The following is a 133,753-nucleotide window of genomic DNA, read 5'->3' on the forward strand; positions in this document are numbered from 1 at the left end:
TTGCTCAGACCTTCCCCTTTCAAACTGTACAAAAAGAAAGCATTTTCCAACACAACCCTCCTGCAGCCACACACACACACACACACACACACACACACACACACGCACACACACACACATCTAGAGAACTACACACCCAAAATTCACAGTTCTGCCAGTTAACCAGTGCTCCTCACACTCATTACGCTTCACCTCGCCACAATGCCTGCCATAAAATTTGGGGGCAGGGAGCAGAAGAAGTGAGAGGGTTAAGAAAAGCACGGAGCGATGGCTCGGTGTTAAATTGACTGGAAACAAGCTGCTTGCTTTTTCATGCTAATTGCCGTGCAACAAATTGTTAATTTATTCCACAAAGAAATGCAAAACACCCCCAGATGTGGCCGAAGACGGCGGCGGCCTGCGACACAAGTAGCGGTTAATCACATGGTGTGCACATCTAGCTCCAAAGTACAGCATTTACACTGCAATTACACACACACACACACACACACACACACACACACACACACACACACACACACACACACACACACACACACACACACAAATCCTGCTCTACATGGTCATCAATCAGGGCAGGGAGGAGGCGTGAAAGAGATGAGAGAAAAGAATGCAGGTCAGTGCAAATCCTCCGCTCTTTGGTCTCCTTCCTGCTCCTCTCTCTCATGTTGCCTCTCTCACATTCCTGCCCGCTCGCTCTGACCAGGCTCAGGTGGTTCTGAGGCCGTTTCATGGTTGCTGTTTTATGGATGGTTCCCGTCAAACATGAAACGTTTTCGTTTTCCCACCCAACCACACACACACACACACACACACACACACACACACACACACACACAGCCTCTGGGCTGTCAGTCAGGACGCACACAGACAGCCAGGAACAAGTGCTTGGCGTCAGCTCTACCGGGCTCGCAAGTCATGTCAGGTCCTGCACTCGCGCACACGCACACACTTATCTTGATTTTTATGGCATGCTGCACCCTCCACTTAGCGCCGCCGCTAAGATCTTCCTGAGCTCATACTAGAGGGGCATCTTCAAAGAGGCCCACGCACGCACACACCGGCAGCGAGCGGCGAAGAGCCACCAGACTTCTAAGCGGACTTAATCATTTCACATTTAGCTTCAAAGGCCACGTTTAAACACACGCTCGCGCGCCGTCTGAAAGCCCAGCATGGGTCCTGTTCACTCTAACAGCGCTTCAGTTCTGCTTAATTCTGCGTCTTTGGGTTCGGCCGGGCTTCAACCGGGAGGTTGCGGCGACGCGATAACGGAGGGCGCGTTTCATTTTCCAAGGCTTTTCTCGCTTTTGGTGCACGGCTGTGATTTATGGGGTCACGGTCGAACCCGGGGTTCACTCCGAGTGCACGGTTCTCGCTGATGTCACAAACAGCACCTCATCTCTCGCCCTCAGGGGCTCCTGGGGTCGTCCGGTACCTGCAGGACGACCGGTTCCCCTCATTAATCGTCCCAGCGTCACCTGGACGCGCGTTGTGGAGCAGATCCGACCCGCTACGTGAACACGAACGCAGAAAAGAGGGCAGCGCTCGCTTGAGTGCGCGTAATAAATACTTGCGCAGGCATTCTGCACATACTGGTCATAAAGGTGTAGTCTTTGAAGATGGCCTGTTAGTCGCAGCGCTTGTAATTAGACTCAGCTCTCGGCCTCGCGGTTGTTAAAGCGTTTATAATTGCTGAATATTACATGCTGGCTGTCAGTTTATCAATCATAACGCACATGTCAGTGATAAGACATACTGCAATAAAGCCCGGTGTCGTATATTTAGCCTGAATGCAAAGAATGTGTTAAATGTGATTTATTGATTATAGGTCTCTGATCAGCGTACAGACAAAAAGACGCTTTTCAGGCACTTTAGGAGAAAAACATCTCGTGTGACATTCGTCTTCTTCAGAGCTGCCTCATAAACATTGTCTTGTCATATTCTCATTGGATGGTGAAGCTCAGCCTTTCTTTGATCCATTTACATGCCCTTTTTCCCTTTTAAGTTCAAGTCAGTCACATTGTTAATATGTTTTTACATTAAATCATGTCTTAAAACCAAAATGGCTGAAGTTGAAAATTCATACTTTGTCATTTTTAATTAAAACAGAGATTGGCCTCATTACTTATCACACGCCGTAGTTGCTGCCAGAGAACTTTATATCGTAATTTAAAACGCTGGAAGAGAGGCTGACAGTCCGCATGACCTCAGGCTGCTGGTGCTGCCGGAGACCACTACTCGGCAGGTTCTCAGAGCCTGAATTGGATCCTTTCAGCGCTTGGATTCCGAAACGTACGCTGTGAGTTTAGCTGCGACTAGTTGAGCGAACAAAAAGGACGATTCTTCGCCACAGACGTTCTTCGAGCTTTTCATCTTTTATGTCACAACGAATGCGTTTCTGCCCGGCCACTGATTGGATGTTTGTCTCGTCGCTGCCATGGCAACCACGGTTAACATTCTGCTCACCATTTGGGTGATGCGGGTAATTGTGAAAGAATTTCTTTAGAAAACATGACTTCTGATTATACACACACACACACACACACACACACACACACACACACACACACACACACACACACACACACACACGAACAAATATTATATATTTTTACAGACAAGCAGACTGTATTTAATAAATGTTTTGTGTGAATGTGCCACATTAGCATCTCGTAGACACACCTCATTTGTTTCTCACACACGCAATAGACTTGTTTTGTCCTCCAGCAGCGTCAGACTGTCTTGTAACATTTTCAGACATAAAGTTATGAAGGGTGAGGTCAAAGGCATCTGACGAGTAGAACGCTTTTTGTATTTGGGCCGTGTCTTTATTAATCACAGGTATGTATCGCGTGTAACTTACTGCAACAGCATAGGTGACACCCGGCTCCGAGTCTGACAATGCCTGTAGAAAGGTACAGAGACGAAGAAGCAAAGGATTCTGTTATTATGATGATTATTACTACAATATAATAACAATAAATAGACAACTGAAACTATCTGAAATCATGCTATACCCTACAATTAAAAAAAGAGCTTTCTCCATTCAAAGAGGAAAATGGAAAAACACCCTGACATGTCCCACCTACACCTTTGGCACCAGGCCGCCGAGACAAACCTGTTGTTTTCACAACCGATTAGACATCAGGAAGCATCAGTCACCCAGCTATCATTACAGCGAGACACTGCCAGCCGTCACGGAGCTTCAGCGCAATGTGATGTGTCACGTTTCCAGGATTTACAAAATCTACTTTTCATGCCAGATACATCTGCTGCAGCTACTGGAGTCACACACAGCATGATTTACGTGACAGCAGAAAGTGATTAAAGTACTACACCTATAGTTGCTCATACTCACATGCACATTCTGTGTATATGCCACATGTCACATGTTAAGAGGAGACATATCAGAGGAGTGACATCATCTGTTCTCATTCAGGTTTACATGCACAAACTGATGAGTGCAGGCTGACTAGCTACACTATGAATGTCTACCAAGATACGTGACAAAATACAGGATGTGATTCTGAGGGATCACCTGGGGTTCTGATAATCCTCACAGGTACAGACAAACAGAATTTGAAGACTGAACAGAAGTAAAGTTCAAGAATTGAGCAACTGATCAAACCTCATTTGGCAGCAAAGACCAGAAACAATTACATCTGATCAGAGTTGGACGGCATTTAAGACGTTTGGACATCTTCATCTCAGAACTGCTCCATCTGAGTCAATACCTGGACTGTGACTCACTCCCATGTTGGCTCTCAGAGCTGTAACACATATTGATAAACTAGCATTATCCCCACAATGTTAGGATCAAAATCAACCTCATAGTTTGTCTAATCAAGGACTGATAAACATCTTTGAGTTTAGTTTTTAAACCTTTCGCCAACAAAATGTTTAGAAAATCTTCCTATGATGTCACATCTGCAGTCTGTGAAATGTGTCTGCTATCGCTCGTCAACGTCTCCAAATCTGTGCGCACGCACGAACCAGTGGTATGAGCAACAGAGGAACCTGCCAAACAATAAGTCATGGTACAAGTCATAAATCTCTATGTCTTTACAACCTAACCTTTAGGTGAGGGAGACATCCTGACGCCGCCGCCGCCGCCTGACAAACGCATGCCGACGCACACGCTCCACAGCTCTGTCTTAACTTCATTTTCAATTTTCGTTCAACGGTGCATTTTAATGTTTCATATTCATGAAACCTGCAGTGACCAGTAAACTACCTGTCTCATCCATCAGACCTGTCTCCCGTCAATCAGAGGGACAGTGTGAGGCCTGACTTATTATATTTAATTTAAACTCAACCTAAACTAACCTAGATCCATAAGCTCATTTGTACATACAGTTTGAGTCAAACCGTCATATTTTCCTCCACATGAACGATAGACGGATGAGCCAAGGCATTTCAAGTGTTTTAGGGCAGCAACAGTCAAGAAAAGGAGCTTGCTTTTCTCTCAGCTGGAGTTCACATGTGAAGAGACGCAAAGCTTAGCGCGTGCTGCTTTAAAGACAAGATCTGAACTCTACTTCCTAAAATCTGTGACGCACACTAACTTGGGGGACGGGAATGTGTAGAACATCAATGCAAAACTCTCAAAGTTCTGCTTGCACTGACCTTTAAAACTTTAAATACTTAACTTACATGATTTTTCATGAGCTTATCTGTACTTACATGGCCGTATAATCAACAGAATAATTAATGCATCAAGTTAGATTTGTGCCTTTGTTTAAAAGTTTTATTATTTTTTCAAAGCTTCCACTAAAGCAGAAAGAAATACTACATATACATACCATATATGTTTATTTTTTTTTAAATTAACATTAGCCAGTAAAAGACAGCTGATTAATTGCAAGGCTGATCAAAAAACACAAAAGTATGACTAAAGCTCTAGTTCTCAGGTATTGGTACTGTGTGTCAGTGTTGTGAGTCTGTGCTGCTTTACACAATTAACAAAGCATAATGCAAAGTTACAGTTTTATCTAATTACATCATTAGGACATTTATGTAATTTTTTGCTTCTGTTTATACTGAAAATACTACATAAAAACATGACCTTGGTGCATAAGAAGTACTTTTATTCTAAACCTTTGATATGTGTTTTTTACTTTATTGTAGTATACCTACTTTGACATACAGTATGATGAGGGAGGAGAGGGAGGCCATACTTTCAATGGAAGGCTTTCCAAATCTACTTCTGGCACGTGGCGCCATCTGGTGGCAGCATCGCGAACTGGCGGAATAAATCCATTTTTTACTTTCTTCACATTCCTATTTTGTCTATTTATGATTTTCCCACTTTTGCTAAAATTATATGACATTTTAGGATCTGAAAAATCTCTTTACCAATACTATAAATGCAGTTAAGCTTTAGTGTCTTAATTGTGCTGTGCATACATCCCTGTAGTTTGACCTTCCTATAATTATCCATGTATGTACCAAACTACAGGCTGCTATCTAACACACCCCCTGCCATCACCAGCATCATACATGCGCACATGCTCATACAGACAGACAACACCCCTTCTTCAGACCAGGCCTCGTTGCCTAGCAACGCACTGCCAGTGGCCCAGGGGGCGGGCACAAGGCACTTGGCTTCCGCAGTAATTACAGTGCATGTGTGCGCGGGTGCGTGTGTGCAGGCTATGTTTCTGGGCCACCACAGGTGTGGGTGTGCGGTGCTACTGTGAAAACATGCTTGGGCTGCGAGCACTTGAGCAGACAAAAAGCAGGTTGTGTATGAGGCCTGCTGTGAGCAGCCGCGTCCTGCAGGCTACAGGTAATAAGGGCGTTTAAAATCAAAGATTTATAAATGTCTGCGTATTAGAACTTCTTAAAAAGTTAAAAGCAGTGAAGTTTCTTTGGAGGATCAGGCATGCAGGCAAATGTAGGAACATAAATACACTATAATACTCTACTAACTTAGACAGTATACAAGACTAAATATTCTCCTGGGTACCAGAGGCATAGCCTCACTTGGCTGCCTGCTAATGATGTTTTCTGCTCAGTGAACCAGGGCTGTGACTGCACTTGGCTGAAGTCACTGACTCAGAGTGGAGATGGTTCTCTGAGGAGGACAGCCTATTGTTTGCTACTGTAATGCACTAGCGGTGCCACAAATCATAGAGTGGGTGGGCCTTCGGAAAAGAAGGTGAGCCTCTTCCCTTGAGGGCGGTTGTAACAGCATCTCGACTGCAGATGAATAAGGGAAATGTGTGTAATTCACATACTGTGCACAGTCCACAGCTTTCTACTGATGTAAGTGACACTCCCAACCCCACATTAACAAATCCGGGATAAAGATTAATGGTGAGCAGTACCGGGCGGCCCCGCCTGGGCCACGGGCCACAGCACCACAGGACCTGTACCCGACAAATACATCAATGTGTCGACACGTAGTCGTTGGTCAGGGTGAATTTAAGATGCGAGTTCCCTTTGGCAGCTTGGGATGTTTTGTTGCGTGGGTGAGAGACATGGCTTCTGTTCCAGACTTTTACACCAACAAGAAACTTTTATGTAGTTATTGCAACAAATAACTTTTTTAGTTATGTTTTCTGTGCATCCTTCCTGCTAAACAGCATTGATTCAACCTTTGGCCTGCATCCTGTCCAGTACTGCAATTTTTAAATATAGCTGTTACACTGGTATGGCCCTTTTTAAATTGGGAAAATGAGGCGGGGAGCAATAATCAAAAATACATAAAAAGCATGAAACCAACCACTGCAATCATATTATTTTAGAATATGCATTAATATATTACACAAATATACTACAAATATTTAAAACCATGATAAACCATAAATTGTCATAAAAAATCAGGAATTCAGCTTCTTCTGTTGCCATTTATATTTAAAATTCATGTGTTTCCCTTAGCTACACAAACACTGAAACACAATTATATCCTTGATTTTGCTTGATTTCCTAACTATTTTCTAATCCACATCCCCATGTAATTTATCTGTTCATCTGCTCAAATAACTTTATTTCCAAATAATCTAAATCAGAAAATTACATTAGTAAAATATAATAATCAGTTATTAAAACATTTTCTATCACATAAGTTTTAAAGTGGATTAAAGCTATAGGATCAACGGAAGGAGGGAAATGTTGTAGATGTATATAAGATATTTACTACATGTTTTAACGGTTACAATCCAGCCCAACTCTGCCTCGGCTCGGTCTTGCTTCTCTGAGCTGGCTGTCATCCTGTGACACCGTGAAGTGGAAACAAACACACACACGCCTCTCTTTCCCGTTCGCCCAACCCCCCACAGCACACAAGTCGCCGCCCTTCCCTCGCGCTCTCACACCAACATGACTACCAACTCCGCCGTTCCAGCCGCGACGAAGAAGCCGCTCCGAAGCGACTGCTGCGCCGCGGCATCATGGGAGTTGTAGTCCGCGGCGCCCAATCCGCTTCGAGAAGGCGAGGCCTCACCAAAATACAACTCCCATCTCGACCCTCGCACGCCGAGCCCCGTCGTCCAATCTGAATATGTGGGAGGAGCGCGTCCGCCCACAAAAGCCACAGCTATCTCCTCGTATCTCCCCCTAAAACAGCAATTGTGCACGGAAATAAGGGAACAGGCGTAAAAAACACACACTGCCGGCGCTTCGCTTGCGGCGCACGACGGACGGCGACGAGGCGTCCCCGCGTCGTGTGGCGGGAGAAACGGCGGCGACAGGCAGGAGCAGCAAAGAGGGTGTTGTCCTGATGCTTAAATGGAAGTGGGTGGGCCTCCGCGGTCACACACTGCCAACTTCTCTGAGGGGATCGTTTTGACAGGCGCTAATTTGCTCGTTTATGGACTGTCTATCCGGTAAAAGAGGCGCGCGACGGGGCAACGAGGGGGCGCGCGGGCACCGCGTTCTCCGCCATCGCCGTTACTCGGGGGCTGTTTGATTGTGCTCGCGATTGGCACCGCCCTTCCTGGCCGGTGGGTGGTTTCGTCAAACGGGCAGATCCGCCACGGCCCAGCGCCGAACATATAGGCCGTCCTCCGTGTGTGTACCCGGCCGGCCTTCTACCGTGAACTACACCCTCTCTCCCTCGGTATATTAATGCGTTATGAGTGGTAGGTACCCTCCCCCCTCTCCGTCTCCACCCCTCTCCTCCTCGCTCTCTCTGTTTGACATATATGAGGCTCCAAGCCTCTTGAGATTGGTGCTGAGGTTACTGTTTTTCTCCTCTGCTCCATTGATCATTTGCGTGGTGCTAATTCTGCATTGTGATAACTTTCTGTTCACAGTGTGTGGCGCATGCGTGCCTCTGGACTTTGTACTACAGAACTCCTCACCTGATGGTTCTGTAACAGGAAATATTCTAACATTGTCTTTCCCCCACGCGCAGACTCGAAGAAGGAATCATCTGGAACCGAAGGAGGGAAAGCATCTAAGAAGGGGAAAAGTTCTGGATCTCAGGTACGATTAAGAGATGAGTTTATTGCGATTCATTACTTTTGCTTTGCCTGTAGGCCAAAAATGTTCTTCATCTCCTCCCAGCCAGACACCTCTGGGGGCGTTTCTCTGGTGAATTTCACTTCCTGCTTCTGTGCAGCCCTGCTGAGAGCCAACCCTGAGCCTCATGAATAGGCTTACACGGCTGTCACACTTCAGCCACTGTACTTTTGAATTGTCCGCTTGAATTAGAGTCAAAATGATTTAGATTTGCACTTGGATTTATTTTAAAGACCCGCAGCAGTGGTATGTGGCTCTACACTTTGGAATTGATCTATTTTTGCTGTTTTTGGAGCTTATAAATATCTTGGACGTTATTTTCAGCCAGGCAGTTATTCTTAAGTGCGCCCTTTGTTGTTTAATGCGTATGACAAGCATTACTGCTGTGTTATTTCCCACGCTGTAGTCGTTAATGCAGGACTTAGGCTGTTTTCGTGCAATGTTGAGAGGTGTAGAGCATTAAAAATTTGCCTGCGACCTAGTTCCTTTGAAAAGGAGGAGAGAGAGAGAGCGAGAGAGAGAGAGAAGGCGGCATTTTCTTCCAATGTTCTGAGGAAAGAGAAATGTGGTTCTCACACGCCCACCCACTCACTTCCTGTAACACCGCCCACTTCCACTGACAGCTCTCTCTTTTTTCGCTCAGCTTTTTGTGTTGTCTTTTTTCTGCACTATGTTTTCCACACCCCTCACTGCTACACTTGTTTCCTTGATCATGCTAAGTCATTTATTGTGTGAGGGAGACAATTATACATGTCCATCCCTTCCCTTCGGCCTTTTTTAAAGTTACAAGTTGTACTTTCTTGTTTGCGTACATAGACAGTCTGTCTAAGCGCGTTTCCGTTCCATTTCTAAACCTGACTTGCCTCTTTTCCCTCCTTCCTTCTTTCAACACTCTCTCTGGCCTCCTCCCTTTCATCTCTCCTGCACACTGTCGTGCACTCTCCAGGATTCATCTCAGCCCTCCCCGTTGGCTCTGCTAGCGGCCACCTGCAGTAAGATCGGAGGCCAAGGGGTAGTGGAGGGGGCCCAGACGGGTGCCCAGCAGATCCAGGTCCAGGCTGGTCAGATCCAGTTGCAAACAGGTCAGCTCCAGGGTCAGATAGTGGTGGACGCTGCAGGGGGTCAGGCCCTGGTGCCCCAGCAACTGGAACTGGTCCCAGCTCAATTCACAGGAAACGGCTGGCAGATCATTACAGCAGCACCAACTATGGCCAAAGAGAACCCCAGTCAGCCTGTTGCTGTGACTACCACGCTGGCTAATGACAGCTCTCCTGGAGGACGAAAGGTGAAAGAGGTGGCGTACGCTAGGAATTTGAGCTAATGTTTTTTATAGTTTGCAAGTTTTTTTCATCTCCTGTCTACTCTGTTAAGCAGGTGAAGCCAGTAGGTGGGACCAACAGTATTACAGCGAGTCAGCAGCAGCAGCAGTTCCAGATTATACAGGTTCAGAACCTACCTAATGCTGGGGGTGGGGTCCAATACCAGGTCATCCCTCACCTGCAGACTGCAGATGGACAGCAGATCCACATCAGCCCAGCTCAAACAGCTTCCATTGGGGCCCTACCGGAGCAAGTTCAGCTAATTCAGACCCCAAGTCCAGGGCAAACACAGACCATACTACAACCAGCCAATCAGCAGGCCATCCTCACAAGTACAGCAAATCAGACGGTCCCACTGCAGATCCGCCCTGCTCAGTCATTCCCACTGCAACTGCAGACTCTGCAGGGCTCCCAGGCTCCAGTTATGACCACAGTACCTATAAACCTTGGTGGCATGACCCTGGCTTTGCCTGTTATCAACAGCGTTGGAGGGGGTGGAGCTGTGCAGCTTATTCAATCAGCAGACGGCACATTCTCTGTTGCCAATGGCACCCAGTTATTGACCACAGCAGTGTCTGGGCCAGCTCCTGGTACAACATCCGGTGCCTCAACAGCAGCAGTAGCAGAGGGAGACAGCCTATCCGACGGGGCTCAAGTGGTTTCAGCTGGATCAGAAGGTGGACAAGCTGACACCCAAGTGCAGACCAGTGAGGCAGACTCTCAAAGCCAAACCCAAGCAAATGGGCTACAAAACCAGGCAGATACAGCAGGAACCATCCAGCAGGTCATCGTGGGCCAGGTGGGGCACCAGTTGGTGCAGCAGATCCAGCTGCAGCCCCAGACTCAGAGTCAGGCCCAGGCCCAGGGTCAGCAGCAAACTCAGCATATTCAGACCCTACAGCTGGCGCCAGGACAAACCCTGCAACCCATCCAGGCCTTCCAGAACCCAGCACAGGTCCTTATTCGCACCCCAACACTGTCACCATCTGGGCAGATCACCTGGCAAACACTGCAGCTGCCCGGAGGAGTGTCCCTGCAGGGTGGCCTTGGGACGGCTGTGCCACAACAGCTGACACTGGCTCCAGTGGCTGGTGGGACTACAGTGGGTGGTGGTGGGCTGGTTTCCCTGAGCGGAGCTCCCCTGACACTGAGCGCAGCTCAGATTAACCCAGGGTCTGGTGTACAGACAGTCAGCATTGCGGGTCTGGGCACTGCAGGAGTTCAGGTACAGGGTGTACCCCTCACCATCACCGGTCTACAGGGTAAGGACACACACACACACACTAACTGACTAAATGGTCAGTGTGTAAATACAAAGACTGTGTTACCTAACCATTACTTTGTAAAACTGTAAATGTCAACATTACATTACCATAACTAATCACTAGGGGGATCTACAATCTTACAATGACAGACAGTAGTTTACATTTGTATTAGAGAGAGTTTTGCTTGGTACCAGTACCTGAAAGTAGTCGCCATGTTTTAGTGGGCAGAAATAACTCTATGCAGCAGAATGGCAATACTGAGTTTAGCCTAACTGTTTAATTAGGCCTAGATTGCAAAAACATTCATTAATAGTTTTCATGTTTACATCCTGTAAGTGATAAATGCAGAAAATTATGGCTATTATTTATAGCTAATTTAATCATAAAAAGGTGCAGCTTTAGATACTCTGTTTTGGATCTGCAGTTTTATCTTTCTCTTCTTCTTGTCTTCAAACTATCTCACAATGCTACACTTAATTAATACATTTAAACACTTTGTCCTTTTATTACCTTCTAGGTCAACCACAGGGTCAGGATGGGGTCAAAGTTCAGTCGTCTCCTGTAACAGTCACTGTTGGAAACGTGGCATCAGGTTCATCAATGAGTCCAGATCAGTTGGGCTCAGTACAGAGTTCTTCAGATCAAGAAGGACCGCCTAGCAAAAGGCTTCGTCGTGTAGCCTGCTCATGTCCAAACTGCAGAGATGGAGAAGGAAGGTATGACAACATTAGAAATAAACATATGTAAAGGAAAAAACATATGTAATATTACATATGTAACCATTAGCTTGTATGTATGTTTATGAATATCCGATTGTCCCCAAATTACTGGTGACCCCCATGTCATTGTTGGAAAACTGATTTAACAGATGGTCAGAACACAGTCCAGCTTGTATTCCAAATGTGTGTGTCCAACATCGCACCACTTAGCTGAAAGAAGCAAGATCTAAATGAGTTAACACTTCACACTGTAATCAGCCCCCAAAACACTCCAAAAATATTCAAACCAGTCAAAAGCATTTAATTTCCAAATAACTGTGGGGCTTTAGCAGAGGTACAGTCATTAAGCAGAATATGGTTTGGAAACTCCTGCTGTACAACTAAAATACGATAACTGATGCTTTTTAACCTTAAGTCGTAGAATTCAATAGTCCCATGAGCTTTACTGACCTGAGCTTGTCTTGTAGGAACAGCGGGGACCCGACAAAGAAGAAACAGCACATCTGTCACATGGAGGGCTGTGGCAAAGTGTACGGCAAGACGTCCCACCTTAGGGCACACCTGCGCTGGCACACTGGCGAGAGGCCATTTGTCTGTAACTGGATCTTTTGTGGCAAGAGGTTCACGAGAAGCGACGAGCTGCAGAGACACCGGAGAACACACACAGGTAGGAGAGACATGCTGTATAGGGGAGCATAGCCAAGCCCACTCACACTGTCGGTACCGTTGGACATTTAACAAATTCAAACCCAGTATTCAATCCAACCTTCGTATGAATCCGCTAAAAACCTTTAGCATTAGATGTTCACAGGTTACGTTTTTGCCACTTCACTTGAACCTTATTTACTTATTTACTCAAGCGTAGATATATTTACTATATAAAAAAACTAAACAGGGTGATTCTGCACAACAGCTGTAGGAAGGAACCAGCCAGTAAGTTCCTTTTACATAACTGCAATGTATTTGTTAGAGCCTGTGGTTTAGGTTCCTCTCATGTTACCATTCGGCATCTTACGTATTTGTCACTTCTCCAGGAGAAAAGCGTTTTGAGTGTCCTGAATGCTCAAAGCGCTTCATGCGCAGCGACCACCTGTCTAAGCACATCAAAACCCACCAAAACAAGAAGGGTGGAGCCGCCGTGGCAATCATCACTACCGATGACATGGAGGAGGATGCTCCCGAGGGCCTGGGCGCCTCCCCTCAGATTGTTGCTGTGGCGACTCTCTCACGTGACTCTGATCCTGCAACACCAACCACCTCTAATCACCTGGAGGAGGAGGAAGAGGAAGAGGAGGAGTTTGAATAGGCAACCGACTTCTTTTTCTTTGCAGAAGGCCGACTTCCTGTTTTTTTGGAAGTTCTAGCAGGGACTGTTACAGTGGCGACAAACTTTTTTTTCTTTAGTTTATTTTACACCGTTTATAAATGTTCTCTCATGAATAGAGACTCAATCGAGACAGGATCATGCGATGAACAGAAACCGAAAAATATAATACAACACAATCTAAAAAAAAACTAACATATAATAACAAAAATTTAGCCTAAACAAATGAAAGATTTATTGGGTTTTATAAATGAATCTATAACAATTTTGTGCGTGGTGGGGAAAGGAATGTAAGTAGAGTCTAGATTAGCACAAGACGGGGACCTGCTGAATCTAAACCATCCAGTTTCGAGAGACATCTTCCTAATCACAACAGAATCTAACTCTATGCACAAAGTTGTGTTCCTGTTTCACACCTGTCACTCAGTGCTGAGGGTCAATCATGAAATAGCACTGTTGCAAAGCAGTCCTGGGATAGTGTGTGTGTGTGAATGTGAGACCTGTATGAATGAATTGTGCGTTTCTATTCCCACACTGTCCTAAACAGGATCTACCTAATTTGAGTTTTATTCATGGTTCAGGTTTAGTCCTCGGATCAGATTCAGGTGATGATTCTTTCGAGACCAGTCATCAGATAAACTGTTACTTAAGAAGAGAGGGGATAACTAAAAAGTAAAAAGAGAAGAAAAAGCACATATAAAAAGATTTATAAATGATGCATTTCTCTTGAGGCGGAGTGGCCATTAGAAAAAAGGTTTCTATAGAGAAAAACAATCTAGCTTTCTACAACTGTGTAATGAAAGCAATACTACAGTATAATGACAATCCTAGTGAAATCATGTTTACATTGTCAGGGGAAGCTTTTCTCAGTTAATAAAACAAGCCAGTTCAGACTAAGATTAGAGAAAACATCTGGGGGCAGTGCTGGCATCTGGACGAGCAGATGGCACAGGTGTGTACACTTTCAGATGGTACCTGCTCCAGTATATTTCTCGACAGATCTGCCGGATGTCTGCGCTGCCACTGGTGCTGCTTTTTTTTGCTTTCTGTGTTGTGGTGATGACCCCTCTCCAACATGTGCCACAGTTGCCTTAACACAAGCTGTAGTACAGAGGGAGGTGCAGAGTGAGGTAGACGGAGAAAGAGATGACACCACCACAGCACAGAAGTCAATGAGACAGGGATAAGAGCTATGGGTGGGTGCGGGTCGAGCTATATAGCTATGTGGATATTCGACATCGTTTTCTGGTGGTGTTGCTCTGTGTTAGTTCAGTGCGTACATTCTTTTTAAACTAAGAGATACTTTTATTTTATAGAATTTAATGGTTTTAAAAATCCCCTCCCAGTATGTTAACACACAGGACCCCACTGTGTACGGCTAATTTATTATTTATCCTTGATTTGTAATATTTGCCTTTTGCTGGACTTGTATTTGTGTGCGTTGATTCTAAGGTTGTGTAAAGCATGTTTCAGTTTTTTGCCGTAGTGCTGCTTCTCTCTTCTTTACTCTTTGTGCTTCTGTTTCTTTTTCTATGTCTGACCATTGCTGTTAATTTCTTCTTCTCTCTGCGCCATAATGTGTTTTTGGACAAAAATAAATAACAAAAGAAGAAGAAAGCAAAAAAAAAAAAAAAAGTTGCTATTGTTTAAAGTTAAAAGGTTGATACCAAACAAATGTAGATGTTTTGGTAATATTTTGTGTGACAACCAACTTTTTTTCTTCGATATTTTGTAGTGACATCTCATTTGTAAATCTTTTTCTAAAGATGTTTGTCGTCTCCATGGCATTTGATAATGGGTTTTTTGCCAGGTTAGCCTCAAAGGCTCTGGTTTCTTGATATTTTTAAAACTGGTTTGTACAAACGTGTTATGTCAATGAAAAGGAAAAAGATTAAAGCAGAAAAGATGCTTTGCCTGCATAACACTTGACAATAAAGCAATTAAAACTGTCTTAAATTACCCTGATGCTTTGGTATTAATATCAATTACAGAAATGGAAATGGAAATACAGAAAATAAACATCTTACAACAATGAAGCCATAACAATGTGGACAGGACAATTTATTGCCACTGATAAAATGGAAAATTTACCAGTAAGCAGACTACCTCCCAATGCATAGTCTACAAAAGCCCCAGTGTAAACCTCTGCTACATCCACAGTGTGAATTGAGAGTTCATCAACAGGTCAGCCCAACTGTCGGTTTACAAAAAGGGTCACGTAGTAGGCAGCTCAAACTCACATACCTTCGAACCGTCGCTCCTTTGAAGCTCTTCGAAAACTCCTAAATTCACACAACCTCTGTCTGCACCCCCTGGTGTTGTTGTGGAGTTTGAAGTTAGAAAAAGGACTTTAATGAACCCCTTAACGCATCAGAAAGGAGGCAATGTTCCATGCTTTATGACTCTATTACTTCTCATCTTTTTGAAGTTGAATGACACATTGCTGTAAATTTTAACCAACACTGAACACATGAAGATCAACTGCTCTGAGATATGAAGACGTAACGTAGGTAGCAGATGTCTGCCTCACTCACCACAACAAGCATACCTTGAGAATATGCAGGCTGGCCTCTGACCATGCTGTGACCCCTGCCCTGCAGCTGAAGTGCCTGTCATTATAAGAGACTCGCTGACTGGTTCCCAACGCAGACCACCTGGACCTGACCTCACTCTCCTAGGGAAATGACACCAGGCACACAGCAGTTACACACACACTTCTAACCCATCTGCCCTAGAGCAACCCTCATCAAAGCTGTGTGCAGCTCCACTCAAGGCACCACGATGTTGATTTTACACTGTGCTACTCTAAAATCCAACAGATCAAAGAATTGAAAAACCAGCAAGGAAGGGAAAAGTAAAAGAAGAACATCATTTAAAAGAAACATCAATAGGTAATAACATTCTTTATTATTATTTTGACAAGAATGCTGCATCAGTCTCAACAAGGTAGTAACAGAAAGGACAGACAAAACAAACAACTGAAAACGAAAAAGATACATACAGTATATAAGACGACAGTATATAGACAACAGTGTATTTTTCTTAAGGTGACGTAAAATAAACTATGCGTTTCTTTCTATAAAAAGACTAATCATATAGAGTATGTATTAAAACAAGGTTTAATGGTACTGTGCAACACCAGAACCTCTTCTGGATACCAGCTTTAGAAACGGGTTCTCCTCTCTGCTCAGTTCTCTGGACTCTATTTCAACTCCTTCTGAATACTGTGAGGGAAAACAATATGAATGATTAGCCATTTGTGGACGGTCAGTAATTGTATGTGTCTGCGCAGTGGGATGGGCATACATACTTTTTCAGATACTCGTGAACATTGTCGTGGCCGTTAAAGCGAGCCAGAGCCACTAGGAGGCCTGTGGCGCAGCGTCCCTCCTTCTTACGACATACGCTGCAGTTACATATTCCTCGGCAGATGGGACACGCCCACTTCTAGAAAGCAAAAATCCAGGCAAATTTTCAGACGACCTCTCCACACAAAGTTGAACAATGTTTGCTTTTCTTCACTTTTCACTACTGACCGGGTCAAGCAACACAGATCGAACGTCCTCGCCATAACGGTTCTTCAGGCACAGCCCACAGAACTGACCTCTGACCCCCACACAAAAACCACTGCGACACACTGTCTTGGTGTCCAGAGTCTTCTGTCTGCACTGGTGACATGAGCTGCCCTGCAAGAGCGAACACACACACACAGAATGAAGATGAAGAATCACACCAACCCAGTCAGTGCCTGTATATTTGTATATTATTGTATCCTCAAGAGACAAAAATGAGTAAACGCCTGATTCAACTCACATGGTCTTTGTCATATATCTTCAACTTGCTGCAGTACACTATGTTGTCCAGATCTTCTTTGGTGATGTCATCCACTGGTCTTACCGCAAACCGGCTCTTCTTTTTCTTTTGCCGCTTTTTCATTTTCTGTCTCTCACCAACAACATCCTCATCCACCTGCCCAGTCACAAACGACAGCTGCTTTTATCGCAGTTGTAAATTTAATAATTGTAGCAGAAGCAGTCTGAGGTACTCAACAGCTGTTTGAAACGCACTAATAGAATAATATACAGTGTGTACACACATACAGTATAGGATTTGGAGTATAAGTGACATCAAATAACAACAACAACAACCATCATCATTTATCAAGCAAGTTGCCATTTTTAAATAACTTTTACCTGCATGAGTTTCCTGAGGTCTACTTTTCTGGGATTTCTTTGTGAGAGCGTCTCCGTTTTCTCCTCCACTGCAAAATTCTTCGGAGGACGGGCTTTACGAGATGGATTTTTCCTTTTGGACTTCATATCTAGTTTAGTTTTGCCTTTCCGGGGTGCCTTCACTGACTCTCTCTTCTTCTTCTGGTGTGTTTATAAAAAGGTAAAAGTAAATCACATATGTATTATAGACAGTACTTATAATAAGTGTAGTGCTTCAAGCCCAAGTGCCTGATGATAAATGATGTTTTGAGTGGCTCATTTTCATGCATGTTGCATGTACTCACTTGAGTGGGGGTGGACAGAGCCAGGTCAGCCATGGTGCTGAGATCTGCAAACAGCGTAGCCAACTGCAAGTCCACAACAGAGAAGGACAGTGTTAACAGCAGCATACACAGTCTGTGGAACTTACAGAAATCACTAAATTGTTCTTTACCATGGCCTTGTTCTCCTGGATGTTCTTGTTTCTTTTCTTCAGACTCAGAGACAGCGCTTCCTCGTCACTGTCATCATCGTCTTGCAGCTCTTCCTCATCCTGGGGCTTCCTTCGCCTTCTTCTGCCTCTCTGCTGGGGGGTTTCTTTGACTGCCTTCTTTACACTTTTCTTTTGTGGTTTTTGTTTAGGCGAAGATGGTCTTTTCATCGGAAACCTAAGGGCAAGATTACCTTCGGCTCGTTAACCAGCAGAAAATCAACAGAAATATGTAAAGCAAGGCCTATTGTAAAAAATAGAAAAATAGAAAATTATATTAAATTATATTAAAGGGTCAAGGTCAGACAGCATTGCTTCCCAGGTCTATGCAGCTTTAAACACACCTCAGGGCAACTAAAAGACTCCTCCTCTTTGGGAGAGGGGCCTCCTCTACATCAGAGTGGAACCCTGCATCCACATCACTGTCATCCTCCGAGCCTGCCATCTAGAGGAAAACCAAGGACACAAAGCATGTAGGCTGGTGTTCTGGCTTCATTATTGGACATATGGTCATTACAAACTTGATGCTTCCTACCGTGGTCTTCCGCCGTTTATTGAAACATTCTCCGTCCTCGTTTTCCTCATCCTCACTGAAGCCTTCGAACTCCCCCTCGCTGTCCGACTGGCTGAACAGACACGCAAGCTCATCAGTGATGAACTTCGATTTGAAACGTGAAGCCTGTGTTTCGAACATGAAGTTTTAAGTTAAACACACTTGTGTAAAAAAAATATATTTTTTTAAGTGACAGGGACACTCATCATAAAAAAAATACTCAGGACCAGTTTTCACATTTTACACCAGAGGGAGCACTAATACAAAGCAGTGAAGGCTGTAGGTAATGAAACACACCATGTAGATGCAACAGGAGTTTGTATGTGTACAAAGAGTTATAGAATACACTTCCTGCCTTGTTATTATTCCATGAGGCTTTGAACCTTTTTTAATTATGATTACATTAATTCTTGAGGTAAAACTAGCAATAATACAGTCCAACTAAAACTAAGCATCCACAGTGTATTCATATATACTGCATCGCAGGCGTGCAGAAGATCACGTGTGAGCTGAACGAACAAGATCAAAACAAACAGGTCAACAACATCAATGAACAGTTGTTCGTCTGCTCGTGACCTCATGACACGTTGTTCTGGTTCGCATTCTGAGCTAGTAGCAGTGTTCACAGACGTGGCATCACGGTAATCATGCATCGTTATTTGTGTAGTGAAGGAATAAGCGTCGAGCTGCACGTTGGCGGCTAACAATCTCAACTTTCCTCAGGCTTTTCCTTTCTATTGTCAACAAAACCCCTAAAGGGGGAAATACCCGTTAAATGAGCTGTCCTACCGCTTACCTTTGACGCGAGACTCATTTTGTGTTCGTTTCACAACAAATAATTAGTCGAACAAGAGTTGTGTCTCACTGCATGAAACCCACGAGTAGAGGTGAATTTAAAAAGGACCCGCTAGAAAAGTCCTATCATTTCCTAAGTAGGGTTTGGAAAGTCTGTATTTTAGTTTAAATGTCTAGTTAGCGCGTTTAGTTTTATTGTTTACATTTTATTAACGGTCATAATATGTCACAGAAATCTTTCCCACTTAAGGCTATTTATTAAAATAACTTAATTAATTTTTGATAAAAACTCTATTTTATGAGTTTCCCCCAAAGCTCACAATGGTGCAGTCCAGCTGTTAGCGCGAAGACGGCAAGTGGGCGTGGCCATCCTCCACAACAGGGGGCTCTGCCGCTAACACGCAGTACCCGCTGCCCCCAGTAATAGCATCCAGTACTGGGAATTATAATTTAATAATTGTTAAAATAAACAATAATAATAATGGTCAGTGTAAGGTTTTTAGCATCAGAGCTGGACCACTGAGCAACAAGAAGGTAAACTGGACTGATTTCCACATCTACACAGTGTGACAATGTCATACTTACAGTTATAAGGCCATAAAGATAAAACTGAACACATATGCTTCACTTGAAAAGATGATAACAGGTAACAGATAATAAAGGTTCTCTGTAAACTCCTTGTTCCTGCTTAATGTTCAGACAAACACTCCCAGTGCATGTTTATCATTATACTGTTTCAGCCATAATAATAGTGGTTAATACATATATTAAACTAGTAAGTTTTATTATAAGCATTTTACTATATATCTTTACTACGTACATTGTTTATTGATCAACTGTTCAGATACAGTGTAACTGGTCTCAACCTAATGTTCTTTAAATCCATTTGACCAATAATATCAGAGCAGCCGTGCAGACACAAGCTCTGTGTTGGAAAAAAGTACAATGTTTAATATAATATGATGTGCACCAACAGCAGAGTAAATGTTCTTTTGGGTGGGGTTTTAGGGTTGTTGGTTTTCTCCCTTACATGAAGTGAAATATAGAACAACACCAACTGGGCAGGTGTGAAGGACTGTTAGCTGCACCCTCAAAATATGTAAGTTGAGCATCTGCATTCATGTTACATTTGTAGTCATTAAAATATGAGAATCTGTGAAGTTGATTGTTTGATGCTCTTCTAATAATTCACGTTATCTCGACACTCCAGTGGGGGGAGACACTGCTTTCCTCCCCACAGTGTGAAGTGAGGGCAGCGTGCAGGTCTCTCTATTCTTGCACAGCTATAAAGCACGAGAATATGATCTAAAAAAAAAAAACAGCAACTCATCTGGAGATGTCACATAAAACCTATAATTTATTCATCTTCAGTAAAACTTTGACATAGTAAAATGCAGCTTTAGAAAAGACATGTGGCTTCAGCTGTCTGAGGGTTAGGGGGACACAAGGGGACACGTATTGCTCTGTGGTCCACTGTTGTTCCAATTTTTTACAGGTAAATAATAATAATAATAATAACAACATACCAAACGTTGGCATATATTTACACAACAATATTACAGTAGTACAAAGCCTTCAATGTGCCCTCTGTTGCATTGTGAACTTTGAACTCACATTGTATTTTTTCTTTTATCATGCAAAAAAAAAAAACAGTCATAACAATTACATTAAATACAGTCTCCCGTTTTTTTTTCTCCATTACAGTTTTTGACATCACAGGAAAGAGACGAGCATCTTTCCACTGACATCAAAACATGACAAGGACTTGCATTACATTCCTGCTTTGCAGCATCAAGCCATTAACTCTTTTAAATCATTAAGTGTGCACTGCCACATTATTATGCCTCCAACATGGCACCTCTGTCTCCTCGGAGGGATAAACAGAATAAACAATACGTAGCTTACAATAAATAACTAATGTAACATATTGTGCATGTGCGCATGATGAACAGGATAATATCAGTAATTACTACCACAGGCCACTGAGGGACATGGCTCTGATTTATCAGCACTAGCAGCTGAATATTCACTGACCGGAACTCTGACGAGTAGCAACACAGCGTTTCACTTACAAATTAAAACCAGTAATAAAACATCACTGACTTAGTCATTTGGCGGTTCCTCCCACTCCGTTTGGCATGGTTATATGAGCAAACGTTATCATAATAATAGTGATGCAACTTGGAAAGGGACTCTTATTTCATCATACTTGTACTGCTGCTCAGTAACAGAAATGGTAGTTTAGCATTTAGCCCCTAACGTTATCTAAAAGCAACTTTGGCTGCTATTTAACAATTGTTACACAGTCTGGCTTTGAAGGAGAAATACATTCTCAGAATGTATAAATGCTATTCTTACAATCGTTATAAGTAACATTTGTGGATACAAATAACCTCTGGAAAGAAATAATCTTCATATGTATAATTTCGAGCAACACCTGGACAACCAATACAGGTATACGATACATACAAAGAGACTTCTTGACACATAACCTGTTTAGGACATTTGGACGTCACCGAGTCCTGCTAAAAAAGTATGTCCTGGCAAGCTGAAGCATGAACCTGTTGAAATGATGAAGGTGAATAACAACACTGTACTGCACAACAATGCAAGACAGGCTCACTTGTTGGGTTTGCCTGACTGGGCAGAATGAACCACTGAAGTGGTGAAAACAGCTTCCTGTAACGAAACTGTATAAAGAAAGCACATCATTTTTTCAACCTCTTGTTTATAATGTCTGAATGAATTCAATTCATGTCTGTTTTATTTTCATAGAGCCGATTCACAACCAATTATATTTGTTTGCTGAGAGTCAGCCAGCGTGATGGGTTTTGTTAAGATGGGCTGTTGGAATAACTGTCAACATGATTTAACATACAAACTTTTTTTTAATTCAGACATGATATTTCTCCTGCTAACAAGCAGTTGGAGGCCCAACATTAATAAGTAAAATGCTGTATAATTCCTTGCATTATTGTGTACACACCCTCTGTTAAGTTTCACAGTTTACATAAGATTTCTCAGAAAAAAAGTCATCTTTTCAGTCAGCATTGGTTTTCAGAACCAATGGGGAAATCATGATTTTCTTAAGTTACTTAAAATTTCTGTGATGTAGTTTTTTTGGCTGAAATGATGGGGCCTGTGTTTCCATAGCAACCAGGGGTGAGTGGGATAGCACACACACAAAGCATCTCTTGAAGGTTGAGGACCAGACATCACTCCAGGGCTCGTTCAAGCAAATGTGTGACACTGAGGACTCCTGAACAAACCATGATGCACCTGTGCTGCAGGACTTAATGTGACACTTGGCACCAAAAATCTATAGGTCCACATTATATACAATGTCAATTAGCCATTATCTACACACACAAAACCATCAGAGTGCATGGGAAGTATTGTGGGTAAAAGTCAGATCGACTAGGAACCAATCACAGTTGATCTCTGGCACGTTCAGAGGAGCTTTTGGGTTTCAAATGTCACAGTCAGTCAACACCTCCGTCACGTGTCAGGTAGAAGACATGCAGCTGCTGTCACCTGCCAAGTCAGAGGACAGAGCCTCGGTGAGAAAAAGGTAAAACGTGTTGTACTGCGTCAGCACTGGCTGCTAAGTTACATAAAGTGCTACAACACAATAACCAAAAACGCTCCACATCACACACCTGAACAACTACAGCATGTACCCTCAATATACATGCATCACGGGGGGAAGGTGAAGCACGGATGAAAAAAAATGGCCAGTTTGGTCATCGGGTTATAAACACATCAAACTCGTCTACAGGGTTTTAACGTTTAAACTGAAATGACGAAGAAGCCGCCTGGCCTTTGTCGACCTCCAGGCTGGTGCAAAACGACTGAAGGAACATTCCACCTGGTGAACAGGCGCATAAATAACTATAGGCTCATCACAAAAACTAAAAGGAGGGCATATTCAGCCCCACAGATACTGTACAAAATAATTACAGCCTCCTGGCAAAGCTCCATCTCGCTGCTCCATCCAGGTCTCAGTTCACATGGTGTGTACGGAGTGTGTAGTGTATAAATCCCTTGTGAGTGTCATAAACATGTCATGAGTGGCTCCACTGCTGGTTTAGCTGACCGTGTGGCCTTTTGCTGCACAAAGCGTCCCCCGCGTCACGCAGCGCTAGTGCGTCCAGGGTGAGGGCCGGCGCGTGGCTTCAAGCGCGCGGCTCCAGTTTGTGCGACAGCTCGAACAGCGTCTGCTGATTGTCGATGATGTGCAGGCAGTGAACGCTCGCCCTCACCTCCGCGCTGTCGACGCCGATCACCTCGTTACCTGGGAGACAGACACAACGGGTGAGTCACAATTTGGTGAAATCACAGTGTGTGTATCGCCTTAAAAGAAAATAAAGGACAGCCTGGAAACGGTTGCTTAGAAACTGAGAGAGAGAAGCTGAAAGACGACTCTATCCCGACTGCAGATGGCAGTAGATTACTGACAATGAACGGCTCTGACGAACTACTGTTGTGACAAGAGGAGGCAACAGATCTAACAAACCCGCGTAATTAAACCCGTGTTATCATTTGATACGCTGTTAACATGATGTTAGGATCATTTGCACTAAATAGATTCACTCGATCACACTCACCTGGCTGGTCACTTTGGCAGTGGCGAATCATCCTCACTGTGTCCGCAATCATGTGCTGTTGGTTGAAAAGAACAGACATCATGTAAGTGCTAATCTGGTAATTCAGGATGGACTATAAAACAGAACACATTTCAGGAAGAAGTGGAGGTTTTATATCATTTAATTAGTCACACCTTTCTACGAATGTGAAATATGCTCTTAAAGGACCAAATCAGATAATCTAGCCAGTATGTTGTCTCCAGCATTAAGCCAGCAGTGATGCAATAAAAGCAAGCTCTTGTAACAGGCTGAACCGTCTGGCTTTCATTGTTTCTGCAGGGAACAACTGCTTTAGTAAATTACCAGTTTAAAAACTGTTTGCAGTGTTACACGGCTGTTCACCAAAACCCTTTGTTGTTTAAGCAGTAAACAAATCTGCAGCTACTATATCACTGATAAACATCTAAATAGAAACAAGGTGAAACACAAACGCACACCCTGAATGACATCACAGAACTGATTCAACTCACCAGCTTCTCAAAGTTGACCAAGTTGTCATGGAAAGTCTTATTTCCCTCATGGATGAAGGTGATATCTAATGGCAGTGGACAGGCGTACTGAGATTTCATTCACCAAAAGCAATAAAGTCTGGACGTGCACGTGCGTATGTGTGCGAGTGTGTGCAGGCGTGAGAAAAGCTACCTTTTAAGAGAAGAGGCATGAAAGGGATCTTGGGAGGTTTCATCCTCTTGAAGGATTCTCTATAGGCTTTGTGGTTTAGAGACGGATCCTAGAGAGAAACACAGGGAAAAGCCAAAACAGTAAAAAAGCAGGAGAGGTTTCAGATCATAATTGTGAAAATGCCTCTGTGTCTGCTCAGTGTCTCACCGTGATTAGCTCCAACTCTGAGAAAAGCTTCTTGAACTTTCCTGGACATTTCTAAAAAAATAGGCATTTGTTCCAAATTAGATTTAAAATAGACAAAGAATTTGTATAAATGCCCTAAAGGCACGTACCTCCCAGGTTTGGTTGAGTCGACTGACAGCGGCTGTGTTGAGACCCATGATGATGGCGAACGCCGAGTTCAGATTTCTTTGGGCTTTACAACTGCAAACACACACACGAGCGTTTAAGAGCGCGACCAAACACAGGCGACGCGCTCACACGTCGGCGTATGAATGTGCGCGTTCTTACTGAGCTGCTATCTTGATGAACTTCTTAAGCAGCTGCACTCTCTTGTTGAGCGACACGCACATCAGCACCTCGGACATCACCCACTGCTGAACCTCGTTGCAGCGCTGGAGCAGGACCGAGAGCGCCGCCGTGTGGCCGCTGCCCGGAGCGCGGCTGAGGGTGTAGTAGACCAGCTCCTGCTGCAGGGAGGAGGACAACACGAGTCATCTGGCATCTTGGTATCAACACATTGTTTCTGCCAAAGATCAGTCTCTAAATTTAAAGATATACATGTAAAACATAAAAGGTTAAATGGTATATTTCAGAATAGGACATTAACACAAACATTGTTCAGATTCTACGAGAAGCATTGATGTGGCTTCAACAGGCTCCATTTTAAAACCAGTGCCTCCATGCTCCTGTTTTTGCAGGCAAATCCTCAGCTCTGTCTCTGACAGCCACTCAGCTCTAAGAGGACTTTCTGTACTCATGATCCAGCAAGTCTGCTAGAGAATTTGCATCTTTAATGCTCATGTTCCAGGAAAATCTGTCATGAATATGAATTTATTATGAAGTAGGTACATCTTTATACGTGTGTGTGTGTGTGTGTGTGTGTGTGTGTGTGTGTGTGTGTGTGTGTGTGTGTGTGTGTGTGTGTGTGTGTGTGTGTGTGTGTGTGTGTGTGTGTGATGCTGTAGTGTATACCTCGTGAATGGACTTGAAGAGGCTCCAGTCCAGGTGTGTGAGAGCAGCTGCCACGTCCCACGTGTTAATGCCTAAGAGTCGCACCGGCCTCCTGCTGAGCTCAGCGCTGTCCGTTAAAGGAGACTGTGCGAGAAAAGTTAAATTATACACAACCATGCTGCACATTAACGCAGGTACAGTCTGTCTCCAGTAATAGTACTGTAAATCTGTAGATACAAGAACAGCAAGACTATCTTAGCCACAGAACAAGACTAGATACTACATACATACATCCATACAATCAGGACTGAAAGTAGAGAAAGCAGAGTGGATTCTTACAATACTACATACCAAGATCTCAGTGAGGTCCCTGCGACAGGCCACCAGCTTTCCCTGTGGAGTCAGGGACTCAGAATACACGCAGTCACTGGGATGTAACACCCTTCTCTCTGCAAACAGTAACGGTATATACAGAAAATGAGAGAAGGTGATGATCAACACAGGTGCTAATGTTCCAGTATATAAATAAGAATGCCCGAGATAGGATGTGCTCTGTGTGTGTGTATGTGTGTGTCTGTGTGTGTACCTCCGGTGTTCGAGACTACGGCAAGCACCATGTCTTCTTCTGCTCGGTCCGTCTTCATACCCACAATCCTTAGCAGCTCATGGGCCTCTAGTGACGGGTTTGTGTGGACACTCAGGTAGGAGTCAGCGCTCACGTACACGCAACAAATCACTGCAAGAGACATGGGAACTTTTACCGGTGTACTATTTCCACAGTAGTAGTACATTTTTGTCATGAACTCAAGAAAACTGAAAACCCCAAACAGTTCGCTTGTCTCTGTTACTCACCCTCTCTGGTGTCGGCCTGTGGACTTCGCGGCTGCAAACTGTTCTCCTTCAAGCTTAGCTGCTGATACGTGTGTTTACTCTAATAGTGAAAGGAATCAGTGAGATTCAATACGTTCACTACTGTTACCAAATGTCTAATACACTATAAAACACTCATTCAGACGTACATTTTGGTTAGGAGGGCAGTCATCCACAGTGCTGTAAAATAGAAAAAAGCCCAGCTGTGAGGACAGCGGCACCACCACAGCACTGCAAAGCACCTACAGTGACAGGCAGCGGCGTTGAATACAAAACATCTTGAGCAGAGAATCACCCACTTACTGTCTGCGACGCAGTATTTTTTGGAACTCCTTAAGGTCTTTCTCCAGCGTGGGAAACTCATACAGATCTTCTAACACGCACCTGTACAGGGTCTGAGACGGAGAGAGAAGAAACCAGAGATCTGTGGTTATTACAGTCATGCGACTACTGAGCATCGTTCTAGGTGGCCGCCATAAGAAAACATACTGCATATCTCCCACTAAAATGTATTTGGAAGATTGCATTTGCAATTATATGGTTGGCTAAGCAAACAGTACAGTGTGTTCATGCAAGTTCGAGGCAGAGCATCAGTAAGTAGCATGAAAGCTCACATTACAAGGATCCGCACAGGAAAATCCAATGCTCCAATTTCACACACACATTTCCAAACACCTGCTTACTGCTGTCACTGACCCATTGTAGACTTCCATCCCAATTCCCCTCTCATTCCTGTTACTAGGCAACAACCACCTGGGTTACGCACTTCATATGAGATTACATCCACGCCAACCCTTGCACTTTGGTTCCCATGACAACCCGGCACCGAGCAACAGAGCCGTCAGTTTTTGTAGGACCAAGTCATCAGTGAGTTTCTGGATGCATACACATTGGTGACTGTGTTTTCTTTTATACATGTGTGTGTATGCGGGTCTGAGACAAAGCGAGCGAGCGAGCGAGCGAGCGAGAGAGAGAGAGAGAGAGAGAGAGAGCGTTTTGTCAAAGGCATTTAAATCCGATTAAGCCGACCATATACAAATATACCAGGAACACAGCGAACACAAGCTGCATGAGAAAAGAGGATGCAGTGTCATGCAGAATTTGGTGAAGGACAATCTCACTTTACAACAAAGCGCATAGAGAGAAAGGTAGACAAATGAAGATTCATGAGACTGCTTCTGTTACTGAGTGACACATAAAAGCGTCGCCAGAGGATCAGACCCACTGCACTAAAGAGACGGAGCGAGGTGATGATGACGATGCGTAGAGTCGTACCTTCATGAAGCTCCTGACGTGCTCCTCTTCCTTCAGGAAATCCTTGTAAAGCCTGCTCCAGTGGGATACGAGCTGCAGCACCTTGCGCTTCCTGAAGAGGGCATCCTTGCCCTCCTCCTGGCCCCTGCAGCGGGGGCTGCTATAGGTGAAAACGGGTCAAGGGGAGCATAAGGAGAATGTGGAGGTTGAATGTATGTGCATTTTATGCATGAAAAGACTGTTGGAGGGACTTGGTTTAATGGTTCGGGGAAAACATAGATTTAGATTTGGATGAAGGCATCTCAGCATGGATGAATGCATTTGTAAATGAGGGTTGTGCATATGCTTGTGTTCATATATATCATCAGTAAGGATATTGTCCCAGCAGAGCCTGACAGAGGTCACTGGTAGACATGAACACCAGATAGGTCAGCAGGAAGTCGTCTAGAAGCATCTCTGAAAGGCAGAAAACATCACCAGTTACTGGCTATAATAAACTGTTTTCCAAGGCTGTGTGACAAACCAAGCCCACATCAAAGGCCGTAAACGCAGCTCTAGGACATAGTGTTGTCTACCAGTAGGGGGCAGTAGTCTCTATCTGTACACAACTAGTTATGAATGGCACCGGTTTTCACTGGGGTCCCTTCTCTCCTCGTGCAGTGATTGGATTCAAATCGTCAACAAGAGCAGTGGCAAAAAGCTGCCAACAAAGGTCCAACCACATGAAACTCATCAGGACTGAGGAAGTTAATGTGCGAGTGAAATGGCAGAAAGTGTGTGAGACACAGCGGGCGTTCAATGTGTAAGAAATGAATCTAAACAGCCCTCTTGGCAGATGGGTAATGAGCCATTGTTGGTGGTGTGAGCGACTGGTGGGTGTGTGTCTGTGTGTGCATGTGTTTGTATGTGTGCGGTGTCAAACCTTCCTTCCCTGGGAAAAGTGTGACCCAAATATGGCTCTGCCGGGCAGAGAGCAAAGAAATCAATTATAGAAGACCGAGCAGAGGCCGAGGCATTAATATTTGAGCGAGTGTCTTCCCTTCAGAAATAAAAACATCACTTTTTTCGAGAAATAATTCTAGTCAGATCAGTGGGAGCCTATCACTCTGATTTAACTTCCCTGCCATTGTCTCCATTCCGAGCCCTCGTCTCCTGGTCCTGTGGTTGTACAGCGACTTCCTACAGTACCAGTTTTCCCCCTGCTCAACAATCGCCTCTCTCTCGATCACACACTATCCATATCTGCCCCCCGCTTCTCTGTAGCCACGTTTTTCATTTTCTCCTCCTCCTCACTGCTCACCCCCCCCTCCCATCCCTCTGTGATGATAAATATCCATTTTCATCTTCAACATATGCCCTCTGCATTCGCCCGCTGGCACGCACCAACTCAAACACATGCACTCGCCGGCACAGCAACGCACACACGCCCAAACGCACACAGCAGCCTGATGAATAACTCATTCAGCTCTGACCTTGGGGAGTTTATCTCTTGTGAGAGAGCGTGGAGAAACAGAGAAAATGCGTGTGTGTGTGCTGAACTAATCGCAGTCATCTGCCGCTGTGTTTTTTTTTTTTTTTGTTGTGGTCGGGGTAATCGCTCGCTCTCTGTGGAAGCGCGTTCGAACCTGTTCAACATGCTGCACGGTTAAGCCAGCCAAAGCAGCACACGGATGCTCAGCGCACCCCCAGAGGCCTACACACACACACACACACACACACACACACACACACACACACACACACACACACACACACACACACACACACACACACACACTTATTAAGTACGCACAAGCACAAAACATCCACACATGCTCTTGATCTGCATCTGTGTTTCTGCTTCTGCCTTTAGTCCCTGACAAAAAATGTACGTTTTCCCTTTAAAGTGAATAAATATATCCGGCGTCCGTACTCCACAAAGACCATCTCAGTCCCCCCCATGTTCATCCCTCCCTCTTTTTTCATTTGCTTGCTGCAACTCCGTGAGATGGCTCCCTGTGGACGGCTGGGAGCTGGTGGTGCTGAGGAGCTGAAACATAAAGACGCCTTGTAGTAAAAACGGAGCAAACAGAGGAGAGCAGGGTTTTCTACAGTACAGGTACAGACTTTGCTGTTACAGAGTAAATAAAGCACCATTTTAGTGAAACATTGGGAAAATAAAAATAATTAAAACGCTAAACTTTAACGACTGAGAAGAAAACTGTTTTCATTTGTACCAAGAGGCATTTTATCTTTGTAAAAGTGTAGTGAATAAATTCAGCATTTTCACAAATTTAACTATTGAGAATTCGTAATAGCTCCACTCTGAGCAACCCCCCCCACCCCTTCAAAATAAATGTAGGCAGGTGAAATGGTAGAGACGCACAGTGACTGCTGCACTTTCAAAGAACACGGGCGCCGTGAGCTTGAGGATTGTGAAAATCAGACCTGACAGTTAACAGCCCACCGAAATTGTTCGCAGCAGAAGTGCCCCACAGCACCCGGAGGGGATCATTTCACAGGCCCATTAGAGCATTTAACCCCCCGAATGTTTCTCGTATTTACAGGCAATGACATGGCTGAATGAACCCACGCGCACCTGGATGACGGGGGGCTGAGTCACACTCGCAGGCAGACAGTATAATAGAGGGGAACAGCATAACTCCCGGGCTTGAACCCACTTTGGGTGAAATTGAAAGAGACAGAGTGAGGTCCAGGTTGAGCTGTGTTGTGACATGTTGTGCAGCACTTGTAAGGAGATTCCTTTGAAGGTGCCGTGTGTCGGACGCTTCAATGGAAAGGAATAGACACCTCCTGTAATCTGCTCCTTTTAGCTTCATTTAATACCACGTTCTATGTTTTTAGGTTCCTACAGCCACTGTGTGTGTACAGAGACCTCACATTTATACTTGTGTTTTATGTTTTGTGTGTGTTTCTCCACTCACCGCTCTCCCTGCTCTCTGGTGCCCCTCTTTGGTCGTCCAGCCGCAGGTCACTTAACAGGTGCTCCAAGATCTTCAGCGGCGTTCCCGACACCACCACATATCTGTAAGACGACGAACCACAACAATCTTCATCAGCGGAGGACGAGTAACGCGTACGGCCAAGCCTTTCCTTCTTGCCTTCCCTACTCTCCTCCACGTCGTCGTCATCAATGTAACGGAAATGAGGCACGTCAAACGCGCAGATGTCTGCGCTGCTAGCATCTTCATCGCGACTGCTACGCTGCCCTTCCTCATCCTCATTATCCCAGTCATCCTCATCTTCATCATCTAGGTCCTCCTCGGCCTCTGCGAGCGTAGCTAGCTCAGTGGTCATCCTCATATCTGAGCATGTTCAGAGTATCAGGCCTCATCTATGCTCTGTAACCCAGGACGGGTGTTCTCCTGTGGGTTTAGCGGTCCGCTGTCTCTCCCTGTCAGCGAAGAGCTCCAGAGTTTAAACTCTTTCTGCGACAGTTCCTGCAGTAGCACTTGGAGAGGACTGATTGCTACTGACGATGCTGGGTGCTGTATACACACACACACACACAAAACCACACACCCGCTTAACCTGCCTGTCACTGACACTCCCTGCATTGTGCCTTAGGTCTTCTTGGCACATACTGACTGGAGCACACAGCAACACAGACACTGTACAAAAGGGATCAGCACTGAGGAAGTACACTTACACACAAACATATGCTCCCAAACACATACACTGAATCAGCAAACCAAGGAAGTCTTGGTGCCATCTTTGTTCCTTTCAGCTGAAAACAAATAAGCCATTCTTTCTTTCTGTTCTGTGTCAGAGGCTGAAGCATACATTATCTCGCGCGCACGCAGACACGCAAACACGTAAACACGCACGACTGACATTTTGCATGTCTTGTATGTGCAATATTGCAACTTGAGCTCCCCCAAATCATGGAACAGACGGGGAGGAGCGCTATGATTATGTGTGCTGCTCCTGTTTGTTTGCAGGGCCTTCATTATGCCGGAGGTACTGACCTCTTGTCGCAATCGTCGTCTCTGGACCCGCCTCCTGACGATGTTGGCGAGGGACGGTCCGATGGCGACGTCACGGACGACGTCACCCTCCGTAACACCAGCACATCCCGCCCTCTCTCCTTTAGACAAACCCTCCCCACCGTCTCCTGAGACAGAAAAACAGGGAAGAGATCTGTATGTGCTTTACAAACTAGTCCAACAGTACTTGTGTCACAGTTTTACAACAACAAACAGACACTCACACTGTACATGTAGCATTTTACAACTTTAACTGTGTAGTAAATACCAACTGCTTGGAAGTATCTCCTGCTCAAAAAGGGAACCGCAAATTGATCTGTGACTCTAGCGCGCACACCTGCAGCGACGGCGCAGCACAAGAGGACCAGAGTTCCAGATGGACAAAGGAGAACAATGAGTAACAGCCTGAGGAGGGGAGCGAGGAATGAGAGGAGAGCAAGGAAGATCAAAGGAGGAGGAAAAGGAGCAGGAGGAGAGGTTGAGAGGCAAATTCTCACCTCCAGCTGCTCACTGCTGTTTCTGACACAGACACGGGGACAGAGCAGCAATTACAGCGGACACAAAGGTCTTTATATGCATAGCTGTCGTTCTGTCACAGTCTCTCGGTGAATAATTGTACATCTATCTAGAATCTCCATTTTTATTTAACGCAGTAGCGCACAAAAGCACGCACCAGATTTGTGAACACCTGAAGAAAGCAGCTGTCTAACCATGAGAGAAAGCAGGTGGGATCTGACTTGGGTCAAATAAAACAATACACCCAAAGTGTGTGTGTGTGTGTGTGTGTGTGTGTGTGTGTGTGTGTGTGTGTGTGTGTGTGTGTAATGGAGATCAAGAGCAGAAGATAGAAAGCAAGAGGTGTGTGGACATGCCCTGATGACACTGATCTACTGAGGAATGAGCCAGATGTTCAGCAGTCACGAGATGCTTCAGGTGTATTCCTGTCATGTTCAAGCATTCTTCTGATGAATACATAATATACAATACACAATATTATAAAACAAACTAAAGAAAGTTAAATCCACGTTGACTATGATGTGATGTACAGTATGTGCCATATACAATACAAAAAATAAAATGGTCCTGATCGACATCAGGGCTGTAAAAATCATATAATGACATAACAGCTGCAACTCTAAGACATGTTTTAACGTCTTCTAATGACTCACTGTGGGGGTGTGCAGGTAGTTCATAGCATGGGTTAAATAGAAAAAGAAAAAGCACTCGCCCACAGCAGCTCTGGCATGCATCCTGTATCTTGGCTGAGCCCTTGTAGAAACAAAACTGGAAGTGTCCGTGCTCTAAAGCAGCACACTGTTGTGTCTGTGTTCTGTATCTGTCTATCAGCAGCTAAATATTTCTTTGGCATATTACGCAACACGTGCATGTTTTCCAGTTGCATAAAAAGTATCCTACTGAGGTGGTGCTCCTTCGTTACGGATGTAAAACCACCTCCAGGTCTTCAAAGCGAACCTTGGGGCGTCTGATGATAATATCTACTTACATAGGCAGGACATCATCATTCATTATACAGCATTTGTGGCTGGCACAGGGACCCCACCCAGAGGAACAGATCTGATGTCAGGAAAGCAAGTTTGGTGGCCAATTGGTCACCAAGACCACAGGATCCAGAGTCTAATTGAAAGCCTTGGTGTTTTATCACAACTCTTCTACTAACTACTTCTGCTGACTGTTTCTCTAAAGCATCAACTCTCTAATGAGGGGAAGTCAGCCCAGTCATACAGCAAAGGCAGTTATGTAATAAGTTATGACTACAGTAAAAAGAAAGGAGAAAAAGTTGTACTGGGCTCCTGATAAGGTAGCAAACTGTTGATGTTTCAGATAAGACACTCAGACTCTTTACACAAATGCCAAGAAAAACAAACCGGAGCCAAGAATGAAGAAAAGCAGCGTCACAAAGCACACACACAAGACACACACACGATCAAAATGCTTTTAGAATATGCACCAAAGCAGAAATGAAACCTGAATAAAACATTCACTCTATTTAGCCAAATATTTAGCCTTATTCAACACAAATAATTCTTAGCAAGTCAAGTGCAAACAAAAGTTCCCGTGAACAAAGTTTAATAAGCCTGAGAAAGAATGAAAGAATGCAAGGAAAAATATACAGGGCAAAGGCACTTGACCAGTGCAGAGGAGGAAATCACAAAGTTATGTAACAAAGAAGAAGAGACTGAGAGAAAGGAAAGCTGGATGAAAGGCAAGAGACTGGGGAGGAAGAAAAGACATGGACGAGCGTGGGGAAATGTGAGAAACATGAAGCGCAGTGGCTGAGAAAAAGAGACAGGAAGATGTTTGAATCCAGCTGTCACACGAGATTCATGCAATTGTTTAACATTTTAATTTAAATGCTAATAAGGCCAATTTCTATCAGCTGCACTGAAACAAATGTTAACTTCTAAAAGACAAAACACGAACAGTTTCACAGCATTTGCCAACAGGTCTGGCTTTGATATAACACTGGCAAATGGGTAATTATACAATACCCCCTGTAATAAATAGACAGCTGTGACAAGCATGAGGCATTCCTGCGAGGTTTTGGACGCAACGTGTTTACTGTATTGAAGAAAATGAAAATGCTGAACGCAACGCTATGAACGTCATTCTGTCACTTTGTTTGATGTTAATGAGTGTGTCAGTCTTTCCTTCTTCCCTTCAATTAAACCATCTGTAATTGAAGCCCTCCTCTGCCCTTCACTGCTCACTGTATCCACACCACTTCAGTCTGTGTGTGTTTGAACAGCCAGACTGCCCAGACTGCTTTGATATATGAGAACAAAAAGCAAAAACCAGAGTAAATGTTCTGTGGCCCAACAAACAAATTACCTGTGTACACATCACATATACAATGTCTTCAGCTTCCTATACTATATATATATGTACATAATGTGTGTATAAAAAAAGCGAACAGTAATGTTCTGTCCCTTTTCACTTTCTGTCTCGATCTCTTGCACACACACACACACACACACACACAAACACACACACACACACACACACACACACACACACACACACACACACACACACACACACACACACACACACACACACACACACACACACACACGCACTCTACAAATAGGAAGCATTGGCCAGAGGAAAGGTGGGCCTTAGTGGAAAGCATAACGGAAGCACTCTCTGTTCCTCTGTGTGTGTGTGTGTGTGTGTGTGTGTGTGTGTGTGTGTGTGTGTGTGTGTGTGTGTGTGTGCTGATACTGACCGAGCCATATCAATGTTGTGATAGCTTTGGGCCCGACTCCTGGAAATAATGAGTATGAATATGAAGAATTCCTTGAATCAGTGCATGAATTACATTATACATGTATAGTATTAGACATGTACAGTAATAGAAAGTACTGCAGCACACAGCGTGTCATTGTGAATGCGGTGACCGTGGCTAATTCCTTGTGCAGGCTGACCAGGTTCCGATGAGCGAGTTCAACATGGAACAATACAAAGGTGCATAATGCGCCAAGTTGACATTAGTTATATCGCTATGGAAACCACCCACACCAGTTTGTCAGAGCTTGGCTATCATGGAAAAGGGAAGCTAAAAAAAATATCGCCATGACAACCCAGTACAAGGACCTGAGCTGGTTGCTTTTGGTTCCTGCAGATAGAAAATCATCCCACCTGTGAGAGCTTTGTGGTGCGTGTTATGGGAAAAATTGTCTCTTCCTTATTTCTATGCATTTCTATGCAGTTATTATACGAGTTATGACTTATGTTCTGCAATTAATATCTTATGTTTTGTCTTACTGTCTGCATTTGACATTTCACCTAGATTGTTCAATGGTTGTCTCTGCCTGATAGACTCTCAACTCTAGCTCCCAAACCCAAGGTCAGGGAGTTGTGTCTCTGTCTGTTGAGACTTGGTGCTCCTTTCTCACAGATAGTTGGACGTCAGCGATGCAGGTGTGAGAAAGTAAAAATCTTCACACACACTGCGACAGGGAGGAGATGGTGCATGTAATTTGATTGGGTTAGACAGACATTCCACCCTAGTCGGACAGAGAAGCTAAAAGGCAGAAGCAACTTTAGGATCGTGGGCTCTTTGCATCACACCTTCGTGGTGTGTGCACTGATCTCCCCAGCTGGTTTTTGGTTTGTTGATGTGCACGATCAACATCCATGCTTTTTATTTGCTTTCCCCATTATTTTTATTTTCTTTACTATTTCAATAAATCGCACAAAAGGACAACTCTCTCTCATCTACTTCTTTATGGAAAATTTCCACCACAGAAATTGGCGTTGTCGGCAGGATCCCGCGGCAGGTCGTCTGGACGGTGTGACCAGGGACGATAGTCCTGAGGACTAGGGTCACTCAGCCTCCAAACCTCTACAGACATTCAGAGCTGGGAGGACTGCTCACCCGTCTGGATCGCCTCTGACGAGATCCACGAACTCAGATTCAAACTCAAATCCTAATTTGGCTCGGCTCGGTGAGAGAGATTCCTTTTAATTTGGGAAAAAACAAAAGAAAATATAATAATTAGGACCAAACAACATTTTAATTTTAAAATTTTAATATTCGGGTAAAAAATTAATTAGGTCAAAGTCTGCCCTGGTGGTCGAGACGGTGGTTGCTAAGGGTTGGCTCGTGGGACCGAGCTTGTTTTGTCTGTACTGAGGATACAGACCAGTGTGCAGATCTGAGCGCAGTCCAAAGGGTGTGGACAAGGAAATAAAAGACGGCTTCTGAAATACGGAGCGCGTTTGCAGGGGGAAGTGGTTTCGAGATACGAGGGACCCGGGTCTTAGAGGGGCCTGACGGTGAGGGACCACTTCCGAGAACCCTGTCGCTGATCTGAGCGGTTCCCTTTCTACGGAGACGTCCGTGGAAGAGAAATTTCGAAAAAAGGTTCCGGCCGGAACACATAAAAATCTAAGGCAGGAAACCGCCGGGACTCTGAAAGATGGGTTCGGGGCGATCTAAGTCTCCACCACCAGACTGCAGCATTACAAAACTAAAGGTAATTAAAAGTAAAAAGTAAATATGGTTATTAGTGCGTTTCATGTTTCCATGAGTGGGAAACTGGTTATGGGTTCAAAAGGAGAATTACTTAGTGTAAAAGACATATGCACCTTTAAAAGATTTGAAAAAGCAAAACATCAAAACTAAAGCCCTAAAAGAAACAAAAGAGTGATGAGAGTAACAGAAAAAAAAAAAAAAGGAGATAACAACTCTGGGGAAGAATTGTTTGCACTCTGCCACACACACACATACACCACACACACACATATCATATCAAGAGCAAATGCTCCCATTGTTTCTGCTCTCTGTCCTAATGCAGAACTGAGCGGGATGAGGGTAAATCCGGATCTGGACTCCTTTCCCACCATCAGCAGAAGAACCGAAGGAGAAGAAGCGCCTGACCAACAACCAGAACAGGGTGGAAGCTCTGACACCACAGCAGCTGGAGGACACAGACCACAGCATGGACGCCTCACAGACTCCCACAACGTCTGCAGCCATCACGTTCTGGGCTCATCAGATGAACCAGCTACTACAAGCGTGTGTGTCTGACACAGACACCTGCTTATGACAATCAGCAAAGGAAAACAAGGACAGAGCAACAGCAGAGAAGACGTGCTCTGACACAGACACTGGTTGAAACAACAGGAGAGGCTTCAGACGTGATCGGCCCAATAGAGCTGCATCTGAGGATCCAGGAAAGGTCTGTCATCGAGGAACAACTGTCCCATTGAAAGGCTTCACCCGCTGGCGCTCACATCAGACTGATGGTTGGGGAAGGAGGAAGGTGACGGTTCCTTTTCACGTGACGTACAAGACGGTACCGCAAACACACACACACACATTCATACACGCAATGAAGAAACACGCTTACAGCTGATACAGGCTCAAATTCATGTTCATGCTTATCTGCTCGCAATGAAGAATCGCTTTTTGCTTAAAAAAATCCCACAGAGTGATTTTACAATGATGACAAACAGCTAAATGACAACTGCTGCATGACTTTGCAGTCTGATGGGTTTAAACTATTTTAACTTGCAACAAATTCAGTAATAAAATCCTTCATGTTTCTAAAAATACTTGTGCACAATATAGGTTTGTCTGGCCAGACTATAGAAAAACAAAACCAGACTGTAGAAAAACAAAACAGACTATAGGAAGACTGAGACTGACTGAAACAGACTATTAATGACTATTAAAGGGAAGACGACTATTAGAGAGAAGTAATAATAATTACTGTACGTACCAGACTATTAAAGAAAACTTATTTTTTCACTGTCTTATGCAACATCTGACAGCGAGACACCTTGAGATTTATTGTTGCTTTCAAATTTATGCCCAGTTAATTTTTAGGAAGAGGTCTTGTGTAGTTTAGGTATTTGATTGGTTTCCACTCCAGACGGAGTGCAGGTTACATCTACAGACATTCTAAATAATCCCTCTTTTGTTGTTGTTAACTTCAGCTCAGCTGTGCTCTTATCATTGGCTGCTGAGGGGGGGCTGTAACTGAGGCCCTCACACAGGCTGCATCACAGCTTGTTTATGATCACACACACACACTGACAAACTGACCTCAACTTTCCTCTTTTGGGATGAACACAGGTCTGCGCTTGCGATTTCATTTACTAATGAACAAAAATATTTTGATGTTTATTCTACAGCTCCACACGTCCCTCTGTGAAAACATGATGGAGACAGATGCAGGACGTGGGTCCTTTCGTGAACAGATGTCAACGGGGTGGAGACTGGTGAACGACTTCTGACCCCATGTGACGTATTCACCTACTTTGCATACTTTAAAAAAAAAAAAAAAAACTTTTTTTTTATTCTGCCTGTCATGTGCAGCAAACAGTGAACTGGGTACCTCCACATTCTAATGACACACATTACACGCTTTTGTTTTTATTTTTATTTTTCAGAGGACGCTCTGACCCAACACTCAGCCTTACAGGAAGCCCTGCTTCCCTGTGGCTCACACACATATGATGTAGGTTTGATCAGAGGATGTGAACTAGTGGTCATCACACCTAAATCTGACCACAGACCATGTAAACAACAACACCCTCTTAAAGGAGCCATACAGTAGATGGCGTTACTGCAGACACCACTAAGCTACTGAAACATTGGATGCTACAGGCCACAAAGAGAGCCTGTTTAAATTACACTTTGTTCAGACAAAGGTTATTTTCTGGGTCATTGTAATTACAGCTGATGGCAAATCCATCTCACCCAACTGAGTTAAAGCAATTTGAAACCTGCCTAAACCGTGCACGTATAAACAGCTGATGTCTTTTCTAGGTCTTTGTTCTTATTGTAGGACCTTCAGTCCTAACTTTAATGTCTTTAAGGCCCCACTCAGGGTTCTGATGCAGACGTCTTCATCGTCCACTTCTTGTCTCACGTGGACGTCTGAGGCTGAACAACGTTCACTGACCTCATGCTTGCTCTTCAGGCTCCTACTTTGGGTCTTCCTGATCTGACCCTATGCGACCTTTCACTCAAACAGTGGATGAGAAATCAGGTTGTACGACTTCTGTTCTTTTGTCCTCATACTGTCTTTGATTCTTTTGGAATAGATCACATCTTTCTACAGCCAGATGGCTTAGATACAACACCACCTTGCTCAACATGCTGAAAATTACTATCAAGAGTCCGTCGTGAAGTCTGGCGCTTTGCAAAGACACTGCTCTGCTCAGGCTGCAGAGTTGATCGTATTGACTGAAGCTAGTAAACTAGCAGAAGGAGAGTCTGTTACCATCTACAGACTCCACAGATGCTTGTCACACGTTGGTTCTCCTTGGAAGCATGGGAAGCTTTGAAGTCTGATTGCAAACCTATCTTACATCATGATAAGGTTCTGCTTTGCTGGACGCTGTCCTGCTGCCTACAGCTAATGCTGTTTGTAACTGTCCAACATCAGTGACGACTTTGTTTCTGCCGACATGCAGCTGCAGACGCTGCTGCGAAGGTCGCTGCCCAACAACCCCTCCCTCTCCTGATCCTCGTTTCCTCTTGTTCCCTCTCCAACTCTCTCTATCCTTTCCTTCCTCATCTCCCTGTGCTTTAAACATTTTCTACCTCACAGGAACGCAGACTCTGGCTGACGCATGGTTCCACCTGTAGCCATGGAGTCTGGTTTAGGCCTGATGGCAGCCGTGCCGCCCAAACACCTTTTCCCCACAATTCAGATTTCCAACAGGTGAAAACAGGCGACAGGACCATTACACCATCCAACGAGGGGACTGGCGATCGTTAGGAGTTCAGGAGGAAGCATTGGGACTCAAAACGGTGGCGAGGCCACTTCCAGGTCTTTCTGACGACCCACACGGCTGTGAAGATCACAGAAAGAGCGACTTGGATCAACTCCATCCAGGAAGGTCCCGGATCCGACAGACGACCCTCCATCTACACCACACGAGAAAACCACCACTGACGAAAAGAATTAAGAAGGACGACCCTTGCTGTGCTCACACACGCACTGAGGCGAGGCTGCGTTGACCGTTCAGCTAAAGGTGTGAGCCAAGCGCCGCCTGAAGCTGCGCCGGTGAATCACACTATCAGACCATATATCTACACACACGCTCCTGAGAAAACACACACACGAGCAGCCTTGAGTTGCCGACGCTGGACGACGTGTAGACTCTTCACATCATGGGAGTGACAGTGACTCAGACGACATTGGGAGGAAACCTGGCGGTGATAACGAACCCCAAGTGTCTCTGTGATCAGCTGATCACAACCGAAGAACTCCAACGAACTGACAATACTTCAACACACAGGTTGGAAACAATCTAACGCTACTGTTCAACAGGAAGAAGCAGATTGTTACAAGACATCAATTGTAACCTTGTTTTGTTAAACTTCATTTTATGTTACATGGATTGTTGTCTTTATCATATGATGTTTCTATGTAACTTTACACACTACTTTTGAATGAGAAAATTTCACATAATTCACAACACTGAGTTTAAATATCCTTAAGTTGACTTGGTGTTTAATTTGCTCACAATCACTTTATTCACTGCTACAAATTTTCTATCCTTCATCTACAGATGAAAGACAACAGAAGCGGAAATATGCATCATCATTCTGGTTAAATCCCTGAATCTCCTATTCGCTCTAGACGCAAATGTACAATTAAAGATCCGAAAGCATGAAATCTATCTTAAGATTATATGATACAGAACCCCACCGGAAACCTATGGCTATCATACATTAATTATCTTTATTACATTACAATTGAATGGCCGTAGACACGTTGTTAGCAGAGAAAAAAGGCGGTTGTGTTATGTTTGGAGAGGCATGTTGTACTTACATCCTGAATAACACTGATTCTAATGGTATTGTGGCGAAGGCGCTACACGGCCTTCAGAATCTCAGCTAACTCTGGTATAGATTCTTCCTCTTGGAATTGGCTAGACGAAATGTCTGGAAAATGGAAATCTGTTCTCATGTCTGCAGCTGTTTCCTTTATCATTGTGATGGCTGTGATTCTCTTGTTTGGTTTTTGCGTTATCCCACTGGTTAGAGGTCTCATCATGCGTGCGACCTCAGCAACACTCTCGTATGAGATGACACAATGCACTATGTTCAAAAACCCCAACTCTAACTCACTTAATGACTTTGACGATGGTATGGGCTCATTTTCTTCACATGCCGATACAGAGGTTATTCTTGTTTAACTACCCACCAAAAACAGCTCCCAACCTTTTGTCCCTTAGTTACTTCCATTTTATGTGAAGGTGTATTTTGAATCTTGATGAGTTAATACCCTTATTGTTTCATTTGCAAGGATCTTTTATTATTACAGAATGTGATGTTGACAATTTTTATTCCTTTATGGTTTGATTAATGTGTAATCAAAAGGGGGGAGTGTTATGGGAAAAATTGTCTCTTCCTTATTTCTATGCATTTCTATGCAGTTATTATACGAGTTATGACTTATGTTCTGCAATTAATATCTTATGTTTTGTCTTACTGTCTGCATTTGACATTTCACCTAGATTGTTCAATGGTTGTCTCTGCCTGATAGACTCTCAACTCTAGCTCCCAAACCCAAGGTCAGGGAGTTGTGTCTCTGTCTGTTGAGACTTGGTGCTCCTTTCTCACAGATAGTTGGACGTCAGCGATGCAGGTGTGAGAAAGTAAAAATCTTCACACACACTGCGACAGGGAGGAGATGGTGCATGTAATTTGATTGGGTTAGAAAGACATTCCACCCTAGTCGGACAGAGAAGCTAAAAGGCAGAAGCAACTTTAGGATCGTGGGCTCTTTGCATCACACCTTCGTGGTGTGTGCACTGATCTCCCCAGCTGGTTTTTGGTTTGTTGATGTGCACGATCAACATCCATGCTTTTTATTTGCTTTCCCCATTATTTTTATTTTCTTTACTATTTCAATAAATCGCACAAAAGGACAACTCTCTCTCATCTACTTCTTTATGGAAAATTTCCACCACATGCGTTACTGAAAAACATTGTGCCTTGCACACACAAACAGCCACGTTTCATTAAATTTAAAGGTTTTAATATAGAATATGTGCTTTATAAACATAAAAATGTAAGTGAAGTAAGTCAAACCGGAGCTGAACAGATGCATAGAAGCTTCACGAGCACACGCGTGGTGATGTAGAGTGAAATCAAGCAGCGTGTGCTTCACTTCCTGCCCTCAGGTGTTACAGAGCAGGATTATACAGTACAACGCTTCACTAACACCCCGCTCATTATGTGTGCAGACTGACTCAGACCGCCACTGCACTGACAGAGCATGAACGTACACACATAAGCTACCACGCGTAATTACAGGCTCAGGCCAGCAAACTCACACACCGGAGCGAGCACAGTCTGCGAAAAGGGCTGCAAGTCACGTTGCTCCAAGTCATTATTACCTCCTACGTTGGACCAGCAAGTGAACTGGTGGTTATTTAATCTTAAGTGACCTGAATGAAGTGAAAGCTGGTGCATCTGTAAATATAATGTAGAGAGAGCGTGTGTGTGTGTGCGTGTGTGTGTGCGTGTGTGTGTGTGTGTGTGTGTGTGTGTGTGTGTGTTTCACATTAACAGAACACAAATTGTGATGAGGCCCAGCAAACCTCCAAGTCATGACTAACTCAGACCTGAGGTGTGTGTGCATGATAATGACAGTATTTACCACATGGTGACTCCAACACTTTCTACTCATACAAACCACATACCCACAACTCACTTTGATGAAACAGTTACAAACCAAAAAGCATCACATCAATGATATTAATTAAAGTAGAAAACACTATTAATGCTGTAGATAGTATATTGATCCACTCACCGCCTGGTTCCGGTCAGGCAGCCGGTAGTTGTGGTTCTGGAGCAGCCGGCAGCCGTCCTTGGCCAGCCGCTGGACGGCTTCGAGCCCCAGGCGACTGGTGAGCTCCTCGCGGCCACAGACGCTGCCCATCCCGCTGCCGCCGCCGCTGCCACCGCCGTCCCTCAGTGCACATACTCCACCCAGCTGCAACACAGGAGGCATGAAGACGTATCTCAGCCCGCAGTCCCAGGACATGATGGAAACACTCAAAGAATCCAACGAAGCTCAACGATGCCCGGTGGAGAGGAAAGGCAATGAGAGCATGATGACGTGTTTAAGTCTCTTTCCTGATCTTTGGTTTCTGTGCTCTGTCTCTTAATTCCTCATTTTGTCCTGATCAGTCTGTAATTTCTTTTGCCTGATGCATTTCCCTCCGTGTCTCAGTCTGACTGCTGGGTGTCTGAGAATCTGACGGAGAAACAGTGAGTGTGTGTGATTATTAGTATAAGTGGGCGGGAGTGAGAGTCTGTGTGTGTGTGTGTGTGTGTGTGTGTGTGTGTGTGTGTGTGTGTGTGTGTGTGTGTGTGTGTGTGTGTGTGTGTGTGTGTGTGTGTGTGTGTCTCCTCCCAGCCACAGTCAGGACTTAGCTATGTGACAACTACTTTATTAGTTCCGTTGAAGTTGAATCGGACAATCCTGTTTGAAAAAGAAAAGCAGAGTGGGAGGTAGGATGTATTTCATACACACTTGATAACAGATAACATGACTGTGTTTGTTACTCTCCCCTGGGCAGTTACTGGTGTGATGGCCGTCATTAATGGTGGGCAGCCTGCTCTGTTTATTTTCCTGGGAAGGGAGAGAGGGGTATTTAATTTGGCTGGGAGTTGGGTAACACTTCCTGTGAGCTCCAGGATCCCACGGTGCCACCGTAGCAGACGGTAACGCTCACACAGAACACGCTGGCGTACTCCCACGCCTCACTTTGTTTACCAGGAAAACTCCCCCACCACTGTTAACTCTTATCAGGTGGAATAGCCACACACACATACAGACACACACAGACGCTACACCAGAGCCACGGTCCCACGGCTCTTGCTGCTACTTCCTGTCCTAAACAGAGTGCGCACAGAAGATAAACCTGCATCATCTCAGGCTTCTCTCGCCCACTTCATAATTGCCTTTTATTTGATATCTTCTGTTTGTGATTTATGATGAGCAAAGGAAAACTGCGAGGCTGAATGACAAGTTAAAAGGTAGAGTCCTGGATGCTGCTCAACAAAACTGACGCTGCTAAATAATCACATATATACTGTAGTGTGCACAGATATTATCACAGTAACACTATGTACCAGAAGTGACAATTATTCATTTGACTCTCAAATAAAACTTCTGCCACAAACTTAAATGCCACAAGCCAACATGTGAACCACTGATCCACAAATGCTGTATGAGCATCTTTTTTCATTCCTCGCCTCGTCTTCATCTCTCTGGTGTAATCAGGGAATGAATAATTGATGGAGAAAACGAGGTTTCCACAGTACAGAAATGGAAGTGAAGCAACAAGCAAACAGCTTGGGCCTTTTATTTTAGCATTCTGGGAAATTTGTCAAATTTTGTACTGTGCTGTATTAAAACTGAAATCTCTCGTAATTTGTAGCAAAGCTACATGCACGATGGTTATAGTGTAGCTTCCATTTAACCTATATATTATTAACATTAGTGTCTTCTCTGTGTGTGTGTGTGTGTGTGTGTGTGTGTGTGTGTGTGTGTGTGTGTGTGTGTGTGTTACCGGGCTGCTCTCTTCGCTCGGCGTGGACGGCTCCTGCTTGCTCGTCTCTGACGTGTCAGAGTCCTGCTCTGACACTGCAGCCAATGACAACACAATCAAGTTAGACAAATCGTCGCTCTCATTATGTAACTTGTCATTACAATATTATGCAATTTGTAGGAAACACACCAGACGAACGTCAAAGGTAAAACAGGACACAGTGTAAATATACACTTACAGGCTTTGCGAGTCTTTCGGGCAAGAGCAACTGCCAACTCACTTTGTACCTGTTGGAGAAAGAGAAAGGTGTCACTTAAACATCAGTCCTAGTCTACAGACATCTGTCTTTGGTCCTTCTATTGAGCTATTCATGGCTTTACTCAATCAGCTGATACGGCACCCACCGTGGAGGTGAGCCTCTCGAGAGCTTTCATCTGGAGAATCTCACTGCAGATGTCCCGGTTGCCTTCAGAGTCCTCCTTTGACCTTGGAGACAGACAGACACACAGAAAGACACACAGACAGACAGACAGACAGATGCAAAAAGTCAGAGGGTGAAGTTGAATGCAGAGCTTTGCTTCTCTCTACACTGCCCTCTAGGCGCCTAGAGCAGAATAACGAGCATCAAAATGTTTATTGCGTAGCTGAATGTTCTTACCAACAAGCCTTATTCGAATTAATTGATCCAAACCTGAACTCAGCTTGGTTCCACTGAAACACTAATTGACCAGTCTGAAATTTGACATATTGGAATTTTGCAAATCAGGCAAAAGATGGATTTTAATAAACAATGTTATTTTTGGAGACCCAGTTTATTGAAAGATAAATCAGCACTAAATTTTAGTCCTAAATTTTATAAACATACAGTGGGTGATTCTTATTTTGTGTTTATATTAAGCAGTCATATCTTCCCGTTTGATTCTCACTCCCATCTGTCTTTCTAGTTCTTCCCTGCGTGCGTGTCTTTGTGTCGAGACTCTCTCAGCACCCCCCAGTCTCTTTCATGTGGTTTCATTGAAAATAGCTCCCAGACACGAAGCAGAGTGTCTGTGGAAATGCCGCAGCTGTGTGTACAGTACACGGATTCAGAATGTATAGATGCAGAAGTCTAGCAAAAGGATCGTTTCAGTCTGGAGAGCATCTGTGTGAGTGTGCGTTTGTGTGTGTGTGCTGCATAAACAGGTGGCTGTTTTGGGGTAAACGCTGTTGTATTCCCACAGCAATATTGTGAGGTGGTGGAGACTGTCTCCAGCATCGGCAGACTGTACCCGAGGGCTCTTCATCTAATATGTTCTCTTTCAAACCCCTACACGCCGCCTCACCTCCGTACGAGACACACACCTGCATCCCAAGCATGCGCATGCACAAACTAATTTGCATACAATTTGAATTTTATCAACAGATCCCCGTGACACTAGTAATATATGTGAAGGAAAGAAGATGAAGCCCTCTGTGACTGTGTATGTCAGTGCACACAGTAATCTGATAAGGAAATGATAGATGCTGGAGCGGGAGAGCTAGTGATAACATGCAGCCCTCAGCATGACTCCACTATCGGTGCTGGTGCAGAGAGGCAGGTCAGACAACAGACGTCTTAAACAGTGTAAAAATGCCTCACTTTTACACAATAAAAGTAGTTTGGTCTGAGTGATTTCCTCTGAATCTAAACGGCATGCCTCCAAACCTCTTCTCACATACAAGATAGTACTCCACCATTTCCAGGTCCCAACTGGTGAAGGTGCTGCTTTTATAATTAAGTGAAGAGCCACTCTAGTGGGTTGAGATCAGGTGCCTGATTTGGCCAATAAGGAATATATGCCAATACAGTTCTTGACAATGGTTTCGACATTTCGCCTGGTGAGTTTTAAATTTGCCCCTTTGACATCATTTATTCATCACAGACACCTGTTTGAAGCCTCTGTTCAAAGTTCCAGTGAACAGAGACCGAATGCAAGTATAACACTGAGCGGCCTCTTCAGGCCTTTTATCTGCTTTCATGGAATAATGAGGGAACAGACCAAACCTGCTTGTCTGTCAGCAAGTTCTATTATTTATGAGCCAACAAGGACTGTTGTCTTAAATGGGTAATGGCCCACTTGTCAGATCCCTTATTATTGAAAGTTTTGACTTTGTTCAGTCAGGTTTGTACAAGTAATAGCGCATTTGCCTCTTGTTGAGTTTTAAATTAGGCACTGAAGATCCGAGTAAAGTCTATTTAGAGGCATCACGCTAAATTTATTCATCTCAGGATCATTATGTATTTTTGCTGCTTGGTGACTAACTGTGAGCCTCTGTGTACCAGAGATGGAAGGAAGGCACAGCAGAGGTGTGTCACCAATCATTAGTCAAAACAGAGCAGTCCTGATAGAGGATTAACATGATTGGTGCTGGGACAGGCTCATTGTTCAGACCTTGTCAAAGGTGCATGCCACAGTGCGGAGTCATAGTCTGTGGTGTTCTGTGATTTAAGGGGATGCATCAAGTTTTACCGGTTCATGTGAAAAAAATCTCACAAAGCCTTAAGGTTGTTTTCTGCAGGTGTGTTGAAAATCTGGTTATGTTTTAATGTGAAGTTGCACATGAATGATATGAGGGTAGAATTTGTGCCCACGCCTTCATGTAGTGGCTTTCATACGTAAACATTAACATCTGGATGATTAAGTTGCTCTTGAAATAGACTAGACTTCAGTCTAGCTAAAGTCTAAATTGCGAAGGCAACGTGTGGTTCATCTTCTCATAGTTGGGTTTTGCTTATTGCTCACACAGCTCTTCTAAAAAGAACAATTTATGCACTGGATGCAAGCGTCAACTTTACTGTAATTTGTAGCAAATTAAGAGAGAATCAAAAAAGAAAAAGACTTCCTCGCTAGTAAAGCTCATTATATGGGAACTGGATTTAAATGGAAGTAGACAGTGAAAAAAAAGATGTAATTTGGATTTTAATATTGCACTCTGCTTGGATAAATTAGCAACTGTCTGGGCACATTGAAGATTTATGCTAGGTGCTATGATGCAGAAAGCTGGCAATTGAAACCTTCCTAAAACAATGAGGCTTGTGTTTAATGCATTTTGAAAATCAGACATTTTTTACCAAGCGCTGCAGTGAAGAATGAACAATGGTAACCACAAGGGGCCTAGCAGAAAATATTATTGTTCACACAAAGCAACCCTGTGGGACACGGACATTGTTTACAAGAAGTGATTAATGACACATGCATCATACACATGTGATGCAGAAGAGGTGGTGAAATTATAAAAAGGAACATGGTCTTTGTTCTTTGGTTTTGGCCCAAGTAACTAAGGCTTTACATAATTTCTGATCATTCAAAATCAAACAAGACATTATGGGCAGAAACAATTGGAAATCTGCTACCAGCAGCCCTCCTTTAATACTAATACTTGTTTTCATTGCCATGGTCCATAAATTAGCCCCTGCCTGCTTCCTGGCAAAGGCTTTAAAATAAGCGTGACGGATGCCGGTGCTTTAATCTTGTGCAAACAGAGCAGTGAGCATCCCTGGCTGCCTGTAAAATCACTCCTGTGACCATATATTGTATCAGCTCATTTCAATTACAGAGGTTAATCACTACATATCTGCATCGCCGACACGATAAAGGCCAGTTAATGTTGAATCATTTAACAGCTACAGTAGCAAAGATAACAAGAAGCATTCTCTACAAACAACATTAAGAAAAAGATTTAAAAAGGTAAGTATTGTAGGGTATTTTACGTAAATGACTGTGTGTGAGCCTACTGTTATAGGTGTTGCAGTTATAAACAGCCAGCAATAACAGCTCATGTCTCTTTGAGGCAGCCAGTGGATTTCCATCAGGTGCCTTCCTTCACAGCCTCAACCATTCTCTTATAACACCTACAGTAGAGACGCCTGCGGGGAGGGAGAGAAAGCCGTGCCGTGGGGAGGCATGTGTGGGAAGGAAGGAGAGACGATGCCTGCAGAGAAGCGGTGTCGCGCAGAGAGACGCAGACGGCAGCAGGGTCAAAGTGGCAGACACCGCGAACGCTGAATACAAAAACCCTGCGTCTGACGTGCACAATGGCAATACATGCTCTTTACTTGTAAGGAAAGCCCTTCAATACTTGGCCCAATACATCTTTTCATTCTAGGGATAACATATACTGTACAGTATATGTTCTCTCCTTCATGTGTGCATGATAAACACACATAGACACAGTAGTCGATCTTTTTCCAGCTTTCTGCTCACAGCTGAGGTCTCTACTGTAGGTAGAAGCAGCCTATAGGACAAACGCGCCCACAAAATAAATCTGTTGGAAACATGCTGAAGTTGCAGCGCTGGGTTTATCTTTTGGGCACAGTGTTCGGCACCTTTTTAGCTTTTGGAGAAGCTGAAGCTGTTCTAACGCCATCCACTAAAACGTATATGAAGTACCACGGCCATATGCGCGGTATATGACACACCAGACTTAGAATAGTAAGTGTGACGCCCAGCCGCCCTCCAGCGCGCTCCCTGCTGTGTGTAAATACACACTTTGAGGTTACCGCACCACTGAACGCGGTGACGCGTGCTCTCGTTCCCCCTGTTCGCCATATATACACTCTACTTTTCATTACCCCTGCGCTCGTCTCACGCTCCCACTGAGTGACAGATTGAGTTCAGGAGCAGCCTCGGCAGGAATCCCACACACAGGAGCAGCAAAGCAAAGAACTCTGGCTGACATCACTCGGCCGGCGCGTGCATTAAGTGCGCCCCGGCTCAACTTATGTGTGCAAGTGATCGCATCATGTGTCAGTAGTCGCTCGTCTCTCACATACAGGGTGAGGATTAAAAACACCGAACTGATAATGTGTTTCTCCCCGGGCCATGATCTGTGTGCATATCTATCTATGTGCCCCACAATTCCACCAGATCAAACACGGAGAGTGACCTCAATCACAAATCTGCGCGGGAACACTGTCACTTCAACTCTGATATTTTACCAGAGCGATGAGCATCCACTTCAGGTCGGTGGAGATCCATGCTGTACAGAACTGAGTCACAATTATCACAGCTATGAGCCAACACTCTGAAGCGCACACTGGTACATCACAGCCAATAAACATGAGCATTATAAAAAATAAAGACGACTAAGGACATCATCTATATATCCATTATTTTTCATTTCAATGCAAGAAACAGGAAAAAATGTCAGAAATACAATAGGTTTGCCTAAGATGAATTTCAAATTTAATGAGAGCTTTTATATGCACTCAGGTAACCACTAATCCATGTATGCATGAGGCGTAATATGCTTTCTCCTCTAACTCTGTTCTTTTGGGGGTGTGGTTCACACATTTCAGCTGCATGAGACGTGACAGACTGTCTAATCCGTTCGGGGTAAGCTGACACAGGGACGTGCAGACAGACACAGTGAAAAGCGACTTATTCAGATGTCTTTTCATCCCCCCCCAGTTGTTATTTCAGTAAAAACAAGTCTGCATCTAGTAGCTCCTGAAGAGCTGCGATTTTACTTGCTGCCTTTAATACAGTCTGATAGCTCAGGTTTGGCATCAGATGGTGTCTACTGAACCTTTTTTTAAACTAAAACACAACCACTTATGCATATTTGCAAACCTGGCCACTTACGGACTGTTGGCACCGCCTCCAGAGCGGAACTGGACATAGGGAGCGAGTTGTAGCAGGAGCCTAACCGCCTCTGGCCAGTCCCCCTCGTTGGCGCGAAACTCACATGACGCAGAGTCGCACTCCTCAAAACTGAACTGGTAGTAGGAGTTTGAGTCTGAAAAGACCACACGCTGGTCCACTAGAGAGAGGAAGACACACAGACAATGCAGTGACAGTGAATGTGCTACAGATAGAAAACTGGATCATGTAACTAGTGTAATTTGCATTTTTATGAGTCAGCTTATATTAAAACTGATTCTTTCTTAAAAGGTTTAGAGTGTGGGAAGATGTTACTCAACACTGATAAATAATAGAGGAGGATGTTTAAGGGCAGAATATTATAATGTAGAGGAGACTGGCTCGTCACAGTGAAACCGTTGTTTAGTGTAAATTTATACTGTGGAATGTTAATTTTAGGAAGTTATGTCTTCACTTGAGTTGAAAATCACAAATTAAATCACATCAAATTAATGTGCCAGCAAGAAAATGCATAACTTGTTGAAAGCACCTAGTGAACTGCTTCACTGCTTGGGTCTTCAGAGACGTGTGGATTGCTGCTAATGTCATTGCAAGGTGAGTATGAATTTCAAAGCACAGTCCAACCTCCAGGCATGTTGGTGTGTGTGTGTGTGTGTGTGTGTGTGTGTGTGTGTGTGTGTGTGTGTGTGTGTGTGTGTGTGTGTGTGTGGCTGGTTTTTACCAGACAGCAGGACTCCCAGTTCCAGCAGCACCTGCCAGACTCGCACAGCAGTTGTTCGACAGCGCACATACACACACTGCTCGCATAGCCACTGCACCAGCTCCACACCCACATAACTACGCCTGTAAAACACACAAGTTCAGCCTCAGTGTTATGAGCACATGCACACACTTCTTCCCCCAGCACAAAGCTTGTATTTTTTGTTTAATCAATAGACATTGATTATTCATTAGTTCTTTGGAAGCCTTTTCCTCTTAAACATGGAACGCTTTCCATCCGTTTCCTCTCACAAAGCTGCATGTACACGTTTGTGTATGGATTCAATGGAAGCGATAGCTGTTGTTTCCATGACTTTTACATGTACGGCACAATATTTGCAAAATGAGAGTGCATAAGTTCCTGGACCATCGTCTATGTCACTCTATGCACAGCCTCCTGCATCAACAGCTTCAGGCGGGAGGCGGCAAAAGGTGGATCTGCTTCAGACTCATTGGTTCATCTCAGGCAGACCCACGGAGGCAGAGCCAGGCTAAGTACCGTATGATTCTGGCCAGGTGGATCTTGTCTTTAGCCGGGTACGGTCCATGCGACAGAAAGGCATTCCTCACAGCTCGACCAGCACACGGGAAACTTTGGGAACAAGACTGAAACATACACAAAAACAAGAAATTATGTTTTCGCCCGACAACAAATACTTAGGAAGCACCATTACATTGACAACACTGCAGCTCTCGATTTGCATATGCTTAGAGCGTGTGTGTGTCCACATGGGGCCATCATTGACCTGCTCACAAGGGCAGCTCGATTTCTCTGCCCCCTGAGGACAATGGCCGTGTGCAATAATGCCGCTATTGACGGCATAGTAAACAAGACCACATTTCAATTAAGCTGTTTACATTTTCTATTCCATTTATATTTCACTTCACAGGCTGCAGCACAGAGCTCACTAAGTCACTGATAAGCCTGTATTTACATTGGGTTACATCATTCAACCTCAACTTCAATGCAAATTCTATGCAAATATATAGTCCATGGGCCTAAAGCCTGGTGGCTCACTAAGTAGGTAAGTTAGTAAGAATTTACCCTAAGTCAACTTTTACAATAGAGTATTAACTAAATATACCAATAAAGGGTTATGTTCACATTGAAATGTAAAAGGACAATATTTATAAGTTTAATGAATGAATAATAATGAATACATAATGGTTAAAAGCTGCAAGTAAAACTCTTGGCACAATGGAGGAGAAGGTTGCTGTGAAAAAAGATGCAGAGTAATCTTTAAAATGACTGGAACCACAGTACAGTAAGTCATGTGGGCTGATGAGCAATCTACATCTGCAGCACATGCTTCATCAGCACATATACAGTACCACTGCCTGGTAAAGAGGTTTGCCGTACTCTCTGGGTAACAACTGATTGGGGATCATTTCATTTTGCGGCCAGACACTGACCCCGAAGCACACTTCCAGTTGTGGAAGAGCGATGTAGCTGTTGAAATATTCCTTTTTAACGACGTGGTCAGGGTAATCACCCAACGGATGGGAACACTGCCAAACCAGCACAGCAGACCTATGGGAGGTGTTAGTGAAGGCGCCCCATTCATCAGACAGTTATTGCTGTAAAGGGCAGGTTTTTAATGAAACCAATCTAATGCAAATTTGAAGCGACTATTATTCCATGGTCAAATAATATTAAAACCAATTGTTAACTTTTGTGATTTTAAACTATATAAATAATTCTGTATAAGACACACTGAAAAATAACATACTACATGTGATGTGTGTTATAAGCTTGATAATTACTGAGGAACAATGCCTTCAATCAGACTCTCAGCCAGCATTCAACTCTGACTTTGACCGTGCTGTCTGTTGAGCCTTGATCAGCATTTACTAATGAAGTCAACAATGAAAATTGATTTACACTTATTACAATCCGCCAGAGGCTTTTATTGTTGAGGTGAATAGGGGTCAACTTTGCCAAGCATTACATCTCCGACCCCTATCCAGCACAACGATAAAAGGCCCCGGTGGATTTAATGTTGCTCTATGAGTCCATGCAGCCATGACAACTGAAGCGAGATATGAGAGACAATCTAATGAAATACGACTGTTGAAGGACAAAACCAAGCACACGCAGCAGCAGCAGCAGCGCCGCACAAAAAAAGCAGCATTGATGCTTTAGATGTGGATTTATGTCATTCACTTTGTGTGCAGTACTGACAAATCCGCCAAACCACATCAGTGATGCGTTGACGTGTTCCAAATTAGGAGTCTGGCTGTAGGGCTGTACAGTAGCTGCTGCTGAAGTTAGCTTGGAAAAAGCCCAACATACTGTAATATCAGCATTGATGTCACCTGTATCAAGGCTAAACAAACGTACTTTCCCCCCTCACAACAAAACTTAAAGAGATTGAAACCTTACCTTGTGCACTGCAGATCCGGCGCTCGGCCCCGGGATAGTGTCAGGTGATTGCTGATGAAACAAAAATACACACAATCAGTCAGAGCCACACACACAGTAAATACGTGAAACAATGAATACTCAATAGAAGAGAAAGACCAGTTTTACCATCTAGAAACATTAGTCTGGTTTTGTTGGAGTCAACAGGAGTAAAAACGAATGCTCAGACACATAAACCTTCTGGTTTTATTCAGTGGTGTTTGGTAGAGTGATATACTGGATAGTTATACTGCAGAACAATAAGCAACTAACAAACACATCTCAGTATTAATGTGACATCAATCTTCTCTTGGTTGCTGCAATCATGCCATCATCTAGCAACCTTTGCCCTGGGTGTATCTACTCCACCTCTGCTTCCCATATCAGGAAATAAGGCCTTAATCTTTATGGATTATTATGGTGCCAGAGGGGCTACATGACAGTGTTGACACTCTGGTGACACACTTGTCATAAAACAGATTAAAACGACTCCTAAGTGTTGGATCAAGTAGAGCGGAAATGGCACTACAAGCAGACATCTGTTTTATATTTCAGTGCGCGGAGTAATGCTCGTCACAGTTCGTGATGGTTGTTCTGCTGAAAAGTTAAACGAGTGACGACTGGAATGCTGCACGATTTGGGTAAAGCCCAGTGAAAACCGAAATTGGTTACAGCAGCGAAGCCGGAACAGATAAACCATTAGCGGGCGGTAATAAAAGATTGCAGTACAGAACTTTTAAAATTTACACCAGTGACAGTAATTACAATCATTAAAAAGCTCATTTGATCACTGATGAGCCCACAAACCTATAAACACCTTTCTGCATTATTGTTTAGTGTTAAATCACTTTCAAGGAGGCACCACAGCTCACAGAAAATAACTCTTTGAAATGTCAATATAAAGTGGAGAATGACTGTTCTCCCCATTCTACCCCGATTCTCCTATTGTAAATGGTGACTCACTGCTGTTAGAAGCGGAGTAATCAGCTGAACAGAGATTATGCCTGTGTGAGCATGGTGTGACGGGCGATATTAGCTTAAATACAGCTGTATCATCAGAGTCCAAAAGTAGGTTGGGTGAACGTCAAGGTTCAACCCAGACCTATTCCAAACAAATGTGTGGAAATATGTGAAATTTTTCAGGGTCTGGCGCCACACATGCAACAGTATCGCCATGAAATACAGCCGTAACAGAAGCCAGTGCCCTGTTTCCAGTCTGACAGAGGAGGTTGCTCGCATACAGGTAAGAGACACTAAGAAAACAGTTTGAGACCAGGTTCTGGACGGAAACCTGCAACCTAGAGGAGGTAATGGCAACAGACCCTGCAATCACTCATTCACCCTTTTTCCCCCCCACACAACTTGATCCAGCAGAGCACAATCTATATGCATGAGAAAATATCTGATGGGCTTTGACAAAGACCACAGAAATGTAAAAACAAAAAAAGGACTTCAAGCGTTAATATTACGATCACGTTGCCAGCTTTCATTAAAAACAGTCAGATGAAAAAACTCCTGCAATAGGAGAGTAACTGGCTCTGGGTCGGTGAAGCAGGATCACTGATAGACTTGTGGGCTGGACTCCCTCTGGAAACGTTCAGAGAAAACTGAGCGGCCGCCGCAGCCGCTCTCCTCTCGCCGGCTGACGATAACAAACCACCAGATGATGATGAATAGACAGATACAGTGGGCTCGAATTATGGAGCAAATGAAAAGCACCTAGGCAACTGTGGAAGATGGATGTAGACGGAAAAAAACAAATGAGTGAGAGCGCGAGGGGAGAAAAGAAAAGGCCGGGCCTGAACAATTTACAAGTCTATGAATATATGACAGGCGGATAGGGGCATGACAGATGGGGAGCCAGAGAGATGAGGTGGCGAGAGGCAGAGAGATCATTTTAATTGTAATCGTGGAACAGAGGAAGAGCGAACAAGATAAAGACAGAGAGGGAGAAATCCACGGCTGTGGATTAGCGTGGCAAGGAAATGAAATAGAGGGATAATTAGTGAGATGTAGAGCAGCGTGTGTGATCCCTATTAGAGCGATGATACTGTCTGCGATGTCACACACACACAAGTGAGACACGATTAAACACGCGTCCTCCGACTGCCGGAGCTCAAAGCTCGCGACTTATCATTAAAGAAGTAGCTCGACATTGTAGCTCCTGCTTTCAAAGGGATGGGTCGGATGATCGAGTCCAATCCTGGGTTTGCTTTTTAAATATGAAGCAACCGCCAGCAAGCGTTGCTTAGCTATCAGTATCAGTCTGCATGAGAAAACCAAATGTATTTCCTGAAATGTCAAACCTTTTCTTTTGGGAACACGAGGCAAATGAAATCAGATTAACAGATGTTGTTCCTGGATCTCCACGATTCATCAAAGCTAATAGTGAGTTGGAGCGACACACACACACACACACACACATTCATTCAGTTCATGCTTTCAGTTATCACCGAGACCAGTTCTGACGCGGACAAACTGGTGATTCATTTCTTCTCATTTAGACACGTCTCCTTGTTGTTGGAGCCAAACTCGCAGGCGGCTTTGTTCCGGCGGCTCGGTTCTATTTGCCGCCGCCGCCACAGAGAAACCAAACATCTTTGGGTTTCGCGAGCGCTGTGAAATGACTTCAAACGCGCCGGTGGTTTTGAAACAACAGCTGCTCGGTCGCGACGCAGCCCTCCTCCTACGCACGTGTGTAGAGACAAGTGCATTTTGATGTGGATGAAGACGTGCGGTGTTTGGACTGGGGGTTAAGTAGAGCACCAGCCAGCCGAGCATGGCCTCTGTAAATTGCCCCTGACTATTGTTATCGCTGCCTCTCTCCCTTTTGTCACCCTCCCTATATCTTATCTCCGCATCTCTTCGTCTCCTTGTCTGGCGAGCACTGATCTCCCGACAGATCTTTGTTTCACACAAAGACGCTCAGGACACACCAGCGGCACAGGTTTTCCATTCATTCTGTATCACATGACGAGATAAACGTCCGCCGGCCGAGTCGCTCCTCGTTCCTTTCATTACTATGTGCGCGAACGTGCAATCCCTCCATAGCAACCTGCGCGGCCCATTTTCTAGCATTACACCGAAGGGCGAGGAGGCGACCGAGGGCCGTGAAGACGGAGCACATGCTGATACGCCGATCTGTCTGATGACTTCAAACCTCTATGTGGAGAGAGGGCGAGAGAGAGAGAGGGAGGGCGAGAGAGGGAGAGAGAGAGAGGAGCACGAGGTCATTATCTGTAAGAAATGGATTACTCTCCGATGAGATTGCTGAGCACAGTGAAGAGCGGTGGCACGGTGTGCTTGGCAGGCCGCCTCACCATCGCATTAAGCTCCCGTCGACTCCTCAACGGATCCATCACGCGGGGAAGTCAAAGCGGAGACATTAGCAAAGCTACAACAGTTACAGTAGTAATTAACAAAAGGGGCCTTCACCTGGTAGCCAACGTTTAGCGAGCACACGTGACATGATCTTAGTAGCAGCATCAACGCCAGGTTTAAACCCATGTAAAGATCCTTTACCTCTAGGTGGAATTTACAGATTTCCATAACAATGACATACTTGTTTTGGTGGCAATGGATGCAAACAAATGCAGCGGCGTCTGGCAACTGCATGCACATGTTCCTACGACGAGCCGCATTGAGTCCCGCGTTCGCTTTCATCCGCCTTATCTCCGTGTACAGTTTAATGCAGTTATGGATGTGAAATTTGGCTGGCAGACATAAAAACACATCACAAGCTAGTTTTTGCTGCATGTATAAATGGACAAATTAGATCATCTATAGGAAGTCATCCGCCTTCCTCCAGTATACACTATGAACACGTCAAGTTTCGTATTTTACAGCCTTTAATATGTTTTGAGCAGCATGTTATGTCTGGGTCAGATAGTGTAAGATGAGATTTATGTGCAAGTTTCAACAAGAGTCACTGGCTCGTGCTCCGTGCTGGCGTCAGCAACGCCGGCACAGAACACCAGCAGTCAGGCTGACCTGGTAGCATCTGTCTCCCGAGCTCTGCTAGCAGAACTGCTAGTTATGCTAAAAACGGCAGCCTGAGCCTCTCGCTACCTCTCAGAACATTTCCTCCTCAGTGGACCGCTTCATTTATATTTGATGACTTAAAACAGGTCCACTGCACATTTGTATGTGCTGGAGCATAACTTTAGGACACCAGTAAGTAACTCCCAAGTTTGAAACCTGACTGAACTGATGTTAGGGAAAAAGGCCAAGTCCAGTTTGGAACGTGGATTTTACAACCAGTTTACTGGATGTGGAACCTTGAGGCCAGTGCGTCCTGAAAGTGTTGTGTTACATAAACAGAGAACATTAGCAAGAAAAAAAACCCGAATCAGACTGACAGCAGATGCAACATGGAACCGCAAGGCAGAACCCATCCTCGCTGTCCCAGGGTTTCCTTGTGTAAACTTCTACAGGGTGGCTACACAACACAAATATTGAATAAGGGATTGATACTTGAATACCAGAGCAAGTCACAACACAGAATAATGAGAGACAAGATTCTCCACGGTGAAGCTGCTCCAGGCTGAAACTCATGTGACAGATGTCTGTGAAACTCTACAGGTTCATTTCTACCCACGTACAGTACATTAATTTTGTTAGGTAATGTAAACAAACTGTTTAGGACACGACACAAAGTCATAAATATTACAGAAAAAACACCACCACAATGAAGATTGGAGATCAAGGCACGGTTTGATTTTTAACATTTCCAGTTGTGAGTGCAAAATAAATCTCTTGTGACGTGGTTACTTGTTAACATCTTTCTGAAAAACACATCTGTAAACATAAGTGTGTGCGTACGTGCATGTGTGGATGTGTTTGTTTGTGTGTGTTTGTGCCAGGTGAAGCACTGCCAACAGAACCAGTCTGCACTGAACTGCCATACCTTTACACTACTCATCCACGCCTCACACACACACACACACACACACACACACACACACACACACACACACACACACACACACACACACACACACACACACACACACACACACACACACACACAGTGTTAAGGAGAGATTACATCAATTAACTGTTCAAAGCGTTTAAACATTCTCCCTATCATGAATACAGAGGGTCTTCACTGTCACTTGGACGTGTAAACATAAAAAAAACAGATGAAACAAATTGTTCATCTCCGTGGACCAAAGTGCCTCCTGTCTGACGGGAGGTCGCTGCAGTGAATCACCTGTGTGCGATTCCCACAGAGGAAATCAGCGACAGCTTCTCCTCTGGCTGCGACCGGTAATGAAGATGAGCAGAGCTGACAGCGTGAGCATCTCTGTGGCTCGTCAGGCGTGTTCGTTCCGCCTCGGGAGACACGGAGCCGAACTCATTTGCTGCTTAGCTGACCAATCAGTACAATCACAATCAGAGCACGACGCAGACAAATTTCAGGTAATCAAAACTTTTGCCCCTCAGGATTGTCATATTGTGTTGGTGTAATATTACAGATAGGCTGACATCTGATTAATTATGACTGACAATCAACAGAAGGTCACAATTGTTATGTTCTTCCATTTTGATATTGATATGAGACCAGCTAAGCTGTGATAACTAATTTATTATTTATATCCATTTCTGATTAATTAAAAAATAATTTCCGACATAAATTGACCAAGTTATTTTTTGTGTGTATAAAATAAATATATTACGTGTATTTCTAGCCCATGTAATTGTGTGTGCGTGCGCGTGTTGCCTTGACTACCGGAGTGTGAAGGTATGGTGTCCAACAGCAGTCCTGCTTATCATGGATGTGGCACGCCACGCACGCGCGCACGCGGACAGAGAGTCGGGGTGCCTCTGCGACAGTTACGTTCGGAACAGAACGAAAACACCTGAGTCGTGACGCGGTTACGAAACAGCCCCGGGTTCGGTGTCGCAAAAAAAAAAACACTGGCGGCGGAGAAGGAGACACCGCCGCTGCCGCTTATCGGACATCAAACGCGGAAGGACGGCGAAAATACTCACGCTCTTCTTCCGCAGGTGCAGCCCGTGCTTGAGGAGCCCCGGCAGGTCCCGGATCTTGTGTTTGAGCTGAGCCTGGTCCCGCGCGCTCCGGTTCCACCTCAAGCCCGCGAGCAAGCCGTCCTCTGCGGGCTCCGCGTCCTCCATGGTTCTCCTCCTCCTCCCGTCTGCCCTCGCGCTGCCGCAAGCCTCCGCTCCCGGTGTCTACTGTATCCTCAGACGGCGTCCCTCCGCCCGCGCCCGTTCGCCATTTCCCCGCGTCTCGCGCGCGCACTCGGCGACCCGCATCTGCAAGCGCGACTGCTCGCGACGTTAACGACCCTCACGAATTTATTCCGCAGCACGCGGCGCCGCTGCTCCACCCAATGGCTCGCGCGTCCTCCTCTGGCAGCCTACTACCAGGTTCATGTGTGGGTGTGCGCGCGTGGGTCACAGGTGCATAAAAACATTGCATCACTTCCACCTTTGATTCGCTGACCAGCGTCACAAAGGAAAAGCGAAAGCTGTGGGATTTTAGCTCTTGTACCTGTCGAATCATTTTAAGTTAGTAATTTAATCCAATAAGCATAATAGCTAGTTTTGGGGGGAGGGGAGCAGCAGGTAGGGTTACGTCATCACATTACCTGGCTCAAATTTCCATAGGTAAACAAAGAGCAGCCAGTGTGTGTGTGTGTGTGTGTGTGTGTGTGTGTGGTCTAGATAACGCAGTGAAGCCTGAAGATTCCAGTTTAACCTGACTAAATGGCTTTAACGTGACTGCATGTGCTCCAGTGTGGGTCTACTTCGTAAAGTCTTCCTCTTCCGTGTTTATGTTTGCATTCCATTCTGGTGACGAACTTGGACCAGGCCCGGTCTGTGCCTTCTCGCACTTGTGACAATAAAGTGACTAATTCTAATGAACCTCTCACCCACGCAAAGCAAACTCTGGTTTGCTGGTGATGCTACACTCAACAATAACACAATAAGTATGTGACCAAGACGGTTCCCTAAAGCACCCCCATGTAAAAGAGCGTCTCATTTCATGTCTCATTCCTAAAGACCTGTTTGTACTTATACTTTCTTTTCTGTAAATACTAGTCTACAGTATTGATAAGACTCCAATATAACATACTAATGTAGTTAACTCATGGGACAAATCTACAAATCTACAAACAGAATTTGTTCTGTGACTCATGTTGCAGTCTAAATTATGTATTCAGTATATTCCAATCTTGTGAATACATAAAAAATAAATTGCCATCACAGTCAGATAAACAAAAACATTAAAGAATTCATATTCTGAATTTCGACCACACAACAGAATGACGTGTGAATTTTTTTCTTTTAGCAGAACGAGAAGGATTAAATGTCACCACCGCTCTTTAGGAAGCAACACATGAAAGCCTGCGTTCTCGTCCTCCTCCATTTTTACTGCTTTATAATCAATAAAGAAGTAAGGAGATAAGGAGGCATTCACTGCTTTATAAAAGGAGCGCCCTCTGAAGGGGTTGGAGGGAGAGCGCTAAATGTGATTAAAGAATTCTGCTGAATGCGATATGAAGGGAAATTAATTTGAATTCAGCAGATCCGAGTGGATCCGAGCCTCACACTCCAGATGACATGAAGCTGAGTAGGGTTCAGCTGCAGTGCACTGGTTTCAGTTGTGTAACTCCGATGTCGAGCCTGCTTTTCTGATACGAGTTGTAATCTGGGATAATTGGCCCCTCTCAGGGACGCAGAATATTCTGTAACAACATCATGTCTGCCACACAGAAGTAATGAAGCCACAAACGTACCGTTAGTCAGCTAAACACACACACACACACACGCACACGCACACACACACACACACACACACACACACACACACACACACACACACACATAAAGCAAAGATGCCTTCATTTCACCTGTGACCTCCTTGTTTCAGTCAACACAATAGGCTGTTGCCCTTGACCTACTTTTTGTGAATCCAGGTGATTGTGTGACAATAAACTGGTTTACTGGGTTTACTGAGAGAACCTTGATCCATAGTTTCATGGACAAACATAATCTTTTTTTTCAGCTCAGGTCTGTCATCAATGAACATTTTCCTATCAGTAAGTGTGTTAATAATTTGTACTAATTCAACAGCGTCAGAGTTAAAACACAGCCACAGCAGGGAAACCTCATCTGCAGACTAGTGCTAAAGGAGAGATAAACACAATTAGTGTGAGCCTCAGGTCATCAGACATTTTTCAAGTTATGGTTCCTCCTTACACCTTGTCTAGACAACAGGAACAGTTTAGCTTTCATTTAATTCCTAGAGGCGTGATGTTACGTATGAGAGGAATGCCACCAAAAATCCCAGCACATGCCCCGAAGTAACCAAAGACAGACAGCGGTGCCACATCCAATACAACTATGACAAATAACATGTTGTGGCTTTGTAAGAGTAAGAAAGAAATAGGCTTCATAGTACAAATATTCCTCTGGAATTGAAAAGGGGAAATAAGGAAATACGCGCGGTGCATGGTGAAATGCTGAAAAAGCAAAAGAAGAGAAGGGGACTTTTGACCCAGTCTGGAGGATGATGAAATATGCTGCTCCGAGGTCCCTGTGGACCCCGATACCAGTCGCTGACACACACACACACACACACACACACACACACACACACACACACACACACACACACACACACACACACACACACACACACACACACACACACACACACACACACACACATCGTGTGCCTGTGCTGACACATATGCACATGCAGCAGAATCAAATAAACCTGATAGTGCTGGTGGATGAATGAGCCCCACATAATGTACAGTGCACCAGTTTTACGTGATGATGCGCGGGGAGAAGAATGGATTACAGGGGGGTGGGGAGGGGAGCACAGAAAGAATATGAAAAGGAAGAAACGAGCGGGCGAAACAGGAAGGTCCGGGCAGGGAGGGAGAGATAGTAAAGCACTCATCATAGAAGAGAGAAAAGCCTTTCATCCTAAATCTGTCACCATCCACACAAAAATACAAACGTCTGTCTTTTCTCTCCTCTGTCCCTTTCAAATACAGCATGTGCACACACACACTGGCCGCACTCCGCTCTTTATCGCTCACTCACACGCGCATGCAGGGCTCTCTCCAAACAAATGCACTCTTGATTAAATATTGAAATGTGCCCGTGGCGAGCTAAGTGGAGATAGGATTCCTCTCGTCGTGCACGGACTCTCCTCATTTATGGAAGAAGGCAATAGACTGGCCTGAGAAAATGGCACAGAGGGGACGGGGGGATGGGAAGTCAGGAGAGAGGAGCAGAATCAAAAGGTACAGGAGACTAAAAAGTCTAAGACGAAATGAAAGGAGAGGTCATAAGAGGACACCGTGAATGTGTCCATACGGCCTCGTGCTGCCTTTAAGGACACCACGAGCGCAGTAAAAATGAAACACTGATGCACAGAGCTCAACTGGGCTGAGAGAATAAATTATAATACCATTCATAATCATTATGTGTGAGGTAGATGAGATATAGCTCAAAAGTTCATCTTGTTATTCCGGGTGACGCCGACTTTCCAGCTGAGCCAATTAAAGAGTCATTAGATGATGAATATGTCACATAATACACTGGAATTCATCCACATTGCAAAAGTGTCCTCGCTCACACTCCACCACCTACATGGACCTTCAAGCTATTTCTGCGCCACGTGGGAGTCGTACATTATTACCCAGCGTGTGGGCAACGTTGCTACGCCGAGGCGCCGACGCACCACGGCCGCTGCGCGGACGCCACCTAGCGGCAGCCGCTCCGAACTGCAGCCGCATGGTCTGCTCTGGTTTTAGGACGAAAGCTAAGTGCAGCCAGCGCTCTCACGGTGAACCCCGACAGCAGAGAACAGCAGACTATGTTCGGTTCTTCACTTAATGAAACATATGCTTGTACTATTTATTAAAAACGAGTAAACGAATTATTTCTTATTTATTCGTAGAGATGCTTCTACACAGACGTGCTGCTCTACAGCTGATCTTAAGGCTGCCTGATTTTGAAGATAGGGAAAAAGAACAAATTTAAGTGACATGATGAACTTGATCAAAATGAAGATAGGAGTGAACGGGATCTGAAACTGTGGCTGACTGCATATTTTTATCTACTGTCACTGATGGTTTGCTGGTGTTAGTGTTAGATATGTGAGAAAATGGCAATGGAAAATTTGTTTAATCTGTGTGAGCAACTGTTTTCCTTGAACTATTCAGTCAAACTGCAGGTCAATGGCCAGTTTAGACGTTGGTGGGACAAAATTCACAGTTCAGTTTCTGGTTTTTCTGGATTAATGTGGGTTATCTTCACTATAAAACCAAATAAATGAAATCACCATTATAGTAATTATTCCACTTTTTATAAAAGTTTACCAGTTTTTACCAGTTGTAGCGACTAATTGCACAATGATGTGTATAATGGTAATAATGGACTTTCAGGACGTCACAGTCAGGTTTCATTGCGTTTCATTGAGTTAATTTGTACTGATAGTGAAAGAAAAAAGAGGATGTAACAAAGTCCAAGTAATTACACATTGGATGTTTGGACCTTAGGGAGAAATCAATTGGTGCAGTTTTATGTGTTCTTTCTCCGGGGCACAATAAAACTCATCTCAATGTGTGATGGAAGGTTTAGGTTTTAAGGTTTAAGGTTTAAGTTGGTGGTAGAGACCTTCAACAGAACCAGGGTCAGGGTGGCAGCTATCTGAAATAAGGAAGGAACAGAACAAATATAAAAGGACCTTTAAATATTCACACGCAAACGATCCCTCCCTTTCCTATGTACTGTAAAAGGAATTCGATGGAAATGCAAGCGGAACAAAGACTAGAGGGAAGAGGACGAGATGATTCACACTGTTAGCAGAGAGCTACACTTCTGAGTGCCTAAGGTTTGTGCATTGGGTCATCTGACCCTGGCACTAAGAATTTCTTCAGAAGAAAGTGAAAGAAGAAGGAAATTGAGCAACATCATTGAATAATTCTGAGACGGACTTCAGAATCCTTACTCACTATTTATTGTGGACCAGGTCACACTGCAGTGACCAAGGTCAAACTTGAAGGGCTCACTTTTCACAACGTAAGGAGGGAAATCATATTGTGCACAGACTCCAAGCTTGCACATCTGAAATATACTGAGAACAGGCTTGTATGCTGATATTGCTTTGGCCACAAAACTAAAAAAAAGCAGAAATGAGAGCCAGAGCTTTTCCCAGCTGATCAAATTTTCTTCTAAAATTAAAGAAATAACCAGTAAAATTGCCCTTAATCTAATTTCGTGAAAGCATATCAGGGTTTTGAAGCCTCCGATTACAGTAGATTTACATCAAAACAACATTAATAAGCTTATTATCTTCCTCCTCGGCAGGAAGTAGAACGTCAGGATCTGAACTTCCCGCTAACCCCAGACGCTGTCCACTGAGCTATTCTAAAGTGCTAAAACTGTCCACTGAAAGTACCAGAACGTGGACACAAGCCCGTTGTTACAACACCCTCAAAAGAGCAGCGTTCGCATCATCTCAAACACAGCATGCTGGTTTCTTTGACCCAATTTTGGAGTTCTCTGGCTTAATTTCCCAAGAGAAAGACAACAGCCAGGGGGAAAGTTGCATATCAAAAATAGCACGAGGGGAAATTAGAAAAAGTGAAATATTTGGTTGCGTGGAATAAGGAGCGTCTCTAAGACTGTGGAGAACAAATGATTACACGTGTCGACCGGCTCGTGTGAAAAAATGAAGCCGTGAACGACATTAACGCTGCTGGAAAAGGGAAACGTATCTGAATGCTGGAGGAAAGAGTGAGGTGGTCAAATGTGACACGGCTGTGACAAAACTTTCATTTTCTTAAGAAAACATTGAGAAAAAAAAGATGTATGTGCAGATGACATAAAAGCAACATGTGCGAGTCACACACAGGACGGCGGTGACTCAGGAGGTCAAGGGGCCCAGGGAGCACTCCTACAGTGGCTCTCTGCTGACTCGGGTCCTCGGTGCTGAACCGGCCTCAAGGTCGTACGCAGGATAAAGCACCAGAGGCCTTCCAGCGTTACAGTGATGAGCAAGGGGCGGATGGCACATGTATATGTATCTGTATCTGTATCTGTATCTGTATATGTATATGTATATGTATATGTATATGTATATGTATATGTACATGTATATGTATATGTATATGTATATGTATATGTATATGTATATGTATATTAGATCCATTATGGGTCACCCTGTTAAACTAAATAGATGGATCAAAGCTGCACAGCTAAGACAGGAACCAGTTAACAATCGACCGCTGAATCAATGAGTCAACAGGCCAATCCTCCACCCTGTCTCACGAATTCTGTGCTGTCTAAATATTCACATTTTAGAGTTTATTTTATATTTAACGATTAAACATTATTTTCCCTGATGATATGGGATTAGTTCACACAGGTGAGCTGGAGAAAATATTAATTATGCCTTGAAAATGTAATTATTTCTTCTTTTAGGCGTAGAGAATTGGTATATAGTAATAATGAAGTATTTCAAATATTTCACAGCTACAGCATCGTGACTATGCAGAAGAGAATAATATGAGCCCTTTAGTTAAAACAAAAGATGCCCGTTTTCAAAATTGAGCATTTTATCAGTCTGGTAGTCTCCAGAGTAAAGGAAAAGCCCCCTGTGACTGATTACAGCTGAGTTTACTGTCACATTTGGTAAAAGTGAAGCTGCATTTGCTTTAGGGGTTGCGGCTGTAAGAGGAGGATGACTGTGGTGGACGAAGGAGGCGAAGGTCGGACGCGCAACATTTGCATTTGTGTGAAATACTAAATAATCAGCCCTCAAACATCTGGAGGACCTAGACATTAAGATCATGAGCCAAAATGTCACTGGAAATATTAGTTTAACATTTTAACAGTTTTATCTTGATCTGAAACCTGCTGATGGAGCGAGATCAAACCTTTAACCTGTAATAAGTGGAAGACATGGATCAAGTATCGTGAATAATTTCCGAACTGGAGCATGACACATGTAGGATCACTGATCACTGATTGCAGGAGATGCTTACGTCATGTAAATGAAAGTTATGAGTGAGACTTAAAAGAGGGGGACATAGAGAAACTACGAGAGAAACTATGCGAGAACTTTGGCAGGGATAAAAACCTAATCCCCCAATTTGTAAGTAAAATGTACGAGTCCACTTCTCTCTCCACGTACGTGACCGCCACACGCCATTGGAATATGCAAATCTATGGTTTCGAGAGGGTTTTTCCTTCAAATTGGATTATTTTCTTTCATCTGTGAGATTTTTGAACTTGTGTGTTTGAAGCGTGATTTTTACAAATTCAAAATAATAAAATAAAACGCGTTTGTCCATAAAGGTAGCTGTGAACGCGGTGAACTGCTGCGCCCTGTGGTCAGATCATATCTCCACTCGGACCGGATGCTTGACGCGTATTATTAATCTGTATAGTGTTGGGAAATCCCTCACGGATGAATATAAATGCAGCCCATCGCGTAGAGGAGGCATCTCCTTCTGGCCCTGACAGCCCTCAGCATCACTGGACCAACAAGTGCCTTCCCGCTGCGCATCATGCCCTCTAACCTCAGTAAGTGATTGGTCGCCTGTGGCGCAAGTGTCTGCGCGGATACTTCTGTTTGTTTTAACGCATGTGCTGTTTCCTCCGCACGCAGATGCGCTCTCGCTCTCTGCGGTGATGCTGGCAGCACTGCTCCTGTGCGCTCGCGGAGCCTCGATCGGACACGCGCCCGCCGACAGTCCGGTGGATGACGCTTCAGGTGACACGCTGGAGGAGCCCACGGAGGCGCCCACGGAGGAGCATAATAACGTGTTTGCACCGGCAGTTTCTTCAGCTGAACAATGCGTGAAAAATGTAAGAGCTCTTCCCTCTCACTATTGACTTATTACTAGAGTTTAGCTTAGGTTGAGCTGTTTTAACCTGTGGTTTTGACCTTCATCCTTTGTGTCCATCATCAGTTTGCAGCTGAATTCCACCTAGTAGAGCCCTTCGTGGAACTGAATAATTATAAATCATCGCAGCTTCCAACAGACTGTCCTTCGTCCTTCAGCAAGGTAGTATCCTGTCACCTCTTTACACTGCTTAAAGCAGCTGAGGAGGGGGTCGACTCAAACCCTGACTGTGATTTCCTCTCTGCAGGAGGCTTGTCTGAAGAGTGTGGTGGAGGGCCTGCAGACCTACATAGTCCTGCTCAAGTTTGTGGAAAGCCAGTACGCCAACAACGTGACCGTGTCCCACACCAAGCGCCACACGGAGAACCTGAAATGCAACCTGGTTCAGATGGTGGGTATCAGAAAATCAGGAAGAAACCATGTGATTTTAATGACGCAGCACCGAACCCATCAGCAAGTTGCTGACCTTATCAGATGTAAAGACAGAATCTAAATAAATCTTTGGATTAAACTAATACTAACCTGTGCTGTAAAAGTCAAATAAGACAATTAACACTTTTGGCTGTAATGTAATCAGCCTATACCACTGCTTTCATATGATCTCACTATAACAGTCATTTCTCCCGCACAGATGAAGAACCCTCAACGGGTCACAGTGCTGAGCAGCAGCCAAGAAGAGCAGCTGCTGAATGGCACCCAGTCCTACAAAGACCTGTTCAGCAGAAAGATGGCAGCAAACTGGATCTTGAAGGAGCTCCACGAATACCTGAAATGTAGCAAGAGAAATATCATCAATAGGAACGCGAGACCGGCCAAACGACCACAGCACCACTCCATCTGTACTACCAACAAATCAACATAAGAATTATCGAACACGCAGGAATGTGGTCGTAGTGTTTCCATAATGTGCTGTTTGCACATTTATTACTGTAAGTCTGATGGCTGAGTTCACCCATTATTTAAGTTATTTAATATATTTATACTTGAAGTGTAATTTATTGGTTGACGGCAAATCCTGGACTGACTTGCACTGAAAAAACACACTGATATTGATTAATTATTTTTAAATAAAAGACAATATTTTGGTATTTAAACCTTTGTTGGTTATTTTTTTTTTATCTGTAAGTGACCTGGAGGAATTCTCAGAACACAGAAGTAAAACACATTTCTTTCCTTCTTGCTACACAAGGCACAAGATTCTGAGCAGCATCCCTTTTTTGACACATTCGACAGACACTGGACAGTCTAATAGTGAAACTTTACACAAAAAACTGCTTATAACCGGTCAATTTTGTGTGTTATGTGGAATATTTTATACGTTCAACGAGCGTTAACAAATCATGCACACACCATGACATAAACAAAAACAAGAGTAACATTTCATTAAGGATTTATTTTCAATTTATGGTTTTAAATTACAAATAAAACTAGAAAAAAAACATGGAGCAAATGGTAAATTCAAACATCGATGTCACACTATTGCAAACAAAGCAGGACATGTTTTCATGGATCCAGTCTTCTTATTCCAGATATCGTCCCAGCCCGCATGCTCAGTGCATTCACCGTATGAACACATGCTGTGTGTGGACACAGATACTGGGAAGTAGGCTTCTTGATGAACAAAGTCCATTTCTCTGGTTTTAAATGGCAGGGGGTGAGGTGTTCTCGCAGAGAGGAAGGGTTTGGTGTGTGGAGATTTGCATCAACCCCACAGCAAACTAGGCAGAAGAACGACATGTAAATAAGTGTGACATATAAGTTACAAGGTTTGACTAAACATCCCCCAGTTTACGGTCAGAGCCCAGTTCTCCTGCATGTTTACGTATTCATTTTTTGCTTAGTAATGATACACTAGCATGCAACCAACAAAACCCCCTTTAAAGCAAACTGGTATATCCCAAGAGGCTTTGCTGTGGTGGGGCAACTGATAAACCAAGCTTTCCATTTCCAGTTACTGACTTCATTAAACCTACACTGCAGAAAGTACTCAGTATTTTCAAAGCACTTTCTAACTGTAAAAATCTAGGTCTCAAACAGAAAAATTCAAACTAGGAAACTGTCTGGCACACAGATGGAGTCTGATTTCATGATGCAGACTTTTATTATCTTTTTCTCACCGTCGCCGGTCTTGACACTGCAGAATGTGCTAAAGCATTCATTTAACTCTAAGTGTTACAATAACTTGCACAATTACATCAATACGTAGTATTTTCACAGGATCCTGTACAAGTCTGTCTTTACCTTAAAACTGTAGGTTCAGGCATTCCTGGGTCTGCTCCTCGTTTGAAACCTTTAAATGATAAACACAAAGAAAGATGCCTTCTCAAAAATATGTCAGTTGAAATAGTCTGAGACATCCAAAACAATTAGACTCAGCCGACAAACCAGTTTGATTACCAGCACTGTTTCAGAAAAATATTCTAACATTAGAATTACAGTGAACAGCACTCATCAACTTCCTACACATATAAACAAAATGTAATTAAGAGTCAAGTAAAAAGCTGGAGAAATAATTAGTCACAAATGCCTAATTGAAAATAAATAAATAGATCAAAACCTGCCTCAGAAAAAAAAACACTAATACGTCAGTCACCTATACTAGGTCAATACATATACACATATATATTTATATTTAAATATATATATTATATTTATATCTATATATAAGTGACAACATATAACATATAACTTTCCATATACTCTGCATCTGGTTTTTCACTGCAGTGTCTTATATTTGCCTAAATATGCAACCAGATATATCAAACGTCAAACCACATGTAAAAAGGCTGAAGGAGAGAAAAGCCCTCTTACAAGCACTATTATAGCATCAGAGATGGTGTTTCCCACATGCTGAAGTCAGAGAGGACTCACTGGGGGTAAATCCACTGACTGTGAGGTCACAAATGCAAAAGACTTAACTTCCCCATGTCTTCCCCAAACCACCCCCACGCAAAAGTCTTAATTCCCCCACCTCGCCTCCAAACAGCCCCCCCCCCCCTGCCTGCGTCTTGTACTGGACAGAGAATCTCTGATCATGCACGTGCCGAGTGTGGCTGTGGCATAGAATTTCAATATAAGAAAACCTTTAATAGTCCCGCAGTGGGGAAATTATTATTATTATATACCATCTGTCGGTATTCCTACTGCAATTATTTTTTACATGACGATAGGTACATGTTTGCAAATATGCACACAAAGAAAAAAAACAGTGAAAGGCTGAGCCTTAAACATCGGAGCCTCTGATCAGGTTTTGTGGTCACCATTTTAATTTAAGATATCCAGTCTTCGTGCTGAGCCAAATTTAATTCTGTTGAAAGACACTTTGGTCAGATCCTCATTTACACTACTAGCACAAAAATAAACTCAAATATTGAGAAGTGGTTTTAAATGGCCCTTCTTGCAGGGGAGATTAAGTATGTGTGTGGTAAGTGACTTTCACTTTATTATTACTAACCCAGCATCCAATATGACGCCTTAATCACTGAATGTGATGAAATCAGCCTAGCTAGTAGATGCTCAGTTCAGTATTTCTGTATTTAAAAATGACAGAGCGGAGTCCGTTACATTTTCTTAACGACTAAGCTACGATAGCTTTGCTAAACAAGTAACTGGTTTACAAAGTCAGTTAACGACTTATTAAACGAACAAGGCTAAAGGCTAATGCTAAAGAAGCATGTGTCCTCAAACCGCCGGACACCGTTGCTTTCATTCGGATACTGACCGAGGTACAGCACCGTTGGGATAAAGCCCCATCGGATGACAAACTGGCCGCACTGGAAGAGCTGCTGTAACCGCTGTTTGGTCTCTTTGTTCATTTTAGCCATTTGTTTATCCGAGTTCACCTGGCTAGCGAGGATGCAACTGCAAAGGACGCGAAAAAGGAAGTGACGTCAGGGAAGACAGGATGTCAAGTGACATGGTTTGTTGTTTTCTGCCACCTTGTGGACACGAATAGAACTGCACGCCCAATACGATTTACTCAATTTATACAAAAAGTTATAAATCTAATGACTGAAAAAGATGCATGTTTAAGTTAGTTATTCGGCAAGAGTTTGCTACATATTCGGGTAGCAAACATGAAAACAAATATAATTTTATTTGAAAATCTAAACTTTAAAAACCTGTCAATAACTGTGATACTGTGATGTTGGTGCTCAGTGAACAACATTGATGTCTATGGCTCAGTTTCAAAAATGAAGTTGCTACTTTCATCACAGTACACGCTGCTCATCCAGGACCTTTTAAGGGTGTATTAAATAAACCAGAGATCTAATAAAAGAATGCAAACGGGTTAATGGCTTCATTCATATGAAATGCCGTGGAAGGTCACGAAGCAGCTCATGCAACGAAGCTGCTCGTTAAGAAGGAACAGGCTAAAGTCTCTGGGGTAGTCTCTAAAGGACTACTCCAGATTCATATGTGCCTGGGTGAAATTATACCACTGAATTAAACGCCACAGAGCTTCAGGGGAAGAAGACTGAATAAAAGCAGAAAGACCACATGTGAAATATACAAACAATTTATTCACAGAAGTTGTAGCACTGAGTTATCTTGAGACAAATAAAAGGCTGATATAAACCAACTTAGTATAATAGTATGAATTATAACAACAGCTTATTTGTTCACATTGTGTAAACCAACGTACAGAAACACGATGATTGTTATTGTCCCACCAAGCTTGGACACAGACAACAGAATACACTTTTGTTTGAGGGATGGGGCAGCTTAAACACTTTACTGATTTACTGTAGGGTGGAGGATGAGGAGGTTTATTCCTTTTTTGGTACAAGACAATGTCACCATGTCTTGTGTTATGACAGCGATGAAGAGAACATCCAGGGGGGAACACATCACCACAGTACTACAAACAGCTGAAATGGCATGTAGAGCATAAGAGAGGGCCAACGCCTTGTTGCTCCACATTCCTATTACAGTGAAGATCTCTCTCATAGGAAAATACCACAGTTGAGAGTCAAACCTCTCATGTTCTTCATATGAAAATAGCAAAACACAACCCGATTACTCTTTTAAGTGCAAAATTCAAAACTTCAATCATACCCACCCACCGGCCCCCCAAATTAAAAAAAGTACATCAATTAACTGGAAGATGGAGTTTTACATATTTCTGCAATTAAAACGCAGCAATTCAAACAAAGTGCCAGATATGAAAGAAGGACAAAAGATATTGCTTATTCATATCAATACTGTGATTGGAAACAGACAACCGATTCTTACTTTACTGTGAACCATTGAGTGGTTGTTTCTGATGGTTTGAGGGAAAACTGTGGACCTCCTTTAGAGAAGCACAACTCAAACTGTTGAATTTGGGTGTTTAGCACAAAAGATGGATAACTGAACAGAAGATATTTGTATTGCTATGTAAAGGGATGTATTCTATTTAAAAAAGCAGTAGAAACAAAATGTACAAGTAGGGGAAACCTTATTCAACGTATCAATGAGCAGCATTTGTTCTAAAAACAACTGTACACACACACACACACACACACACACACACACACACACACACACACACACACACACACACACACACCTTAACAAACCATGTCAAAATCGGGATGGACGTACAAAAAAAGCCATGCAGCGCAACAAACGCCATCATACATCCAGTCCAATTACTTCTCCACACAGTTTTTAGTAATATGTTTTAGGTGCATCCATTTACGACAGGTCGCTTTTGTTCTGGCACAACTTCATGGTAACAGTGCACTACTACAATCAGTAAAGCTGGAAATGGGAGCACCGGCATCGCTGGCCATCAGGCCCAGAGCAGTGGACTCTGCCGGAGGAGAGAGCCAGAGGGAGCGGATGGTGCCCTGGAGGCCTGGGTGGAGCAGGACGACGGGTTGGTTCACAGCACACAGACTGAAAGGATGAAGTTAAAATGGAGCAGAGAAGGCCAGAGTGTTTGATCATGTGTTGTCGTCCGTAGCAGTTGGCATGGCTTGGAGTTCCAGGTCACAGGTGTGGGGTCACAGGATCAGAGGCGACGGTCTAGGTAGTCACGAACAGTTCAAAGGTCAGAGCCGAGGTGCACGCTGATGCTGGGGGAGCGCTGCGCGTGGTTGGGGGCGGGACTCAGAAATCCCACGCCTTCCTCCTGCAGGCTGCACGAGTAGCGGGCAGTGTCGAGGGCGGCGTGGTTGCCGGAGGGGGGGGCGGTACCGCTGGACACCTGCTCGAAGGAGCGGGAGAAGACGGCGCTGGCGGTGCGCGTCAGGCTGGTGAGGGCTCCCGCCTTGGGCACAGATTGGCTGGAGGTGAGCGTCAGTCGCTTGACGGACAGCTCTGCGTTCTCGCTGGCGGCTCGGCCCGTTAGTAGAGGACCCGCTTCCTTGTCCTTGTCCTTGTCCTTGCTGGAGCGGCCCCCGAGCCAGCACTTCTTCATCGCCTTGGCTCCGAGGTTTAACGTGGTGACGCTGTTGCTGATAGTGATGGTGGGCGGGGTCATGTCAGGAACCACCCCACCTGGCCACACCCCTTCATCCACCTCGGAAATATCCATCAGCTCATCCGGGGAACCCAGATCCACTGCGTCTGTGGGACAGACAGATATTGAGCACAAAGAAATGAAATGAATATCCGTAGCACACGGAGTAAAATACATAAATAAATTAACAAGTAACTGTCTTCTCTGTCATCAAGCTTGTTTGATCACATTAACTTATAATTACATACTGCATGGTTTAAGATTACACTGCGTAGGGTTTTGCCTAAACTATAGCTGGATGACAGAGAAGCAGTCCAGCAGGTGGCACCTTCACACACTAATCTCGGTTAACAGGGACATCTTGCTGCTGATGTAAGTTCCAATCCAGCACGTGTTAAGATAATCAGCAACACCCGCCAGGCGACAGTCAGTGGTTTATTGGCAGAGCAGCACCAGCTTTGTCCCAGAGACAGAAGAAAGGAAGACGTGTGTAAAAGCTTCAGTGTGAGAAGGAGCAAAAGTCCAAGAGCAAGAACCTAAAAGGATTTACCGTCACCACACAAAGACGCACACCAACACCTTTCCTGCTGTATCTAAGAGGCACATTACTCACATAAACACACACTTCTAATCTGATGCCGTTGCTGCAACAAAGCACCACTAAACAGCTGATAAACAGACTGATAGGCAGGTCCTTTAAAAATCTGAGGCCAGACTTCGCCTGAGTCATTTGACTTATATAAGACTTTCTGTGAAGGTTGTTCTTGATAACCTGCATATCCTTCCTCAGCTCCTACCTACTAGTCAGAAGGAAGTCATCTGTTTCCAGGCGCAACCACAGTGTGCTTAGAGATATCTTCTATAAAACACAAGATCAAGCCCTAAATAGGAACCGTAACGTTCATCATCATCTGACATCTCAGTTACCTGCAACCTCATTACCAGAATAAAGCTAACTGCTGGACTCAAATATTTATGTATTATATAATAAAATATTAATAATAATAATAATAATAATAATAATAATAATAATAATAATAATAATAATAATAATAATAATAATAATAATAATAATAAGTTATTTATTTCTTGGATCTCAATCAAGGGAGGGGACTAAGAAGCAACCCCTTTAAGTAAGATGATGGAAAAATATTTAAATTCTAAATTTTAAAATATAATATTTGAGCTTGGGCCCCTGACATCCCTCTCACCCACAGAACATCTCACCAAAACATGTCACATCATCCAGCATGGTACATTTCATCATTGAGCCTTTTGATTAGGTTACTGATCTGTTATTCAGTTAGATCCCAAACACCTAATTTGATTTGGAGGAGTCTCAGCGGGATTTTTACATGAGAAAGCTTCAGCCACAAAGGAGAGAGAGTAATAAATGAATGGTGTCAGGTAGACGGATGAGAGGAGTAGTGCAGTTAGGCGGAGAAGGTGGTGGAGCCCAGCGCCAAGAGGTAAAAAGGGAAGGCATTAAGCAGTTTCAGAGCACACCCCCCCCACACACTGTTACCTATGTTACCCCGGGAGTGGGGCAGGGGGAAGGAGGGGCAGGACCTTAGTATTGGCTCCTCCCTGTGGAGGCCGACCCAGAACCCTCATTCTCCACCATCCGCCTGACAGACTTCTGCCTTCTGACCTCCTGACCCCGTGTGCCGGAGTCATGACTTCGAGGGTCCGGGCTGACCTCTGACACGGCGCCCATTATGTCCCCATCAGGCTGGACACGGCCGTCATGGCGCGGCCGCACGGAGTCCCCGTTGGGCATTCGCTCGCCGCTCACACCTGTCACACTGATCTCGGGGATGACCACGCCCCCATGGCCAGCATCACTCTCTACACTCACCTCCTGGGATTCTGGTGGTGTTGGGGGTCCATGGGGGTAGAGGGAAAATACATGGCCATGTATACACAAACACACAGACACGGACAGAGACAACGGTCATGCACACATACATAAAAAAACAACAACAACAGAGGGCCATGTGCACAGGCACACATGACCACAGCAACACAGGACACACAGAGGTAATCAATGTAATGGCAGAAAAATAAAAAGACAAAAATCATAGTGATCAGAGCATAACACAACACAAGTACATGCTACATGGAGATGAAATGGAAGCAGATTTAACATGGGTCACCACTCACCCTTACTAATAATTTAAAATGTAATAGTATCCCTCCATCATCTGCTGCTAACAAAAGCTTCGTGCAGGAATCAGCGGCTCTGACGGGGGCACCGAGGAGCAGGATGCACGAGATGAACACAGGCTGTTGGACCCGAGCTGAAACCTCCTCATTAAACTAGCAAAGGGCTGTAATTTACCTGCCTCATCTGTTCTCCAGGAGCAGAGAAGGGCTCTTGTAATTTGGAAAGTGACACAAGCTGTCTGCTCACCAGATGCTCATTTGGTCTGCGCTATCCTACTGTTGTAAAGCTGGAACTATATAAAACATGACATCTTCTATGTAATAGTCCACTTTTACTGCTGCACACAGCTTCTCATGGGAAATATGATATAATCACTATATCTAGACACTGGTGTCCTGTTTTTTCCCAACCCTGTTATATTAGTTGCACGTCCTCTATATCTGTGACAAATTGTTTGCTCCTCTGTGTCTGTATTGGCTGATCAGACAGGAAGCCAGCTAAGTTGAGGAGAGTCTACAAGCCTGAGTGCTGAAGGATGATGACAACAATGGCTGTTGGATGGTAAATGGTTGGGTGACACACGATGGGGAGTTCTAATCCTCTTCCTCTCTCCTTTGGCAAAGTTTTGATTAATCAAACCTATTTTTAATTATCTTGTTTACAAAATGCTTTGAGAAGCAAGTCTATCGAAGGTGTGAGAGTTCTTCCCATGTTTCATTATAATGAGCTCTAGAAGCTCTCCTTTTTGCTGTGCAGGCGTCTTACCGTGTCTCTTCCAGCGGTGGCCCCTGATTGAGAGTGACGTCACAGCGTTGCGGGAGATCCTGGAGGAGGTGGGTGTGATCTCCACCTGGATGCTCCGCGCACCCTCCTTGTTGTTGCTCTTCAACGCCGCGCCACGCAGCGACGACTTGATGGCATTGCCCACCTGAGAGGCACAAACGGCGGTAATTACTTCAACAAGTTTAAGCTTCAGAGTGCGACACCTCGGAGTGTTACAAAGGGCAAGTGTTAAAGCACTGGCAGACTGCAGCACTGCCTGGAAAAGCTGAATTAATGATGACAGAATGTTCTTAGCGCCTGATTGTTATTGCACAATAATAATCTCTGCAATCGTGCTGGAAATTCAATGGTGGCACTTGCCCCAATGATCATGTAACAGGCGAGTATGTAACATGAGGTACGACTGTATCATAATCACAACACAACATGTCTTTTGTCAGTGCAGCTGCAACGTCACCAGGCTGTGCTGAACTACTGTAGCAGCCACTGCACGCACGCACGCACGCACGCACGCACGCACGCACGCACGCACGCACGCACGCACGCACGCACGCACGCACGCACGCACGCACGGATATTTAAAACCATCCAGTGTGTTTTCCTGACATTTATACACAAAGATTAGCATTCATTCTAAAAACACATTTTAAACTCTGGTACCACACTGATAAATGCAAATCGAAATGCCACGGGTTCTGATTGTTGCGGTGGAGTATACCTTGACTTGTGTAGCAAGAGTGTGAGCTTAGCTTCAATCCTCTACTCCCTGGGCCTTAAGGATTACAGCTTAACAGAGCAGAGTGGAAAGCATGTAAATAATCTAGTGGGATTACACTCTGCTAGCACAGTGTGCTGTGCATGAATCAAAACCAAGGGGGCAGCTTGTGGATCTAAATCACGTGCTCTCTCACACACACACACACACACACACACGCACATGAGTTTAAACCACAGAGCCTTGAGGGGAAATGTGACAGTAGCAGGAAAAAATAATATTTGTTCACCCACCAGCAGTGCTTCAGGGAACAACTCTAGCTGGGCTCGATAAAGGAGATCATCTAGAGCTTTGGATCCCAGTTCAACTTCACCATTACACCTACACACAAACAGAAATTGTAAAGATTGTCACTGATTTCAACAGAGAAGTCCAGTCTCTTATACAGGCAGGTATGTTGTAGATCAAATGAAAGAACTGCGATGGTAAAGTTCAACAGTGAGACTGTCGTGATCGAGTGTGTACACTCACAAGGCATAATGTATCCCTGTGATGAGCTGAACCAGGAACTCTGACGTGACTGTCAGTCGAGTGCTAATGCCTTTGTAGCGCCGCATCTGTTGCCTTGGGTAACCACATATACAGACCCTGGAGGATAAAACAACACAGAAGCTTCATTTAGGGAATCCACTCCGTTAATAGGTTTGGCTGTAGCTCCATTAAGGCAATTTACTTCCCTGTGTTGAGAGAATATAAAAATCAATAATGAACAAACAACTGTTGAAAATAAACAAGTGCACATGAACACACACACACAACACACACACAAAATGCAGGCTCTTGTTGGTAATTGTTTACTCCATTAGAGAGAGGAATAAAAACTTATGAATAGTTTCACAAGGCAATTAAAGTATTAAGTTTTTAAGCATAACAGCAAAGAGGAATTAAATAAAATAGAGCGGTTGGAGCCGACGCATGAGAGCAAATCAAAGCTGAAGACTTCTCTTTAGCTCCGTGTTTATTAGACCAGTGCTTGGCTGCAGTTGGCCGGTTTCCAGAGCCACTGAGCTGGGATGTGCACACATTGCAACTCTTTGCCGAATAGCAGTATCTTGGCACTCGCTGGCAGGAAAGTCTATAAGAGGATCAGATAAGCGGGCGCTTGCAAAACGGTGAGTGTGTGATTGTGCACATGTCTTTCGAAGTTTGCGTGGACACATTTCAGCTTAAAACCACCATTGACACATTGCAAAGACATCAGAGATCCTCATTTCACTTGTTTGCAGGTTGTTTTAGATTTAGGTTCAAACAGGCTAGAGTCAGAAGAATAAATTCTACACAAAACTAATAAGTGACAGTGTTCATAAAAATATCAGTCATAACAAAAGGAATGAAACAAAGGTCACGTCGTATAAACTTAGTTTGTGAGGATAAAGCGTTTGTGACAAATATCGCCCACCGGCTGATGCAGGGCATCGAGATATGCTGGTATGTTTGCGTTTTACCTGGAGCTGAGCTGGCAGAGCGACTGCAGGGAGGTGGAGGTCATGTAGCTCAGAGCAGCGTTGTAGCACAGCAGCAGGAAGGTCAACACTTCGAACCTCAACGAAATGAACACACACTTAAAATAGAGCACAGTGCCTGTAACCACGTCACGACATGAGATGTGAACCAAAGTTTTTCAAAGCGCAGAACAGATATTATGTAGACACTGTACCTGCTGTCTATGCTGTATATAACGATACTCCTTGACAAGTGGACTAACAGTGTTTAACAATCTGGTCCCATTTTAGGTCATATTTATACAGAATACACAAAACTCATGCTGAATATCTCTATTAGATCATAAAAAGTGGCCAGGCCTCATTTAAAAAACCCTGAAGCAATCTAGCAACTTCAAATGCAGCCAAGAAAAGACGAGAGCCTCGGGCCCTCGCTGAAATAAAAACACTGCAGAAAATAATTAGTCACGGCAGCAAATAAACTCACATCAGCACATGGGCCTGATTTTGAAGAGAGGACGGAATCTGATGCACTTCAAACAAATCAAATAGTCCCACCATTCTCTGATTGTAAACACTCTTTCAGGTGCGCTGCTATTTTAGGTTGGGTTTGGTTAATTCTGAGCAGCCTGCTACCAGGATAGCCCACTATCTCCACCCTTCTGACACGTCACCACCTTCCCTAGAGACAAGTGCGCCCGTCGAGCCTCTTACCTGTTCTGTGCTGTGAAGTTCTCTCTCTGAAGGTGGGGCCCACTGTACACCACCCTGCTCAGGCCATGATTGGCCAGAGCCCCCTCGGTGAGTGCCATGGAGCCGATAGCTGAAGGCTGGAAGTGAGAACAGAAAGAGAGGACTTCAATTGTCTGTGTTTTAGCAAAAGATAAATAAAAGTGTGCACTGTTTAATGGTTCATACCTCGTGATACACTGAAGGTTTCGAGAGCGACGGGACGGTAAAAGATAACACTTTACTTTGTCCATCTTTATCAACTATTTCCTGTAAAAGAGAAAAGCAGGAGGACAAAGATAAAATAATTCTGTGGGCGAGAAAAATGGAGGCTTTTTTCCCCCCATGAGTGAGCCCTAAACCCCCGAAGAGGGTGTGATTACTGCTTTAAGCGCATTCATTTGCTATGTGTGGGTGTTTGTGTGTGGACCTCAGGGGCTGCATTTCCCCACTGACTCTGCTCCCACACACACAACACACAGGTCTGAGTGTCCCCTGTGTGCATGTTAATGTCAAACAGATTAAAGGGAGTTGAGTGACAGCTGACCTATTCTGCTATTCAGAGCGGAAGTTAGGGGATGCTGCACTTTCCCGATACACAGATAAAAACAGGAGGAGTAATTACCGGCTCTGGAATCATTCTATGGGACATTAAAAGCCGTTTGAGGAACTAGCTCATCCATATTGTGTATTTGCCAAGTCACTATGTTTCACTTCTGCTATTTCTAACCAGTATTTCCTGTTGCCGTCTACGCAACGCCGACAAACAAGGCAGAAAGGGTATAAAGCAATCAGTTAATGCACATGATGCAGATCCCAGACATAGCTGAGTGGCTAAGTCCCCTGCTTCACTACACCCACTTGCAAAAGGATCAAGGATAATACACTGGAAACATTTTACTGTTGAGAACAAGTGCAGCTCTCCTCTACAGATGAATAAACCAACAGTTATGTGCTGAAGATGTAAATGCTGGGGCACACATGCAAAGCCCCCATCCGCCTCCTCTCCACCCCTACCAGGTTGTAGATGCCCAGCAGCAGGGCTTCGATGCAGCCGGAGGTGTGTGGGTCTCTGGCTGCGCTGGCCGACAGGAGGCTCCACAGGAGCTCTGGCAGGAACTGCAGCGTGAAGCGCTGCAGCTGCGGCTCGCCGCTTCGGTAAAACTCAAACAACTGGTGACACACGGGCTCCAGCAACTGGGAAGAGGCAGAAGAGAGAGTCAAAGGGAAAAAAAACTGAGACACATACAGAGAGGATAACAAATATCACAAGGAGGAGTAACGGCAGTAGGTGGGAACAGTGTGAAAAATGGGGACTGATGCTGTTACAAGAACAAAACATCAAAACCATAACAGCATGTGCACGTACGTCGCTGTAGTTCTCTCTGATTACTTTGTAGAGTGCAGGGACCAGGGCTCCTTTGTCTTTTAGTGAGGCAGCATAGGTGGACACAGCACTGTCAGGGAGGGTCTGAAACACGCAGAAGTTTGATGCATCAGTTAGTCTAACCACAACTATGAATAACACAGCATGAGGATTAGAGAAGGGTCCTGGTACCTGAAAGCAATAACTGTGGCTACTGTCATGATTAATGCTGAATGCAGTGTTTTTGAACTGGAGAGTCAATGGAGCTTAAAGTTTTATAGCTATAGTTTTGGAACATATCTGAAGACGTCACATTAAATTACACCAAGTTAAACAACAGGTCCGCCCTCAAACGTTCACACAGGAAAACCTCATCTGCTACTTTATTATCACACTTCACAGCGGCTTTGCTTTGGGAGTAGCAGTCTAGAAATAAAGCACTGGAGACACCGTGTTTTGTATGTGCGAGAAGAATAAATTGAATAGTGCAGCAGAGAAAGTGCAGCATACTGATCATGGATGCCTCCAATAACACACACACACACAATAAAACAGTACCTTATATTCTGACAGCCATTCCTCCACCACTCCTTGGTCCATAGCCAACATGTTCCCTCATCTGCCGTGGAGTCGCCTCTACCTGGGAGGGAGAAGAAACTCTAAATCACAAGCTGCACAATGATGGAAAACAGAGCAAATATATATTTATCCACACGTACAAGCAGTCACAGTGTGACAGAGGCTCGGTCCATGCTTGCCAAGCCCTCTCTTAGTTGGGATTCTGCTAGAAATGTTGGACTGCAAGTGGCAAACAATGGCGTGCCAGCGGTGAGCAGTGAATGCACACGCTCCAGGCATCGGTTCAATACTCCGAGTAGCAAAGAAGCATACGTCTGTCCTTCCCGCTCGCTCCGCTCCCGCTTCTCTCTCATTCCTCTCCAGACACACACCTCTGCAGCAAGTACCTAACCTATTCTCAACTCAGGCTGACAAATCGAAAATCACCCACACAGAGAATCCTGGCTGGCGTCGCTGTTGGAGTGCAGATGAAAAAAATATATATAAAAATTGTGGCCCCGGCATCATTTAGAGGGTTGTTGAACAGGCGGTACAGACAAAGTAAATGAAGCTGGTACCTGCCACAACCGATCACCAAGGGTTAAATACTATGATTACATGCAATGCTCATCCATCGCTGCCTCCACCCTTATTTGTTAGTATTTATATCACACACACTGTTCAGCTCAATCTTTCCACCATCACATATTAACTTCTCTCTTTCCTCTTCCAGGCGTTCAACCTGTCTTCACCTGCTTTAGCACATTTTCTGACAAACGGCTAATGTTTTCCTGCTGTATCTCTTCATGTAGCCACAGCCATGACAAAAAGAAAAGCACGAGTACATATTTAGCAACTCACTAAATAAATGAATAAACACTTTATAGAGCTTCAGGCCAGAGCAGTGCCAAAGACATTCCAGTTGAACCCAAGTATTTAATTTCCTTCCTAGGCCTCCGACGCCTTGAGATCACATTAACCAACACCACACGCAGGCTGTCGGTGGCTGTCTGACCAGAGAGTGGAGAGGAGGAGGACAGCGTCTCCATCCACGCGTCTCTGATGAACACCTCCGTTTTACACCAGCGATCTGCTTTCACTGTGGGCTAAGTCGTGTCTGCGCCTACAACAGCCAGCACAAGGCTACGCCGGTTGCTGAATGTCCATGTTTGGTGTGTCTGCTAACAGAAGCCGAGGAAGAGAGAGAGAGGAGGACGTCCTTCTATGTGCACACTATGTGCAGGAACATGTGCTCAGATTTAGGCCAACCATGGTATATTTGTGCCACTGAACGCCATCTATCAAAGCAAGTGGAAGAGTTTTAGGAGTAAAAATGCATCTCTGTGGCTCAGCTGTGAAAATGTAATGCAAATGCATTGAAATATAAGATATTTCATGTATGGTATATTTAATTGTGTGTTGATGGTTCATGTTTGTCTTCCTTGTCCCACTCTCTCCCACCACTCAGGCGCCCACACATCATTTTTCTCTCTCCCCATCTTGCCTGCATCCTAATCTGTCTTTCACACATCCAAAGGCTTTATTGTGAATTAATGCCAGCGCTTGGTCCCTCCATAGCAGCCAGGTGTCTATTTATGGAGTGTACCAATGACAGGAATGACAAGAGGGGAGGGGAGCCACGCACTCATTAAATGGGGAAGGATTATAAAGCAGAATAGCCACCATTTTGGAGAAATTAGTCTTTTGTGGCAGTCTGTTGTTCTGCTCACTCTCTCTAATAAGTAGGACAGATATGTCTAAAGCCAGCATGTAGATCTTAAGGGCAGGTTTCAGGCATAGAAATAAAGAAACAAAGGCTGTGATTAGACTGTGGATGAGTCAGCCTTGTAAGAGGATGGCTTCTCCTCCCACAGAGTCACTTTTTACCCATTAACTTTGCCTTACTGGTGCCCAGGGCATGGCATCTGTATCATCAGCATCACAGAGATACTTGGAATCCTAAATGAGCAGCTGTCTGCCATAACACCCACCTAAGAGAGAGTTGCTTCCTATCTGAGCGCTGGGCAGGAAGGCAACCTAAAGCCATAAGCAGAGGATGGACCAGGGCGGGCAGAGTGGATGGAGTCTCCCTTTAAATTGTCCCATCTTGTCTTGAAAACCATTGAAAACTACATGTAGACAGCAAGAAGAAAGTTTGATAGCTATTATTGAAAGACTCTCGAAAATTATAGTTCCGGGTGAAACTGCATTCAAATCACCAGGCAAGAAAATTGAAAATTGATCCAACATTGGACCACACTTGGTCTGTCTCTATGTTATTACCCCCTCACAGATCAATAAAAGAATTTCATTCGAGTCAGAGAAAGTGCTGAGCAAATGATGCAGCAGCGCAACCAAAGTTGACCAGCACAAACGCACATGCACGAATAAATCTGTACAAAGAAGAAGTGGCAGAACAAGTCTGACAAGCACAAATAACAACCTAACACTGTGAAGCTTAAAGGCAGTGAGGCAGCGCATACGTGTTCATTTAACTGTTCTTTTTCTCAAAAAGTATAAAGGAACTCATGTACTTTACAGAGTTGAAGGATGAACCCAAAGCATAAACTCCCAGAAAGAATGACGGCAGCACTATCAATGAACTGGGAGTGTTCAAAAGCTAGAAAAATGCTGAGAATCGAGACACGAGTCTAACTTGTGTTTGAAATAAACTCGTTATTGGGTGACAATGGGAAATGTGTGGTGTATTGCATAAGTGTGTGCAATGCGTTTGTTCAACATCTGGTTTGACAAAACCTGTTCCTGTGAGCTGCAGTTGACAGATCAATTTGTATGAACATACACCCACTCGTTAGCCTTAAAATCTCTCACACAAACACACACACACACACACACACACACACAATTGCAAAGTCCCACACACACAATTCCAAAGTCCCACAGCTTGTCTGACAACTTCTTCCAACACAAACAAGTCCTTAGAGATTACGTACCTAATTTTTGATACAAGTGTGCTTTATCCCGACAAGGTTACTGGAAAACACCTGAGGTAAGGACACCAGCGACTTCCCACCACGCCGAGCAGGCAGCCCCATCAAAACACAACCATGTCCTTGTGTGTTTAGTAATGAAAGGAGAAAAACAAGGTCCGAAAAAGTTGGCAGGCGAGAGGCCAAGTGATCCCATCCCAGATGATGACCTCATTCCCTGTTACAGACATGCTTCGGAAACTTTTTTCAGGAAGTGAGTGGGCCAATAAGAACGACGGCTTGAATGGAGAAAAGAAAGAACAGAGGGAGAACGATGAAGTGGGTGGTTTTGAGAGTGACAAAACTGCCTCGGCTGCTTTTTCCTGTGGCGCAGGGTGCAAGTCTCACAAACCAGCGGTTACAGCCAGTAATAAGCTTCCGAGGAACAAACACTAGTAGAAGAAGGGAAGCGGTGAAAATCGATAAACTCTGCTGAAATGAAGCCAAACAACCCAAAGCCTCATGTGCTGACTCAATCCTTAAAACAGGCACACCCAAACCAGTAACTGTTAAACCACTCTAACCAGTCATAGGCATGAACTACAAAAATGTCTCCACCCAACCTACAGTATCCAAACTAGACCAGCTGGTAACCGCCGACAAGCTAAAGCGGTGACTAAAACTTGTTTCATCCTGAAAGGAAGAAACATATCAAGGAAAGAAAAAGCAGAACCTCTAATAAGTCGAGAGCTCAGCTTGACCCAACACCGTATACACTGCACATGGCAAGAGTGAATAACTCTGTTTATCTGTCCCGCTGGTTAACCCATTTTTTCCCGCTGTCTGATGGTATCTTCTTTATTTGGACTATCTGCGGTCAAGCGTGTTCATCGTCACCTCCCGCCTTCAACAGCAGGATGCTGGTAGCTTGGAGGAAGGGGAAGAGGATCTGCTTCTCGGCCTCTGTGCTCTTTCTCTCAGTTGACCGCACACGTAACATTGAGCCGCCTGCAGCAAAGTATACAGTATAAGTAAAAAAAAAAAAAAAAAAAAAAGAGTTTGGAGTTTTTGTGTATGTGATGCCTGCTGCAGAGGGAGACAGAAAAATCTGACAGGGAGGAATCCTCTTAGGCCTACTCTCTCTCCTCCATTGCCTCTAAGCCAGTGATGCATCTTCTCCTCCAATTTCCTCTCTTCCTGCAGTGAGTGAGCCTGAGAGGACCTATCAGTACAATTTGCCCATTTAAACATTGTTATCTCCTCTGTTTCCCTCAATTTGCCTCTATTTCTCAGGGCTAGCAGGTTTTCATACCAGATCCTTCAGAATCTTTTAATTTGCCTTTGCCGCATTAAAATGCTTTTCGCTGCAAAATATGCTTCATTCACAAGGTTTTCCAACAAGCTCTACATGTGCTGCATGCGGTGTTATCTGTTGCACTAAAATATGCTCACAACAGGGAAATCAGTGTATGTGTAGTTCACCTGTACTGTTTATGCAGGTGTAGGCTTAAGTGGAAGTCATGCAACCGTTTTTGTTCCTCAAATGACTCATGCAGCTCGTGGGTGACTCTAGCTGTGATTCCGAGTGACAGCGGAGCCGGCGCCGGGCTTCTTGCTCCACGACTTCCCAGGCTTTACTGTCAAAAAACATCAAGAGCCACAGGAAACAAACCGCCACAGATGCCACACATTAACAAGCATGCGGATATATTTACACACACACACACACACACACAACTACATAAGCACACATCCTGATGACACGGCAGCGCACATCCACTCACCCAACAAACCGGTCTCCTGCTAAGAAGCAAGAACTCTCCCTAATGACAAAGCCCTTTGCAGATGACACACAGTCCAGAACGAGGCTGCTCCAAGTTCGCACAGGGAAGTGAGGACATTGGAGGCATCAAACTCAACAGCGGGACTGCAGAGGAGCCCCGTGACGAAGCTTCACACGTCCAACAACTGGACAAATCCCACGACAAAAAAATCAAGGCATTACTTAATCAACACACAGTGGCTGCAAAAACGTCTCACACACAAATCAGCTGAGGAATCTCACCAAGGTCTTGGTAACAAGGTCCTGACAAACCACCCCACCCACACATAAAGCCTGATAAAGTCAAGTGCAAAGTCTGCCTCTAGAACGTGTGGCTGAGACTCATATAAGATGGTCGAAGCCCAAAGATCTATTATTTCATGTGACACAGCTAATTGAGCTTAGTAACAGTCCCCTTCCACATGCACTGTCAACCAGCTAGTTTCCCACCGGGCTTTTAATCTACGCGGGGTTCCGCCTCAAAGCACCAGTAGCTCGGCGGCCGCCACAACTTTCCCCGCCGCATAGTCCGGCGTGTTTGTGAGGCAGCATTTGCCAAACACTGCAAGTTAATTCCGGGGCTCGCTGAATGACTTCGAGCTGTCACCACAGCTGCTTACAGATTAGCTCGTTAGCTAGCTCGTCCGCGGCGCGACGCTGGGGAAGTTGCTGCACTTACTGACATGCTATCTGCGGAGTTCCCGGTAGCGCTGCCCTCGGTCGTCCCGACCCGACGAGTGAACGGCTGCCGCCCCGCTATTCCATAAATCCCCTCAATAATTCAACAACATCAGCTCCTTCCATCTTCATTACTTTCTCTACTCATACTACCTTAGGCGAGGGAACGTGATCTCCGCAGAGTGACAGGCGCCGCAGCCAATGAGAGCGCGCGATACAATCCGTCGGCCACGCCCTTAAAATGCAACAGCCAACTGCGCGCCTCGAATACATAATTTCCAAGATCAAGGTGGGTTGTCGCTGTCAGGCTTTGCTCTTTGACAGTGAGGCGCTTTACTAAAGATGCTATCAATGAATTATATAAGTAATTTATTAATAGTTGGCAGATGAATGCATTGTAACATTATATACATTAGCAAGCGAATGCAGTGATCTGTAAATTATGTTAGATTGATTTTGACCTTTGATCATTGTGTCACAATAATAGATGGTCTGTGAGAGTATTATTAACACAGGATGCCTGACTAAAAGATAACTAAGTTTACTAAATTTACTTTAAAATGTTTTCAATTATTTATAACATGATGTTTTAGTTGTTAGTTTTTATAATGTTCTTGGAATGTCTTTCTGTAGGGTCAGGGAACCTTACTGTATAATGTTCTTTTAGCAGCAAAACATTCCCTAAACCTGTATAAAAACATTCCAGGAACCTTTTAAAGATTAGGGTGACACATTGTTTTATGCAAATTAAAGCTGCTAAACTCTAGATTTTAGTCATTTAATAGGTGCAATGGGCTTTAGAGGGTAATAAACAGCTCCACCTGAGTGCTACATTTACATTAATGATCACCACAATCCTCCAGTTCAGTTTACATTCCAGCCATATTGTGTCCAGAATAAAAGAAATGAATGTAATGTAATTTACTCAATGAATAGTGTATCTCAAAGCCAAAGAATTGTATTTTTCTCCGCCAATATTTGAAAAACCCTGCGTGTCTAATCTGGTACGCATTCCATAAAATGTGATAACTAATTATGGTTTTGGGGAAATTTGAATTTATGAAGAGCAGTTTCTTCCAGAACGGCTTAATCTGTCGCAAATAAAAGAAAAACAAGCTGTTCTAACAGTAAAGTGAGCCTACAACGCCCCCTAATGTTAACTGGTACACTTACATAGTTTACAACTGTTCACATGAACAAATATACATTATAATACATGTATTCCATTATAGGCTTAGAATTGCATTTCAAATATGATTGCCAGTCTTTATGTCCTTAAAATAAACAGAAACAGGCTGAAAAAAGGCCAGCAATACAGTAACACCAGCTGTGTTTACTCTACCTATCTACGTCCAGGAATGTGTATACAGTAGTCTTCTTCCATAATTAAAATCTGACATTTAACACATTTAAAATGTGCATACACTACACTACAAATAATTCCCTGCAATCTGTGCAGCTTCAACGAAAACCTCTCCAGCTTGCTGTCTGTATTTCATAGAAAGATCTTTTGCTCTCCTCACTTCCTTCATGTTCTCCTCCAGGTTTTCATTCAGTCGCCCTCGCTCCTGATAAGACGGTGTTGCCTCATTCACCCGATTAGACATTTGATCGCGGCTTCGGAGCAGCCACCCTATCAGCTCTTGAAGAGTGGTCCCCTTTGAGATAGTGGCTTTGGCACGTTCACAAGTGCCTCTCAGTTCACTCTGAGCTGTCCTCAGGCATGGAGGCAGCATTTTCGCTTCACTTTCATCTTCCAAGCCAACAGGGACCACACTAAGGTAGAAGTCATAGCCTCTCATTTTGAGAGAGATCCTATATGAGGCATCTGTAAGTGCAGACAGATGAGGATTTATTTATTTTGTTGCTCCCACCAGTGTTTTGATCAGCACCTTAGACAGCGTCACTCACTGTGCTCATTTCTGATCTTCCCCAGACATTCAGAAAAGGACAGGGTGTCTCTGTGGGCACAGCCGTATGTGTGCCGCAGGTTGTCGATGTGTCCAACCATGGCCTCATAGCATTCCTGCTGCTCATTGAAGGTCTCAGCCATGTCCGAAAACCTTTTGTCCAAGTCTGGCACACACACCCGTCTCATCAACAGCCTCCCAGTCCGACTCACACTCTGTGCTTCTATGAATGAATAAATAAATCACACACAAAGACGCATTTAGCACAGAATAATATGCGTAAAATCATTTTCACTGAAAAATCACAGATATGAGAGAAACATATCCCACTGTGTGATGGAAGGGTTTGCCTGGCTGATCCAGCCTCATTCGCGTCAGATGACTTGGACTCCAGGAGAGGCTGCCTCTGTAATACATCATTTCATGCATGTACATGACATGACAATATATGTTGTTACAGTATGACTTACAGTTCTAACTTTAACTGCTCTTTAGATACTCCTTTGAAAAAATGAAAATATGTGTCTAATATCTTGGTGGTTATTTGCCTCAAAGCATAAATGCATGAAAGTGTTTACTACTTTACTTCTTGTTTATTCCCACATTCCACTGGGTCAATCCAGTAATGAAAGTAAAGCAGAGCAATACGCAGCTTTCTCGTCTGAACTCTATGAAACAACAACAATTCATACTAACATTTACACAAAACTCCATTCGATGTAAAAACATACCTCGTTCTCGGAGTCTTCAGTAAAGAAGCAGCAGCAAAGAAAACGGAGCATTTTCCGCAGCCCTGGTGTCTCTCAATTTGTTTTCAGGTCACTTAATTCTGACAATAAACATTTGTGCCCCTCATTTCGTCAACGTCACGCGACTTCTATCTGATAAACTTTTCTTCCTGGTTATGTTTTAGATGACATGCCCTGACAGACAGGTACGAGCAGGTGAGCTGTAGCAAGATACGTGTTTGAGTCATGGATATACCCATGGGTATAAATATAGGCTACTTAAAATTATATATTTCCTTTTTAAATAGATTATTGAACAACTGTGTTCCGATTATTCCTAAAATATACAAGCATAAAGTTCCGCAATCTTGAAATTATGAGTGTAAATTCGCGTGTTTGCCGACAGGGGGCGAGAGCGAGCACACTGTAATAATAAAACCGTCGAAGAAGAAAGAACCCACCACAATACAAGCTAAAGATTTAAGTTGTAGGATAAGAAAAACACCAGGTCTTTTACTTTTATTTCTCTAACTTGCAGAAAGGTAGGCAAAACAGAGAAAAACTGTTTTCTCTGGTTTGCTTTTAAATTGGAGCTGTCGTCAAACTGGCGTCTGTTTAATACACAAGAAGCTGCCTTAAGCTAACAGTGAGTGGGTGAACAACAAAGACCTCAGCTGCTCACAGTGGTGGTCAAAGTGTTGTAAGTGGACAGGAGACACCGACCCGGCTGACATGACGGGGATGGCTTCTCCAGAAAAGGCGTCGGGCTCCAAGAAGAAGACCGAGAGAAAATGTGCCACCAAGGAGGAGTACAGACAGCTTTCCAGCGTCATGGGGGGCATGAACATCCTGAGGAAACAGGCGAGTGTCCCAGAGAGGTCCCCAAACAACAGGACAGTTCATGTTTATACATGTGTGTGCATGCAGCTTTGCAAGTGCTCATCTAGTAACTAGTCCATGTTTCCTTCAGGGAACCCTGTGTGACGTAACCTTGGTGGTTCAGGGGAAGCACTTTTCTGCCCACAGAGTAGTGTTGGCTGCTGCTAGCCACTTCTTTAGCCTCATGTTCACCAGTAAGTGTGCATGCACAAATACACAACGAGGGACACTTACATTTATTTATAGTAGTATAGTAATAAGCAGAGAAATGTCAAGTGCAAGAAAACAATGCAGTGCTACTGAATGATGCTTAAATACCTTCAACTTGGTTTTCACTTTCAGCCAATATGATGGAGTCGATGTCTCATGAGGTGGAGCTCAGAAGTGCTGAGCCTGAGATAATTGAGCTGTTAATTGAATTTATCTACACAGCACGGTAATTACATAAGCCATATACATATTATGTAAAGTAAATCTTCTGCTTTCATTGATTTTGACTCTCTGTTCTTGTTGTTTTATTTGTCAAATGTATTGTATGTGTTTGTGTGTCTGTATTAGAATTTCAGTGAACAGTAGTAACGTCCAGTCATTGTTGGATGCAGCCAACCAGTACCAGATTGAGCCTGTGAAGAAGATGTGTGTAGAGTTCTTAAAGGGACAGATTGACGCCACAAACTGCCTGGGTAAGAACATTTGCTGTAGTCGTTTATGGAGCCAACATCATCTGTTGTTAAATAAAAACTACAGTATGTAAAAGAAAGGAAGGAAAGGAAGAAAGCATATTTTATTCAAAGAAGTATTCAATCAGAAATTTAATTGATGGGTCACGGTTGTGTCTTCCTGCAGGTATCTCGGTCCTGGCAGATTGCATGGACTGCCCTGAGCTAAAGGCAGCAGCCGAGGACTTCTTCCAGCTCCACTTTACTGAAGTCTACAAACTCGATGAGTTTCTGCAGCTGGATGTTTCACAGCTCACACATCTGCTGCACCAGGACAAACTCACCGTCCGTGCTGAGGCCCAGGTACAAAACTATATAATTTCTCTTGTGGTAATATTGTGTGATAACCTGTAATTAATATAGCTATAAGCAGAACTTTGTGTAGACTTGGGACGTATCACAGATCAGGACATAGCTCAGTGAAAGCTTTGGAGTGCAAACAATAATATGCATTCACTGTTCACACATTTTGTTTTTTTGTCACATTTGTGCTTAGATTTATGACGCTGCAATGCGCTGGCTAAAGTACGACGTGTGCAACAGACAGCAGTACATGGTAGAGGTCTTGGGATGTGTTCGCTTTCCCTTGGTTTCAAAAACTTTCCTGTCAAAGACAGTGCAGGCTGAGCCGTTCATTCAGGACAACCCACAGTGCCTGAAGATGGTCATCAGTGAGTACAAAGAGAGAAGATCAGCTTCCATTTAATTGTACACATAATTAACACACATACACACTAATGTATGTTCTTCACATAAACTCAAACTGTGCTTTTGTGCCAGGTGGAATGTGCTACCATCTGCTGTCCCTGGAGGATCGGGAAGACCTGGGAGAGAGTAGCCGACCCAGACGCAAGAAGCACAACTACCGCATTGCTCTTTTTGGAGGCTCCCAGCCACAGTCCTGCCGCTACTTCAACCCCAAGGTATCAGGCCACAGCTGTTTATCATCTAATCCGCTATTGCTACAGCTACTACTTGACTGAAAGCTACTGGGGTTCCGTGCAGGAATCCAGCTGGACAGACATTCGCTGCCCCTTCGAGAAGCGCCGGGATGCCACAGCCGTCTTCTGGGACAATGTTGTCTATATTCTGGGTGGCTCACAGCTCTTCCCTATCAAGCGTATGGACTGCTACAATGTCTTGAAGGACAGCTGGTACTCCAAGCTTGGCCCACCCACACCACGCGACAGCCTGGCTGCCTGTGCTGTCCAGGGCAAGATCTACACATCAGGGGGCTCTGAAGTAGGTGTGTACAAATGTGGGAGCTGTCATTTAGGCACCTGGAACTGAATTGTGTGTATCCTAAGTTGATATCAGTGCTTGCTTTGGTTTCATGTAAAGTTTGGTGTGGTTTACTTTTTATTCATATTTAATATTTAACGAGATATGTACTGCATGTGTTTGTCTGCAGGTAGCTCAGCCTTAGACCTTTTCGAATGCTATGACACAAGGACAGAGACTTGGCAGGTGAAATCCAGCATGTTGATGGCCAGGTGCAGCCACGGTTCAGTGGAGGCCAACGGGCTCATCTACGTCTGCGGGGGAACTGTGGGCAACAATGTCTCTGGCAGGGTCCTCAACAACTGTGAGGTCTACGACCCAGCTACGCAGCAGTGAGTACACCAAACATCTCTGTTCAAGAAAGACGTGTAGTATGTTGGCACATGCTTATACGTCACAAGTCACAAAGAATCAGTGTGGTTACTCCCTCTACGTTACCTTCTACAAGTCTCTTCCGAATTTCTACTCTGTATCTGTTTTGCTGTTGTCCTCAGATGGAGGGAGCTATGTGGGATGAGAGAGGCGAGGAAGAACCATGGGCTGGTGGTGGTCAACAACAGGATCTATGCTGTTGGAGGACAAGGGGCACTGGGTAAAGTTACAGCACATGATCGTTGTTGCATGCAGTAGAGTAGTACCAAAAAATTAGCGGTAGCTACTCGGATCAACATTCTCCTAACCCTTATGTTGTGTACTTTTTTGGTAGGTGGACTGGATTCTGTGGAGTACTACGACATTGCCAGTAACGAGTGGCGTGCTGCCTCTGCGATGCCGTGGAGAGGTGTAACAGTGAAGTGTGCAGCAGTTGGTGAAGTCATTTATATTCTGGCAGGCCTACAAGGAGTGGGGCGACTCGGACATGTGCTGGAGTACCACACTGATACTGACAGGTTGGTGTATACGATAATATTTACGTACTGGATTTTCATCAATACACTAATCTGTTGAATCAAATACTTGTCTTCCCAACACTGAACACTTTATTTATATTCCTGCTTCATTGTGCCTCTAAATTAGTTTTCTTTTGTCTTCAGGTGGGTGACCTGCAGCAAGGTGCGAGCATTTCCTGTCACCAGCTGCCTGATCTGCGTAGTCGACACATGTGGAGTCAACGAAGATGAAGACATGGACCTAATAGACTCTCAGGCATCTGCTGCCTCTTCCTCAGCCTCAACCTCAACCAAATAAGGCTGGTTGAGCATTCATTGTACAGCCATTAGGCCTTCGTTCAACTAAGGAGCCAGATCTGCCTTCACAAGAAGTGTCATCTGTATTTGTGTGTGTGTGTGTGTGTGTGTGTGTGTGTGTGTGTGTGTGTGTGTGTGTGTGTGTGTTCATGTTAAATTTTCAAACAGTGGCAGATAGAATGGTCCTTTATATTAGAGACAGGCCTCCTCTACGTTTACCCATTGTGTCAATTTCCTCAATATTTATTCAGTAACAGACTGAGGAGCATACATTTGAGTAATATTATATTATGGATATCAATGTGTAATGTTGATGACAATTGGTATGCTTTCATAAAAAAAGGGCTCTAAATACAAAAACAATTTCTGTTAAAAATATTTTAATTATTTAGACTTTCATTCTTTTGAATACTGATATTAAAAAATGTTAGAAAGCTAAAATATGACAAGAATGGGCTTTGGACAAAATGACAAAAGAAATCTGTACATAAAAAGCAGGCAGCTTTACAAATGGAGATTAAAATAGTGCAATAAAATTACAGGTACAGACGTTCTGTAGTAAATATTTACACTTGTTTTTCATTTAAAAATTCATAGCAGCTCCTAACAATCACTGGAATATTCAACCTCATTTGGTCCTTCGCTATTGTTGAATAAATATATTGTCCTTTGCATCCTCGCTAATCACTATCAAAATCCTCCTCACTCATCAGCAGGGCAAACTTATTGTTTAAGTCTGCAGTAGCCCCTTGTCCCTCTCCCCTTGCTCCTCTCCCACCTCCCCTTCTTCCTCTCCTTCCCCGGCCACCGCCCCTTTTCCTGCTCCCTGTTACGTAAGAGGAGGGATTGGCTTTAAAGCTGCACTTGATGGCAGCATCCAGAAGGGAGGAGTAGAGTTGTCCAGACGAGGAACCCCCGGCTAGGAGGGACTCAGCAGACCCTCCCCCTTTTAGATACCTGATGACGCCATGGACCAAGGTACCGCTATATAACCTGAGAGAGACCAAAATCTAATTTAATTATCAGCAGATATAAGTTCATCTGTTGGCCACAAGAAACAAAACAACATCTGCGTTTTATTGCATCTGTTTAATGTCTGTGTGTCTTACCATGACAGGTGGGGATCAGGCAGCGGTTGAAGTAACAGCTGGTTGAGACACATACCGCTCCAGAGGCAGGCCTGCCACTGGCTCAGACTGTGAGCCACTGCCAAATCTATGCCCCGTCTCTCACCTGATCTCACACGTCGCCGATCCAGTGCGGTCCACACATTACGCTCTGCAGCCCAATTTACCTTTGGGCCTAGGAGGATACACAGTATTAACCTTCAGTCTTGTTACCATGTAGGATAAAGCGATAGCAATAACACAACTAACCCCCATGTGGGTAGTGGGTAGCTCCAGGCTGGCTGTTCGAGGACAGCTCTCCATAGACCATGCCCAGCAGCAGAGCCTGAAGCTGGGGCTGTGATGGTTTAGGGACGGCCTGTCGCAGCCAGAAGCCTGTCACTGCCACAGCCAACTTCAGGTGCAGAGGAACAGAAGACAGAGCTGCGCTGTTCACCCCTAAGGCTTCTAACAAGGCAGCCAGACGAACTGCCACAGGAGCCTAGGTAAAATCAAACATCATAGGAAAAAATAGTGCATGTTTTTTTTCAAATACTATAATCTAGATAAAAATTATTTTGTCGTCATTCTGATACCTGGCCAAGTGTTTCCAGGTTTATAGGGGTTCTCAGGGGATTTGCCTCTACTTGGGTTTTCTTCAAGTTCAGGTCCAGACGGTCGTACTCTTGCACACAAACTGAGGCGGTGGAGCCCTGAGCCTGGACTGACGCCCCAGACGTTTGTTCATGGCTGAACCCTATATTTACACCATGCTGTGTGGGTAAACTGTTGCCCTGGTCCCTACCTGCCCAGCCCTTTCCACGTCCCCGTGCCTCTCGCCCTCTCCCACCTCTCATATCCTGGCTGATGTTTTCTTGTACCCTGGTGCCGTGAACTTGCATGGCATCTCCCACGGCCAGAGCCATATTATCTGGACCCCTCTGCAGTAAGATCCCATATATAGCCTGGCGTATAGCTCTGGCACTACAGTGGCTGCTGGCTAGCTTGCTGTTCTCCACCTGAGGCATGAGCAGAACCCTGCGCATCCCTAGTGCATCTATGATGAAGGGGGCCAAAAGCCCCTGCGCTGCAACTTGTGAAAGGGACTCCGGTAGCTTTGCAAACCCAGAGTTTGGCCCCCCTGGAGCTGCCTTGCTTCCAGAGAACCAGCGAGCCAACGAGCTTCGAGAAGCGATGTTGTACTCCTGCATGGCTGCCCAAAGTTGTGAGCTGAGCCCATCCTGTCCTTGCCTGCTCCTTCTGCCGTCCTCCCCCATTAGTCTGCTTACTTTTTCCAGGGCCTCTGCTGGACTTGAAAAAGCAGACAGCCAGAGGAGGATGCCTTCAATACGAAAGGTGGCAGCACTACCTCTGCCACCTCTTGCTGACTCACTCAGATCTAAGATAGAGAGGAGCCTTTCAGCTTCTTTTGGAGCGCCATAGTCGTTACCAGCCAGGACAGCACATAAAGGTAGCAACTCCTGGTTCATGCCCCCAAACCAGTGACAAAACCTGTTAGTGGTGTAGCACTGAGCTGGGATGTACTGGTGAGAAGCTTTACCATTAAGGTTAGTCCACTGAAAAAATTGAAAGGGCAGGTAACCACCTAAAGCAGGATACAAACAATAAGGAAAAACAAGAACCAAATTACTACCTATTTGAATTTTGCTTATAGGCAGCACGAAAAATTATTTTTCACCTGGCAGGTCAAAGATGTAAAAGTCGCTGTCACTAGTCAGAACTGGGCACTTCCACTGGCGAGCCAAACATGCAATCTCCCAGTCAGCCTCAGCCGGGCACTGAAACAATGGGACTCCTCTCTGCAAAAGGACCTGAATGAACACATCTCTTGTGAGGATGGGGAGAACAGAGCCATTGCGTCCATGAGAGATACTGTCTGCCTTCTTTATGTTGGACAGCAGACGCTCCCGCACTGTTGGAAACTTCTTGTCACTGGGGTCCAACCCTAATAATCAGAAACAGAAACTTTAAAATAAACGCTTGCAGTGGTAGAATTAAAAAAATGATTGATGTTCTTGATAATTGCACCTATCATTACCTCCATCCAGAACCACGTACGGCTGGATGTTACAGGCTTCTAGTGCAGAGAGGAACTGGCTAAGTAGCAATGCAAAAGCATCATAATCGCCTCCGTGCGGCTGGTCCAAACCATAAGTAAAGTACAGGCGGAAATACAGGCTGCAGCCATCGATCACAAGACGGCTGTCCCTGAACCTCACGTGCTGGAGGAAGTTTCGGTTCCCCTCCACATAGGTGGTTAGACCCTGCACACCCATGACATCTCAGGACCTATAAACACACAATATGGCAAGGTGGTCGGGTTACTGGGACTTCCATGTAACATTGAATCATTAGATATCAGATTGCTGCATGGCATTTTTAAGAAAACTCTGCAATAAGAGATCGTTTTTCCTCCCGACAACAAAAGCGACGTGTTTTGTAAAAGCACTGATTTAACCATACATAAAGAAAATATTCTAAATGTAGGTTTATTCAGGATTACATATTAAAGTTGCTACAAACCAGCTCAACTTCCCTTCGCTGCTCATTAAATTTGTTGCGCAGATATTTCCGTATCACGTCATACTTCAAAGTAAAAGCCGTGGCCACTAACAAAGCTATATGATATTTTGTGCTAAATAACGCTTTTTGTAAAACGTGTAATATTGAATTACAAACAACCCAATGAAGGGTAAATCAGAAAAAAAAACAAATTAACATTTAAAAATTTCCTCCCTAAAAAACAAACCCTTATGCCGACAGTTTCGCTGGTGCTCGCGAGACAAAGCGAGATCATAAACGCAAGCCAGTTTTGTTCTTCCGTTTGAAATTAATCTCGTTTTATTATGGCCACAATGTCCGGAGGTACAAACCTCGGGATTCCCGGGACAAGTCACATCAGCTCCGGAGCGGCTTCACACTGGAAGAAAGACAGCAGCCCCTCCGCCATATTCTGGGAGAGTCCCGATACTTTAGCCCAGCTTGAGGTGGTGCGACAGTGGGTCGTGAAGCACTACAAAAAGGTAGGTAGCTGCTAGGAAGCTAACATTAGCTAAGGTGTTAGCCGCCCCCCGCTAGCAAGCGCAGTGGTACTTCATGTAAACAAACATGTTGTGCTGGAAACCGTTACGTTTACACTAGCTAGCAACATGTGTCTGGTAAAGTGCTTCATCTGCTTCAGTATACAAAACATGGGGTTCAAATATATCTGAATCACAAAGGTTTACACACATTTGCCAAGTTAGTGTTATTACCGTTAAATGAACGCTAAAGAGTTTAAAGCATGATAATACAAATATCTTTCTATCCATATTGACTCGTCTGTGTCTGTCAGTATGTGTTAGTAGATGCACCATCATGTCAGGTGCTTGCCGCAGTTACCCAGCAGCTACTCCAGTTTCAAGAAGATGCCTTTGGCAGACAAGCTACCAATCCTGCTCTAACCAAACTGCCCGTGAGTCTTTCACCCTCTCGTTATCAAATGTAAATAGACTACAGATTTTGTAACTTTCATGCCATATGTTGTTTTAAAATGGAGCTTAGCTGTAAGTATTAAACAGTTACCAAGATCTGAGATGTTGCACAATACAATAATTACTCAATTATTTCACATAGTCTTTGTTAGAAAGTGGAAATTTTAGGACGAAAGTATATAAACTGCAATCATCTTTTCTCTGCAGGCTCAGTGCTTCCTGGACTTGCGACCAGGGGGTGGACTGTGCCATATTCTTGGCAGTGCCTACAAGTTTAAGGCCGACCAAGGCTGGTGGGTACTATGCCGGATGTTGCCTTGCCATTTTGACGGCATACCTTATCAATGCCTTACTCTTTGCCTAACACCTCTGACTTTCTACTTCTATTATTCACAGGAGAAGGTTTGACTTACAGAATCCGTCAAGGACTGAGAGAAATGTAGAGATGTTTGATACAATTGAAAGAGCACTGACCCAGGTAACAGTAGACCTCCACACACATACACAGCAAAACACTAATTCACTAGGAAAAAAAACCCTAAACATGTACTTGCGTCTTCCATGTTGATAGAACAACTGTATGTCAAGGCCAGTGGTATATGTGGACCCCTCAGTGGACCAGGAGCTGGCTGTCAGACTAACTGTTATGATCACTAAGCACCAGGTAAACTTGCTGTAGATAAATAGACGGGCCAAGAAGAGACAGTTCACAATAAAGTTAGAGGATAGTCTGGGAAATTAAAACTGATGAAGCCCTGGTAACATTATGCATACTGGGTCCTTCAACAGGGTAAACTTACTGAGGACAGAACATTTGCCAGCCACCACATCTACCCAGTGCCTGCTTCTGCAGAGGAAGGTTGGTAATGATTGCGCACATCTGTAATATTGTGTGTATTATTTTAATTGCCCGGTACTAAATAACCATATCTAAAATATGCATACACATATTTGCAGATGAATGGATGCGTCCTGTTATGCGTAAAGAGAAGCATGTTTTGGTGCACTGGGGCATGCACCCAGACAGGTAATGCATAAGCTCAAATACACATAAAATATACAAAGGCCATCAGGGTACTCACTCTTGATGTCACTTGTCTTATCAGTTATGACAGCTGGTTGTCCTTAAGTGATGTTGATGGAGATGTTGAAGAACCACCACATGCAGACAGACCTTGGAGGGTGAGAATACATATGAATAAAATTCTGCATGCCACATTATGCAAAAAAATCAGTTGGTTATTAGATGTTATATTTAAGTCTCATGAGACATTGAATTATGTATCTTGTAAAATAAAAACCTGGAAGAAACCTGGGGAGTTATCGGCCATAGGCAAACTTTCTTCAGATGATGTAATTTGATACAGATGAGATACCAACAGAACTGCTTCCTAGTTGTCTAATGATGTATTTTATAATAATTTTGTTTGTGTTCTTAGGTCCATGCTGGTTGGATACTGGATACAGACGTTTTTAATGAGTGGATGAATGAAGAAGATTATTGTGTGGATGAGAGGAATATGCCAGTCGTCCTCCGCCAGCGTATTCACCTGCGAGATGAACAGGTTTGTGTTGCATTGCAAGACAAGGTATTTGATCAATCAAATCGACCACACCTAAATTTCCTTTCTGTCACCCTACCCTCTTTCCCAGGATTTAAAATCAACTCCCTCCAAAAAGAGAAGACGCTCCCCTTCTCCCCCCTCATCTGAAGGCAGGAAGAAAGGAAAGAAGGGGTAAAACATGTTTTTAGACAGCATGTGTTTAGTTTGGTGGTTCAGCACACATTTTCACCATTGATATCCATGTGCATAGAAGGAGACGTGGACAACAAGAAGAAGAGCCAGAAGAGGACTTGACCAAAGACATGGAAGACCCCACACCTGTTCCCAACATGGAGGAAGTCATATTACCCAAAAATGGTAACACTCTCGGAGACAGCAACAACTTTTGACATTAAGGTTGTTAGATATGTTACCTGATTTTAATATCTTGATCTTGTGTGTGTGTGTGTGTAGTTAACCTGAAAAAAGACAGCGAGAATACACCTGTCAAAGGGGGAATCATGGCTGACCTGGGTACGCTTTAATGTGCTGTTTCACTTCTATAACTAAAAATGTTTCTATCCTTTTTTGTCTAGTTTGTATGCATGCTGCTTATTTTTCAATCTTTTACTGCTTTCATCCTAGATGACCAAGAGGATGACTTTACTGGACGGGTAGATATTTTATAATTATTAAATTCAATGTTTTTACTACAGAAATGAAGTTATAGATGTTAAATTTGTTTTTTGTGTGTGAACAGGAGGATGAGGAGGGAAGAGGAGAGACACCTCGTTTGTTAGAGGGCGAAGACAACATCACAGAACAAACACATCATATTATCATACCAAGCTACACATCATGGTTCAATTACAACTGGTAAAGAGACTCCTAGAGATGCACTGAAGGTTTACAGCATTACAGAATAACCTGATTTTTACGTAAATAATTTCCCCCTGTTTTCCAGCACTCACTCAATAGAGAAACGCGCCCTGCCTGAATTCTTCAATGGAAAGAACAAATCTAAATCTCCAGAGATGTGAGTACTGTGTACGATCAAGTATTTTTTTTTTTTCAATTTATCAATGATGGTGAATGTCTCACCAACATCACAATGTTTCTTTTCCATTGCAGCTACTTGGCGTACCGCAACTTCATGATTGACACGTACCGCCTCAACCCCCAGGAGTACCTGAGCTCCACGTCCTGCAGACGCAACCTCACTGGAGACGTCTGTGCTGTAATGAGGTATAACTGCGTCTTCTAAATTAGGACTACCATGTGGGTGTTCAGCTGTGTGAATGTGTCAACAAACCTAATCTGTTAATACTGTGAGGAACATACAGCGTCCGGCTCAGTTCTACAGCAGGTGTTATTCTTTACTATAATGTGACACATGCTGATTCATGTATTTATAGGGTTTGCAGCTGACACACATATGAGTAAACAAAATGTTTTATTTAGGGTTCACGCATTTTTGGAGCAGTGGGGTTTGATTAACTACCAAGTGGATGCAGAGAGCAGACCACTCCCAATGGGACCCCCACCCACCCCTCATTTTAATGTGCTAGTTGACACACCATCTGGACTGGCCCCCCTGCAACACAAACCCCTGCAGGTAACACACACACACACACAGCGTACAGAGCACATGACGACAACTCCACAGTTTTACCTTTCTATTTTTGAAATGTGTCCTAATAAACACTGATGCTTTCTGTCACACCTGCAGGTATCAGCTTCGCAGCACATGCTGTATTTCCCAGAAAAGAGCAGAGAGAAACCTTCAGACTGCCAGAACTTTGGTCTGCGCACTGACATCTATGCCAGGAAGCACCCTAAGGTCTCCCATAGCAACTACACAGCTATACATAAATTATATTTAAACCTACAGTTCTTTGTACAATAACCATTGAAAAATGTTTTGTTTTCTCACATTGCGGTACATGTCCTGCCTTTATGTTTTATAAATATTTAATATCTAAGTGAGGTTGTAGATTTTTTTCTCAAATTATTCTTGTCTTTTTAAGACTAAAGGAGCAAGTGCAGGAAGGGAATGGACGGAACAAGAGACACTCTTATTATTAGAGGTAAGAAAAAGCCGCTTGTCAAGTATTTGTTTATCAGAATTTGATCTCAGAAATCCCTTGTCTTTATCTTCTGTGTCTCTCTCTCAGGCCTTAGAGGTTTACAGAGATGACTGGAATAAAGTATCAGAGCACGTGGGCTCTAGAACACAAGACGACTGTATCCTCCACTTTCTTCGTCTGCCAATAGAAGACCCTTACCTAGAAGACTCCTCAGCCTCCCTCGGCCCATTAGCGTACCAGCCTGTACCTTTCAGCCAATCTGAGAACCCTGTTATGAGCACTGTGGCCTTTTTGGCGTCTGTAGTAGACCCACGGGTAGCTTCATCTGCAGCTAAGGCTGCCCTAGGTGAGAGGACAGAGGAAGGACTGTTGGTCATTGTGTAATCTACTATTGTATGATTTCCAGATAATAAAGTACAGTAAGTGTTGAGTGATTGCCAATCTTTTGTCTTCAGAGGAGTTTTCCAGAGTCCAAGAGGCGTTGATAGATAAGATCTCTGAAATCTCAAACCAGCCTGAAAAACTGGGTAAGACTGTTCATATTCATATTTATGAAATCACACAATTAAATCTGGTTTCATACATTATGAGACTCTATTAATATTTCTGCTCTATTCTTCAGAATCAGTGGATGCTTTGACAATGGAGACAAACCCCTCCCTTCAGGTATTAAAACATTAAGAGCTTGGAGAAAACATGAGGCTGACTCTGATTGTGATTTTTCTAAATGTATGATTTTGTGTGTTTCAGTTATCTATTAGGGCAGATGGGCTCAAGGTGGAACAAAGTGGGGCAACAGAAGGGGGAGAACAAGTCAAGAGAGAAATTCCTGAAAATATCCTTACAGAGGGGAGAGATGGTAAACACAATGATAATGATGATGATTATAATAAGTGTGTGTGTGTGTGTGTGTGTGTGTGTGTGTGTGTGTGTGTGTGTGTCTGTGTGTGTGTGTCTGTGTGTGTGTGTCTGTGTGTGTGTCTGTGTGTGTGTTAGTATTTTATTCCAATTCTTTCTGTCATCCAGGAAGGGGAGAGGATGATGAGAGCATAGGGCGGAGGGAGGGGGATGGAGACGAAGGGAGGAGAGTGATGGAGCAGGACCTGGTGGAGGGAAGCGTTACCATGGCAGCAGCATCTGCCCTGTCCTCAGCTGCCACAAAGGCAAAGGTAAAGCCAATCCCTTTACCTCAAACAGACAAATCGCAGAAAGATGAGATTAAGAAATGGTTGTCACTTTGCAGTTTTGCCTTTTTTTAGTCTCACAGCGGCTAAAGCAGGGAGCACCTTAGAAACCTTTTTAACACCGGAATATACAGGATTGTAGTTAAGATGATCAAGTGCTGCACTGCAGACATTATTAGGAGTCTTTCTTAAAATGGCTGATTCACAGTTTGAAGAAGGAAATGAGCTTTGTCTTTGTCTACTGTTTGTGAAGGAGATGTTTTCACTTTTCTCACTTTTTGTCATGCTCTGTCACACTCTAATTACGCTACACTCCTCTACCTTCCTTCCCCTCTTATCTGTTCTCTGGCTCTTTAGCATCATCTCTCTTTAACCTAACTTCCAAAACCTTTCTTTCTATTCATGTCACAAGCTGTTACAGTGGCGTCCGTCACGTCACTATAGTGCTTTTCAAAAGAGAAAGGGACTAATATTCATTCTTGTGCCTGTAGCACTTGGCAGCAGTGGAGGAGAGGAAGATCAAGTCCCTGGTGGCCCTGCTGGTGGAGACCCAAATGAAGAAGCTGGAAATCAAGCTTAGACACTTTGAGGAGCTAGAGACCATCATGGATCGTGAAAAAGAGGCTGTGAGTCATCAAATCAAAGACACTTTGAATTAAAGCACTTGGCTTCTTTCGCATTTTCTGTAAAGTCTCTGAAGTGTGAATTAACACACATTTTTTCCAGTGTTTCTTTTTTTCACAACCTTCAATAAAATGTCTATCTCATGTTAGTATATATATTTTTGTGACCCTCAGCTGGAGCAGCAGCGGCAGCAGCTTTTATCAGAAAGACAGACTTTCCACAACGAGCAGCTGAAACAGGCAGAGCTGAAGGTCCGCCAGCAGAGGGAGCAGCAGGGGCAGCCAGGATACACAGGTGTGGTTGAAGGCTCTCCATCCTTATTTGTCCAGTCATTTAATACACTTAATAATTGTAGTTTAATTATATTTAACTCTTTTCTTCTTCTTCAGGCCAGTCCTTGTCCAATCGGATGATCCCAGGCCCAGGAAATGCCCAGACGATAGCTCGACACCCCGGCGCTCCAAATGGCATGTGTAAGTATTATAACCTGTGTCATAGGTTATAAATGCGGCTGTGACGATCCTAATGAATTCTGTTCCTGTCTCAGATCCATCTTCACAGCCTGATGGGATAGCACCCACTCCGCCTGGTCCTCCAACCAGTCACAGCTAAACCAACCAGAAAATAAATGCTCCCCACATGTTTTTCAATTAGAATCCACACCAAACTTTAAACAACAACATATGGATGAAACCCAGTGACACAAGCACATAGACACAAGTTGATTTGTACAGTAACTGGCCAACAGCTCAGTCTGTCTTATATTTGTGAAATATTTGTGCTCTGTTGTCAGAGTTGAAACTAAAATCAACTGATTAAAATTGTTTTATATGAAAAACATTTGCTGTCTCAATTTCGGTGGTAAAGTATGGTTGAAGTTCTACATATATGTCATGAACTATTAACAGGTCTGATAAGGTGCCAATAGTGTTGTTAGTTTACCTAAAAGACTTTTAAATCTCTTGTTACCATGACAGAGCAAAACTCGCATAGCCTCTGTCTTCTGTAAACTTGAACATAGTTCATTTTGATCAGGCACGTCAGGTCAAAAGTTTTAGTTGATGAAAAAGTAGTTTCTTTCTGTGTTGGTGAAGGTTCTCTAGTCATTCAGCGGAGGTTCGCCATGGACATAGTCAACTGGACTTTGTTCTTTTGCTCTCCTAAATTATCTGTACCATAATATACAGTATTTCTTGTTCTTACCTCTTCTTGCACCTGACATAGTATTTAATGTTTGTGTCCTTCATTTGATAAAGTAAAAATAATCTAAACTTAAAGTCAAAACAAAACTTTACCTGAATGTAAAATTGAAAATGTTGATGGTGGACAGTGGTTTGCAGGAAAAGCTGGAGGTTAAAAATAACCCGTGTTTAACAGTAGTCGTTGCAGAGACAACTAAAATAGAAATTATTGGATAAAAAAGGTAAAAAGCAGTGTAGTTAATGTAGGTAAATTTATTTAGTGCCATTTTAACTGTTCCAATCACATTAAAACTAAGGCTAACGCTTGATTGAATATGGAAACTAACTTCATAGTATCCAACTTATATTTTGTTTGTCTTCTTGACACGTTGGAATTTATTGACGTGAGTCCTGTAGTTCATTCTTCTATTTTGTGAAGTTTTACTGAAAAACAAAGTAGTTTGTTATTGGGAACTAAACATCTAAATAGGCTTTAATCAAACATAAACCTTAAGATTACTCACAAAGCAGCCTGACCACCCCTAGGAAAACGTCCAGAATGTTTAAAACTATCGTAGTTGGTATAAAGAATTCCGAGGTTTTCTTTCCATCTGTGAATTTATAATATATCCCATCCCTATTAAAACAAATAAGGAACAACAAATCAGGGCAGGTACACCGATGAAAATATGTTACAAATTAAAAAAAAAGTTCATAGCTTAGGAACTGTGTTTTGACAACCCACTGACCACAGCTTAATATTACTTAATGTAAAAATGAAAGCATCTATTCCTTTACGTCCATCACTCATATGATCATAAGAGTACTTAAAATTAATTACTTACGGCATTTGTACCATCCTGAGCAGAGTATGGATAAGCTGCTATATATTTGTCAGTATTACTTCAGACAGTTCTGCACAGTGAGTTAGAGTCTTGCCTGTTTACTGTCTATATACTGTAGCAAACACAGGGTGTGTCAATGTTGAAATCCAAAGTGTGAAAGGAATGAGGTACATCTTCATTGCTGATGACTTGCTGGCAGCATGTTTTTCTTTATTGAACAGGCCAGCTGTCTATAGCAAGGCAATATATACACACACTATTACAGGACATGAACTCTACAAGTAATACCTGCAGAAAAACAGTTAAAGATGGGGTTTTTGTACCTTTTGATGATTATCTTTCTACCCTGCATATTAATCCTGTCAGTGGTGGTGTTAAATAAATAAATAAAAATAAATAAAATGTATTAGAAAACATTAACTAGTTTGGTTTTCAAGTGAAACGCACAAACTTGAGGCCTTAAACACACACCATGTATTGAGGGGAACTGGACAACATGTCCACCCCTCGCTGCTCAGCACAGGAACACAGGATGGAAGGACTGACCCAGCCTGGGCTCCACACGCACAACCACACGCACAACCACACGCACGCATGCAGCTTGGCGTCATCTTAGGTGTGTTACTCGTCCGCAGCTCTCAGTGAGGCCCATCTGTTCATGCTGCAGAAGAGGGAAAACTTGGGTTTTGCCCACAGACAGTTTGAGAACGCGCGCTGCCTGAGGAAAACCCAACACTGGAATGAATTCAGTCACTGTAGGATGAGCGCGAGTTGAGCGATTGCGTATTTATCACGGTAGATGTGTGTGTTTGAGCGTGGGGGGGGGGGTGGGCGGGTGCGGAAGCAATTTCGTTCTGCTCTGTTTGGCAGAGCGTCAGTGAGCGCTTTTCTGTTTCTCTGTCCCCATCGCTCCCCACCACCTCTGTTCAACACTCGCCCATCTCCGTCCGTCCTCTGCCTCCCATCACACACGCCGTCGCTCCCTCTAACCTCCCCTCTCCAGTGCCCTCTCACACAAATGAATCCCACTGTCTTATTGCTGGGAGCAAAGATGGCAGCGCTTTGGTTTTTGATGTCTGATGAGGGACAACTAATGGCGAACAATGGGGCGCCGTTCACAGCAGGGGCTCAGATCAATTCACTGCCTATTCAATAAGTTATCAGCCAAACTGCTACTTGTTCAATAGGAAAATAGCATTTGGGCCTAATTATCTCATAATGTATTTGACATAATCTTATTTGGAACGAGAATGGATAGTGTCACAGAGCAGCGATTATAGAGAAGCTAAAAAGGCAAGTTAGGAAATTCTATGTATTCAGTGAGTGCATGTGTGTGTGGAGGGGTTAAACAGCAGCAGATGCCATTGTCTGGAGACTATATCACAACCTAACAGCGTAAGAGGCTTATCCACCTGGAACACATGCACCTCCCTGGTGGCCAACGGGAGCGCGCGCACAAATGACCCAGTGACACAGCCTTCATCGCGCTGTTCGCACATACATTAGCAGTGCTGTCGCATGGACCGTATTGAGTCACAGTGTTAACAGAAGCTGTTTAACGCCCCCCACGACACGCACTCAGCCCCATTCTGCACGAGCTGCAACACACTGGGGCTGGACACGGCGCGCGCCCTCCGCAGCCAAAGGGGCAGCGACTAACCAGCCTCGTCTGCAGACCCCCCTCGGTCGACGGTCGCGCGCGCCGCCAGCCCTTTTCCGCGGGTGCCGCTGACGCCGGCGACGGACCCCAGAGCGCAGAGTGACACGCGCGCGCGAGAGGTGTGGAAGAGAGGGCACCGGCTCGCGACAATGGAACCGAACCCGAGCAGCTAAGCGGCGCGCGGATATTTACACACACACATTAGCGCGCGCAGAGGCGGCGAGGCGGGCCAATCTTTGGAGAGGACAACGGCGACATGGCGAAAACCGGCAAGATCTGAACTTTGAAGGAGCCGCGTTGAGGATTATCGTAGGCTACAGCCGCGCGGAGAGACCGGCGAGACGAGGAGCGCGAGCAGAGGTCGCACCGGTTCGTCGAAAAGGGAGCACAGCTGCGTTATGGCGCGCGGGGGCACGCGCCTGTGGACCTGGCAGGTGCTACTGACCCTCTCGGTGGTCGTCATCCCGCTGTCTGCTCACGGTAAGTTCACGGCGCCGCCGGAGACCCACCCTGTGCGTGCCTCCAACCTGGCTGTGTGTGTGGGTGCACGTGCGTGAAACAAATCACACCTGCGTGGCATTGATATGGAAATGGCATAAAATGGTCACCCGCCTGTTACTAACTGGCCGTTAGCGGTTAATAAATAATATTTAGTTGTCAGCAGCGGGGCTCTTTAAGCCACTGACAGCTGGCCGTTGATAGGCTTACTGCATGCGGGCACAGATATTTAAAAGCACTGTTTTTTTCATGATGACATTAACGGTATAATTAGGCTGATTTATGTTTATATGATTTAAATCAGATATTTGATCTGTCGAGCAGATGTGTTGGTTATTAATGACACAGGCTGTGAGTCACGTCTCTTCCCCGCGCGCCTGTTAAATGCAGGGGTAACACTTACTCCACGTGAAATTGGGTGCATTATTAAACAGGTCAATAAAACGGCACGCAATTAGGGAGGGAGACAATTAAGCCACCGCAGCGGCGCGCGGCCCAGACAATTGCGGGCGTAGGTGCACCGCGGCCAAGCTGCGGGAGGCCCGTTCACGGTGCTGCGAGGACCGGATTCCTCCAGACAGCGATCCGCCTCCTTCCTCCGGTCGCCTTCTCGTCCGGCGTCCGCAGAGACGGACGCGGCCTGTGCGGGAAGCCACCGCACCGTCACCCCCGAGAGACGGACGGAGATAGGCGGAATCACGAAAGCCCGGCGAGGAGCGCCGCCGCCGCTGCCCAGCAACAGGGTGGCTCGCGCATGCAGAGGGTCGTCGGGGTTCACGCGTGCACGCGCAGCCACTGTATTCCCCCCCCCGCCGCCTTTTTTTTTTAATTCTCGCCGCATCCAGCGTCCCCCGCTGTGCAGCCAGGCGTGATCACTGTGACATATTGACCGGTAAATATGGGCCGGTCATCCCGTCAGTCAGGCTGTAAACCCAGGGATGCGGCTCCTCAGCGTCACCGTGCAGCCGATTCCTCGCTTTTGGCTCCCGGAGAGGAAGAGACCCGTGAAAACATATATCAGTCAGTGGCATTTATTTAAAAAAAATGAAAATCTGCAACACAGGCAGTGGAAAATATTGCTTTAATGTTCCCGCAATGGTCCTCTGAAGGATTGTGATTTAATCTGGAGCTCGCTATGATTACCTCATTTTTAAAGCATGCCAGGTGGAATATGCGCACGCTGGCTCCCGCAGCATTTCGTGCATTTCAAATGGAGATGAGCCCCAAACGGTTTAGTATTGATTTATTTGACATTTGTGTTTGTTGAATAGACTAATCATTTGGTTTGGGGCTATAGCACACAATGAACATCCTCTGATCCACTCCCAGTGGTAAACTGGTGAATGTGCACATTTCACCAATAGAACTATCAATTTATTATTACTTCAGCTTATAGTGACTTGAATAATGAATTAATCCAAAGTGTTATATTATTGAGCCAGTCATTTAGCTTAACATCCAACAATGTGGATCAAATCCAGACTCTTGGGGCCTCCGCCATGTGTGCTTCTGTGCCCACTGTTGTGAACCCGTACTGCGAGGTCCATCTGCCCTGCAGCCCCAGAAAGTCCGTGATATGTCACAATGGATCAGATCATCGGCGTCTCCTCCACTCCCGTCCCTTCACACGCGCACAGGGTTGGGGTAATATCGTCTAAAGGCTAAAAAGCGCGATCATACAAGACTCAAACTCCTCAGATATGTTATCTCAGCTGCTAATTGTTTTCCATTTGTGAAATTGTTTTTGGAAAGTGGGGTCAGTCGTGTTGGTCACACAGGTAAAACCCGTTACCATGGTGACAAACTCGGTGTGATGCCGAAGGTGATGACCCGACTTAAAGGCACAAATCACACCAATTGCAAGACGGAAATCAAATTTCTCGGCAGCGGCCCGTGCATTCGATTGGCTTGTCTTGGTCTTGTAATCTCTTTATGCTCCCCTTTGCTCTCGTAATCGCTACACGGCTGCCAGCGGGACGCAGCATCTAAGTCCCCACGGGAAACAAATTGGCGGATTGCACCTTTAAATGAAATTTGAATCAGTTTTAATCAGCGGAGCACGTCTCTCGCTCTCGCACAAAAGCGCGAGGCAGCCGAGCTCATTGCACCTCAGCGTTCCCAGAGATGGAGTTGGCATATAAGGCTCGCTCTGACTGGGCTGGCTGATTGATTCAAAGACCAGAGAGAGAGAGAGAGAGAGAGAGAGAGAGAGAGGGCGAACACTGGATTCTCTGTCTCCACTGCAACTCCCTCGCTCTGCTCCTCTTTTCAACATGGCACCTCTTTACATCTCACCATGGCAACAACAGTTGTGTGTGTGTGTGTGTGTGTGTGTGTGTGTGTGTGTGTGTGTGTGTGTGTGTGTGTGTGTGTGTGTGCAGCAGTCTTCGTGACTCCAGGCACGTTCAGATGGTTTTTGTATTAACTCTGAATGAAGTGCCAGACACTGAAAGCAGTGATCTCATTGGACCTGGTGATTTTAGAGTAGCAGTGGGAGAGAAGCGGTCCGGCCAAGTATTTGGATGAGTTTGGCCGTTTGTGCCGATGATTCAGTGCCAGTGGAAAAGTAAGACACGGCCATGGGAACAGAATTGTTTTCCTCTGTCTTTCTGCAACCATTAAAAATATTAAAAATGTTGTCTTGCATTTTGGCAAAACAGGCACAAAATTCTTTCTTGTCATGCAAAAAAAAAAAAAAAAGCAGAACTGTGTGTGTTAAATCTGCAGGGGAAGTGGCTCAGCAGCCAGACTCTAACCTATGGCTCTAAATCCTAATCTAATCTCGGTCACCAGAGCACATTAGTCTATCACTCACTGTACCTAATCCCTCAACGCTGCAGTCTGATTACGCGCCAGCCCCTTGTTCCGATTCCTTTGACAGTTCATCACTTGCCTGCTCAAAGCGAGTCTCCGCTACCTTTTGGCTGAACCACGTTCTTCTGGGTGCGTATCGAACTACTACGTTGGACAGATTCAGCTGACACGGCGGTGACATAACGGAGTTCAGCCTGGTACAGCCTTAAGGCATCTCTGCAGAATACAGCAGGGATCTGTTTAAATTATTCATGCCTCATCCTTGAGCCACAGTCATTATCAAACTTCTTGTCTTTTGTGTGATTGACAGGGAGGCATTCGCTGAGCAGGCGTCATCACCATCACCACAACCAGTCGTCGTTCGCCGTGCACGCTCAGCTCAGCGACGACTCAGCGGAGCGGGACCACCTGATCGGAGCCGGACTTGGTGCCAAACACCGCCCCCCCCATAAACACGCCAAGCTGGACTTTGCAGAGGAGGACGCGCCCGTCGGGGAGGAGCTCACCGCCGGCGGTGCCGGTCCGGACCAGCCGGAGAACCCGCTGACCCACGACGTCGTCACCGTGGCGTTCCACAGCCAAGCGCCCGACGCCGTGCCCGCTGACGGCGCCCGGGAGTGGGCCAAGGTCCCGAAGGCACAGAAGCAAAAAGGCGGATCCACCCACCCGTGGAGCAACTCGGACTTTTACGAATACATGTCTCCGGATGATGACCACTCAGCAGATACAACCCCAGAACCCGAGCCCACGCCTTCACCCCCGCCCAACATGGAGGACGAGAACCCGTTCCTGGACGGTTCCCCCTCCATTCGCGACAAGGTTAAGCCCAGCGTGGATAACACGCGCTCCCTACCCGCTCCTCCCATGCCGGGCCCCGGCACGGGGGACGGGCTGGGCCTGAGCGGGGCCATGGGCGCCGACGGCTGCAGGCTGGGCTTTGTGCGCACTGGACCCGGCGTGTGTTCGTCCCAGTGCGACACTGAGCCCGACTTCTGCTTGAATGGAGGCGTTTGCACTGTGGTGGCAGGAATGGGAGCGTTCTGCAGGTGAGAAGCAAGATTCTTTATTTGTTTTATTATAATTTACACGTGCAAATGTATGATATGAGTGGCAACAGCGGGTCGGAGGAGATTGTTTGGAGCACAAGCTCCCTTTTTAATTCCGCGTGTTTGGGATCATTTCCAATGTGTGCCCTCTTGAAGACAAAGGAAAAGATTTGGGACACTTCAGAGAAGCGTAAGTAGACTGAAAACACCCACCAGCACAAAGACAGAAGGCCGGCTTAGCGCGCGTCGGGAGGGTTCGTGGAGATCACAGCAGGGTCCGAAGGATTAGCTCAGTTCGGAGGCAGGGGGCGAAGGGCGCGCGTGTCGGGAGGCTGGCGACAGCGGATGGGAGCGCTCGCAGGACACGCTCGCGGAAAGCATGAGGAAGTAGAGACGGCCGTGAGGTCACATCCTCATAGTAGGAGGCCTAGTGAGGTTCAGACACACGCACACGTGTGTGTGCGTGCAGATTGACAGCGAAAGACTGGAAAATGAAAAAAAAAATCGCTCGGCTCCCGTGCCCTGATCCTTTGAGCTCATTGAGGACCAGGCGGTCGGCCGAATCCCCGCTTTGCTGGACAGGCTTCAGGGCGGCATGTCATCAGCCCCCAGGGCTGATTTTACACTCTTTACTCTGCATGACACGCTGCAGCTATAAATATGGTAAATGCTCTATACCCTGTAATAGAGAGAGGGAACAGAGACGGGTTTTAAAGATAAAAGCTGAATATATGAGTAACGACGCACGAATTCCCCACCCTCCATCTCTCGTACGCAGGTGCAATGTGCAGGACTACATCTGGAATAAGGGCACGCGCTGTGACTGGGCGGTCACCGAGTTCCAGGTGCTGTGCGCGGTGGTGGGCGTGGCCTCCTTCGTGCTCCTCCTGCTCTTCATGATCGTCGTGTTCTTCGCCAAGCGGCTGCACCGCCTCAAGAGCGAGAACAAGCGCCTCCGCAAGCGCAGGCGAGTGCGAGGCGGCCGCACAGTCTGCCGCGTACAATACGAATGCATTTCTATTATATACGCTTAGACCGCAAAGACAAATGAAGAATCCGTAAAAGATGCTGCGATGTTTATCCCACGTGTGTCTCCATTGTGGTCCAGCAGCAAGTACCGCCCACAGAGCAGCGAGCCGCAGACGGACGGCCTGTCAGTTTCCACCACGGCCGACGGCTCCCAGCCAAACGTAAGGAAACTGTGCGACACCCCCCCGCCTGCCACCCAAGCTCACACTCACAACCTGGCGTACTATGACAACATTATCTGTCAGGTATGCCCCCGCTGTCCTCCTCTTCACGCCCATCTCTCCGTTTCTTTCCATTCTCCGTGTTGCTTCTCTGTTTCCTCGTCGCCTTCTCTGCCGTTTGCCCTCCGGTGCTTTGTTCTGTCTGTCCGCGTTAATCTTACTGTCCACACAACCCACCGAGGCTCTCACCTGGTGAGATTTCTGTGTGCACGGCGCCTGTGTCTTTAATGCTTTTCACACTCCCCCACCCCCTCAGAGGCCCCCATCAACCAGCTCTACCTGGCAGTATAAACCCAGAGACCTGTATAACCACTTCCAGGTAAGCAGAGTGGAAACTGCACCCCCCCCCCCCGACTTTGCTTTTAACGCTAGACGGCAGATTATAGTTTTCCATCTCTTCTCCCGCAGCTGATCTCGCATCAGCGATAGGTGAAGTGATTAATCGCTTCGGCCCCTCCTGCTGTTTAGCGGCGGGCGCTCTAGTCCCCGGTGTGTGAGTGCGTGAACCTCCCCGTAGCTGCTGCCGCTGCCTTCACCTGTGGTTCCGCAGCTCCCCGAGAAGCTCGGTGGAGACAACAGGGCCTCCATTTTGTTTTAACACCCGGCTTTGCTTTAGTGCCTGTGAAGCGCGGGCAGCCATTTTAGGGTCCCTGTGCAGCAGAGTTCCCAATTCCCCCCTAAAGACATGCACGTGGTGTTGAAATAGGGTCCGCTGCAGCGTGTAGCAGCATGTGGTCGTGCGTGTGAATACGAATGTCAACATATTAATGACAGGATGCAGCCAGCGACTATTTGAACAGGCTGTTTGTGATGCGCACGGGCCTGTAGTGAGCGGTGTCCACAGCTGCTATGGCTGATCGATGGTGCCCCATTTACTGCCTCCTGTGCCCATGACCTTCACATTTCCTTGAAACGTCGATGGCTTGGACGCTTGCACGCAGATGACGCCCCGCAGTCACAGTAACGGCATGCAATTAATGCAGACGCACACACAGGCACGGAGGCTTGTTCATATGTCCGACCTTACGCTCTCAGGACTCTGGTCTGGTAGTTCTGTGACTGTCAGAACCTCTAAATGTCAGGTCTAGGGGCTAAAAAGACCCCGAGGCAGCACGGTCTGCAGCGCAGCTCTTTAAATGTCAGAGGTCTGATTGGTATGTTTTATAAAGGCTGAGGTACGATTAGCTGATTAGATAAAGGTCCGAGTCCATGTCCACAAGTAGCAGCCTGGGAACCGAGACATAAAAGCACTTTAGATCCAGGCTATCGTCTACTTAACACACACACACGCGTTCACACTGAAAGTAACGAGGCACTCGTTCCCCACAGGATGAGCCCCAGAAGCAGGAGGAGCCGGCCAAGTCCCCGCAACCCAAGGAGGAGGGCTCCATGAACATCCTCAACTCCCACTCCCCCAAGCACGAGAACAACCGGCCGAGCTCCGTGGGCCACGAGCGCGGCCACAGCCCCGACGGCGCCGAGGAGAAGGCCGAGGTAAACACGCTCCAGAACAACCTGGTCTAGTGCGGCCGGCGGGCGCTGACGAGGGCTCACGCCGTCCCTGTGTGTTCCAATCGGGCCTAACGTTCAAATCAAGCACAACGCCCATTTAAGCAAATAACCCAAGAAGCACAATTGTCCTGTTTACAAGGCCGTCACGCCGACACTGACACATAGTGGTGCCGCTGCCTCCTTCCTGCCTCCATCCGCCTCTTAAGCTGGACTAAAACCTCTGGCTTGTACCAACTAATGACTCTCCGCTCTACTGATGCCCTGCCTTGGTCTTTGGCCAATGAACTCTGCTCCTTCATTGTCTCCTCTGCTCCCCCCCCCCCCCCCCCCCCCCCCCCCCCCACCTCCGCCTGTCCCGCCTTACTGTTTTTCTCTGCCCGCATGCATTGGTGTTATCAGCGAAAAGTGTCTGAAAACGTAACTATTTGCAAAAAGACGTATGTGGAAACCCAGTGAATCTGTGTATGCGAACCGTTCCTGTTTGACATTGCTAATAAGTGAATGTGACTAGGTAACACAAGTGAACTGCTTGGAGTTGATATTTGAATCTATATGAATATATTACACACGCTGTGTCTTGGTTTTGATGTGATTTCTAATACTTTAATGTACTTGAGGTTTTTTTGTACTTTTTGGGTAAACATGGAGGATTATAGCGCACAGTTGTTGAATAAACCTTTTTAATTTTATCCAGCTCGTCCCCGTGTGTTGCTGCTCTGCTTTCCCTCCGCTCTCTCGCCCTCTTTCTCTGCATGTCTGCCGTTAATGAAGCTAACTACTGCCCGACTGCTCCCATGCTAATAATAACTGAATGCTCGGCTGACCTTGCTTTTGTGCTACAGTAGGCCGCACACAGATTACACTACACACACAATAGTGACTTTGTGCCCATTCAGCACCACGGACAGCTCAGCCAGGCCAACACAAGCCACCAAAGGAGCTGGTAATAGTTTCTTAATCCTCCCTGTCAGAACATTACATTTTTATGCAGTGTTTGCTCACAGCCGGAGCTGCTGAGCTTGAATTTGTCATTTGTGGAGCCTGCGCCCGTGTTTTGCTCCACAGCTGTCTACTTCTGTTTTTGAATTATTCATCTGTAACATTTTAAACTTTTTACATCGTACTGCGCACCAAGCAGCTCACAGACAAAGGACTTAGTGCTAATGAATGAACCATATCCACCAGATGTCTGAAGAGCAAACTGCCATGTTAACTCAAGCTTATGCTACACAATGGATCTTATCTAACACATCTGTGCACAGGGACTCGTGTCATAATTCATCCATCCCTGTATTTGTGCGTGTCATTATTTTGCCTGTGTGACTCTCCCTACGTACTTGCATGCTTTTCTACTTGCCATATTTCTACATCAGGATGGGGTCTCCATTGGCCTGGAGGTGCTGCTCCCCAAGGAGGCCAGACTCCACCCAGAGACCAGGCCCCTTGGCTATGATGTCTTCCTCTACAAAGTTGCCAGCGATGGAGACGCTCCTTCCACCCACAGCGCCGGCATTTGCTCCGCGTCTCATCCCGTTCCCAAATCACCCAAGTCACCCAAGATTCCTAAGTCACCCAAATCACCCAGGCACGGGGCCGAGCCGCCACCCAGCACCCACCAGCCTTTAATGGGAAGGCACTCCTCGCCAGGGCGTCACACGTCGCCGGGTCGACAGCCCGCTCCCGGCGGCTGCTCCCCCGGCCTCCGCGCACCTTCCCACCACTCAGCCGCCCAGTACAAGTGCATGTTCACCTCCACCCCGCCTCAGCTACGCCGGCCCAGGGGTCGGTCCCAAGGTCCCGGCCCAGAGAGCTCAGCGTACGGGAGAGAATACCACATTCGTCCATCCCCCTCCTCGCCTCATCTCACCCAGCCTCCCCCGTCACCATCCAAGGTGCAGTACAACCCGGTCAGCACTCGGTCCCTGCCCCCTCTGTCGTGACCAGGACCACGACCATGTGAGACGTTCTCACAAACATGAGACATGACTAATTCGTCCAGTGATCTGTCCATCATGACATGACTCTAACTCCTTTATTAGATTCATACATCATTCATGCATTCGCCATCCATCTTCGTGCTCCCCCGGTTCATGGGACGAGCGCAGCACCTGCTCCACATCCACAGAGCCAGAAAGCTAGAACTGGGCCAACCCCCCAAACCCCACCTTCACTCATACACACAAATCACTGTGTTGCCTTTGCAGCAACACGCAGACAACTGGAAGTAAATAACAACCTCTCAAAGCTCAGGTGACCGCACACACCAGCTCAAATAAATCAACACGTGAACACGTGCTTCTAACACAGTGCCAACGTCAGAGACTGCTGAGGATGTTGTTCATTACGTTTTCATAGAGGTTTACTACAGTAGCGTAGCGTTGTCTGTGTTTATATAAAACTTTTGCTATGTGAGTGTTTGACTATTTCACACATTTTGGTATGTTTTTCATGTTTCTAATACTCAATAAATAGATGTTAAAACAACTCATGTTGTGTTGTGTTGAACAGAGAAACAACTTAAACAGAGAGAGTGAGGCCAGATGAATTAAAGATGAGGGTTAAGTGATGTAAATCAGCAGAAACAATTAAGGAGCGCTGCTGCCCCCTGGTGGCTAATGTAGGTATTGACCCGTTTTATTTAAAGCTTAATTTAATAGGTTTGTTTGTATCTACAGCTACAAGAGATGTTGTTATGACACAAAGCTTCATTTCTAGTGATAGTAAAATAAAAGTCATTGAATAATGACACGCTGAATATGAAAACATTGACAAACACCAAAATAGTAAACTTTTGAAGTCAGTGAACCAACTTTGCTGTTACACAACACTACATAATTTATAATGTCAGACTTCATACATGACAGAAATCCTGTTTACTTGTTTATAAGATACGGACGCATGACAGCGAATGTGGGCCGCTGTTAAATCAGTGGTTGGTGAGTGTCAGGCGGGTGACAAGCTGTCAGTTCATGCCCACACGTGGCCTTTCAGTTCTTCAGAACAATATTAATTTAATGTTATGAAGGTTATGAAATAAAGAAAATGCATTGGATCAAGAGTCAAATATATTTCACATCTCTGCTTTATGAAATTACTAATAATCCATCAACGGATGTCGACTGAACAAGGACTCAGTGAGCATTTATTCATTGTGAATGAATATGATGAGCAGCACTTCTCGTGTCATACATGATCCCATGTTATTGCCTTCGCTCGTCTCAGGCAGAATTCCGCTGTTTCTCGGGGCATTTCAAGTGAAACGCTCTCATCCCACAATGTGACCTCCACTTCAATGGTCGACGGCTGCGGGCTGAGCTCCTCTGTTTTCCAACTTTTTTCCTCCTTATCGCTCCAGATGGAGGAGGTGAAGGTGCAGTCATCCTCCCTGCTGTTCTCGTTCATCACAAATAGTCCGTGTTGACATGAAAAGAGTAATTGACAGCTTTTCGAGCGTCTCTCAGTGACACTCAGCTCGCTGGTCCCGCTCCACCTTCAAGGTGCTCACAGTTTGTCCTCACTTTGTCCTCACTTGTCTCGCCATTTTTTCATTACTGAAGCGTTGAGCTGTGCCCTTGTTCCCACATAAGCACATAGAAAGGATGTGAGATGCCGATAAACTTCCATAACGGAGCGAGACTGACACTAAAATATTTTACTCCGTCCAAGACAAGTCTGTTTATAGATGAGCTACTTGTCCTCAGACTCAACACTTGTCTCACTGAGAGCTGACTTGATTAAAGTGAGGGCAGCTGGTTCCTACAGGTTTTTTATGGAGGTCGCCTGTCGCAGGTCACATCCATATGTAGGAGCGTTATGTCTGTACGACTGGGCTGGACTTTAAAACAGCCTCCAGTGCTCGGGTTTGTTTATGAATGAGGACAGAGCTAATATTTAATGTGCACTCGACTCATTAGACTTGTGGCATTTTCCTCACGTGTGCAGCAACGCAACATCCACGCATGCTTTCAAGGAAAAATCACCTGCACGGCCTCCTCTCCAGCTTGCCCCACTTTTGTGTCGCACACGGTGACCGTGCGTGCAGTTCCAGTCTTCGCCACCAGGTGGCAGCGCTGCCCCACAGCTGCTACAGCGGGTTCAGACAAGAGCCACTGGCACTTGGAAACCGCTGATCTGCATCTTTATTAGCATTCACTGGGTGTTGACTGGGGAAGGTGTGCTGATTCAACATGATGCTGTGATAATTGATATTGTTATCATGAAGATATCCGCGCGATATCTGATGATCTGTGCTTAAAGCCAGGCAGAAGGAGGAGATGTGAGCTGGGGTGGCGCAGGGTGGATGCTGTGTGAGCTGTGGGGATGAGGAGGTGATTTGTGTGCATTATGTACAGATTGCGTATGTGTGTTTGTGTGTGTGTGCGCACTAATTGAGTGTATTGGCTTTTTGGCAGCTTCATCCCAGCCACTTTGAGTCCGCCTGCAAAGTATTTCTGCTGACCCCAAACCCATAGAACTGTCATCCGCTTACTCTCCCTCTGCTCCTCCTTCTGTCTGTAACACCACCTTCCTCCCACACAGTCTCCTGAGATCCCTTTGGAGCCGATGAAGGTTTTTATAATGAGTGGAATACCCACACAACTCAGTGGCGTGACTGATTTTCTAATAAAACCCAGTTACATTTGAAATCACTTTGACAATGCTTTGATTCATGTGTTTATTTATATTCAGCAACCAGACATGGCTCCACAGACCATATTTATTCACAGAGCCTGGTCATTGTATCTATTGTTCATCCTCAAAAGATACAGTCCCCCAATTTTTGTCTATTCTGTTCCCAAGAATTAAAATTGTGTGTTTTAATGTATTTTACTCTCCACAATATTAAGAGACGCGCTCGTTCACCAGCTTTTCCTTCTGGCTTTGTGTTGTTGCTTTTGTCTGCTCCTCTCTGCGAGTCAGGCTGAATGACTTTCTATTCAGGAACGAGAAATGTCATCACATCGAGCTAGTGTGTGTGTGTGTGTGTGTGTGTGTGTGTGTGTGTGTGTGTGTGTGTGTGTGTGTGTGTGTGTGTGCTGTTTGACAAATGACGAGGTAAAGGGTCACTTCACTCCAACCACAAATCTTCCTGTTTCACCCTGATTGTTCCCAGTAGAACAGATAGTTGTGGGCGCTTTGATGCCGTTTTGTTCTAGCTTTGCGCAACATAAATTTGAATTGACCTTCATAGTAGGAGGTGGGCGACACATAACTTTCTTAAGTTTCTCTGTTTGAAGTGAGGCTGCGCCTGACGTTAAGGTGAAGGTGAAGTGTTTCGGCTTCCTCTCCTCCTCCGTCTGCTGTCATTTCATGACATTCCTCTCTCTCCCCCCTCTCCCCTGGCTTCCGTATTGATTTACCCGACATCCCGTCGTCACATTCTTGCGGCGACAGCTTCCGGCTGGAAACCGCTGACATTTACCTCGCAGCCGCGCCACGGCTCGTTTGAAGCCCGGCGAAGCCGTGCGCCGCCGTGGAAGTTTAAAGATGGCTGCAGAAGTTTGGACCCGGCTAATGAAGCACTTTGTTCCATGGGAGGAATGTGAGCCGCAGGCTCGAGTGGTTTTAGTAAACAACTGAGGACACATATGAAAGTGCTTTTGGGTCGTTATTCCCAAAGTTTCCCTTTATCTTGTTCTCTATTCTCATGGAGGTTGCACTTCATATTTCTGCATTGGTCCTTGTTACCATGGAGATTTCTCACATCTGAGGTGGGCTTTAATTGAAGGGAAGGAGAGAGAAAGAGAGAGAGAGATAGACAACAAAAGGCAATGAAAAACACTGCTTTTGTAAGGTCATGATGTAAGTAGCAGCAACACACACACACGCACGCACACATACACACACACACACACATGCTCACATATCTGAGGGCAGGATAGAAACGCCTGTGGAGATCATGGCGGGCACCCAAAGGCTGCACCCTGCTTGCACCCAGGGGTGCTGGAAGGAAGGAACCCAAATTTACCAGCATGGGTGGGAGGCATCACACACAAAGACACACACTTATGAGACTCAGGTGCGCACAACTGGGGAGGGCTCGGCTCACCACGACCTCCGGCAGAGAGGCTTAGGTGATGTGAGAGCGGCTCCAGGCAGCTAGTGCTCTATGCTATTTCCAGTCTTTATGAAAGGTCTCTTGCTGGATTTAAAAATACCTTTAATACATTAATACAGATACTTAGACTCTGGGTTCACTTACTCCTGAGCTATTGCTCTCACAGAATGCAATGTAGAGCCAGAGCAATCAATTCACAAGTGACTCTATTCTAAACTTCACTCAGGCGTCTCTATTTGCAGACCGTGATTATGTTCGGCGGAATAAAAATAACTTCATTCATTCATTTTATTGTGTTAATTGCCTTGGAGGCTTATTCGAACGCTGTAAAATATCGTTTGGTACTGATAGCAATCAGTGTGAAATTGCATTAAGATGAGTTCATTTCCCTCCTCTCTCCTGTTTAGCGACTCGCTCCTGCCTCTGTAGTCGCATACAGTAACTGGCTCAGGGAGTTAATGTGTTCAAGAACCAGCTGTCCCTCAAATAACACACTCAATAATTCATACGGCAAGGCACACACACACACACACACACACACACACACACACACATGGAGAAGTGTGTGTGTGTGTGTGAGTTCAAATGTGTCAGTCTGACATTTTTTTGTGTTAACTCAAAAAGCAACGTGAATGCCGACCAGTGTCAGACGGAGAATCGGGCAATAGAAGACAGAGTGAGAGATACAGCAGGTGTGTGTGTGTGTGTGTGTGTGTGTGTGTGTGTGTGTGTGTGTGTGTGTGTGTGTGTGTGTTTGTGTGTGGGTGTGGGTGTGTATGCGCGCGCGCGCGTCCTCTTTACTAATGGAAATCAGATCTCTCTTGTGTTGAGGCAGCAGAAGCAGAGCAGGGGATCCATCATGTCCGACCGGGGTCAAAAAGCGCAGGCCGACCTTCAGTCCAACTCATTCCTCCAAAGTGTTTCGATTTAGCCAAAACTCGGCGCTCGGCTCTTTAATTAGCGGATGCAAATGCGTCCGGGGATCAGACGTTGGAGCAGTTTGACAGAGTAATGGCCGGGTCGGGTTGGTGGGAGCACATGAACGCATAGTTTTGCATCTGCAGATGCATCGTAAAACGCTTTCGTGCTCCCACTGCTCAACAGCTATGCGGTTTTTATACCTTTTGGTATAAAATGAACCTGTCAAATACTGGACCTCACCAAACTGGGTTGGTCTGAATGTGAACATCTCCACCTTAATCAGTCGTGGTGAATTCAGAGTTACGGTGGTTCAGACGTAGGTGGTGGAAAGTGTAATTAATGTTTAGTGGCATATTGTAGGAAGAATCTAAAAATGAGTCTGCCTTTACTCCAATATATCTATTATAAACTGCATATGTTTATATGATGAGCAGTCTCTCCCACCGGCTTTTGCTGGATAGACTGGACAATGGCATGAAATCAACTTTCTATCAATCATCTCTGCTGGTCTGCGACTCAGAGGGTGCGAAGCAGCACCAGCACAGAACTACTACATACTGTATGCTGCGCTGCTGGAAGCGGGTAATTGTGTGGACTAAAGCACAGCGGTCACGCGGCACGACGTGATTGGCCCGCATCGCCCTGAAATGGTTGTTTGGCAGCATCTCAAGGTGGTGCACCGGTGCTCCTGGCCGAGGAACCTTATTAATCCCTCTCAAAACATAATCCCACGATCAAGGGAGAGAAGTTTTTTTTTTTTAATCATCTCAGTAGCTCCCCCCCCCCCCCCCCCCACACACACACACACACACCACGTGACTCACAGCAGGACACCACGTCCTCAACAACCAGAAGCCGGGTCGGATCTCATTGTATTCTCTCTCTGCTCTGCTGCTTTAACAGGCAGCCGCCCCTCCGATCGCCCCCCCCCCGCTCTCCTCCCGTCCACCCCCACAAGAGCCTGATGATGTGCAGGCTCCACGGAGCAGGACTTTTCAAACGATCCCATTACCATTTCAAAAGACCTGCCGCTGCCTTACGAGCCTACAAGTTGTGGCACGTTACACGGAGCAGGACATCACTTGCTGTAATCTGCATCACCCGCCTCACATCTTTTCATCCAAACGACAGGCAACTACTGCGCACAACCTGAGCCTGAGCGGCGGTGCGTTGCTTCAATTAGCGCGGAGGCATCAGTGCCGCAGCAGGTTAGCCTGTGAGGCAACGCTGCCTCTTGTTAGGATTTCAAACAAGCCTTGTTTTACTGCTGTCAATTATATGACAGATATGGAGCAGAGACCAGGAGAGCGAGGGACTGGATCGCATGCAGGCCTTTGAGCATGCACTGGCAATAAACACCTTGGAGGACGCGAGCCTCTTATTTGTTGCTCAAAAAGGCGAGGAGGATTCTAGGCAGGGCGGGAAGGGAGCCGCCGGTCCCCGAGCTCGAGGTTTTCTCATTTAGACAAAGCTGATCTCCAACGTGGACGTAAGCGGTTTCTGCTGCAACATTAATGGCCTCATTCATCCTCTTAGACACAAATGTCAATCTTTTGTCAGCCTCCACCAGCTCCTCCTCGCCCTGAGTCCCATTCATTCCTGCACCCCTACCTACGTACCGCTTCCCTCCACTGTATGTGGCTCTCGCTCCTCTGTAACTCATTGTATCGCGCTCGCCTCCCCCTCCGCCGCTACCCTGCGTCCTGCATAGATATTGCACATTTCTCCACTGCATCACACTGTCTCTTGTTTTGTTTCATTGCCTTCGTTTCCTCCTCACTCTCTGCTTGGGGATCCTCTAGTGACATCACCAGTCCTACAGTTACCATGGTTTCAAGGGGAAGGGAGCGTAATAACTGTTTGGATGAACAAACACGTTTGCTACTGTTCCATAAGACACACACGAATAAAATAAATAAAAATACACAAGAGGCTCAAGACACTTAAAGGAATTACACTTTATTACATAATCCAGATGCAGTTTGCAGGTTGGGGTGGGTGTGTGTGTTTGCTGCCTGATCAGGTCAGTGTCAAGGATGGCTCTGTGTGTACAAACATGTTTTCATCATACAGGTCTTCATCCAGGTCACCTTCCTCCTCTGTGAAGTATGTGGGGAAAGGAGGGCTGAGCAGCGTGGAGGTCCTGGAAGGCAGTATAGTGTCTCGTATCTGAAACACACACACACACAAACACAGAAATTAATATTGATACAAATTCATCTTGCTGCAGATGACCTTGGTAATAGTTATCGCTAATCCTCCTTTGATGCAAGCTTAATGTTGTTTGGCTGCGCATCCCCTAAGTTTGTCCTCTTCCTGTCAAGACGGCGCGTGTGGAACGTCAGGAGGGAATTCTGGAAAACCTTCCGACCCGTGCGTGGACTGCTAAAAATGCCAACTGTAACCTGGCTGGTTGGTTCTACTTTTATATCAAGTTTAAGCTCACCTTGGATTTGGAGTTTGTAATTTAACTTCACATAAATCATTTTTAGCATTTGACCTTCCTGCCTTGCTTTCAGTTTTTACAACAATTGGTTACAAAGAAACTTTGACTCTCAGAATAATAATAACAAACACTATTAATCTGTGTATAAGCCGTTAGGTAGTATCATGTGAATCTAGGCGTGTGTGTTTATGAGACACGGCTGAGCTGGTGAAATGCAAATGCACATTTAAATCCATTATCGCTCGTCTACAAACCAAATAACGGGCTGCGTCTACGTGCGCACACGCACACACAGACAGACACACTCACACACAAAGACACGAGGCGAGTATGGAGATGGATGTGGTGGATATTACGAACATCATTAGGGTGCTCGCTCCCCATTCCCTTACAGATAACACACAAAGACAAACAGATGCGCACACACTGCTGATCCAGCACGGTGTCAATGAAGATGGATCACACTGTCTTGCAGGTGTGGTTGTTTTTCAGAAGTGCAAGGTCACTTTTCTGTCTGAATGCAAAGCGTGCAACTGGGGATGACCTTCAACTTCACACTCCAGTCTGAGTGTGTGAATCTCTTTACCTTCACTAAGCAGTTCCTGTGGCCGGGAACAGAGCCATTAACATACAGCACATTATGCTTGGTATTGACCCTCCATATCTGAGAAGAGAGAAACAGAGCGAGGATGCAAGTGAGAACATACTGAACGCATATTTAAGTGTACGACTATGTGTGTGTGTGTGTGTGTGTGTGTGTGTACCTTCAGTCCAAAAGCAGTAATGAAGGTGTTGCCCATTCTCCCAGGCATTTTCTTCCCCTTGAAAACTTTGGCTGGATCCTAGACACAGATGATAAACAGAAATACTCACATTGCTGGATTAAGGGAAGCCAACTGTTCATATTTGGCATCGATGAATGTCCTCGTGTGTGTGTGTGCGTATGTTTTACCCCTCCTGGTCCAGAAGCTCCTGGTCTGCGATGAGTTTTGGTTTGGCCATGGGAGGCTGGCTGACCTTTGAACCCCCATCTCTTCATTACACCTTGAAAACCCTTACCGATGCTACGCACAAACACAAGACACTCTCATTTCAGGATCATCTGTCATGTTGAAGAACACGAAAAGAGACGTTGATTCTCTCTTGCAAATTTAAGAGAGAGTCTATCCCAAAACTGTGTTGAGAGTGGGGACGCAGTAGAGAAAAGAAGCCAAGAGACAAAGCGTCAGTAGGATGGAAAACTGTCACGAGAGAACTCACGATTTGGCTGTGACGTCCACATATTGGCCTGGACGGAAATGAGCTGCGTACAGAGGAGTGCCTGAACACACAGACACAAGATTACTAAACCGTCGCAAAGACAGACTGTGGCACGAAGCACAGTAATAAATATGCAGTGATGAGCTAAAATGAGTATACCTGGCTTTATGAGGGCATTGTCAGAGACTCTAAAGACGGTGACTTTCTGTTTAGGAGGAACGCCTGCATCTCTGAAGATCTCCATTTCCTTTTCAGTCCGCTGTCAATCAAAATGATAGATCAAAAAAACATCACGATGAAAGGAGGGGAAAAAAGGGACAGGAGACGTACGAGCCCCAAGCAGCAGTTGGACTTTTGGCATTTTTGAATTAACCGTGGGCCTGTTATGACTGTACGAGAGCCAAAAACACACTCACAGGCACACGCACACACACTTGGCAGTGGGTGTCTCTGACATTTGCTTTCACTCGGCTCACTCTCATCTCAGCCCCTCCAGTCACTGTAAACTCACTCTCTCCCCTTCTGTTGACTAAGAATCAGTATGCCAAAGCTTTCTCGCACAGTAAAACACAGTGTAGGGTGATGTGACTGATAGAGGGACATCGATACAAAAGAAAAATGAAGCCCTGTGTCTGGACCATCAAGTATCTATCAAGACACAATAAATAAATTTGACTTTGATGTAGTGGATGTAAGATAAAAAAAATCATATTCTTCCTATAGACTAAATGGTAAGTTTGGAAATACAATAAAAAATTACATCAAGACTGAAACCTCAGGAATATATTAAGAAAGTTCCAATTATGTTTATCGCAAGCATTGCAATCACTTGGATCCCGCTGATTTCTAACCTAACAGGAAATACAGCCACTCATCATGAATGGCTGTATTTATGAAAGCTTTTGAATTGGGAGGCCTGACATGAGGCTCAATGCCGCAGGGAAAAGACAAAATTCTTTTGTGTTTCCATCAAGCTGTGGCACTGATTTGCTTGTTTTTGAGTTATTATGAAATGCAGCCAGAGCTGAAATGAGTTCAACTTGTCATCTGTGTACAGCATAACTGAGCAATGTTTTGATCAAAACATTCATCAGCTATGTGTGACAAATATTGTTTGTGTGGGGGACAATTTGATGTGATTAAAGTGTTTGGCAGTAGCTGATCATTTGTGAGTAAGCACTGAAACGGCCATAGAAAAGATGTTACCTCACATATTAAAACTTGATGCAAATACAGAAATTTAACATTTGCTCATAGTAAATTACTTTTCACAAACCGAGTAATGTCTGCAATTCCTTAAACTACTGAAAATCAAAAAGCATTTGCCTTGACTACAAAGATTTTGATGCTTCAACGCTGAAATCAACTATTTGCTGCAGCTAAATGTGACATATTGATCGTGGTGAGACAGAACAAAACTTGCTGTAAAGCTCTGTAAAGCATAACCGAGCATCGTATCATTGGATCGTTACTTACATGGAATGGTGACACGTTTTTTCCCCCTACAAGGAGAGCTGCTGTTCGTCCATCATATTGTTCTTTGGTCAGATGCTTTAATATGTGGCAGTCCTGTACCTGGAAAAATAATGTCTAGATTGAGTTCATTATTTAATTTAACTCTCGTCTCTCGGCAGCTTTTACTGTAAACTTCCTGAACTAAAAAAACATCCACAAGAAGCTGATGAAATGTTTTGCTGCATCAGATACATTATGAGACTGCAGGCTGCAACCACACATTACATCATTGACTATACATAAGCTGTTAATGAAGCAATACAGACCTCAAATTTAAATATGCAACTTGTTCTCTAATTACTCCATAATGTCCCACCTAAAGTTTTAGTTAAAACAAATAATGTGGTGGTGATGATTTTAAAATAAAAAACAAATGTCTAACTGAACTGAATTGAAATCTAAAAGAGGAGCTATTTATGTTATTTCTGCAGCAACTACAGTACATCATCATCAATACGAGTGCAAAACAACAACAACACACGGTTTTCTTTTAATTGTCGTCCTCACTGATTAGGCAAGCATTCATGTTTGTCATTTGAAGGAGGTGTTAACAGCTAAAGATCTGCAGATTTGAAAATCAAGATGCAGATGTGCTTAGAGCCCAGGTGTTCAGTCTTGGCTATTTTACCACATTACACAAGGCAATCTAGTTTCTGATTATACTTATTTTAATGCAAGTCATTTCCTTGTGAGTAACAAATATAAACAAGCATTCTTCAAGAGCTGTGCCGTTGCCAAGCTGAAGCATTGCAGAAAAGGTAACGTGTGAGTGTTACCTGCAACAAAGTGGCTACATGTCTTTCTCCTGTTTTCGTCCATATGGGAGCCATCCCCAACTTCACTGCTACCAAACCAACTCGTCTGCTCCCTGCAAAAAATAAAAACAAAAACAAATGCAAATGTACTAAATTTACTTAGTCAACAAGCTAAAGACATTAGCATTTTCACAAAATGCGACCCTTACCCTCTGTCCATTCATTTCGCTGCCAGGGCTCATCTTTGAGTGGATTGAGCTTTTCAGCTGTCTGTTTCAGATAGTCCTCTGCAATAGTCTTCCTCATGTACTCCTGGTTGTCCTCTGTGAGGTTCTCCTCAAACCACGTTGTTGTTTTCACTGTCCGAATGGAGCTCAGTACTTTAACAGGACTGCAGGACGATCAATCAAGGGTAAAAACAAACAGGCAATCAGGTGCATGATCATCAATTGAAGTTAAATAGATCAAAAATGGTCAGAGACGTATTCACAACATGTCTAATCAATGTTCAATCAGTTAGGGCTGCTAATAAACCCAATTTTTTGTATTGGAACGTTTGTGTGCAGTATTCCAGAATCCAAAGACATAACTTTAAAACCATTATGTCTGACAAAGGCACCGAAGTACAACATGAGTGCAGTTGAATTTATTTGTTACTTAGCTGACTGTGTCTAGCTTATTTTGTCCCGCCTCAACACTGTAAAAAGTATTTCTATAAAACATCGAAAACAGCACGAAAATGCCTAAATTAACTAATGAGAAAGTATTAGACTGTAATCAACATTTAACTACTTAAAAATTTTATGTTAAATGACTTGCTTTTATATTATCAAACAAACTGGACTTTATTTTGCTTTCACACCACAGCAACCTTGTCTGTCCTAAGCTACAAGTAAAACTTAACTTCAGTTATTTAGCATAAGCAGCCAGTTAGCATTAGCTACCTTTCAGGTGCTGCTTGGAGAGAAATGAGTCGAATACCCCGCTGGAGAATAAACCGACAGCTCCACGCCGCCATTCTTCTTTTTAGAGTACACACTCACACATAAATACAAAATTACACGTTAACAAATGCACACGATCTCACGACATATGATGCACAACCATGCCTTCGTTTTCGTCCTGTTCTAAATGTCACCCTGGCAACTTCCGGTACCAAGGCAAAACAGTTCCGTAACAAAGAGGTTCAGGCGAAAAGGTTCCGCACATCGATTTGTTGTGATTTTGACTGCTAAAAATCTTACATTATACATTTATAATAAAAACGCTTAATTAAACTCAATAATATGTTAATATAGTTATAGAAAGTCTAATAATAATAAAAAATAATTTATTAATTATGACTTTGAAGTTACTTAGACAACCCTTGAAGAACTACTGCATATCCGTGGCTATGTTCTGTAATATTTGTTTGTTAGATGCAGTTTGACAATTTGTCAAATATTGTTTAAATCATTTTATGGCCTCTGTAAAATGCATCATTGTTAAAGGCTTGAGTTTGTCCCTAAACTGAAAGTATACAAGGAAGACATTAAATTCTTTATATGTTGTGAAGCTAGTTAAGAGTTAGGGGCCACCTTAGGATTGGTGAATGGTTTAACTGAATATACTTCTAACAGAAATTATAATTGTTATACATAGTGTTGCATTAAACATAAAACTATGAAATGTGCTTTAGTGAATGCCATCGTGTCTGGGAGGAGAACACAGTGTATTTGCTCATTTCACATGGTTTCTTCCAGCCTTTGTAAAAGTGATCCTCAGTCTCTCGGTGTAACTCCTCTGATAACAGGAGGCTCATGGACTGAATACTGATCCGACTGCCAGAGACAGAGACACGTACGGAGTAGCCTCTCAGGACGGCCCAACTTTGGCTCGTCCTAATGAACTGTACGGAGATTAGTAAAACAATTTACTCTTGCATTTTAATGTCGGTCTGAGAATGGTAAAGACAGGCGATGTGGACGAGCGTGTCTGCAGTTAGTGTGTGTTCCTGTAGACATTTAATACGCCACAGAGTGATAGCTCATTTAAGGCTAAGACGGGGCAGGTCTGTCCATGAGAGAAACAGAGGGATGTGTGATATCTGGCCTCAGTGGAGGGGTGCATATGCAGCTAGACTACATATTCAAAGGCTCTCTGGGTGGAGAAAACTAACAGGTTACCACCTGCTCTTCCTATTCCAGATTACATGATGATCACACTGAACATCTGCACATATGCTGGTTTTGTCTCCAAGGGGAAAAATAATTTAATATGGCAAAGAGTGAAAGTAATGGTTTACTTTTTAACTACATAAACAGAAAGTCGAGCCCAAATGAGAAAACCAAATTGCCTTTATTATAATCAACATGCAGAATACAGAAAAAACAGTTTATCTCACAAATGAGTATCTACCACACACACACACACATACACACACACACACACTTTGCTATCCTCCCACAACCCTTTACAATGTAAGAAGGTTATTAAGAAATTATTACAATTGTTTAGTTCTTTGTTTCCATTTAGTAAAAGGGTCAAACAGATCGGTATAAAAGAACGACAACAAAAAACACCCAAGACAACCCTGAATATCACTCAAATGACAGAGATACTTTATTTTTATAACTAGCAAGCTACTGGAGACTGTACAGGAGCAGGAGCAGTTTCATGCATGTATGCAGCAGGCTAACAGGGAAGTTACTAGTCCCATGAATAGCAATTCAGGCTGTTTTCACATATTCTGGCTTTTCTACTTTGATCATTTTGTAGACAGCTCATTTATACTTGCTAGTTATCTAAATAATGTAGGAGTGTCATTTCTTTGGGTGGACTATGGGCTTAGTTTGCATGCTGGCTCAAAGGACTGCTCTTATTTCTAGAAACATGTTTCAAATATACAATAAATAGCAATAATTTCCCAGGTGATGCCATTGTGGCCAAACATGCAATAGTCATCAATGGAGTAGGTCAAATCGATTCACCAAGACAAGCTAATTCTCTGAGCTAGACTACTGCATGTAGTACAGTAAGTAATACGGCTGCGTGTGTGTATGCGTGCTTGTGCTTTTGCATGTGTATATGTATTGTACATTAGATAAATGTATTTATATGGGTTTATATAGAGATGTGTATGTGTGTATTTGCGACTATGTGTGTGAGTGCGTGGTCTGTCGTCAGGGGCTGAAGGTCCTTGTGGACTCGTAGTCCGACATACACTTGGGTTTGATGCCCTTTGCGTTATAATAATCCACCACCTGGTTGGGGACTTCTGCCAGAACGCTCTTAGCCAGGGCGGCTGGGGAGGCCTGAAAGCACAGATGAAGACAGGGACAGTAATCACTAATACGATCACGTCACCAGCCGCGCGTGATGCCAACATGTCAGGACGCTCTGCTGCATCTGACGCTGTCGAGGGGCCGCGCCGGTGAGACTGATGTGATGAGAGAAACTGCAGACGCTCACAGGAACAAATCAGCAATAAAAAGCTTGTTGCTTTCACTGTGCATATGCTTGATGGACAGTTACAGTGTAATCTGTGCGTCTGTATATGACTCATATCAGATTATAATAGTGAGTTCATATCACACACACACACACACACACACACACACACACACACACACACACACACACACACACACACACACACACACACACAGTCGTTAAGTGTGTCGTACTCCGTCTCACATAATTCCCAGAGACAGTGCATCATCAAAGTGCCCCCTCCTCTCATTTCCACTCTCTCTCTTTCTCTCTCTCTCTCTCGCCCTTCTTCCCTCTCTCTCCTCCCCTCCTATCTACCTGTTATCCCCTGCTCTGCCTGTCACACAGCAGCTCCGTCCTGCTAATCCCTTCTGAAAAGAAACGACAGAGCAGAAAATCACCTCTCCACCTCTGTCACACACTCCCTCGCTCCCTTTTGTCTTTAGCTCCAGTGTACTGTTGACCCCCCTCCAACGCCGCCACCACCGCTACCACCACCGGGAGCTGTCTCTCTCTCTCTCTCTCTCTCCTCACTTTTCCTAGCTGCTTCCTCGTCTCCTCCAAAACCTCAGACTTTGTCACTTCCCCCCCTTCGCTTGTCTCTGTATCCACTACTGTACATGTTGCCTCCTTCCTATATTTCCCTTCCTATTTCTGTCTAACCGGATGTTTGTTTAACCTGTCACAGACCAGACTCACCATAACAGATCCAGCTGAGCAGGCACTGTCAAGCCAGGGAGCAGACACACACAGACACACACAGACACACATGCAATGTTTACATACCCGATGTGTTCCGACAAGCACATCAAGCCTATTAAAGCCACACACTCCCACTCGCATCCCCCTGACTCCAGCACTTTTTACCGCCCACCTGACACACAGTTTACACTCAGCCTATTTAGAAAACAACAGTCAGATTTGTTAAATGTCAAATGTCAAATTGGGGCATTGCGGCAATCTGGACTGTGTTTGACATCACCTGAATATAAACATGGAGCTCTGAAATCTGGGGCAAGTCTTTACATGGTTTGTCTGAGGAAAGTTTTCAGGTTAAACTCTTAATAATTAAATAATTATGCATTCTTGTTGTTCAGCTTGAACAGCTGAAAAGTAAACAGCACAGAATCTGCTGTGGTGATGTATAAAGTAAAGCAACGCATGAAATAGAAGACACTAAACAGAAATGCGAGACCTGGACCCCCCGCTGCTACCCACGTGTTTGAAGTCCTTAAAGGGCACAAACTGGACGATGTCGCGCAGGACGGGCTCGCCCTTGGGCGAGCGCAGGATCCCGTCGTCCCCGTCCAGTATCTGCATGTCCGTGAAGTCGGCGTTGCCCACGCCCACGATGATGACGGACATGGGCAGGTGGGAGGCGTGCACGATGGCCTCCCGCGTGTCCGCCATGTCGGTGATGACGCCGTCGGTCAGGATCAGCAGGATGAAGTATTCCTGGCGGAGGGGACGTGGGGGGAGAGAGACGTGCGGGTTAAGGCGGCGGCTGATGGTTGATGAATTACGCGTTTTCAAAGTGCCTTCTCGTCAGGGGCTAATTTGAATAAAAGTCATTCTAACTCGCTAGCTGGCCGGGGGGGAAAGCGGGGATGCATTAAGCCGGAGGAGAATTTGAGATGTAGAATTTATGGTTTAAATCAAATTAATATCAATCACTTCTGTTCTCTTTTCAATTCATCATTTAGCTCCTCTCACGTCCCCACTTTTGTCTTGTCTTTGCGCTGGGGCGACCACTAAGAGCACACAGCAACAGGAACAAAACGCTTTTCTCGCCCATTCTCTCTCTCTCTCACCATGGCCTCCTTGGTGTGCATCTCCTCGGAGGCGGACGAGGCCACTTTCTGGATGATCGGCGCGATGTTGGTGGGCCCGTACAGCTGGATCTTCGGGAGGCAGTTCTGGTAGGCCTCCACCACACCCTGGATGCCTGCAAAGCCACACACGCACAGGTTCTGCTCCGCTCCCGTCTGACCCGCTGTCCTCCAGCGCATATTGCATTGCACTGACCTCGCCCCGCCAAAGTTCTCCCACTTGCAAAAGTGTCCGCTAAAATAAATAGAATTCTGCGCATGTGACCGCGCTTCAAGGTGACTGGGCGTTTTTGGGAATGCATTCCCTTAAAGAGCACACAAACACACAAGCACGCCTTCGCTGCAGGTACACGGCGACACGGGGAGAGGAGCCCAGAAGCCCATTTCACACGTACAGATGAGTGTTGTTTTCCCTCCCTGAAATACTTCCTGCAGCATAGTGACAAGTCTCCCAGCTGCGGCGCGTGCAAATTCACCAGCGGGTGTCTGTGTGCGCGCGAGCGGCAGCGTGTCCACGTGAACACGGCCGACGTCGGTGTGTCTGTGTGTGGGCGCTCACCGGCACATTCGGGGTTGTCCTCGTCGAAGTTCACGGCGAAGTCGTGCGAAACCTTCACGTGGAGGAGGGGGTGGAGAGAACACAAGGCCCCTTTAAAGACGGCGTGCAACACTTTCAGGCCAATTTACTACAGGTTGACAGATGCATTCTGCTTTCATGTTGATCAAAAGCAAGCTGCGCCACCGGAAAGAGATCTGAAATCACACACACACACACACACACACACACACACACACACACACACACACACACACACACACAC

General features: G+C 44.7%; 13 protein-coding genes and 1 long non-coding RNA gene across 30 annotated transcripts in view; 5 read left to right on the top strand and 9 right to left on the bottom strand.

The window, feature by feature from the left end:
* The first annotated feature begins 7,941 nt into the window (after nucleotides 1–7,941).
* On the top strand, nucleotides 7,942–15,053 carry sp4 (sp4 transcription factor). 4 transcript variants are annotated; one of them, XM_029167131.3, is made up of 7 exons: nucleotides 7,942–8,084; nucleotides 8,360–8,430; nucleotides 9,413–9,760; nucleotides 9,841–11,047; nucleotides 11,568–11,766; nucleotides 12,237–12,436; nucleotides 12,804–15,053. In XM_029167131.3, exons 1-7 carry the CDS (start codon nucleotides 8,078–8,080, stop codon nucleotides 13,073–13,075), a joined length of 2,304 nt encoding a protein of 767 aa, XP_029022964.1. In that variant the 5' UTR covers nucleotides 7,942–8,077; the 3' UTR covers nucleotides 13,076–15,053. The 4 variants fall into 4 exon arrangements, with proteins under 4 accessions (XP_029022964.1, XP_029022967.1, XP_029022966.1 ...); XM_029167134.3 differs by having other exon boundaries at nucleotides 12,243–12,436; XM_029167133.3 differs by having other exon boundaries at nucleotides 9,413–9,751; nucleotides 9,838–11,047.
* A 928-nt stretch (nucleotides 15,054–15,981) lies between these two features.
* On the bottom strand, nucleotides 15,982–19,267 carry cdca7b (cell division cycle associated 7b). Of its 2 annotated transcripts, none has more exons than XM_029167269.3 (10): nucleotides 19,144–19,267; nucleotides 18,330–18,473; nucleotides 18,139–18,239; nucleotides 17,759–17,972; nucleotides 17,610–17,672; nucleotides 17,287–17,466; nucleotides 16,907–17,062; nucleotides 16,630–16,779; nucleotides 16,404–16,540; nucleotides 15,982–16,317 (listed from the first exon to the last, which is right to left on the bottom strand). In XM_029167269.3, the coding sequence occupies exons 1-10, from the start codon at nucleotides 19,159–19,161 to the stop codon at nucleotides 16,296–16,298; spliced, it is 1,185 nt and encodes a 394-aa protein (XP_029023102.1). In that variant the 5' UTR covers nucleotides 19,162–19,267; the 3' UTR covers nucleotides 15,982–16,295. The 2 variants fall into 2 exon arrangements, with proteins under 2 accessions (XP_029023102.1, XP_029023103.1); XM_029167270.2 differs by having other exon boundaries at nucleotides 18,330–18,420; nucleotides 19,144–19,266.
* Nucleotides 19,268–20,473: 1,206 nt separating this feature from the next.
* Nucleotides 20,474–59,924, bottom strand: rapgef5a (Rap guanine nucleotide exchange factor (GEF) 5a). The gene is made up of 26 exons (XM_029167116.3): nucleotides 59,524–59,924; nucleotides 53,512–53,562; nucleotides 51,628–51,734; nucleotides 51,091–51,212; nucleotides 50,352–50,529; nucleotides 45,153–45,234; nucleotides 44,987–45,035; nucleotides 44,770–44,843; nucleotides 43,002–43,184; nucleotides 31,678–31,823; nucleotides 30,634–30,734; nucleotides 28,087–28,165; nucleotides 27,731–27,875; nucleotides 26,759–26,850; nucleotides 26,605–26,635; nucleotides 26,438–26,516; nucleotides 26,172–26,321; nucleotides 25,937–26,034; nucleotides 25,607–25,729; nucleotides 24,923–25,101; nucleotides 24,745–24,835; nucleotides 24,617–24,667; nucleotides 24,431–24,518; nucleotides 24,259–24,323; nucleotides 23,750–23,804; nucleotides 20,474–23,436 (listed from the first exon to the last, which is right to left on the bottom strand). The coding sequence occupies exons 1-26, from the start codon at nucleotides 59,665–59,667 to the stop codon at nucleotides 23,318–23,320; spliced, it is 2,682 nt and encodes an 893-aa protein (XP_029022949.1). The 5' UTR covers nucleotides 59,668–59,924; the 3' UTR covers nucleotides 20,474–23,317.
* A 6,559-nt stretch (nucleotides 59,925–66,483) lies between these two features.
* Nucleotides 66,484–68,493, top strand: LOC114865833 (interleukin-6-like). Its single transcript, XM_055512980.1, has 5 exons — nucleotides 66,484–66,492; nucleotides 67,048–67,392; nucleotides 67,497–67,592; nucleotides 67,678–67,821; nucleotides 68,062–68,493. The coding sequence occupies exons 1-5, from the start codon at nucleotides 66,484–66,486 to the stop codon at nucleotides 68,290–68,292; spliced, it is 825 nt and encodes a 274-aa protein (XP_055368955.1). The 3' UTR covers nucleotides 68,293–68,493.
* Nucleotides 68,494–68,803: 310 nt separating this feature from the next.
* tomm7 (translocase of outer mitochondrial membrane 7 homolog (yeast)) lies at nucleotides 68,804–71,322 on the bottom strand. The gene is made up of 3 exons (XM_029167350.3): nucleotides 71,152–71,322; nucleotides 69,672–69,720; nucleotides 68,804–69,148 (listed from the first exon to the last, which is right to left on the bottom strand). Exons 1-3 carry the CDS (start codon nucleotides 71,252–71,254, stop codon nucleotides 69,133–69,135), a joined length of 168 nt encoding a protein of 55 aa, XP_029023183.1. The 5' UTR covers nucleotides 71,255–71,322; the 3' UTR covers nucleotides 68,804–69,132.
* A 611-nt stretch (nucleotides 71,323–71,933) lies between these two features.
* On the bottom strand, nucleotides 71,934–87,275 carry hycc1 (hyccin PI4KA lipid kinase complex subunit 1). Of its 8 annotated transcripts, none has more exons than XM_055513079.1 (13): nucleotides 87,134–87,275; nucleotides 86,413–86,596; nucleotides 86,111–86,265; nucleotides 81,699–81,780; nucleotides 81,144–81,245; nucleotides 80,792–80,971; nucleotides 79,964–80,044; nucleotides 79,760–79,875; nucleotides 79,049–79,144; nucleotides 78,075–78,191; nucleotides 77,837–77,924; nucleotides 76,811–76,973; nucleotides 71,934–73,985 (listed from the first exon to the last, which is right to left on the bottom strand). In XM_055513079.1, exons 4-13 carry the CDS (start codon nucleotides 81,747–81,749, stop codon nucleotides 73,462–73,464), a joined length of 1,518 nt encoding a protein of 505 aa, XP_055369054.1. In that variant the 5' UTR covers nucleotides 81,750–81,780; nucleotides 86,111–86,265; nucleotides 86,413–86,596; nucleotides 87,134–87,275; the 3' UTR covers nucleotides 71,934–73,461. The 8 variants fall into 8 exon arrangements, with proteins under 8 accessions (XP_055369054.1, XP_029023058.1, XP_040928874.1 ...); XM_029167225.2 differs by having other exon boundaries at nucleotides 87,130–87,275; XM_041072940.2 differs by lacking the exons at nucleotides 86,111–86,265; nucleotides 86,413–86,596; nucleotides 87,134–87,275 and adding exons at nucleotides 83,690–83,827; nucleotides 84,653–86,007.
* A 617-nt stretch (nucleotides 87,276–87,892) lies between these two features.
* si:ch73-345f18.3 (uncharacterized) lies at nucleotides 87,893–89,972 on the bottom strand. Its single transcript, XM_029167304.3, has 4 exons — nucleotides 89,770–89,972; nucleotides 89,369–89,444; nucleotides 89,040–89,261; nucleotides 87,893–88,956 (listed from the first exon to the last, which is right to left on the bottom strand). Exons 1-4 carry the CDS (start codon nucleotides 89,818–89,820, stop codon nucleotides 88,559–88,561), a joined length of 747 nt encoding a protein of 248 aa, XP_029023137.1. The 5' UTR covers nucleotides 89,821–89,972; the 3' UTR covers nucleotides 87,893–88,558.
* Nucleotides 89,973–90,209: 237 nt separating this feature from the next.
* On the top strand, nucleotides 90,210–94,401 carry klhl7 (kelch-like family member 7). Its single transcript, XM_029167192.3, has 12 exons — nucleotides 90,210–90,627; nucleotides 90,737–90,839; nucleotides 90,988–91,081; nucleotides 91,204–91,328; nucleotides 91,492–91,667; nucleotides 91,861–92,035; nucleotides 92,145–92,287; nucleotides 92,370–92,610; nucleotides 92,776–92,977; nucleotides 93,140–93,237; nucleotides 93,352–93,535; nucleotides 93,680–94,401. Exons 1-12 carry the CDS (start codon nucleotides 90,499–90,501, stop codon nucleotides 93,831–93,833), a joined length of 1,824 nt encoding a protein of 607 aa, XP_029023025.1. The 5' UTR covers nucleotides 90,210–90,498; the 3' UTR covers nucleotides 93,834–94,401.
* aste1b (asteroid homolog 1b) lies at nucleotides 94,196–97,631 on the bottom strand. The gene is made up of 7 exons (XM_029167140.3): nucleotides 97,483–97,631; nucleotides 96,998–97,248; nucleotides 96,638–96,904; nucleotides 95,535–96,544; nucleotides 95,209–95,440; nucleotides 94,942–95,134; nucleotides 94,196–94,825 (listed from the first exon to the last, which is right to left on the bottom strand). Exons 2-7 carry the CDS (start codon nucleotides 97,233–97,235, stop codon nucleotides 94,513–94,515), a joined length of 2,253 nt encoding a protein of 750 aa, XP_029022973.1. The 5' UTR covers nucleotides 97,236–97,248; nucleotides 97,483–97,631; the 3' UTR covers nucleotides 94,196–94,512.
* Nucleotides 97,632–97,752: 121 nt separating this feature from the next.
* Nucleotides 97,753–104,709, top strand: smarcc1b (SWI/SNF related, matrix associated, actin dependent regulator of chromatin, subfamily c, member 1b). The gene is made up of 28 exons (XM_055513043.1): nucleotides 97,753–97,982; nucleotides 98,294–98,413; nucleotides 98,640–98,725; nucleotides 98,829–98,910; nucleotides 99,004–99,096; nucleotides 99,222–99,291; nucleotides 99,390–99,459; nucleotides 99,539–99,614; nucleotides 99,872–99,997; nucleotides 100,086–100,168; nucleotides 100,248–100,354; nucleotides 100,451–100,510; nucleotides 100,622–100,650; nucleotides 100,737–100,852; nucleotides 100,941–101,012; nucleotides 101,108–101,221; nucleotides 101,438–101,585; nucleotides 101,700–101,816; nucleotides 102,004–102,063; nucleotides 102,151–102,409; nucleotides 102,519–102,590; nucleotides 102,686–102,729; nucleotides 102,814–102,922; nucleotides 103,090–103,232; nucleotides 103,739–103,873; nucleotides 104,045–104,165; nucleotides 104,261–104,344; nucleotides 104,419–104,709. Exons 1-28 carry the CDS (start codon nucleotides 97,806–97,808, stop codon nucleotides 104,481–104,483), a joined length of 2,838 nt encoding a protein of 945 aa, XP_055369018.1. The 5' UTR covers nucleotides 97,753–97,805; the 3' UTR covers nucleotides 104,484–104,709.
* Nucleotides 104,710–105,215: 506 nt separating this feature from the next.
* LOC114865860 (uncharacterized) lies at nucleotides 105,216–106,170 on the bottom strand. Its single transcript, XR_003787577.3, has 3 exons — nucleotides 105,898–106,170; nucleotides 105,577–105,689; nucleotides 105,216–105,496 (listed from the first exon to the last, which is right to left on the bottom strand). It is a non-coding gene; the product is annotated as an uncharacterized LOC114865860 (long non-coding RNA).
* Nucleotides 106,171–107,362: 1,192 nt separating this feature from the next.
* On the top strand, nucleotides 107,363–117,161 carry LOC114865758 (chondroitin sulfate proteoglycan 5-like). 6 transcript variants are annotated; one of them, XM_055513063.1, is made up of 7 exons: nucleotides 107,363–108,037; nucleotides 111,180–111,915; nucleotides 112,694–112,882; nucleotides 113,024–113,189; nucleotides 113,422–113,484; nucleotides 114,495–114,659; nucleotides 116,051–117,161. In XM_055513063.1, the coding sequence occupies exons 1-7, from the start codon at nucleotides 107,956–107,958 to the stop codon at nucleotides 116,615–116,617; spliced, it is 1,968 nt and encodes a 655-aa protein (XP_055369038.1). In that variant the 5' UTR covers nucleotides 107,363–107,955; the 3' UTR covers nucleotides 116,618–117,161. The 6 variants fall into 6 exon arrangements, with proteins under 6 accessions (XP_055369038.1, XP_029023018.3, XP_055369039.1 ...); XM_055513064.1 differs by having other exon boundaries at nucleotides 107,368–108,037; nucleotides 113,027–113,189; XM_029167185.3 differs by lacking the exon at nucleotides 113,422–113,484 and having other exon boundaries at nucleotides 107,367–108,037.
* Nucleotides 117,162–123,594: 6,433 nt separating this feature from the next.
* mrpl3 (mitochondrial ribosomal protein L3) lies at nucleotides 123,595–128,802 on the bottom strand. Its single transcript, XM_029167279.3, has 10 exons — nucleotides 128,577–128,802; nucleotides 127,842–128,023; nucleotides 127,654–127,745; nucleotides 126,839–126,937; nucleotides 125,522–125,621; nucleotides 125,363–125,423; nucleotides 125,055–125,166; nucleotides 124,867–124,944; nucleotides 124,689–124,766; nucleotides 123,595–123,825 (listed from the first exon to the last, which is right to left on the bottom strand). The coding sequence occupies exons 1-10, from the start codon at nucleotides 128,648–128,650 to the stop codon at nucleotides 123,676–123,678; spliced, it is 1,026 nt and encodes a 341-aa protein (XP_029023112.1). The 5' UTR covers nucleotides 128,651–128,802; the 3' UTR covers nucleotides 123,595–123,675.
* A 1,148-nt stretch (nucleotides 128,803–129,950) lies between these two features.
* The window catches only part of cpne4b (copine IVb), a 16,440-nt gene continuing 12,637 nt past the window's right edge, over nucleotides 129,951–133,753 (bottom strand). The window contains exons 13-16 of the mRNA XM_029167209.3: nucleotides 133,492–133,543; nucleotides 132,915–133,048; nucleotides 132,322–132,558; nucleotides 129,951–130,925 (exon numbers count right to left, since the gene is read on the bottom strand). Of these exons, the coding sequence (XP_029023042.1) occupies nucleotides 130,794–130,925; nucleotides 132,322–132,558; nucleotides 132,915–133,048; nucleotides 133,492–133,543 (555 nt within the window). The 3' untranslated portion in view covers nucleotides 129,951–130,793. The remainder of the gene's footprint in view (nucleotides 130,926–132,321; nucleotides 132,559–132,914; nucleotides 133,049–133,491; nucleotides 133,544–133,753) is intronic.

This window comes from Betta splendens, chromosome 11 (genome assembly GCF_900634795.4).
Source record: "Betta splendens chromosome 11, fBetSpl5.4, whole genome shotgun sequence".
Taxonomy (NCBI): domain Eukaryota; kingdom Metazoa; phylum Chordata; class Actinopteri; order Anabantiformes; family Osphronemidae; genus Betta; species Betta splendens.

Coding starts and splice junctions, on each gene's coding strand:
- si:ch73-345f18.3 (XM_029167304.3), bottom strand. CDS start 89,820: ATGCTCCGTTTTCTTTGCTGCTGCTTCTTTACTGAAGACTCCGAGAAC. Junction 89,445..89,769: donor CTGAAGACTCCGAGAACGAG/GTATGTTTTTAC, acceptor GATGTATTACAG/AGGCAGCCTCTCCTGGAGTC. Junction 88,957..89,039: donor GAAGATCAGAAATGAGCACA/GTGAGTGACGCT, acceptor CTGCACTTACAG/ATGCCTCATATAGGATCTCT.
- LOC114865833 (XM_055512980.1), top strand. Junction 67,593..67,677: donor GTCCTTCGTCCTTCAGCAAG/GTAGTATCCTGT, acceptor TCCTCTCTGCAG/GAGGCTTGTCTGAAGAGTGT. Junction 67,822..68,061: donor AATGCAACCTGGTTCAGATG/GTGGGTATCAGA, acceptor TCTCCCGCACAG/ATGAAGAACCCTCAACGGGT.
- smarcc1b (XM_055513043.1), top strand. CDS start 97,806: ATGGCCACAATGTCCGGAGGTACAAACCTCGGGATTCCCGGGACAAGT. Junction 99,615..99,871: donor ATGCAGACAGACCTTGGAGG/GTGAGAATACAT, acceptor TTGTGTTCTTAG/GTCCATGCTGGTTGGATACT. Junction 102,730..102,813: donor AGACAAACCCCTCCCTTCAG/GTATTAAAACAT, acceptor TGTGTGTTTCAG/TTATCTATTAGGGCAGATGG.
- aste1b (XM_029167140.3), bottom strand. CDS start 97,235: ATGGGTGTGCAGGGTCTAACCACCTATGTGGAGGGGAACCGAAACTTC. Junction 95,135..95,208: donor TACCCACTACCCACATGGGG/GTTAGTTGTGTT, acceptor GTATCCTCCTAG/GCCCAAAGGTAAATTGGGCT. Junction 94,826..94,941: donor CCTGATCCCCACCTGTCATG/GTAAGACACACA, acceptor GGTCTCTCTCAG/GTTATATAGCGGTACCTTGG.
- sp4 (XM_029167131.3), top strand. Junction 8,431..9,412: donor GGAAAAGTTCTGGATCTCAG/GTACGATTAAGA, acceptor TGCACTCTCCAG/GATTCATCTCAGCCCTCCCC. Junction 9,761..9,840: donor GAGGACGAAAGGTGAAAGAG/GTGGCGTACGCT, acceptor TCTGTTAAGCAG/GTGAAGCCAGTAGGTGGGAC.
- cdca7b (XM_029167269.3), bottom strand. Junction 17,973..18,138: donor AGTCTTTTAGTTGCCCTGAG/GTGTGTTTAAAG, acceptor TCTTGCCCTTAG/GTTTCCGATGAAAAGACCAT. Junction 16,318..16,403: donor GTTCACGAGTATCTGAAAAA/GTATGTATGCCC, acceptor TTTCCCTCACAG/TATTCAGAAGGAGTTGAAAT.
- klhl7 (XM_029167192.3), top strand. CDS start 90,499: ATGACGGGGATGGCTTCTCCAGAAAAGGCGTCGGGCTCCAAGAAGAAG. Junction 91,082..91,203: donor GAATTTATCTACACAGCACG/GTAATTACATAA, acceptor TGTCTGTATTAG/AATTTCAGTGAACAGTAGTA. Junction 92,288..92,369: donor GCCGCTACTTCAACCCCAAG/GTATCAGGCCAC, acceptor GGTTCCGTGCAG/GAATCCAGCTGGACAGACAT.
- mrpl3 (XM_029167279.3), bottom strand. CDS start 128,650: ATGGCGGCGTGGAGCTGTCGGTTTATTCTCCAGCGGGGTATTCGACTC. Junction 127,746..127,841: donor GCGAAATGAATGGACAGAGG/GTAAGGGTCGCA, acceptor TATTTTTTGCAG/GGAGCAGACGAGTTGGTTTG. Junction 124,767..124,866: donor TTACTGCTTTTGGACTGAAG/GTACACACACAC, acceptor CTCTCTTCTCAG/ATATGGAGGGTCAATACCAA.
- LOC114865758 (XM_055513063.1), top strand. CDS start 107,956: ATGGCGCGCGGGGGCACGCGCCTGTGGACCTGGCAGGTGCTACTGACC. Junction 108,038..111,179: donor CATCCCGCTGTCTGCTCACG/GTAAGTTCACGG, acceptor TGTGATTGACAG/GGAGGCATTCGCTGAGCAGG. Junction 114,660..116,050: donor GCGCCGAGGAGAAGGCCGAG/GTAAACACGCTC, acceptor TTTCTACATCAG/GATGGGGTCTCCATTGGCCT.
- hycc1 (XM_029167224.2), bottom strand. CDS start 81,749: ATGTTGGCTATGGACCAAGGAGTGGTGGAGGAATGGCTGTCAGAATAT. Junction 79,876..79,963: donor AACCTTCAGTGTATCACGAG/GTATGAACCATT, acceptor TCTCACTTCCAG/CCTTCAGCTATCGGCTCCAT. Junction 77,925..78,074: donor ACAGGGATACATTATGCCTT/GTGAGTGTACAC, acceptor GTTTGTGTGTAG/GTGTAATGGTGAAGTTGAAC.
- rapgef5a (XM_029167116.3), bottom strand. CDS start 59,667: ATGGAGGACGCGGAGCCCGCAGAGGACGGCTTGCTCGCGGGCTTGAGG. Junction 53,563..59,523: donor TGCACCTGCGGAAGAAGAGC/GTGAGTATTTTC, acceptor TTGTTTCATCAG/CAATCACCTGACACTATCCC. Junction 26,636..26,758: donor AAAATACTGCGTCGCAGACA/GTAAGTGGGTGA, acceptor TCTATTTTACAG/CACTGTGGATGACTGCCCTC.
- tomm7 (XM_029167350.3), bottom strand. CDS start 71,254: ATGGCTAAAATGAACAAAGAGACCAAACAGCGGTTACAGCAGCTCTTC. Junction 69,721..71,151: donor CCCAACGGTGCTGTACCTCG/GTCAGTATCCGA, acceptor TATCATTTAAAG/GTTTCAAACGAGGAGCAGAC.